The sequence below is a fragment of the Lampris incognitus genome, chromosome 9 (assembly GCF_029633865.1).
Source record: "Lampris incognitus isolate fLamInc1 chromosome 9, fLamInc1.hap2, whole genome shotgun sequence".
NCBI classification, from domain to species: domain Eukaryota; kingdom Metazoa; phylum Chordata; class Actinopteri; order Lampriformes; family Lampridae; genus Lampris; species Lampris incognitus.
Genome location: NC_079219.1, coordinates 30,190,027 through 30,334,205, shown reverse-complemented (window position 1 = coordinate 30,334,205; position 144,179 = coordinate 30,190,027). Strand labels below are relative to the sequence as shown.

The window sequence follows — 144,179 nt, the reverse complement described above, 5'->3', positions numbered from 1 at the left end:
ATCTTAGCGAATTCGGGGGGGGGGGCAGCTCGGGAACCGCCGCAGCCGGGACGCGAACCCGGGTCTCCTGCACCACGGGTGACTACGTTAACCAGTCGACTAAAGGGTCCAATCCGTGTGTATTTATTCATGTACGTTACACTAACCCCTCCTTCGGGAAACGCTTCCGATGGCCGCATTGTACTTCGTTATATTTTATTTTTTTTATTTAACCTTTAATTAACAGGAGGATCCCGTTGAGATTACAAACCTCTTTTTCAAGGGAGACCTGGCCAAGATAGGCAGCAGCAATTCATGATCTCACCGTCCCACTTCTGACATCAATGTAGCGAATTTGGGGGTGCAGCTCGGGAACCGCCGCAGCCGGCACGCGAACCTCCCGCACCACGGGCGGTAACGTTAACCAGTCGACTAAAGGGTATTTTACTTATTCGTGTACGTTACAATATCATCACATACTTTCTCCAGGGTCTGTTTTTTGGCATTCTCGTGTATACGTTCAGCAGCAATGTGGCTATTGGACTGTTTATGTTTAATAGTATTTTTTCTCAGCAAATTCAAAATTGCGCTCTTATCCTTTCCGCTGTGCATTGCAGTGTAGTGGCGCCACACCCCCCCCCCCAATTCGGGAACCCTTTGATTTGAACACTGATCAACGGATGAACAGAGCTTGCGCCCTAGTTTCCCATCCTTACAGTCAATCCAGGGGTATGCCTCCTTCTTTTCTGCCCACATCTCCTCTGTCGATACTGCGAACGGTGAGCTTCCCACCACCACCCCCGTGCTAACGTTAGCAATCGCGGAAGGGTTTGCTGGATTCTTGGTGGTGCTGGCTGTTTGAACATCAGGCTGCTGAATTGATGCTGTTTTTCCTTGAGCTTCGTTATCGACATCCTTACGGGGAAACAAAAAAAATCTGTTCTGGCGACTGGACATTTTAAACCACACTTTCTGTTTTAGGAGAGAGCGGCAGCGATATTAGTTCTCGAATGTTTATGCGGAATTATAGATTGCAGTGTCACAACTTGAGGACAATCATCCTGTAACGTCTTTTTTTGGGGGGGGATTTGACTTTTTTATGACAAGGAAGACATTACTGGAGAGGTTTTCTTGATGTGTGCAATTATTGTTATCGTTGATATTAAAATAGTTTTAATATTAAAATTAACAAAAAATGTAAAAGGTGTAAGAAAAATTAAATGAAAATAAAATCAGAGGAAGAGGTGGGGGAGTGGCGATGCCCTGCGTCCCCCTCCCACTACACCATAGGTGGGGACGGTGTCAGCTCGGTGGTACAGCGTCCTGATGGCTCCTAGTCTGTGCTCCAGTGGATGATGAGAGTCAAACATTAAGTATTGATCAATATGTGTTGGTTTGCGGTAAACATCAACAATCAAATGTCCCCCATTACCAGTTGCAATTTCACAGTCTAAGAAGGCTAACCTGTCATTTTTCACATCCTCCCTGGTGAAATTGATGTGGTGTGAAATGTGGTACATTCTGAGATTTCATTTTAACCCAGGTGTTCTCCACAAATCTGAACCAATGACTAGGCGATGTCCCTGGACAGGACATCAGAGCCCTCCTTTCCACTTCCTCCATATACGTACAAGTTGGCCACTATAGATGAGACTGGGGAACCCATAGCACACCCATACCTCTGCCTATACTACTGCCCCCTGTATGTGAAGTACATGGACTGAGGACACAGCTTCAGGAGCAGACACACTTGGTCAGTGTTATGGGTGGTCCTATTGCTAAGGATGGGGTCGTTTTGTAATTTCATACGGACTACCTCCACTGCTTCATCAACAGGGACGCACATGAAGAGAGACGTAACATCATAAGAGACCATAGTTTCATCCCTCTCCATAATGATGCCCCTCACCTTATCGACAAAATCCATAGTGTTTCAACCTTCTTTAATTTTCTTACCTGGATTATTCAGCATGCATCAAGACTGGGGGAAGGCATGTGCAGGGGCATTGGGAGAGGAGGAAAGGTAAGAGTGTGGAGGTGAGAGTCGGAACTTTGAATGTTGGCACTATGACTGGTAAAGGGAGAGAGTTGGCTAATATAATGGAGAGAAGACGGATATACTGTGTGTGCAAGAGACCGGTGGAAGGGGAGTAAAGCCAGGAGCATTGGAGGAGGATTCAAAGTGTGTGTGTGTGGGTGTGTGTGTGTGTGTGGGCCCTGTGATGGCCTGGCGGCCTGTCCAGGGTGTCTCCCAGCCTGCCGCCAAATGACTGCTGGGATAGGCTCCAGCATCCCCGCGACCCTGAGAGCAGGATAAGCAGTTCGGATAATGGATGGATGGATATTAAACATTTAGGCTACATGTCATGGGTGTGTGATCTGGGTCATCGGGGCTCGCCCATCCTCATCCCTTGATTGGTGTTTCAGTTGACCTGCGCCCGTGTGCCTGAGTGACCCTGATTGCCCGGCTTCGCTCATCTGTTCCTTTCTCCGAATTGGCTGTCCGGTTCCTGCCCCGCCCTGTCCTGCGCGCTTGTGCCCCATCTCCCTCCCCTTTCTCCGATTGACTGTCCGGTTCCTGCGCACCTGAGCCCAATCTCCCTGATTGCCCCCCCTTCCCTCCCCCCAGGTATATATGCCCCGTTGGTTTCTCGGGCTCTTTGTCGGTTCCTCTCAAACACTCACAGAGACCCCTCACTGAGACTCTTGGTCGCCGAGCGCCACGTCCTGTTGCGAGCTTTCCCCGCTGTCTGCACTGGGTTCTCCCCCTGCTCCCGCCGTGACACTACGGTGTATAGTGTTTGGGTAATATCCTAAACATTAGCTACTTTACATTATTGTGCACTGCAGGCACCAGTGCAGTACATGTGCAACATGATTGACAGGCAGGGTGGGCGCCTCCTCACCTAGAACATTCCTGATTGGCTGTTAAGATTCCGGCTGGTTACATGGCGTACGACAGTCACAGGGACCAGACTTTTTTTCTCCGATCATTTCGTCTACTGATATCTGCTGTAGGAGTGGAGCCGAATCGAATACGGTATTCGGTAGAGCACAAATAGTGGGTTTTCATGAATATTTATTTTGTACATATATTTTAAAAATTGTTTGTTTTCGGGGAGAAAAAAAAAACGTCAAATAAGAGGTGTTCCCGGCCGCGGATTGTCCTGTCTGAACTGTCCAACACTAGAATGACCAGGATTTCACTGCTACCTTCCATCCATCCATTATCCAGACCGCTTATCCTGCTCTCGGGGTCGCGGGGATGCTGGGGAATATCCCAGCAGTCACTGGGTGGTAGGCGGGGAGACACCCTGGACAGGCCGCCAGGCCATCACAGGGCATCGGGATTTCACTCCTACCTAAGCAGTCAAAATGACCGCCGGTTTTTAAGCTCTATATTCTGTCAAGATAAATACCGAATTGAGATATCAATGTATTGTATATGTTAGTATGTCTGTTAGGAAACGACTGACACCAAAATTAACATTTTAACAACAACAGTACTATTTTTAAACAATTTAAACTTCAGAGAGACATGGTTGAACTTGAATGGCAAAATTGAAAAAGTGAAAATATTACCTGAAAAACAAAATGGAAAACACCTATTGAACAAACGTAACAAGGCCTATAAAACGTGAAATGTAAAAAAAAGAAAGAACTGAAAATAAATATTGAAGCGGTCCCAAACGACGACCAGAACTTAAAAACGACCTTGGGCGGTCATTTTGACCGCCACGGTTTTAAACTCTAAATTCTGTTAAGATAAATACCCATTGGAGATATTAACTCATTACATATGTTGCTATGTCTGTTAAGAAACTAATGCCAAAATTAACATTCTAACAACTTTAAATACTATTTTTCAAACTATTTAAAATGGTCGCTGTCCAACGCCTGTAAATACTGTTATGTTATGTTATGTTATGTAACAATACCCGAGTGGAGTTTTATGGCTATACTCACAATAACGATACGGAGTTTAACAGGTCGTTATTGTCTTAATGGTGTGTGTGCATATGCGATCCAACCACAATGTGCTTCATATACAGTCCAACTTAGTAGAGCACCGAGTGCTCATTCAAATACACTGCAACGCCTCGGCGGTAGTCATGGTGCGTCTGAAACGGCGTCTGTAACCAGACATGTTGGCAATAATCAAAAATCAAGTTTAGGCTAATACTCTGCACTGGAGAACACTAGTGTGTTTCTAGGACAGAGCAACGAACTTCTCGAAGGAAATGACGCGACCAACACACGTCATAAATAGTGACATGACGATCACGCCCAAATTACGCGTGGTCGTTTTGACCACTCATGGTCGTTTTATGTAGATCTTATAACTTTTTTGTGCAATTGGTCTAAAACTTGTTTTAATGCAAATATATGCAATTTTAGGAGAATTCAGGGAGCGGCAGGTCTGTATCTTTTGTATCTTTTTTTTCACAAAGTTATAAAACTTTGAAAATCCGAAACGGTCAAAATTACTGCCTTGGTCGTCCTAGTTATTGTAACGTGCATGGATAAGTAGACACTTTGGCCCATGGCTGACAGGTCGAACCCTTTAGTCGACTGGTTAACGTAGTCGCTTGCGTTGTGGGACCCATGGGTTCGCGTCCCGGATGCGGCGTCCCGAGCTGCCCCCCGAATTCGCTACATTATTAACATGGGCGCCGAAAGGAATCGGGCGGCGCTTTGCGGGTCCTGTCCGAACCCGGCGTTAGTTCTTGGCCTACTCTACTTCAGAGAGAGCAGTTCTTATTTGCAATGATTTTTTTTTAATCCTGTCTGTTAAGCATCCTCCAATTAGGGTGGGTCGTGGCGGGGTTCACGATGTTCACATAGGTTTTTATACGTTTAGAGTTTATACGTTTTTTATAAATTTAGAGTTTAGTTTGGCCCTGTGATGGCCCGGCGGCCTGTCCAGGGTGTCTCCCCGCCTGCCGCCCAGTGACTGCTGGGATAGGCTCCAGCATCCCCGCGACCCTGAGAGCAGGATAAGCGGTTTGGATAATGGATGGATCGGGTTATAGTTTATTGATTTGTTTGTGGATTAGGGCATGAATTTCACTTTTAAAATGATTTTCTTTTCAATGACGTTTATAGTTATACACGTTTATTGCTAGGTTTATGAAAACCATTAAACCAATTACATTTAACTATTCATGTTTATTGAAGAACACTTATTTTAACAATGTAGAAGCGTAATAAAAACCAAAACAAGATTGTTACGCCTATTTCCACTTTTATTCGAACAAAAATTATTTTTCTGCCTCAACAAATACAAATACTGGGCCCTCTGCACATCCCTAATCTGTTGGGATGTAAAGACATTTTCATCAAGTATTACCACAATGATATATACAAAAAAAATCTGGGGGGAAAATGGTCTACTCTAGCTTTAATTTTTTTAACCTTTTTTAATCCAAGACCATTTTTTTCCTATCTGATTTAATTTTTGTATGGCTGCAGCATCATGATCTTAGTCTGATGGCTGGGTCCTCTTTAAAAAGGTGTTGTTTAGCATTATCAGCAGATACTTATACACATTTATCATAGGCAGGCATATGTATGGTTAACCTACACATGCCCAGCAGGGCTGTAGATGGTTAAGGTCAGTCATGCTAGGCTTGCCAGAGTCTAACAAGTGGTAAAACAATGAACTTCATAATGACACCCCCCCTTTTCTCCCCAATTATACCCGGCCAATTAACCGCTGCCCCACCCCCTCTGCCGGTCCGGGGAGGGCTGCAGACTACCACATCCCTCCTCTGATACATGTGGAGTCGCCAGCCGCTACTTTTCACCTGACAGAGAGGAGTTTCACCAGGGGGACGTAGCGGGTGGAGGATCACGCTATTCCCCCCGGTTCCCCCTCCTCCCCGACAGGTGCCTCAACCGACCAGAGGAAGCGCTAGTGCAGCGACCAGGACACATACCCACATCCGGCTTCCCATCCTCAGACACGGCCAATTGTGTCTGTAGGGACGCCCAACCAAGCCGGAGGTAACACGAGGATTTGAACTGACGATTCCCGTGTTGGTAGGCGACGAAATAGACCAGCACGCTGCCCGGACGCCCAATAATGAAATGTTACACACTGAGCTTCCATCTTGATTTTGAAACTATTTTGAAATTGTTTGTTAACTTAACCTTGCCTGCTAAGGTTAGCAAAGCTGAAGAGTATTCTTTTGGTATATTTAAGCATATCTTAGTCCACTGTTTCTCAACCGGGGGTCCGCGGACCCCTAGTGGTCCGTGGTGTAATTGCAAGGGGTCCGTGAAAATAAAATATCTTTAAAAAAAGATCCTATGACATTTATAGAAATAGGATTATTTTACTCAAATGTGACTGAGACCTTTATCTACCTAAAATATAAAGGGTAACAGGCCTTTTTTGTCTAATTACATCTGTTTCACAAGTGTAATTTATTGTATTTTAATAAGAGATCTCGCTCCCGTTTGCATTGTTAAAAGTTACTGCATAAGAATTCTGTTTTGTTAACTATATCTAAGTTACAACTGAAAGCTCTTATTTTTGCCCCAAAGAGTGAATAAATGCTATAATGCAATTTAAAATGCAGTTTCTACTGTTTCTATCAAATTGAACCCCCCCCCAAGATCAGGTGGGGGGGTCCTCAGGGTAGATCAAAAATACGCAGGGGGTCCAGGACCCCAAAAAGGTTGAGAACCACTGTCTTAGTCTATAGTATAGTCACACTAAAGCATCAGTAATGGTATAGAATACCATGTTATTTGTGCCAATAACTTTAATCATGATACGTTCTTAAGACGGATTTTAGTTAGAATATCACACACATAACTTACCTTGACTTAGTATGGAGCCTCTGAGCAAGTGAGCAGAAAGTCCCCACATGACTGAACACCACAGAGAGCGTGGTGGGGCTAATCTACGCCCTCCAATTGGTGGCAATTAATAAGCCAAACCGGTTAATCGGTCAATCTCTATTCTTAAATTCCCAGTGTATAAAATCATAACCTGTCATGCTGATATATTTGTTCTAAATTTGCAAACAATACCCCAAACACTTCACGTAATCATTTTCTTGGATAATGTGATTGCTCAGATTCTTGTCTGAGGCCCGTGTGCCAGAGTTTGTTTTGCTTTTGTTTTTTGTTTTTTTTGCCCCAGTGTACAGTGCACACTGTTTCAGCCCAGAAAATAAACTTCATGAAAACTGGGGCATGTGCCAGCAAGTACACCAGATGGTTCATTTAAAATCCAGGAATATTACATTATGTGTTTCTTGCTGAACATGTTTCATAAAACTGCATAGCTGCACGCACGCACTCGCACGCACAAACTGAAAATACCTCAACCTCATATGTTCATGTACTTTTGCCAGTATATCATAATGGTATGAAATTTTGTTCACATTAAATTTCACACTTGGCTAACTTCCATATGAAGAAAGGGGGGAAAAACCTTAGAAAACACGAGAACGAAAAAGAAAAAATCTGTTCTGTCTCGGACATTGTGGCGAGACCTTCCTGCTGAGGCTCTCGGGCGCCTCCTCTGGCCACAGGCACATTTAGCAAAGGAGAAGACCGTGTCGGAAGTTTCCACCATGTCGTCCTGTGCTCAAGTCACTCCTGTTAAAAGAGATCCTTGACCTCAATGAAATGACCACGGGTAATTAATGTAAAATGAAACCTCTTTCTGAGTAGATGTTAAATAAAGAAGTCATGACAGCTATGTTGTCCAATCAGGTGATCAGCACCACCTAACAAAAGTGGAGTTCTGTTTTTTTTTTGTTTTTTTTTACACAACATGGTATATGTTATTCACAAGTAAGATGTAAAGACAGATGCTCTTTCTCCTCATGGACCAGTGACAAACCATGGAACTATTTTGTTTGTTGAAGCACACCGATATATCACTGCTATACATTGAGTTCTTCCATCCATCCATCTTTCAAACCACTTATCCTGCTCTCAGGGTCGCAGGGATGCTGGAGCCTATCCCAGCAGTCATTGGGCGTCAGGCGGGGAGACACCCTGGACAGGCCGCCAGGCCACCACGGGGCACAATGAGCTCTTTAACAGACAAAATAAGTCCAAGATACAGCGTCGATCTGTGTGGAGGGAGAGCATCAGTAATTCAGGGACGACATTGTATTCTGCTGTGGATGGTTAAAACCTTTTTGGCCGGTTATGTTGTTGCTTGAAAGGGTTTTGTTACCTAACCTCATTTGTTGCCACTCTTTGTTCGCTAACAAGCTGCAGACTCACTGCGACAAGGATCTCTGCAGACGGGGCTACCTGACCAGGCTAAGTCCACGCATCCACATCACTACCAGGAAGTAAGTCATATTATCTTGTGTCAAAAAACCCAAACCGACCAAGAAGGTAATTTTGGCGGTTTTGGGTTTTCAAAGTGAATAACTTTATAAAAAAAAAGATTCAGACCTGCCGCTCCCTGAATTATCCTAAAATTGCATATATTTGCATTAAAACGAGTTTTAGACCAGTTGCACAAAAAACGTTATAAAATCTACCCAAAACGACCATGAGCGGTCAAAACGACCGCGCGTAATTTGCGCGTGATCGTGTGCGTCATGTCACTATTTATGACGTGTGTTGGTCCTACCATTTCCTTCGCGAAGTTCGTTGCTCTGTCCTAGAAACACACTAGTGTTGCCGGACTCGATGAAGCAGCAATCATTGGCAACGCTGTCTTCGGGAGGGGGGCGGAGTCGGCTTGTGTTCGTCACGTGAATGCGTCTCTGTGTGTGTCGGAAAAAACAGTGGTTCGGCCTGGAGTCGCCTTGTCACGGAAGTGGGGAGGCGTCTCCTTCGAGACTGCCGGCCGGAGAGATGCAGTTGGCGAACGCATGCAGTACGAGGGTGGGTGTTTGAATTAAAATAGGGGTCGATTGGCCACTAAATTGGGAGAAAAAAGGAAAAATCAGAAATAAATTTAGTTAGAAACACGCTAGTGTTCTCCAGTTCAGAGTAATAGTTTAAATTTGATTTCTGATTATTGCCAACATGTCTGGGTACAGACGCCGTTTCAAACGCACCATGGCTACCACCGGGGCGTTGCAGTATTTACAGGCGTTGGACAGAAGCCATTTTAAATTGTTTGAAAAATAGTATTAAAGTTGTTAAAATTTTAATTTTGTTGTCAGTCGTTTCTTAACAGACATACTAATATATACAATATATTAATATCTCAATTGGGTATTAATCTTGACAGAATATAGAGTTTAAAAACAGGGGCGGTCATTTTGACGGCCCATGGTCGTTCTAGTAGTTTTAAAGTTCCGGTTGTTGTTTGGGACTGTTTCAATAGTTATTTTCAGTCCCTTTTTTATATTTCACGTTTTATAGGCCTTGTTACATTTGTTAGAATAGCGATATGTGTTTTCTGTTTTATTTTTCAGGTAATATTTTCACTTTTTTAATTTAGCTGTTCAAGTTCAACCATGTCTCTCTGAAGTTTAAATTGTTTGAAAATAGTATTATAGTTGTTAATTTTCATTTTTGTGTCAGTCGTTTCCTAACAGACGTACTAACATATGCAATGCATTAATATCTCAATTAGGTATTTATCTTGACAGAAGATAGAGTTTAAAAACCGGCCGTCATTTTGACCGCTCATGGTCGTTGTAGTGTCTCTTCACCATGCACACATGGTGAATGTGGTTGTTCTGTATGCTGGTCACTGCCAAAATGATTTGGCTTCTCCCCTCCTGATTTTTGGATCTTTCGGATTGAACGATGTGATTTTCCAGCGAGACACCGTAATGATAAATATCATTGGTTATTCTGCCTGTCTGGCCGCTCTACAGGGCACTAACTAAACAATGGCCCTTCCCTCATACAATCTCCAACCAAGCCAGTTCGCAGCCTCGCTCCACTTCCACCAGCATCGCCCCGACCCTGCCAACCTCTGGGAAACTCCCAGCGTGCTCCCTGCTCCACCAGGAACCACAGGAAAGGGCCTGGGAGAGGAAATGAGTCCCGGAGAGCGTTGAAGTTTAATAAAAAATAAATGAATGGGGTGTCCCAGGGACAGGGTGAATGAAGAGAGCGAAAGGGAGGAGAGAGACAGACAGACAGAGTACAACAGAGAGAGAGAGAGAGTGAGAGAGAGAGAGGTGGAGCTGGTGCTATAAAGTGGAACAGAAGAAGAAGGGAATGAAAAACAAAGTATAAAAATATAATCTGTCACTGTATGTTTCTGCGTGGTGATGAATAAGGTAAACTAAAACCAGCTGCAATAAGGCTTTCTTTTGAACAAGAATGGCAATGTGGATCAAGTAGCGGATCATTTAAAATCATCTAACCCTCTCTTTACCCCTTCTCCCAATGATGAGTGGGCACCAAGCCCGCAAACCTCCTGCACACACACACACACACACACACACACACACACACACACACACACACACACACACACACACACACACACACACACACACTCAGACACTTTGTGTGTGTGTGTGTGTGTGTGTGTGTGTGTGTGTGTAGTACTGTGTACATGTGTGCGTACAAAGAGATAGCCACATAGATCCTTTTCTTCCTCCTCCTGACACAATAACTCTCATGCTCTGAATGGAGGGACAAACATTCCAGACATGCCACATGTCGGGGCTGCTGGCAAATCATTAAACTGTGGAAGACAAACTGCAGGAGACCCTCTTTTTTCCCTATGTCCTCTCTAATTACCCTTATACATTTAATTGATGTTAAACATGAAACAGGTATTAACTTAAACAGAACGAGGGAAGTGGAAATCTGCAGAGCATTTGAAAGTAAATGGATGAACTTTATCCTCCAACAAGGACATGTGATAACTCTATAAATTAGGGAGGGTATTAGCCTTCCTGCAGCCCGGGCTGCTCTCAGGATTGCAGTTTACCTCTGGGCCTCCGACCGCAAACCTTCCAGGAAAAGACATGAAAAGGGATTAAAAACGACAGTGCAGTTCTGAGTACTGTATAAAAACATAAGCTAGAATAATAAAGACCAGAAACGGGTTTACCAAGCAAATCTCACTCACAGCTACGGCTCTGAGTGAAGGAAGGAAAGAAAGAGAAGATGGTATGGAAATGGTGGTTGTTGGAAAGGAGAACAGGGTAGAATATCAGCCCTTAGCTTGCATGCCTTCGGGGGCCTCGGGGCCTTCTGCCCCTTTGAAAGTGTGGCCATCTAAGTGCCTGAAGTGTAAGGCCGGGCACTCTATTGAGAAGCAGGTGATGTGCAGAACAAAGGAGGGATTCAGAGCCTTAGTGACACGGTGGGAAAGAGATGAGTGGTTATTAGCCAAGCTGAGGGCCCTGACAGATCAGTTAAAGGAATCCTCCTTTGATTGTGACAGTGTAATTGTTTCACAGATACAATCATGTTGAGCGGTTACCTGAGGCAGGGGAAACTGGACTTTCATTAAAGTGCGGGATTGACTCCAGGCTGCTCTGTAATTGTGTCTGTTTTCTTGTTTTGTGATGGGACTCGGTCCCTTCTGCTCTGAAGTAATCCACAGGAGTGTGTGTGTGTGTGTGTGTGTGTGCGCGCGCACGTGTGTATGCATGTGGACTGCATGTGTGTGCGTGTGCACATGTATGTGTGTGTGCATGCATGCTTGCATGTGCATGTGTGCGTGCACACGTACGTGGGTGTATATATGTAAGTGGACTGCACGTGTGTGTGTGTAGGTGAAGGTAGGGACCGGAGACTGTTAAGTATCTGAAACAACACTGTTTAAACAGTCCTGGATTCCACCCGTACACAATGAGAACAGTAAACGTGTTAAAGAGGCTGTAAAACTGTTACAGATGCACTGCATTACATTTTGGCAGTCTATCCATAATTTATCAATAATTTGTAAATAATTAGAAATAAAAACAGTCATCATTGTAAAAAACGCCATCAAATGAAGTGGTGCTCATAACCAGGGCTCCCCCGGCTCATTATAGCACAATAGCAGCAAGAGGCCAGAATAAATCAGTGCATAAGAGCAGAAGTGTTGCAAAATAAACTGCGCAGGAAAGTGAGAAAACTTTTTACTTAATCCCGGTGCCCTCGGAAGCAAATATCCCATGTGTTTGTTTTCGAGTCAGCGGCTGAGATGACACAGTCTGTTGGGTGCTCTATTGGCCATGTGTTCTGGCTCCACTGAACATGGCTGTGTCTGCAAGGGCCGGGTGATCAGATGATAAACTGCTGGCTGCGGGGAGAAGACAGAGTGGTCAGGATGCCGTCCTCGCTGCAGCCTTGTTTTTACTGCTGCATCCTCCTGTCAGAATGCTGAAGAGCTCGATACCTGATCAAATCCAGGGCCGAGGGCCAGCGTCAGCACAAACGCCAACGCTCATATCTTCACTTACACCGTCGGCTACGTGCATCCTAATATATTGTACCGGCCATGAAATGTATGTGTTTGAGGTCCTTTGGCCAGTTCTTCAACGTGGGATGTTTGCCCAGTTCATTTTAGGACGAGTGGGAAGGTGGTGGTGTGGACTCACGTTTGCAGCGGCTTCACCCAGTACCAACTATGCAGTGTCTTCGTCCGCGTCTAAATTTGTGTCGTTGTGTGACGTTTTTATATTGAGCTTCGATTTTCTTTTCTTTTTTTTCATTTAATGGCTGGAAGAGCTGGCATTGGATCGGCTGGGAGAGCTTGGTCTGCTGCCTCCTGTGGGCCCAGGGACCACGGCCCTGTTCGGAGCTGCGCCCGAGTGGAAACACCGAGGCGGTCTGGCGGCGGCCTCGCCTAGCGTAGACTGTGCGGTGTTTCTGTCTGCGTCTGCGTTTGTGTCGTCGTGTGGAGTGCGGGGAGGTGTGTCGAAGGTGTCTGGCTGGGAGAGCTGGCGTTGGACGGGCTGATGGAGCCGCGTGATTTTTTTTCGTACCCGTTTTCGAGCGCGTTATTATTTTTCTCACCTGGATTCCGGAAAGACCCGCCCTACTCTATCTCTGATTGGCTAACCCTATCCCTAACCCCACCCTAACCTTGACCAACCTAACCAACGGAGGCAACGAGTACTAGCCAATCAGAGGCAGAGTTCCCGTAAAATGGGTACGAAAAAAAATCACGCGAGGGAGCCTGGTCTGCTGCGTCCGGTGGGCCTAGGGACCACGGCCCTGCCCGGAGCTGCGGCCGAAGAGGAGACACCCAGGGCGGTCTGAAAGGACGCGGAAGCGGGGCAGGCTAAGCTAACCGCTAGCCCATGCAGACCGGAAGTTCCTCCAGTCATCCTGGCTGGCGTTTGTTCTCCTGTACCGTGATTTTTTTTGGACTGTGTTACACTGAGTGGACTGTGTTGTTAACTATTTGTGTGTTTTGTTTTGTTTTGTTTTGTTTTGTTTGCTTTGTTCTCTCTGTTTTTGTATGTTTTTGGCGGTGTCGTTTTTGGACATTTTGGATATGTGTTTCTATCTTCTCTGTCGCACTGCTGTGGGCTGGGTGAAACGAAATGCCGTGTCTTTCGTGTACGCAAGTAAATGATAGATATGACAATACATTCTTCCTGATTCCTGATTCCCAAGTAACACAAATTGACAAGCGAGCTGCAGATTTTGCAACTTGAAAAGTAAAACACACAATTTGTTGATACTTTGATACGTTGGGGATGTTTGATTGGAGGAGATGTGTACCGTGATAACAGTGGATTCCAGCACGCTGCAAGCCCTGTTTTTGGCAAGGACAAATACACACACCGAGAGCTCGCCGCAAGAGCTCGCCGACGTTTCCCCACATTTTGTTTATCCCTCATGTCTAAACTCGGTGTGAAGTATTTTTCATTAAAGTAAAATAAATTATGATTATTATTGTTTGAATCAGTCATGCTTCCCCTCCTGTATGTAACCTAATCCAATTCCCCTTCCTCTTGGTTTTGTGTTCACTGGTCAATTTAAGTGATGTATTTTTGTTGTCAAATGACAAATGTACAGAAACTACAGGCCTCTGTGTGTGTGTGTGTGTGTGTGTGTGTGTGTGTGTGTGTGTGTGGGTGTGTGTGTGTGTGAGTGCCACTTCGCCCTACACTCAACCCTAATGCACAAAAAACCCAAAGCTAATTTGAAACTTGTTGATAGGCATGGTGCAGCACTGTAATAATGGAGAGGACAAGGGAGGAAGGAAGAAGAGAGACACACGCACACACACACACACACACACACACATAGAAAAAGAGACAGAGAAAGACAGAAAGTGAGAGAAAAGAGGTCCCTTGCCCACTTATGAGCTGCAAACAGTATGAGTTACAATAGTGAGGCAACAAGTGAGGCGAAGGAGGCCAGTGATCAGCTGACACCAGCACCGCGTCCCTCAGTGGTTTGGAGCGTGTCCACGAGTCCTTGTCTGAAACATTCCTCGGAGAAGCTGAACGAGGCACCCTCACCCCCCATGGCCACATCCCCCGCTCCCCATCCCAGAGCCCATGCTGCCTTGCACAGGGGGGGCCTCGGAGAGAGTGGGGTTAACGGGACCCCCAGGAGCAGAACAGTAATGGGGATCCTTATGGGCCCCATCTCGGTGGGAAGATCAGTTCCCCACTTAATGAGGCTCTGGCCCTTCCACACCATCCGTCTACCTCTCCTCGCCGTTTCTCACGTCTGCCAGATCACATTCTCTTCCTTCTCACTGTAAATCTGTGGGAGTAGCTGCATGATCGACGGTAATTACCTGTGCTCCTCCTCAATGAAGTCCATTCATCAAGTGATCAGACCAGGCCATTACTCTGTGTGTGTGTGTGTGTGTGAGTGAGTAAGTGTGTGTGTGTGTGTATGTATGTGTGTGTGGAGGGAGAGAGAATGAGAGAGAGAGAGAGAGAGAGAGAGAGAGAGAGAGAGAGAGAGAGAGAGAGAGAGAGAGAGAGAGAGAGAAAGAGAACGTCTATCTGTGTGTGTGTGTGTGTGTGTGTGTGTGTGTGTGGGGAGAGAGAGAGAGAGTGAGAGAGTGAGAGAGAGAAAGAGAACGTCTATCTGTGTGTGTGTGTGTGTGTGTGTGTGTGTGTGTGTGTGTGTGTGTGTGTGTGTGCGTGTGTGTGTGTGTGGGGAGAGAGAGAGAGAGTGAGAGAGTGAGAGAGAGAAAGAGAACGTCTATCTGTGTGTGTGTGTGTGTGTGTGTGTGTGTGTGTGTGTGTGTGTGTGTGTGTGTGCGTGTGTGCGTGTGTGTGTGTGTGTGTGTGAAAAGGGAAATTGGGTTATGATAACAGGAGATGAGCAAATTGAATTCTCACACTATACATCCACATAGAGGAACACCCCGCTGCCCTCCACCCACACAGCCCACTCCAGAGAGCCCCTCCCCCCCTCCTCCTCCTCCTCCCGCTCCAAAGTCCCCTACTCTCTGTTTATAAGTGCCTGAGCCCCAGAATTTAAAATAATAAGATCAGGTTTCCAGCCAGGTAAGTGCATCCAGACTTGTTATCTGTGATATCACGAGCATTTTAGCCCTCTTCCTCCTGCTCGCTCGCTCGCTCTCTCTCTCTCTCTCTCCTCTCTCTCTCTCTCTCTCTCTCTCTCTCTCTCTCTCTCTCTCTCTCTCTCTCTCTCTCTCCTCTCTCTCTCTCTCTCTCTCTCTCTCTCTCACTCTCTCTCTCTCTCGCTCTCTTTGGCTGTCTCTCTCTGTCTCTCCTCTCTCTCTCTCTCTCTCTCTCTGGCTCTCTCTCATCCATCTCCCTCATCCATCTCTATCTCTTCATTCCCCCTTCTCCCGCTCTCTCTTTTTCCCTCGCTTTCTTTCTTCATCTCCCTCTTCTAGGGTATCTATCCTCTCTGCTCTAAAACTGTACAGTGAAACACAATACTTTGCATTATATACTTTGTGAAAAGCGGTTTCTGCAGCATCTTGTCATCGTTTGGGTGACCGGCTGCTGTTTGAAGTCCTCTCGGGTTCGGGGGCCCTGCGTATAACAGTGACGGCTCGACTGCACAACAGCGTATTATTTACACCAGATGGGGTTAATTGCTGAATAAAAGAATGGTTCTTTTCAGTTGACCATTGTAAAAGCTTTACCCACCCCCTTTCCACCCCCTCCGCTACAAGCATACGTGCTCGGCTGTGTGCGTGTTCTTATACACACAGAAAGCGGTGCAGCCCCAGAAATACGAGCACACAACCAAGCGAGGACTTATACACACGTGAGTACACACACACACACACACACACACACACACACACACACACACACACACACACACACACACAACAAGCATAGTACAAGCACCGCAACCAAGCAAGGACGTATACACATGTGAATACACACACACACACACACACACACACAGGATGGTATACATGTTCATTAACACATGCACCACACACACACACACTCACACACGCATAGTACAAGCACGGCGGACACATGAATACATGCACACACGCACAGGACGGTATATATGTTCATTAGCAAGTGCACACACACACACGCACACACACACACACACACACACACACACACACACACACACACACACACACACACACACACACTCAGAATGACATACATGCAATATACATACATACAGATATAAATACACACAAACACACATACACTCTCTCTTTCTCTCTCTCTCTCTCTCTCTCTCTCTCTCTGTCTCTCTCTCTCACACACACACACACACACAAGATGGTATGCATATTTATGGGACACACACACACACACACACACACATAGACACACACACACAAAACACACACACACATTGAGAATGACATACATGCAGATATACATACAGAATATAAATACACACAAACACACACCAGGATGTGTATGCGAGAGGGCTGGGAGCTCAGTGACAAGTATCAAGCTGTTCCCCGAGAGCAAGTCTCGATCACACTGGAAACATTTGAACCCATTCCAGTAAGGGGATCCACTCAATCCTAACTCCGCTCATGGAAAAGCAGGAGTACATATGTGGGGGGGAAAGGAATAATCCACTGGCTTTCCACATCAGAGTAAGTACTGTAGGAGGTGGCTTCACTCCACAAAAATGCAAGGCTCTGATCACGTACAGTTACTTATCTAAATGAAATTCATATTGCGTTTTGAAGCAGATGAGATATGATAGCGTGCAGTGACTGAAAAAAAAATCATAAAGATGATAGTGAAGAGAGAGCGAGAGCAAGCGAGAAAGCGAGAGAGAGAGAGAGAGAGAGAGAGAGAGAGAGAGAGAGAGAGAGAGAGAAGAGAGAGAGAGAGAGAGAGAGAGAGAGAGAGAGAGAGAGGAGGGGGGGGGGAGGGAGAGAGAGGAGAGAGAGAGAGAGAGAGAGAGAGAGAGAGAGAGAGAGAGAGAGAGAGAGAGAGAGAGAGAGAGAGAGTTAATGGAAGAAAAGAGAGTGAGGCGAGAGAGAGAGAGAGAAGAGAGTGAGAGAGGAGAGAGAGAGAGAGAAGAGAGAGAGAGAAGAGAGAGAGTAGGAGAGGTTAAATAGCTCCCACACTTCAGGGCAGGATGGCAGTGTTGACAGGGCTTGACAAGTCCCAGAACAGTAGCCTCTCCTGATCCCCATTAGCAGCAGCTTGACAATATTTCTCCTTTGAAGAACAGAAAGTCAACACTCCATTTGTGGAGATAAGGTGCAGGTGAAGGAGTGAACATGGGGCCAGAGAAATGATATGGGCTGTTGCCGGGTTAAAAAAAAAAAAGAAAAAGGTTAAATCATTTGAATTGCTGCACCGCTTCATTGAAACAATATGTATGTTATTGGAGTTCTCCTATCTTTCTTTTTTTCTCCAAAATTCCCAATGCTGAGGGAATAGAAACCTACCTACCTACCTCTTGCTTTCGACTGCAAACGCACCACAGTGAAATCTGGTGTGCCTCACTCAGCTCCACCCTCCCTCCGCTGTCTGTATATGTCTGTATTTACATTACAAAGGCAGATATACTCGGTCTCTCTCACATTAATATTAGTTTGTACATGCACAAATGCACAAATGCAGCAGAAAACAAAGCTTAGGAGCGAAAAAGTCTGTCAGCGTTTTCAACTGGTCCCAGTAACCGGTGTCTATCTCTAGAAAAGGCCACACTTTGTGGGTGAGAAGACTACTATCCGACCCCCCAGTTCTTCAAACAGGACTGCATTGATTAACTCGGGGGGTTTTCCTCTGCCGTCCAATTATTAATTATATGGCCTTCATTAACAGCGGGCTGATGAATGGCCTCTGCTGGAAAGGCGAGTTAAGAGGAGGTGTTAACACAGCACCTGCCTGCACTCATGTGGCCACTTATTAACCAACAATGACCTTCCACATCATAAACCCACTGGCTGGCTATTTGCTGTCTAATAAACGGAGACCCTCTCCTCCACCGCCTCCAACCACTCCTCTTTACTTTAGCCCCTCAGACCTTTATTGTTCTGACGAAAATAAAGATGCCCGTAAAGTTCAGACACCTGGAATCAACTAAAATACTGATCCATGGGACCAGAGAAGGAGTTAAGTAGTGTAGGTGGTTAATGGGTTGATGAAGAGGCTCTCCACAACCTTTATGAAGAGGGTGGGGGGGTGGGGGGGTGGGTGGCACAAGTGTCAGCTTTTGTCTCTTGACATTGGAGTGAATGGAAGCAGCAGAGCCCCTCTACCAGACTAATCTGTCATAATAACGGCTCAGTAGGACAGCATCATCTACTCCTCACACAGGAAGAACAGGTATCATGACATGACGTAAGTGTGTGATGGGTTCTAGCCCCATGAGAGCGAGATGGTTGGAAAAGGTGTTTTTAGTTTTGTTTTTTGTTTTTAGTTAAGATAAATTATTTGAAATGAAATCAACAGTATAAAAATACAACCATGAGCGAGACTAGTCAGAGAGCAGAGATGGTTGATGATAGGGAGTGCAGCGGCGGAGGCAGGGTACTGTGTCGGGGGTCACAGTTGGTTTGTTTAGGCTATGTGCCCACTGGTTAGAGTGGTCTATACTGGTCCTGTGGATGGAGGTCTCTCAACGACAGAGCTGTCTCACATGGACATAATGGTCTCCGGCCTGCCACCGCTCGACTGCCCTCTATACACTAAGGGCAGAAATAGAAGAGAGAGAGCTGGTAATGGGCCCTAATGTGAGGACGTATTTATTTCATTCACTGGTCCCAAGTAATTGGCCGTCTTTCAGTGTGGCCATGGTTAAAACGGGGAGTGATGGATGGCAGTTTTGACAAAGGTTAGCTGGCTTCCCGCTTTCACTGCTATTCTTCTCTCTGAGAGATGGATCCTGTCACTGGCTTCACTGGCGATCAACTGGGAGCCCTGCATCTGCCCAAAACCTCAAGGCCAATTCTCATAAAATCACTAACTTCAGCATAAAAACAACATGAATTAAGAAAAACAAAAGCCCTATTAGCAATGAACAGAATCCCACATATTTGCCCTGGACTGGAACATTAGTCTCCCAGTTCGGCCCATAATGTCACATTGAAATCCTCGGTGCAATAGCTGCCAGCACTATGGGAGTATGGGATAAATGGGCATGTCAAACCTTTTAGCAGCTAATCTTAATGAATATAACGATGAGAGATGAATTTAAAGGGGGAAACCGCAAACTGTACCAATTATGAAACCCATTGCTATGCCTGTGGACTCTTTTTTTCTGTCTTTCTGTCTATTAGTATAAATGTATTGTATAATAACTTCAAGAAATCCCCTAGTCAACAAAAAAACAAAACAAAAAAAAATCATAAAAAGAAAAAAAAATCTGCAGATGGTACGGTTCAAGAGTAATGTTGAACTGTGTTATCATGGTGGGTCCGATCCAAACGTTAGCGGGTGAAGAGACTCGATTTAACTGGAGAACCCGACCAAAAATGGGCCGCGGCTTGAAGACTGACGAGTCTCCAGGTTTGAGGCTGAACTGGTGAAGGGATGTCGAGAAGCACTTTGACCAGAATTCCACAGGATTCCTCTATGTGTGTGTGTGTGTGTGTGTGTGTGTGTGTGTGTGTGTGTGTGTGTGTGTGTGTGTGTGTGTGTGTGTGTGTGTGTGTAGTGTGTGTGTTGTGTGTGTGTGTGTGTGTGTGTGTGTTTTCAGTGTGTATGTGAGAGTAAGACAAAGGGAACATGTACAGCTAAAAAAAGGAAAGAGGTTTGTGAACCTGTGCGTGTGCGTGTGTGCGCATGCGTGTGTGTTTTCTTTGTGAGAAGCAGGTATATCCCTCGTGCACCCCCCCCCCCCTCCCATTCTAGGGGTTTTGGCACGGCGCTGACCTGGCAGGTGGATGTAACTATCACCATGGAAGGGGTGGGGCTGGCACTTAAATTATGACCGGGGTGAAGAGTTCTTTCATAGCTCCAGGCCACAGAGCCCTTCCAGTGAAAGTAATGCCATTTAATTTCACTTCCATAAATCTAATCAAACAAGTTCCTCACTCTTATTATTCCATCGGATTCAGCCGCGCTCCCTCATGCCACGCACAGCCCCCGTGCCAGGACAGCTGAAAAATCAGCTATCAGGACCAAAAACAATTAGCAGACTTTTAAAAAAACCAGAGATGGATAAAGTATGTTTTCCTTTTTTCTTTTTCTTTTTTTTTTCTTCCCCTTTTTGCTCTGAGCAGCGATGGAGAATTATATTCTCCGTTATACTTTTGTTGATCCCTTGATAAGAGGTTATACAGGTTACTCCGAAGCGCTAAAGCATGTGGAGAAATTGGCATTGAGCGATCCAAATATGGTACTGGATGAGTGGGGACCAAGCTCACGAGCGCTTTTCACTCGGTTGAACACGTAAAGTTTTTTTTTTTCCTTGTGAAAATTCAATCTCATGCATATTTATGTCTTTATCTTGTGTCTTTTTTTCCCCCTCCCACTGCAAAAGCCAGACGCGGTGCAAGACCCACCCTGCTTCAGCGGACCAGGCCATGGGGGATATTAGTCAAGACAGGCAATAGTGTTGATTACTCATTGGCCATTAGATTGCTTTCACTGCAGTGGATAAGCCACTCCTGCATCATGAGATCGCTTGGCGGAGCGCAAGATTAGAGAGCATGCTTCGCTAAACACCCCCCTCCCCCCCCTCCGCGCACGCGCTCGCCCCCCCCCAACCCCACCCAACTTCAATTCCCCCCCCCACCCCCACTTCTTCCCACTTCTCCCTGCCCCGAAAAAGTTCATCTGGCTCCCCTCAGGTCAGCGAAGGCGGTACAACCAGCAAAACAGGTTGACTAGCCTGTGCAGTCCTTATTACCTCATTTCCCGTGACCCCAAACTTTTACCCCCATTTTCTTTCTCTGCTGCAGGAACATGTTTTATGATGCTTATACATAGTTAATGGTCCCTGTGACTTAATTGTTTTTAGGGGCAATTTGAGTGACAAATTCAACTGAACCCGATTGTTTTGTTGGCTCCTTGGATCGCATTTGGCACTGTACGAGAAAAAAAGGGCGGGAGAGTGGGCTCTGTTTATGATTCTAGTCCGTTTTATACAATGCCAACCATAGTATAAGCACGCACAACATGCACGCACACACACACATACACACATGTACACACAAAACCTCCTGAGTACTCTCAACTTATGCATATGCATATCCACACATATCCATACATAAACATCCATAAATATGATACCCCCCCCCACAAAAAAAGAGCTGGACGTTAAACTATATGTTAAAATATATGTTTAACTATAGTATGTTAAACAGCCTCAACTACTAATAGTTCACTGTGAACGTTTCCATAGTATGACTCGTTTCAACCTTGACTTTTATCCGTCAGCTTCTCATATTGGCGTCCTAAGCACCAACGGGATTTAGGAAAAATAACAAAGATTTCCTTTCCTAATGCAGAACAAGAGAAGCAAATCACATGTAGCATTAATTCAGGTCCCAAACTTGAGGTTCGCACAGAGTCACTTGGCAAAGTAAACAGCGGTGCAGAGCATGAACAACGATTTATAGTTCAGAGGGTTGAGAAGTGGCGAGGAGGGCCGGTGGAGGCCTAGCAGCGGAGCTTAAAGCTCATTAGCCTCTCTGGCCGGCACCTCGCTGAGTTGAAAAGGCTTGGCTGCCCTCTCGTAGACACATTCACTGGCTGCTAATCAGGTCAACAGAGGAATTAACCCAATCTTTTAAATTTGGTCACTGATGCTTGCAGGTTGTAAAAATACTTGCTTTTGAGTGTCAATGTGGCTTAATGTGATATAGTTCTTGTCTGTCATTTAGAACAAAGAGGAACATTTGGAGAGAGTTAAGAGACAAGGCTGGACATCGGGGAGTTTACTGGGACGAGGATACTTGAAACCTGATGTTATGAAGACTCGAGCTGACAGACTACGCTTGTGTCTGGCATGAGCGAGGTGAAGACTCAAGACTTCCCTTGGAAACGGAGGAGATATCTAATTCCAACGCCATCTAATTAATGTATAGGAAAAAATTGCTACGATCCTTCATCATAATTAACCAACAGTTTAAGGAAGAAGATAGATGTGATATGTAAATTTGATAGCCTTATGTTGAGGCTTCCATGAAACCATTTAGTAGCTTGTCATACATTTCATTCTATCCACACACACACAGAGACACACACATACGGATCAGCACATGTGTACATAAGGCAGGACAGGTTTATTAGCATGTGTAGAGTGTCGGCCAGCCCTCGGACACACACACACGATCAAACAGCACGTTGTCCTTGCTGAGAGGGACAATCAATCTCTCTCATGCAGCGCGGTGCTAAAGCCCCGCCATAAAACCTCTGCAGACACACACTGGCATGTGTGTGTATGCCCCCGAGGAATTTTTACAGAGGTTTGCCTTCTTAGAGTACATGCCTGCCCCCGCCTCTCTCGTCCCATCTCCTTAACACGCATTGTTTTTCTGCAACACACACACACACCACAAGTTCACCTGTCAGAGCCACAGGAAGCCACAGGAAGTCATGTCAAGTGTTGTGTTTTTTTTTTTTTGATGACACATTATGTCGTCAGAAAATATTGTGGTTTGCAATAAGAGGTCACTGCACTCCTACAGTTTCCACATAAAAAGGGTTATTGATCTGTCTTCAGAAAGAATGTAAATCTGAATGCCCCCCCCCCCCCGGGTCCCAGCCCCCGACCAACCCATGGACATATTTCAACCCCTCGGTCACACAGCCGTGGGGTGCTATGGAAAGTGAACATGATGGAAGTGTGTACATGAGTATGTTTGTGTGTCTATTTGTGTACATCATGGAGAGAAATCAGTCTGGTGCCCAGTGGCTGGCAATGGTGCTGTGTGTGTTGCATATGTGTGTGTGTGTGTGTGTGTGTGTGTGTGTGTGTTGTGTGTGTGTGTGTGTGTGTGTGTGTGTGTGTGTGTGTGCTCGTGGTTGGGGGGGTAGTAATGGCAAAGACCCAGGGGTGAGCACTGCTGAACTGTGGGAATGTGGAATATGCTCCCTGACATCTCTGTGTGGATTACGACTCACGAGCCGTCGCTCCCAATCGACACAGCTCTACATCACCGTTTTGCCCAGGCCCATCAGGGGAGCAGGAAGCTAGGCAATGGGCCTGGCCTGGGCCAGGTCCTAAGCACCATTAGGGTAGGGAAGGGGTCAAGGTTGAAGAGGGTGAGGAAGAGGCCCTTTGGAGAAAGAGACCATGAGTGCTTACTGTATCTGGGAGAGTGAGCGATGGAGCTGCAAAGGCAAGGTTGGAAGTGAACTTCTTCCATCAGATTTATTAACCCTTTATGAATCAAAATATGAGAAATTGTAAAGCTCAGTAGGGGAGCACTTTTGTTCAGTGATGTGAAGTGGTGTTTGTTCTTCTAAGCAAACCTGTACAGACTGACACGTTAATGTAAAATGGGAACTTAACAAAGACAGCTAAAATGTTTAAAACCGTAGCTTATGGTTTTACGCCTCTGATTCTTATTTCTTCGTCTTGTGTTTGGATGCGCTGTTTTGTATCTCGTTTAACACATGATCTGAGGGGCAACACAAGAACACTATGAGACTGAATGGGTTAACTATTAATCATCTTCTTATTCCACTCAGGTTTAATGCAATCAATAATAAACAGTTTGTACTGAAACTCTAACTCACTGCATCTACACCCCTAGCTCACAGACAAGACATGAAGACATGGAGGTGGACGGGTGGATCGAGGTAGGACAACCCAGCCACGAACATGATTTGGAGGGAAACAGACCACGAGGGGGATTTAGAAGTCGCCAAAGAAGACAAAGAAAGTAAGAGGTATATTCGGGTGGATAGAAATAAAGAGCATATGCTGCGGTCTCTGTAAAAACACACACTATCAACGTGCTAATTCTGAAATTCCAGCAAGAAACCACCAGTGGCTCCTTTGCTGTGATTGACAGCATTTGCTACCAATGGCCATTAGTATGTGGTCGCCCTCTGACCTCCAGCCACATTTATTTAAACAGTTTTGAACAATGCAGTTTAACCTACGTTGGGGGGGGGGGACCCTCTGGAACTTACCAACCCCGGGTGAGATGATGCCGTTCATATCTACGGGATCATTGACCAGCTTGGCCAAGTCCATCCTGAGGTCCTGACCCCCGCTGCTCCATCAGCACAGACACCAGGCAATGACAATGAACTGTTGTTTCGACGCTGCGGTTCGACGTTAAAATAGCAGAACGTCGCCTTGCTTCCCTCCAAACGACAGACAGAAAGCCTCTCAGCCTCCAGGCTGACGTATGTGTGAATGAACTGGCCCAGAATACCGAATACAGGCGAGGAGCAGTGGGCTGACAGTGTGAGCCGTACACGAGTCCATGTTTTGATGGACCAATCCGATCCCGGGGTTGAAAGCATGTTTGCTATCTACTGTACACGGTCTCTGGCAGCGCTGAGACATTTATGCTTAACAAGACGCATGGAGAGGTTGCGGGGTTTTTAAAGACATGAAGGATACCCCAAGTGACCGTGACTGATCGACTCAGTCAAACGGTGAGAAAGTTTTAAAAGCTTTAAAATAAACCTGATTCATGCTTTGACACTCGGGGTGCGTTTTACAAGGTATGAAGTTTGTAATATGTGATTCAACAAGTTGTATGCACTTCTAACAATAATACCCTCTATTAGGAGTTACGTTGGGAGTGACCTTGCCCCTCGCCCTGCTTCCCCGCTGTAAACACAACGCCGCGGCGGGAAACGGCCACAGTGTGGCCAGTGTGTGTTCACGCTGAAGTGGGCTGCGGGTGTAAAAATGAAGAACACCTGAGGGATATTAAGTTTGCAACAGGCTGAACTGTGACCCCTCCCGTACTGAGCAGCTGGTGTGAAACAAGGGTTAATAACATCCACACCTCCCCCCCATCTTCACCCTGCAAAAAAAAAAAAAAAAAAAACGGAAAAAAAAAAAAAAAATTTGAAGGTGGCAACGGCTGCAGCCCACATGAGATGAAGCAAGTAGAACAAGGGGAGAGAAACACACACATGGGGGGGATTTGGCTTGGCTAAAGCAAACAATGCCTGAATGATAGCAGCTTTCAAGTACAACATGATTGGAGGTGAATTTTTAGAATAACAAACAAGCGTTTCAATTCTGGCAGAGATCATCCAAGCCAAAATGCTGGCTTGGAAACTCTTGTGACAGGTGATGCCGATTTGCTCTTGTCTGGCCAATGAGTCTTTGTTTAACCTTTTTTTTTTTTGGCCCAAGACTTTCCTAACATCCTCACAACCCTTCTTACATCTGTGTTATCACAGACGCATCGTCCAGCAATCAGGAATCAGGACCATTTATTTGTCGTTTCAATTTCATGTACTACGCAAGTGTGTGAAATGAAATGACAAATAAATGTTCCTGATTCCTGATTCTGTTTCCCCCAGTCCATGGCAATGCAACACAAAGACAAAAACACATATCCAAACTACCAAGAACTACAAAAACACACACACACACACACACACACACACACACACACACACACACACACACACACACACACACACACACACACACACACACATATATATATATAGCATTTTTTTCCGAAACCGTCAATGGTGTTGTGAGTGCTCGACTAATGAGGAGTGGGAATTATATATATATATTATATTACTATATATATATATATATATAATATATAATATATATATATAAAAAATCCAGTGAGTCAAGTAAATTCTTTATGAGACAATACAAACCTGTCATGCCATAAGCAATTATCAGCTGAACAGCTGATGATGATTGCTTATGGCATGACACAAGCTTGTCTGTCTCATAAAGAACTTACTTGACCCACTTGATTATTTTGCTCCATATTTGTTGAGCACTTTGAGCACTTTCCTTACTGTTAAGTGTTTCTTTCATCAAAGTTTTATATATATATAAATTTCATCTGCCCAAGAGAGTGAACGCTAGGATGACTGTCGGAACTGCCGGTCGTCTGCATGGGCTAGCAGTTAGAAGTTAGCTTAGCTTAGCCTGCCCCCACTTCCACATCCGGTCAGACCGCCCTCGGTGTTTCCTCTTCAGGCACAGCTCCAGGCAGGGGCCGTGGTCCTTGGGCCCTCCGGATGCAGCAGACCAGGCTCCCCCAGCCGATCCAAAGCTAGCTCTCCCAGCCAGACATCTTCGACACACCTGCCCACACTCCACACGACGACATCAAAAAAGTAGTCAACGCTAGACGAGGCTGCTGCCAGACCGCCCTCATGTTATTGGAACTGCTGGTCTGCATGGGCTAGCAGTTAGCTTAGCCTTCCCCGCTTCCACATCCTGTCAAACTGCTCTCGGTGTTACCTCTTTAGGTGCAGCTCCAGGCAGGGCAATGGTCCCTGGGCCCACAGGACCCAGCAGACCAAGCTCTCCCAGCCAATGCAGCACCAGCTCTCCCAGCCATCAAACAAAGACACAAACTTAGACACAGACGTGGACAAAGACACTGGATGGATAGTACCAGGTAAGGCCGCCGCAAATGTAAGTTCATGCCACCACCTTCCCACACTGGTACTGGGTGAGGCCACTGCAAATGTGAATTTGTGCCACCATCTTCTCACACCAGAAGCAGTGATGTACATCATGTATATCTTGATTTGTACATCTTGTTGCAAATGATGTACAAATTAGACAATGTAACAAATCTTTAAAAAAAATCATCTTGCATCTGTGATATAAAAGATATTGTGAGCCTAATTTGGCTTGGCAGATAATATTGGCTGTTGAATAATATGGCAAGCTGCATTTACCAGGTCTGGGTATCCAAATAAGATTTGTCTACGTCTACAACAACCCCCTCTCTTTCTTTGGCATCCCCTATGGGAACATCAGTTATTATTTGATTTCAAGCATTAGGCACGTATGCTGGCATTGACAAACACGGCAGGGAGACAACGTTTGGCCGCGGTTATAAGAAGCTGGACCAGACAGAGCTGCTCGCTTATGTGGGGTTGTTGCTTTTACTGGAGAGTACAGATCCAACAATGTGGCAACTTCTGCTTATAGGATGAGACTGTTTTTTTTCTTTCTGTACTTCAAACCTTTCAGGTCTTCTTAAGTAGTATTTGATTAGTTATTAACCCCCTCTCAGACAAAAAAAAAAGACAGGTTTACTAGGATGGATGGAGGTGTACTGGTGAAGCACTCACCGGGGCCTGAGGTCACTGTACAGTAGATGAATGGCTGATTGCTTTTAGAGGTCATCCTCCCTTCAGGCAACATTTACCAAATAAATCAGGGAAATTAAGAAAATGTGGAAATATCTGGAGTGCAATATAGCATGTGATGTGTTTTTAACCATTCAGTGAGAGTTGAGTTTCTCCTACACTGCTCTGGACAATGGACAGAACTCGTCTTTGCTTGACATTTTCTCTCCATGAAACTGCCACAGATGGCTCGTGCGTTCCCAAGAAAAATAAAAATATTATCAAGATAAGCACACTCCAAAAGAACACTGCTGTGAGTGGAAAGGAGGAAAAGGAGGCTCTTTAACTGCATAACACAAATACAACAGGACCGAGGACCTGGATAAAGCCACTGACTCTGGCATATGTAAAGAGAAGATGAGGGTCCCATGGCCACCTGCCATTTCTTCACAACATATTGATGGACTTGGCTGTAGCGTGGGATGAAATAAATCACAGATCAAACACTGGAAAACCCTCAGATTCTTCCTTGAGGAGCCAGAGAGCGTCAGTAAACCTAAATACTGAAAGATGTCCTTGCCTTTGCCAGCATGGTGAACAAATCAAAGGAAGAAGTAAACTGAGGCTTCAAACACCCATACCTGCACATCTGCCACAGACTATCTGGGTGCAAGGGGGGGAAAAGGGGTCAGACAAAAATACAGCATTCATCTCATGTAGAGTACATTTTCAAGAGACAAGCAAATATCTACATACTTGGATGAATGTGCAAAACACAGATGCAGAATGTTGGAGACACATGGACTCCTCACTGATAAAGAGATATGCTTTGGAAAGATAACCCTGCTTCTGTCCAGTTACAGTTGTTATTGTTCATGTTCTCTTTGAGTCAAATCTAATGTCATTTTTACTTCGGTCAATATGGTAAAAATTTGGCCCATATCATCACAGACGTCACTATGTTTCAACATATAAAATACAAGAAATGTATTCCAAACAGATTAAAAAGCTGTCCTGTTTTTTACTTTTGTCATTTGTAATCTATGTTGATTGAGGTGAAGCCAAAGACAGTTTTCCACATCATGGACGATAAAGTTCTAAACTAAGCTAAGCTAAGCTAACCATCATCTAGCCTACTACTAGTCTGTTATTGACAGGTCACCTGGCAACTTCACCATAGGACATATGAAAGGTGACTTGTAATTATTATCTAACAAAAATCAGCTGTATATTGTTCAGGTAAATTTTCTCCCAGGACCACAAAAGTAAGAGCACAATTCTTTAATTTGAAATTTGGCTAATAAATATAATTTTTTTAGATGACTGGAAAATAACTGTTTTTTTGTTAATGTTAGAACCTGCTGGTTAGGATGCTTGAAGTGTTCGGATATTAAGTGTTAGTAGATCTATTGTAGATAGTCCCTATTACCTATTTACCTATTGCCTATTACCCAGGGCCCAGGGACCACGGCCTGGAGCTGTGCCCGAAGAGGTAACACCGAGGGCGTTCTGACAGCATGCAGAAGCGGGGCAGGCTAAGCTAACTGCTAGCCCATGCAGACTGGCAGTTCCGATAACACCGAGGGCGGTCTGACGGCGGCCTCGCCTAGCCTTGACTGTGTTTTTAGTGTTGTCGTGTGGAGTGCCGGGGAGGTGTGTCGAAGGTGTCTGTCTGGGAGAGCTGGCGTTGAATCGGCTGAGGGAACCTGGTCTGCTAGGTCCTGTAGGCCCAAGAACCACAGCCCTGACCGGAGCTGCGCCCAAAGAGGAAACATCGAGGGCGGTCTGACAGGACGCGGAAGCGGGGCAGGCTAAGCGAACTTCTAGCCCATGCAGACCGGCAGTTCCGACAGTCATCCTGGCTGGCATTTATTCTCCTGGACCGTGATTTTTTTTTTTTGCTTTAGTTTAGATATAGGTGTTAGCTTAGATATATGGGTTAGTTTGCTATATGTGTTCTTGTAGTTCTTGTTGTTTTTGAATATGTATTTCTGTCTGTGTTGAACTGCTGTTGGCTGGGGGAAATGATGTTTCCTTTCATTTCATGTGTGCAACTGCATGAAATGAGATGACAAAGTGTTTCTGATTTCTGATTTACTTAATTTGGCTATTATAGCGGATCAGATACAGTCAAAAGTGCAATCTATTAAACCATCCTAAAATCATGTTGAAACTAAATCAAGGCATTGATCTTACATAGCAAGATGATAATCATCATCATCACCATCATCATCATCATCATCATCACCCTGCTAAAATCCACATTCGTGCATTAAAGATTAACATTTATGTGTTAATTTCGATATATACAGAACCTAATATTTGGATGTTTCACATCTGATCAGATGTTGACTGGATCAGCCCGTGTCTGGCTGTGGGACTGTATGGCCTGCGAGTGTGTAACTGTGATTTAGGGCTATATAAATAAACCTGACTTGAGTACAGACATGGCTGTGCAGAGCAGTAAAACATCAGCTCCAGTGCAGACTGATAATGTGGTGGAAACAGTGATTCCACTGCCTGCAGTCACAGGGACCATGAGGAGAGGAAAAACCCAGGGGCCATTATTTATGTCATGGACAACATGTTCCTTCATTGAGATATCCACACTTTCCTCCGACAGTTTGAGGGCTGTAATTTAAGATGTGCCTTTCTGTGCCAAAGAAATACAGTAGCAGGATAATTGTTTAAATATGTTGTGTTGTTTTTATACCTCACAAGCTCTCTGACCTTGGTGGGTTTTTCTGTATGTTGTTCTATACAATAGAATGTGTTTACTTTTTTATATCTTTTTAATTGCACTTTATTGTTATTTTCTTTTCTCAATGCCATTTATATCTTATGTAACGCAGTTTGAATTGTGATGTTGCAGCAATGTGGTATGCAAACATATTTGCCTTGGCTTGCCTTACTGTATATTTGTGCTATACATATGCTAATGTGTGTGTGTGTGTGTGTGTGTGTGTGTGTGTGTGTGTGTGTGTGTGTGTGCGTGTGTGTAAACTGAAGAAGGGTTAATAAATTCCTCCTCCATACTCCAGGGAACATGTCGGAGTGTAAGAAGTGTTAACGAGAGCTTTTCACGCCGCTGCAGAACATTTTACAGGTGATGTAAACACATCGGTGGGAATAAACTGGACCCAGCATAACAATTCAACCCTTTGTTGGGGCTTTGTTGTGCATCAGTTTTGTTTTAATTGTCACAGAAATGGTATATTTACAGTGTTTGTTTCATGGACAAAGATGTGCCAAAAGCTATGGCTTTCATGACAGTAAAGCATCACTGGACCAGTAGAATAAAGCCGTGTGTGCTACCTCAGACCTGTTTGTCTCCTTGCTCATTGCCAGATGCGGTGCTGATGTGTTCTTCCATATGGAACCACTCCACTAAGCAAACAGAGAGGAGGCTGGATCACCACAGTGGGAAAGGAACCATCCCTCCGTGTAAAAATAATGAAAAGTAGGCTAACCATACGTCAACTAGCCAATATATACTGTAGTCTCTTTCTTATGCTTTCTCGCTCCTTCCATTCCCGACCACCTTTCATCCAAATATATCACTTTCTTTCATCGCATGGTCCTGATGACCAGTGCGTCCATATCACCATACATTTTAAAACAAGAGTAGTCATCTACGTATTGTCCTGCTGCAGGAGTGGCCTAACACGTGCATACTGCATGCCAATATGCATGGACAGACACACACACACACACACACACACACACACACACACACACACACACACACACACACACACACACACACACACACACACACACACACACACACACACACCTGCCATATCAAAGTTTCAGATAGACATGTTTCTCCCAGAAATAAATGGTGATACAATGAGGCAAAATGAAATCCCCTTTGTATCTGTTCTTTAATCATAAGAATGGTCCCTCTTGTTCCCTGCTCTTGCTCACTCTTTTTTCATCTTTCTCACTCACTCACTCACTCTTAACACCGTCTCTCCGTCTCTCTGTCTCTCTCTCGCTCTCTCTCTCTCTTGCTCTCTCTCTCACTTGCTCTGTGTGTCTGTGTGTGTGTCTCTCTCTTGATCTGTCTCTCTCTCACTCACCCTCTCTGTCTGTCTGTCTGTCTGTCTCTCTCTCGCTCTCTCTGACCAGAAAAAAATGGCTCTGTCTGACCCGATGTCCCCTGGGGTGTAAATGAGACAGTCTCACATCAGGACCCCCCCACCCCACCCTCCCACTGCAGTCCCAGCCAATGGTCCCTCTATCCCCTTATATTACAAAAGATGATTTATAGCCCCTAAATACAGCCATGAGGTGCTTTAATAAGACAGGGAGCTTATAAAGAAGGACATGTGATTAAGAGCAGATCCCTGGTCCTCTTGGGTCAATAAGGACCGTATAGTATGGATGAGGGACCCAGCAGAGACCCTGTGCCCCAGATGCACAGGAGTCTCCAAGGTAAGGACTTGCAATTTTGGGAGGCTGTTGAATACAATCCAGCCAGTGTTCTGCGTTCCTGGACTCTACAATGATTCCCCCCACTGAGGGAGAAGATATGACAAAATAGAGAAGGAATTCTCTTCTTTTTTTTTCTGTCTCTCTTGTACAATTTCAATCAGTCGTATACATCCCCATCTGTAAGAAGTAGAGATGTAGGGTAGCATGCAGGGCCATGGATTTCAGCTGGACTGTTGGGAAAGAAGTGGAATTCTCTGTCCTGTCCGGGACATCCAGGGCTGTTCAGAAATCCAGCCTCTGTTGTTGCCGCTCAACAATTACAAACTGCCCCTGTGATGTAATCCAGGCTGCACTTCCCTAATTGTGGCATTTTAGTTAAAGGGTGGGATCTTCAGAGAGGCAGGAAGGCAACACACACACACGCACACATGCACACACACACACACTCTCTCTCTCTCTCTCTCTCTCTTTCTCTCTCTCTCCCTCTCTCTCTCTCTCTGTCTGTCTATCTCTCCCTCTCTGATCCCTCCCCCTGGCCTGTCCCGCTTGGGAGCAGGGTCTGGGTCTGGCTTGTGTCATCTGTGAGTTTGGTGGTCATGGAGCTGGACCGAGGCATTGGACAGCACCGGGCCCTGGCGCTTTATGTGAACAGACAAGCGGACAGGATGCGGTTTGAGTTTCAGACGGAGAGGGAATAATACCTTGTCCTGGCCAGCCTGCCCACGTAAGGGACTTGTTGAGCTAACAAGGGCTAGGCAACATGACGTTTGGCTGTCAGAGGTGTCCAGTAGACCACTGTGAAGAGGACATGTAGGACTATACATGGTTTAAAGGACACAGAATGGACCATTACAAAACCCATCTGAACTGCGCTAGGATCACTAATTACTTGGTCCATCTCATTCAAACTTCCTATTCAAATTAGCAAACTGCTCTTTGGGCAACATCGTGCTTTCAGATGTTTTAAACATGTGAGGTGAGCTTCACTGAAATCTACCCAACACTGAAAATTTGTTGAAAATCTACTGAAATAAAATCCCTCAACTTCAAGATGCAAATTAGCAGCATTCAAGTTCATGTCTCTATAACGTTGTTGTTATTTTTTCTAAATGTTTGCAGTGAGCATGTCTGTCCTGCTGCGTGCAGCTCCCAGACTGTCTGCTGCTCAGCTGTTGAGCTGGGGAAGCCATTAGCATTAGACAGACTTTAACAGAGACGTTCGTGCAGCTCCCAGGGTCGTTGTGGTCCAGGCTGTGCCGAGGAGACGGCTGAGGCGTGTGTCAAGCAGGCATGGTCACATCATCACCAGCGCTCCCTCACTTACAGTCTCTCTCTCTCTCTCTCTCTCTCTTTCTCGCTCTCTCTCCCTCTCTCCCTCTCTCTCTCTGTGCGGTCCGAAGTGTTGACCATCTGGGAGAGTAGGAAAACGAGGACAGGGTCCCAATCCAACTAACTCTGTCAGCGGGGCAATGTTTTTTTTCCTCTGTCTGTCTTTGAAAGACAGGGAGGGAGAGGGAGCGATGGTAAGAATGACCCAGACAGAGAGGGAGAGAGAGAGAGAGGGAGAGAGAGAGAGGGATAAAGAGAGAGCTAGAGAGAGAGACAGAGAGAGAGAGACAGAGAGACAGAGAGAGAGAGAGAGAGAGAGAGAGAGAGAGAGAGAGAGAGGGGGGGGGGATAAAGAGAGATAAAGAGAGATGGAGAAAAAAGAAAGAGAGCGAGAGAGACAGAGTGTCCTTGCTATGACTAAGAGTGTCTGCTAACTGCAAACCTCCCCAGGTCCTGCATTGCCTCATCCTATATGAGCTCAAAATGGGCTGGGACCCATGTGTCAAGGGTCGTACAATGGGGACTAGGCTTGGCCTGAAAGCCTGGGAAACATGTAGATATTTAGCTTCATACATGTAGTTGCCAAAAGCTAACACTACGTGCATGCTTGCCTATACACAAACAAAGACACAGACACCCACCCAAACACACACATATAAAATATATTAAAAAAGTAGGTGGGTGTTATGGTGAGACTAAACAGGGAGGACCTGCTATAGGTACAGCATCGGAGCTCTGCTGTGGGGAAAATCCCCACACTCTTCCCATCCCCCAACCCTTTTTTTTCCAACACACACACACACACACCTCACAAATCATTGCAGCTTCTCACCAAAGTCCACATTCCTCAAGATTCAACTTCATGAGAAACATATGGCTGACATGAATCACATTATTCCTGATTCCATAATAAACATTTTTGGTAATAGACATGAATTTATTGTGTAGTATTGTCAATATAATGTAATGGCAAAGGTTCTGTATACTCATGGGGAGAGGGAGGGGGGGCAATCATGTGTAGTCAATGCAATCATATCAAGATTGTGAGATACATTCGTGGATAATGATGAAATTGAGTGAGAAGCGACTCACCAAAAAAAGGACTATGATCCAAACAAGTCAAAGTAGAACTTTGTGTGGGAATCTGAGAGGTGCTGGGTGGTGTGGAGGTGCAGCCTAAGAAAGAGGTTTTTATTATTGGAAGGTGGGGAGTGCCTCTGAGGTCCTGTAAGATGACAACTCCCCTCATATGGGTTCAGACGGGAGAAACAGACTGAAAATATATATGATTTGCACTAGGAGGCTTAAACCATGCTGTAAGTTTGAGGTACAGTTCCCTGCCCTGCTTTTTACCGGTGATTAGCCTTGTGGAGGGACCAGAGGAGCAGGCTGACGTGGGTTAACGTGTGGATGTGGAGAACAAGATGAACAATGGCATTTCAGAAGAAACACGGGATCAATGAGGGTGCAGCATTTGCCCTGGCCACAGCGGCTTTGTCGTTGTCGATGCTACAGTATGGCTAGTGTTTGGATGAGGAGCCAAGCTAAATTCCAGTGGCCATAGAAAGGACAGGTTTGGAGGGTGTTACATGGTGCAAAACCACAGGATCAGGTGCTGGCTTCCATATTGACCCTTCGTGAAAGTCTAGGAGGGACTTAGGGTTGGTAGGATTTGCAAAGGAGGACTTCATAGCTCAGATTATGCTTCTGATGTGGGAAGATGGCGGCGGGAATTTACGTTTGCAGCAGCCTCATCCAGTACCATCCATGCAGTGTCTTTGTCTTTGTCCACATCTGTGTTTAAGTTTTGTCTTCGTTTGATGGCTGGGAAAGCTGGTGCTGGATTGGCTGGGAGAGCTTGGTCTGCTGTATCCTGTGGGCCCAGGGACCATGGCCCTGCCTGGAGCTGCGCCCAAAGAGGTAACACCAAGGGCAGTCTAACAGGATGTGGAAGTGGGGCAGGCTAAGCTAACTGCTAGCCCATGCAGACCGGCAGTTCCCATAACACCGAGGGCGGTCTGGTGGCGGCCTCGCCCGGCATTGACTGTGGTGTTTTTGATGTCGTCGTGTGGTGTGCAGGGAGGTGTGTTGAGGGTGTCTGGCTGGGAGAACAATTGCAATCCAATGGCAAATGAATCGGCTGAGGTAGCCTGGTCTGCTGCGTCCAGTGGGTCCAAGGATCACAGCCCCTTCCTGGAGCTGCGCCTAAAGAGGAAACACCAAGGACGGTCTTACAGGACGCGGAAACGGGCCAGGCTAAGCTAACTGCTAAGCTAACTGCTGCAGACCAGCAGTTCCGACAGTCATCCTGGCTGGCGTTCGTTCCCTTGGACAGTGATTTTTTTTTCTTTAGTTTGGATATGTGTTAGTTTGGATATGTGTATTCTTGTAGTTTTTTGATACTTTTTTTGTCTTTGTGTTGCACTACTGTGGGCTGGGGGAAACTTTTTTTTTTATGTACGCAAGTACATGAAATGAAATGACAAATAATGTGTTCCTGATTCCTGATTTGCAAAGGTTTAGCTCACAGTGGTAGTTAGACATTTGGGTGAGACAGGATGCTTGCCTCGACCTGTGAGTTAGGGAGGATAAAATAATAATTTTATATAGTCTGTGGAGTACATGGTTCCCACTTTACGGTAATAATACCTATATATAGTGCTGCCACACCTACATTACTCCACAGTTCAATTCCCCAGGCAAGGCTTACCTGCTGTAAAGCTAATTACGCATGCTTTGTCGCATCACACATGAATCACGCAAAATAAATGGACGGGATGGAGGGCGGGGGGGATGACACAGACAGAAAGAAAAGAGGTAGAGTCAGTTGTTCAGGCCTGTGGGGACATGGATCTGGGTCTGAAGGGTCATTACAGGAGAAGAGAGTGGCGTGTAAGCGGCGGCATGTTATTTGGTTGTCAAGCATGTCGTACCCTCAAATTCACACCATCCCACAATCAGCTGGAAACCCCAAATGAAAGGGGTGAGATGGCTGCAACCCAAATGGGAGAGAGAGAAGAGTGGAGATAGAGCGAGAAAGAGAAAAGAAAAGACAGAGAGGGAAAAAAACGGCCTCGGCAGATAATTACAGGGAAGGGTCTTGTCATGCCATGCGATTACTCAATTCCTGTGATATCCACGAGAAACTATAACCGACTCTATAATCTGAGGATCTGCCAAAACACTGGCATGGAAGACGGGAGCATGCAGACGGCTGAGGCGTGGGGCGAGGGGTCAACAATGTCAGCTGCTACACACTACTACGGTCTATGGACCAGGGCCAAGACGCACCGTTTCCCTGCTGGAAAACACACCACACAGCCTGCAGATTTGACAAATTTTATAGATCATGAGACTTAATTTACGGGGGGGGGGGGGGGGTCAAGGAGTAAGGTGTGTAAGAAAAGGAGATTTTTATCTAGCTTCCTCAAGCCCCATGGGAAGCAAGGCCATTGTTCACATCTAGGTAGTACGTCTCATCAAAGGAGAGAAAGCCAAAATCTCGCAACACATGAGTCACACGGCCGGGCCTGAGTATCAAAACCTTATTAAGAGTCCTGGAAGATCTAAATTACAACTTTGGTTATTCATTATCAGGAGAAGAGGCCATTTATTATTGAAGTACGTCATGCTGCTGTCAGCGGAGCCCGTCAGTGATTCAGAATGTGGCAGCGGAGGAAACGAGACGAACAAATTACACACAGGGCAGGAAGCGTGTGGCACATAAGTAGGAACAACAACACCAGCTCTATCTCACACACAAGACTGGGCTCTGTGAGTACGCCTTCCCCTGCATATTGCTGTGTGTGCGTGTGTGTGTGCATGTGGGTGTGTGACAAAGACAGAAAGACAGGGGAAGAGAGAGGGAAAGAGAGAACAAACTACATTAAACAGCACCGAGTGCAGGGGGGCCAGTGACAGCGTCTCACATATACATTAGATTCACCACGACACAACTTCTGTTGATCAATTAGCACTTCACCCGAGTGGCTGCATCCGCTCCACATAGCTGAAGATTTATGCCTGGGAGAGAGAGACAGAGACAGAGACGGAGACAGAGACAGAGAGAGAGAGAGACAGAGAGAGGGAGAGAGCTCTCTGATTTCAGTCTTGTGATTTTTTTCTATTCCTCCCCTCAGACCGAATTCCACTTCCTCAAGCCCACTGCCCTCCATTTCAGCGGTGATCTATAAAAACATACAAACATGACACTGAGCCTATGATAAACACCAGGTCTGCATTTGGGAGGAGAGGAAATCAACTCCAGTTCAGGATGTGACCGCTACCTCTGCCCAGATCAATCATACTCTACCAGACCTGCATGTGGGGGGCAACCATATCAGTATGGAGCAGTTAGTGGTGTGTGTGTGTGTGTGTCTACACACACACACACACACACACACACACACACACACACACACACACACACACACACACACACACACACGCACGCACGCACATGCACATGCACATGCACACAAACAAAAGTTCTGTTATAAACTTCCATGTGCAGTAATGCACACATGACACAGCTTGGGAGAAAGAACAAAACAAAACAAAACAACAATAGCTGATGAGTCTCCCAGGTAGGCTGGTATGGAGAAGGAGCCTGGCGACGGGGTTCCCGGGCCACGGTGCTCCGTTTACACTTTCAACTACCCCCCTTCCTTATCTCCCAGATTAGCTCGATAAGAAAATTATGAAGCCCGGCCGACATCTAAAGCTTCCTGTGGGGTCAGCGGTGTGATGAGAGACAGCCCGGGGGAGGCAGTTGCCTCCGAGACACTTGTCCACCCCCATTTGCAGAATACACACACACACACGCACACACACACACACACACACACAGCCAAGGGCCCCACTCATTCCTCGCCCGTCAGCCCTTCTCTCCTTTATCAGAGAGAAGGAAAAGGAAGAAAGCAGTAGGTGGAGGGAGGAGGAGGAAGGGATAGGTAAAAGTGGCCGGGGTACATGGATAGCCGTGCTTCTGTGACTTCCTTCCTGAACATTCCAGGTTTTGTGACCCTACCTCAAGGACAAAGGCCTGAAACACGTTTCCCCCCTCGCTTCTCGAAAGTCAGAGGAAAGAGGGAGCGAGGGGAAACAAATACATGTATGGATGACATTTGCATTGGATGCGTGAAATGGTGAAATACGATATTCTTGAACATATATGTTCCGTTATTGTTAAATGAATATTGTGAGAATTCAAGCACAGATGAAAGTTTTTATTTTGGAAATGTTATTCGTATTCGCACATAAAGACAAGCGAGTATATTCTTCAGGTGTGAAACCGCTGTTTCTACCAGGGTAAGACAGCCAGACAGAAAACTGACATGGGAGGAAAATCAAAAGGTTTGGAGTACTCGGGTCGTCCGGGTAGCGTAGTGGTCTATTCTGTTGTCTACCCACACGGGGGTCACCGGTTCGAATCCCCGTGTTACCTCCGGCTTGGTCGGGCGTCCCTGACGACACAATTGGCCGTGTGTGCGGGTGGGAAGCCGGATGTGGGTATATGTCCTGGTTGCTGCACTAGCGCCTCCTCTGGTGGATCGGAGCACCTGTTTGGGGGTAGAGGGAACTGGGGGGAGTAGCGTGACCTTCCCACGTGCTACGTCCCCCTGGTGAAACTCCTCACTGTCAGGTGAAAAGACGCGGCTGGCGACTCCACATGTATGGGAGGAGGCATGTGGTAGTCTGCAGCCCTCCCCGGATTGGCAGAGGGGGTGGAGCGGCGACCAGGACGGCTCGGAAGAGTGGGGTAATTGGCCAGATACAATTTGGGAGAAAAAAGAGGGGGGTGGGGAGGGGTTAGGGTTAGGGATTGAAAAAGCGTCGCCATATTGAGGACACTGGGGAAGTCAAGCCACAGATCACTAGATAGAGCAGGATGATAACAATCATTTCAGAATGACGCTTTCTAAAAATCGCCTTCGTCATGAAGCATCAACTGACAACTGAGAGTACAGGTTTGGTCCTCACCCTCCACCGTGCACTAAATGTTGAGTGGAGCACAACAGTTCAGCCATGATTTTGTCTCGGGTGGAGGGACAGACGCCCTCTTCGATCCCTGCATTCTTGCTTGATGCCAGATCCTGAGAGTTTTTAACAGCCTCGAAGAAACCAGTACTACAAATGCATTGCTACCACTACAGGAAGTCCCCTCCCCTCCCCCCAGCTCAACGCAGACCCACATCAGCATCCATTTACCCTGTGACTCATCCTGCAGCCTTGTCATCTGTGGCTGGTGACACGCGCTGTGCCAAGGCCGCCATTAAAGCCCTGATGTGCAGTATTGCAGCTGTATGAACTGCTCCGGCCTCTGACATCCTGCTGTTCAAAAATCCCCGAGTACCCTCTCCAGCTGTCTGCCGGGACATGGAGCAAGTCAGCCCAGACCCGGCGTCCCCGTGCCCTCTAAACCGTCTCCACCTTCACCCCTAAAACCTGGGTCTGGCCAGCTCCACCCACCCATACCATGTTAATATAATCCAACAACACTTCCTATAGCAGCCTGTTAATGTCAGAGTGGATTTCCTCTGCGTGCTCAGTGACCCAGAAAGGAGCACCACCCTGCCACTTCGCCAGCAACCTTCCTCGGTTTAGTGTTTCCCCAACAAAAGGCGAATACGCTTCAAAACCAATAAATGTATCCCTGTTATTTATTAAACTGTTATTAAAGTATTCCGTCCCTTCTCAGCCAAATGCCAACACACACCCACACACACACACACACACACACACACACACACACACACACACACACACACACAAATAGTCACGCACACACACATCTCCCATACTAGAATTATTTCGTCAGCCACAGAAATATTAGTAATTCTAATGAGGGCCGGAAGATTAAAGAGTGGTGTTGTCTTGAGTGTTACAGTACACGGCTAGCTTTGCTTATGAGGACCAGAGGGCAAGCAGAGGAACACAGAGGGAGGAAATTGAGAACACGGCTTGATTAAAGGCCTCTGCAACATCTAACCTTTGACTGCACCAAGACTTACTAGTGCCCTGACTGCATATGCTGCCTGGCCTGGGCCGCTTATGTGTATTAGGGTACACTGGGGACCAGGACCTACGATGTGACCTGGAAAGAAAAGGGGAGGAGGGGGTATTCCAGGGGCTCCATCTCACATCACATGCCCAGACATTTGGGGACATGCAGCACCAAACTCTGCAGCAGCGCTCGACGCTTGGCTTGTTTCACTTTGCAGAATAACTGTGGCATGTAAGTAGCCCTGCTGACTCAAGATCAGTTTTCAGCATAATGACATTTACATGGATCTTGAGTTCAGCCACGACCATGTCATCTCGCGGCTGCAAAAATTCCACAAAAGCCCTTACACAGCTGTACCCATTACAGCATCGAAATCTGATGCAGTGGTTTGGAGGTTTACAATCAAAAACATGGTCTTGAAGCGTGTGCTCACCGAATTTCCACATAAAAATATGCTGAAAGTGGCGAATTTCACACTGTAGTCCAATGTGGGGTCAAGTGCGTAAGTGCGAAGGGCCTTCATGGTAGAACTGTTGACTTCCCACTTACTGCCTGTATAAAAATAGAAGTACAACTTGTAATAACTTTTATTTTTTACATCTACATTATCGCTTTACTACACACTGCACTCGTTAAATTAGTTTTAAAAAGATAACCTTGGATGAGGCCATGTAAGTTACTTCAATTTGCACTCCTACTTTCACACAGGCATTAAGTGGGGAGCAAACAGCTCAACCATGGAAGCCCTTCATGCATGCACACTTGCACACATATCCCACAATGGACTACAGCGAGGAATTTGTGTCTTTTCATGTGTTTTTACATGGAAATTGGGCATGTGCACTTTTCAGATCAGTACGGACACAGTGTTTGATTGTGAACTTCAACACCATTGCACCAGAATGCATAACGCTGCCTAACGGCTTTTGTGGAATTTTTGCGGCTGTGAAATGTCACGACAGGAATCAAAATCCATCTAAATGTCATTATGCTGAAAACTGATCTTGAGTCGGCAAGGCTAGTGTGTAAGGAGCTGAATGGACTTGTTCTTTTTTTGTTTTTGTTTTTTTCCCCCATTTTTCTGTCCCCAATTGTATCCAGCCAATTACCCCACTCTTCGGAGCCGTCGCTGCTCCACCCCCTCTGCCGGTCCGGGGAGGGCTGCAGACTACCACATGTCTCCTCTAATACATGTGGAGTTGCCAGCCTCTTCTTTTCACCTGACAGTGGGGAGTTTCACCAGGGGGATGCAGCACATCGGAGGATCACGGTATTCCCCCCCAAACAGGCGCTCCAACCGATCAGAGGAGGTGTTAGTGCATCGACCAGGACACATACCAACATCCGGCTTCCCATCCACAGACACGGCCAATTGTGTCTGTAGGGACACCCGATCAAGCTGGAGGTAACACGGGGATTCGAACCGGCAATCCCCGTGTTGGTAGACAACGGAACAGACTGTCACGCTACCCGGACGCCCCGGCTTGACTTGTTTTGTATGGAAAGGCTATGCATGCATGCTAGCAATTTTTTTTTCTTTAGCATTGAACTTTATTGAAAATACTAAAGCTCCTGTGCTATGCATGATATGAAAAAAGGACAAATTGTGAAAAATATGAAGGAAAATGTGTAGGAGAGCATGGAAACAAAAGACTGAAAGTCAGCCAGTATTTCTTAAATAGGTGGACATATTATAGTCACCACCAGGCTTAATCATCTAAAATACCTTTTTGATTTTCGGCTGAGCAAGGTGTAGCAAGCATGTCACACACAAACATACAAACACAAATGATTTTATTGCGGCGCATCTCCACCTCTTCCTCTCATTCAACGTGAGACATTGTTTCCTTGTGTCCCCTCTCTGCCCCTTCCCCATGACCTCCTCTTCCCTCACAGTTGCTTGTCAATCCTCTCTGCACTCCGTCATCAATCTCTTGGTGAAAATTCTTCACTTCGCCTCTGCAGCAGTTGTTTCCTTGCTGCCAGCCAGCATGCTACTAAGACCCCGCAACAGCTCCCCTTTTCCTGCTGGTTGGTCAGAGAAGCTAATAAAACTGTCCTGGTCAGTCATGAGACACCCGGAGGGGAGGGGGGGGCACAGGGTCATGGCTCAAAACAGCTTAGTTGGACGAGGCTGGCTCGGTTGAGAGCAGGGTCCGACTCAGACCTCCAAACCCTGAGGATGATAGATGGCACTTAAAGAAGACAGTAGAACGCAACCGTTGCATAAAGTCATCAGTTAAAGTTAATTACAAAATATATGGAGGCCTGATTGAATGGGTCTCGGGGGAGTGATCAAGGAGAAAAGCCGCAGGCTAGCCGTAGACAATTGTCCGAGAGCAGTGGTGACTCACACGCACGCACGCGCGCACACACACACACACACACACACACACACACACACACACACACACACACACACACACACACACACACACACACACACACACACACACACACACACACACACACACACACGCGCGCGCGTTCCCTGGATGGAGACCTGGTCTGTGTAAGGGGCTTCAGTGAGAAGGGATGATTCATTTTAGGCTGCCATAAAACCTAATCCCATCAGCAAATGTTACTGACTGGATGACTGCGGTTTGGATGATCGATCTGCAGACATCTCTGTAGTGTGTCTTTTTGTTTTTGTTTTGATTTTTTTCTCAGTACATTCAAAGTTGATAAAAAAAAATTCTAGTGTTGCATCGTGCACTCTGGTACCATATGATGCTAAAGCAGTCCACCGTCCACAGCTTGTTGGTCGATCCAAAGCGTCTGATAAACAGGTCTATCGTACAATCTGTATCGAAGAAAGAGTTTCGGATACAAGTAAGAATATATGATGGAAAGACTGGTAACAACGGTAACAATGGTAACAATGGCACAGGACTTGGTGTGAATTCCTTTGTGTAACGTGCTGGTTTTCATGTGTGAGCGTTGTTTTTGTGTGTGTGTGTGTGTGTGGTGGGGGGGGTTAGAGGGGGGATCTGTTATACTTCAGACGGAGAGCGTTGTTACTGTTTCTGAGTGTTGGGGTTCAGACGTGTGTACAATCAGTCTGTGTTTCTTTATGTTTTTCTCCAAGTCTGTTTTTTTGCTCCCTCGTGGCTCGCCAGCGACTTCGCAGACACAATCGCACCATCATAAAAGACACAAATATAGAAATACACGTGCATAGTTCTGAAACGCGCGCACACACATACATAGAAATACACGTGCACAGTTCTGAAACACGCGGGCGCGCATACGCACGCACGCACGCACAGACACACAGGAACGCGCGCGCGCATACACGCGCGCACACACTCAAAGAACGCTCTTCGTGCTGCCCGCCAAACAAAACCATTTAACCGGTCCCTTACTCGAACCAACAGGCGTCACGTGATGCTCTTATTGGCGGTACCTTCTCCACAAGTCCTGATGTTTTATTTCATGGCACAAGGGGACAACGAGTATATAATCTCTCTGTACGGTGTTATAATGGAGAAATCAGGTTGGAGGAGAATGCCAGAGAGAGAGAGAATGGAATAGAAAACAGGGTGGGGGGTGTGTAAATCTTTCAAGGGGTTGCTGGGAAAGAAACTCTTGTGCGGAGGAACAAGAAGCACATGTAGCGAGCAAGCTACCAGGAAATTGGTATAGTCTTGTATGATTTTATAGGGATCTCGGGCATGCCCTTCACATTAATTAGGATGTGGAGTGCGGAGGGACTTTTTACAGGAAACTAAGTATGGAACCCCTGCTGTCTGCCTCGGGGCTCCACTCCCGAGTCAAAAAACCTAGAGCACTCTGTAACCAAAGTAAAGGAGGATAATGCAGGTCATATGCACAAAAATACATCCACACACACACACACACACACACACACATGCAGGCAAGCATATACAGACAAATACATTTTTTCCTTTGCTGTACGAGAAAAACGTGTGTGTGTGTGCACGCGCGCAGACGCACTCACACACACACACACACACACAGAAAATCAAGCATTCTTTGTGTTGCTGGGAGTGTTGAACCTTCGGTGGACAGACAGTTCATGTCTTCTTGTTGTGTGATGCGTACCCACTGCTAAATCTCATTTGTAGATTACCACACACATAGTTTGTTTTGTTTTGCAGCATGAATAAGATGTTGTTAGGGAAATATTTTGCTAATGACTGTCTGTGCCCCTCTGTGGGCAAATAAAGTCGAGGCCAGTGGGTGAAAATATGTTCAGTGTGGTTTATTCCTATTCTTAGTCAGTCGTAGCATGTGTTTTGGTGTGTGTGTGTGTGTGTGTGTGTGTGTGTGTGTGTGTGTGTGTGTGTGTGTGTGTGTGTGTGTGTGTGCATTTAAGTGTGTCTCTGTGTGTTTGTGCATCTCTAAGTGTGTGTGTGTGTTGACTGTTGCAATTGTTGGCCCTTTCTTTGCCCACCCAAAAATATTCCATGGCAACTTCATCCTCCATCCTCTCATATAGTTTGTTTACTCACAGCATAAAGTAGACACAAGAGGAATTAAACATGTGACTCAGGTGTGTGCGTGCGCGTATGCATGTGTGCGCGAGCGTGCGCGCTTGCTGAAATCCTTTGCTAAGCTGCGTGCCAGTGTCCCTTGCTGCGTGTGTTTGCCCATACAGAGCTGCAGGCTCCTCATCTGACAACAAAGAGCAGATAAATCCCTGTTGCTCCCCATAAATACTAGAGTGTTGCTTTTTTTCCTGACCCTTTGCACTCTCACACAGAAATCCTGAAGGTAGATGTGCAAACACTGAGGAGGAGGAGGAGGAGAGGACCATGGCCAGTGTAACACAGTGTCACGACAAGCTGTGTCTAAACGTCTCAGTGTATGTTTACACAATCTAATGCACAAGTTCAAAGGTGAAGGGGAAAAGGGCTTTTAATGTTTCCGGGTTTATTTATCCAGCCGAGTGTCTGGCTAAGAACTCCCCCACCCCCACCCCCCATCCTGCCTTCACTTCAGGGCCGTCCTGGAAGTGTTCCCACCTAACATGACATCACGGGGCCCAAGTGATCTGATTGGTGAGGAGCACAATGTGGTCTGTGTGAGAGGTAGAAGGGGGCCATAATTCCTATCCACATGTTTTCTAAAGGCAACTTAAGTACACACAGTAGTAATATAAGAGTAATAAATCACCGAACAGCTCCAACCACAACGGCCCCGCTCTCATATCGGAGAGGGACCTCTGTTATCGATTTCAAATAGCTCATGTAATTGTCTTTATGCGGGAAGTTAATGACGGTATTATGATGGTAATGATGAGTAGCTTCATTTTGAAAGGGGGAAATGAAAACCGAATTACGAACTGCATCTGTATCGCATATGTATAATGCAAAGCAAAAAAAACAAAGCAAAACTTAATCTCCGTCACTCTCATCCTGAACAGATGTCTAAATAGCATTCATGATGCATGTGTATGCATATGGCACGTTCACACAGCGCGCGCACGCACGCAAGCACAGCAATGGATATGATATGAGGCGGCTTTAGGCATGGAGATATAGAATACCAAACCCTAACTTTTGTCTCTGTAAGCACACAGTCAATCATAAACAGTTGAGCCACTTCATACTGCCAACTAGCTGTAAGTGGATATTGTTGGTCCTCTAGCCAGAGGGTTAATAAAATCGACATGTCTGTAAATCTATGTATTTACTGACGCAAATTAAAAAGATGCAATCCCTCGGTTTGTTCCCTCACTTCGCATATTTTGCCTCAGCTGGAGGCTCAGCAAATGTTGGACAAGACGCGATGTGAAAAAAGATGTGATGTTTTAAAGGGACAAATTTCCAAATCCTCTAGTAGGATGTAGAAGCCAGACTAAACAGAAAAAAAGAAAAGTTTACTGTGAGCAGATGCACTCTGGTCTAGTCTGAGTCCAGGAATTCTGGCCAAATAGTCATGGCTCACTGTATATCATGGATATCCTGGGCCTCTCGTCCTCTCAGGGGAGGAATCAAACACGTTTCAGTGGAAGGAAGATGTTTGCGAGGACAGTGATTGTTGTTATCCTTCTTGTTGTTATTTACAGGCTAATGTGCTCACATTTACCTGGGGGATTGAAACAGAAAAAAAAGGATTCGGTCAAAACCAAATGTTCGACCATCACGCGCCGGCTTGTCTCAGAGGACACAAGTGGATGGATCTATTGTCTCGTGCAAAACGCAAAGACCTCTCCCACGGAGCAATACGGAACGAGTCCGGACCACACGGCCGCCCTCTCATCCCTGATTCTCCTTTTTTTCAGTCACATTCGCCCTCGCTCCATCACCTCCTTCCCCTCTTCCTGGCCTTTATCGGCCCGCATTGACCAGACGTGTCGGTCGGTGGCGGCGGACTCCCCACCGGCATGTCGGAGGAGCGCCAAGCCTTCGATGGAGTCGGATGAGGAGTAGCGGCTGCCGATCAGCCTGGCTGGAATTCTGGAATGCCCTCCGTCTTCTCCATGCTCCCCGTCCCTCCTCCTCTACCCACTCCCCCTCCCCCCTCCGCCTCCTCCCCGCCTAATGGCTCATACCAAACTCACCGGGAGATCTGTGACCACACCGTCCTCAGACCATGGGAATACGTGCCACCGCCTTCCCCAGAGGCATGCAGCATCATGAGTGTAAATGCTTCGCATCTGTGTGCTTCTTTCCCATCGGTGCGTGCAAGAGCTGAAACGATGCTGTGTGAACTAAACAGTAAGGGGGGGCCTGTTTGGTGTTCCCCAGGGTTTAGTTTTCCACACCTTGAGGCTAATGTAGTTCCTCAAGGAGCTCACAAACAACAGGAGACAAGAGAGCCATCACCATCACACGCTGCTTTCTTCTCTCTGCTGCTAACGTGTTCTCACAGAGCTTCTCTCATTTACTCACTTTCTCCTAGAGCTTCTCTCATTTACTCACTTTCTCATAGAGCTTCTCTCATTTCCTTACTTTCTCACAGAGTTTCTCTCATTTACTCACTTTCTCATAGAGCTTCTCTCATTTACTCACTTTCTCATAGAGCTTCTCTCATTTACACACTTTCTCACAGAGCTTCTCTCATTTACTCACTTTCTCATAGAGCTTCTCTCATTTACTCACTTTCTCACAGAGCTTCTCTCATTTACACACTTTCTCATAGAGCTTCTCTCATTTACTCAATTTCTCACAGAGCTTCTCTCATTTACACACTTTCTCACAGAGCTTCTCTCATTTACTCACTTTCTCATAGAGCTTCTCTCATTTACACACTTTCTCACAGAGCTTCTCTCATTTACTCACTTTCTCATAGAGCTTCTCTCATTTATTCACTTTCTCATATAGCTTCTCTCATTTACTCACTTTCTCACAGAGCTTCTCTCATTCACACACTTTCTCATAGAGCTTCTCTCATTTACTCACTTTCTCACAGAGCTTCTCTCATTTACTCACTTTCTCATAGAGCTTCTCTCATTTACTCACTTTCTCGTAGAGCTTCTCTCATTTACTCACTTTCTCACAGAGCTTCTCTCATTCACACACTTTCTCATAGAGCTTCTCTCATTTACTCACTTTCTCACAGAGCTTCTCTCATTTACTCACTTTCTCACAGAGCTTCTCTCATTTACTCACTTTCTCACAGAGCTTCTCTCATTTACTTTATCACTTGTGGGCTTCTCATATGGGTGACGGCTGATTGGTTAGGTATTCTTTACCCTCTTGGTTAACTATAGTGCATTTAAAATATGTGGCTGTTGAAATCGCAACACGTTAAGAAACCTTATCCATACCGCTTGTTCAGAGGCTTCAGCCCTTTATAATGAAAAGACGTTTCACTGCTGTTCTGGTATTTTTACGATTTTATTTTCATGACAGCTTGAAAATTCCCTCTTTCTCTTTTTCTCCAATTCAAATATTTCCATCGGTTTTGCGTGGTCTTTCTTTGCGCCTGTGTTCCTGGGATCAGCTGGAAATGCTCTGTGTTCCCCGTAAGAGTTTTATTGCTGTGTAACAGAACAACTCCACCGGCCCTGGAGAAGATGGAGGGACGAGGCTGAGGAAGCAGGGGAAGAAGAGAGCTAGCGAGAGAAAATGAGAGCGAGAGAGAGAGAGGGGAGATGAAAGACATTTATTTGGCAACAGGTAGGGATATAACACCCAAACATCATTTGAATTTTCCTTTTTTTATTTTTTTTTTATTTTATGTCATCTAAAAAACTTACAAGGGAATCTTAAACTCAAAAACAAAATGTTGGATTTACTTGAGAATGCTGGCTCCACTGGTTCCACACAACTGTGTTCGCTAACTAGAAACTTGATTTATTGATATGTGCTCAATATATTTTAAGCAAATATAACGTTTCAAAACAAAACATTTTTTTTGGAGTGTACATTTGCTCTATAAAGCACATACAGTGTTGAATGGACCTCATCTGCTCCACTGTGTGATGGGTTTCATCTCACATAGTTAATGATTTACTCTGTAGTGGCTCTGCAGCATCTGTTTAATGTCTATCTGAGGGTGGATGTGTCTTTTTGAGGCCAATGAGTGGAGTAGGGATGGGGGGCGGGGGCGGGGGCGTGGGGGATTGCTCCAAATTAATCTGATTCTAGAGCAATATCCCTGCAATCCTAGAAGTTTGAAGAGTAGCTCCAGATCTTAATTTGGACTTGCATTTCAGACCTCTCCGCAGTAGACAAAGAGGTAATTTGCAAAAAGCATCTGGATCCTGTGGCGAGGCAGGCAAAACAGGCGAGACAGGCACATTCCCACCCTGCCCCTCTTCTAAAGCTCCTCACAAACCCCTCTTCCCCCTCCAACCACCTCCCCAGTCTGTTTATCATAGAATCTCCCAACACACGATCAAACATGAAAGGATGAGTGCTCGCAAGAGCCTTTTTAGATTTTGTGGAAATGTGACATCTCTGGAAACATTTAGCCTGTCATAGCTGCTGCTGTTCTTCAAAGGACTTGGAGAGGAATAGATTAGCATTGCTTCTGTAACAAACCTACTTCCTGTCTTCCCTCCCCTCCTCCGAAACAGACTGGCTCCCTATATCTACTGTAACCATACAGAGAGATTACAGACTGTATACTAATAGGGCAGCAAATCATTTTAAGATGACACGTGTGTGTGTGTGTGTGTGTGTGTATGTGTGTGTGTGTGTGTGTGTGTGTATGTGTCTGTGTGTCTGTGTGTGTGTGTGCGTGCGTGCGTGCATGCGTGTGTGCGTGTGTCTGTGTGTGTGTTTGCGTGCACACACATCATCATTGGCCATGGTTAGAAGCTGACAAAGCATTTGCTCTTAATTATTTTATTTTTTTGTATCACAAAATGTCATCTTCTATATTCCATTAAAATCTAAAGTGGAATTTTAAAAAAAGAAGAAAAAAAAGAAAGTGTATCATTTTTCTGATTATCATGACCACCATCTAAATATAAGCAGACTGTGCTTTCCAAATGAATTTCTTTTCATTGGTTCACAAGGACATGTGAAAACTAGAAATACGGTCACATAAAGTTTTCAGCATTGTTATCTGAGCTCCTGTAATTCCTGTATAGATTATGCGAACAAATTAACTGTGTTTCTAAAAAAAAAAAAACAAATGACTCAGTCAACACAGCTATGGCACAGACTACACTAAAACTCAGCTCTGTTTAATCTTTAACTAAATCTATTCCGTCCTACTTGGAAAAACAAGCGACAGACCGGCGTGTGTGCAGTACTGACTCTGTGTCAGTGTCCCACTCAGAGAAGAGCAGCACTTCCGTGTGCCGTTGCCCTGTGAGAAGCTCCAGTCAGAAGAGCCATAAGCAGAGCCCAAACTAGGGGAGGTTAGTTGAGTAAGAGCCAGGTCACACCAGGTACACACAAAGAATTTGCACCTTTGCTAACACCATGGCCAACGATACGAGAGAGAGAGAGGGAGAGAGAGAGAAGGAGGACAAAGAAGAGAGGGAAGAGAGACACTCAGACAGAGAGAAAGGAATGCTGTTTACTCATTGCACTCATCCATAAGAAGGCTCCATCTCAACAGTCAGCCGGACATTCCCTTGTGTTCAGCACCACACACCCCCCAACATCCTCCCAAACCCCCCCCCCCCGAGCTGCCACCACTTCACCAACACAAAAAGATGCAGCACGGCACTTTCCTTTTCACCCCCGCGTGCGCCCCCCCCACACCCCCACTCCGCTTCCCACCTTTGTATCAGTTGAAAGGCATATGGTTACTGCCATCTGATTCCCTCAGCTGAAAGTGCCTTTCACTTTACCGCAGTTCACAAAGAGGTCAGACTATAGCAAACAGAAATATTGTGTGAGAGCTCACTTTTTTGTGCTTAAGCTAAGAGATGTGAGAGACACAAGAATAGCGGAACAGAGAGAGCGAGAGAGGGAGACCCCGATAAAGTTACATCTGGTCAAACAAACCTCACTCCATTCCTCATGCCAAAGGAGGAGAATTTATGCCGCAGTGAATAAAGAGCGGTATTTGGGGGAATTGACAGAAACTAACCTAAGACATGGTCAGCTATAAATCATTCATTCAGCTTCACTTCCATGCACCTAGTTTTGAAGCTAGCTTGGATTTCCTAGTGTACAGCAAAGTGCTGCCATGACAGTGCTCTTATTTGACTAGAGCTGCACTTATGGTATTTTTCAATGAAATCTAATTTTGGGACAAATTTTGGTATTAAGAACACATGGTCATCCTGTCTAAACTCACAGCCACAATGGGGAAATCAATCAGTCCAGAGCGAGGTGTCAGAACCCTCCCTGTGGCCTGTGTGAGGAACATGAAGAGACAATGTTCCTGTCACAAAGCCCAGGGTCTTCTGAGATACCCAGCCCCTCCAGCTCTCTTTGGCTTTCTTTGGTAAAAGATCAATAATGAGTGCCTCTGATAACCATGTTTGTTAAAAGATTTTTACCTGACAACTCTCAGGAATTGTGTCCCCAAAGGGAAACTATTTCAGGTATCAGAAAGACCCTAACCCCTATTTCAGAATGTCCTCTTGTGCCAATTAAATCAGTGATCAAATAAGTTGCACTCCCTTTTTAATCTCTCCCATTGTGTAGCTATTGTTAACCTTAATAATTATATCCATGAGTTGCAAGGAGGGAATTTTCAGCACACAGCCCTGTAATTAAGCTGCCTATTCATACATCAATTTATGACCAATATTTTTCTAGGCATAAAAGCTACTGAACTTAACATTTGATTTCCAACTGGAACTCTGGGGAACCACAGCAAAAACAGCCTGTGGAAAGAAACCGCAAGGCTTAAGAGACTTCAGCACATCAAACACTTCACTGGGAGTTAAAACAGATTAATTTTGAAAAGTTAACTCATATTTATTCTGCCCTTTACGATGGTTGCTTTCAGTAGGATAACATTTGGTGAGAAAGTGTCAGACTGGGTTTGATTCTGGGCCTGCTGCCTCCATGCAGACAGGGGACTCTTCGAGGAGGTCTTCCCCCAGCTAACTCCCTCCCCCCGGGGAAGTGGCTGACGACCAGTCTGGAAGCGTGCCTGTTCCACAAGACCATCAAACATTTATTTGTCTCATAGGCTGCTGCCAACAGCCTCAGTTACAGTGTGGGCATCACCTGGAGCTCAGGGCCAAGCGAGGCAGGGCAAGTCTGACAGCAAATTATGATCGCTATATAAAAGACAAAACAGTCACATTTTGAATTTAAAATGGTTTGTTTGTGTTTATGTAAGTGTACGTCTGTGTGTGTGTGTGTGTGTGTGTGTGTGTGTGTGTGTGTGTGTGTGTGTGTGTGTGTGTGTGTGTGTGTGTGTGTGTGTGTGTGTTGGGAATATTAGGGAATGGGGGGGTTGCATCCCTGAATGGAGGGCTGACTTGCACCATAAATCTGTCGCTCATAGGGAAGACATAATAAAAAGGGCCCAGTCATAAAACATCTGTAATGCTTCCATCCACCACCAGAGTCTAATGAGGTAATTACCAGGAGGGGGCTGGGGCAGCATCAAGTCTTTTACTCTCTTTAGTAAACCATGCAACGTGTGAGTTTTTATGCTTGTGTGTGTGTGTGTGTGTGTGTGTGTGTGTGTGTGTGTGTGTGTGTGTGTGTGTGTGTGTGTGTGTGTGTGTATGTGCGTGTGTGCATGGGCACTTGTGCATTTTCATGTGCATATGCGAATGCATGTTCGTTCACAAGTATTTGTGCATTAGGACTATACAAAAACACAAGAGAACATGTATAAGAATGAACTGAGAAATCAACAGCTTCCACTCTTACACGACAACTGGTCCCAGATCCCAAAAGAGAATCCTGTCGTGACCCCAAGCAAACAGCCAAAAAAAAAAACAAGCCAAAATTTCTCCCATGGATTGACAAGCTCTCTCCCTGTACGGTGACGGACAGGCACATCGTATCTGAGGCTGCATTATTGATGCCTGATCTTTTGTGAGGTCAGGCCCGGGCCCTGTGTCCTCCACACCTCGTAATCAAGTATAATTGAGGTTAACTGTACTGGCATGGCTGAAATGCTAGACAGGTAAGCCGCAGCCTCTCATGATTAATGTAGTGTGTTAGCGTTCTAGGCTCTGACCTTTTGAGATAGGCCAGGCACCATTTTTAAGTGAAAGCTCTGCCTCTGCTGAGCTGTGGAGTTGTCCATCAAGTTCTCCTGCCCCCTAACCCCCCACCACCACCATCATCCCTCTCCAAAGTCAGATCCTTGTCTTGCTGCCTCATTGCCCTCGACCCATGTTTGTTTTCTTACATGTCTCATTTTACAATAACAGAACCAGAACTTCAGTTTCCCACCTGGTTCCTTCCTTTAATCAGGGGATGTGTTCGTTGGTTGGTGTATAAAGTTGGACCACAGCTATCCTACATGCCATAGATTAACTTTAGCTTAGTTCATTTAGCTGTTGTCTCTGAGCATTTTACTTCCTCTGCAGCCTGGAAGGATTTGCATTGTTACTACTACTACTATCAGGAATCAGGAACAATTTATTGTCATTTCTTTCATGTACTTGCATACACAAAAGAAATGAAATTTCGTTTCACCCAGCCAACAGCAGTGCGACACAAAAGATAAAAACACACGTCCAGAACTTCCAAAAACGACACCACCAAAAACATACAAAACCAGATAGAACAAAGCAAAACAACAACAACACACAAACAGTTAACAACACGGTCCACTCAGTGCAACCCAGTCCGAAAATAATCACTGTCCAGAGAGCGAACGCCAGTCAGGATGACTGTCGGAACTGTTGGTCTGCATGGGCTAGCAGTTAGCTTAGCCTGCCCCGCTGCCCCGCCTTCGGTGCTTCCTCTTCGGGTGCAGTTCCAGGCAGGGCTGTGGTCCCTGGGCCCCGCGGATACAGCAAACCAGGCTTCCTCAGCCGATTAAACGCCAGCTCTCCCAGCCAGACACCTTCGACACACCTCTCCGCACTCCACACGACGACACAAAAACACAGTCAACGCTAGACCGCCCTCGGTGTTATCGGAACTGCCAGTCTGCATGGGCTAGCAGTTAGCTTAGCCTGCCCTGCTTCCGCGTCCCGTTTCGTGCGCAGCTCCAGGCAAGGCCGTGGTCCTTTGGACCAACGGATGCAGCAGACCAAGCTCTCCCAACCGATCCAACGCTAGTTCTCCCAGCCATTAATTGAAAAAAAAAATCTAAGATCAAAATAAAAACTTCACAAATTACGCTTACTTAGACGTAGACATGGACAAAGACACTGTATAGTCGGTATTGGGTGAAACCGCTGCAAACGTGAGTTCTCGCTGCTTGTGTTTACAAGATGTGATTACTACTGTAAACCACAAAAGACTCACTGGCAGGTCTACTGGGGCCCCTTTAGCCGGGTGGTCAGCGATGTCGCCTCGTGGTGCAGTGCACATCAGATCGAATCCCGCAGCGGGCATTGATTGAGCTATGTTACTTTGGTGGCAGCGGTGGGATCCGGAAGTGTTGGGAGGCGTGTAGATCTTCGGAGCGAAGAATGACACGGCGCGAGGGCGCGCTTCAGGGGGAAGGTAACTACTGTAAACTACAAAAGACTCACTGGCCGGTCTGCGCCCCTTTAGCCGAGCGATCAGCGATGTCGCTTTGTGGTGCAATGCACATAGGGTCGAATCCCGCAGCGGGCATTGATTGAGCTACGGTACACTACTACTGCCTCCGGCTGCTCCCGTTAGAGGTCGCCACATATTTGCATTGGAAGAATTTGCGTTGTTGATGATTTTATGTTGCGATTATATGAGCAGAACATTCTCGAGATAAACTGCTCTCTTGGTGTCAAGGGTGGGGGTCCTTTGTCGGGAATTACACCTAAGTATAATATATCATTCATACCATGGTCAGTAGCTAGAGCAGTGAACGTTCAAGGTTATCTTAGCGGCTAACTTTCGCTTCATAACCTTTAAATTCTAAATCCAACATGTAAAAAAATGGTGGAACGCTTTTATTTTAATTCTTTGATAAATGGCCATGGTATAAACCGGATAATCCATGTGCGTTCAATGGTTTTAATACACGATCTGGAGACGCTTGTGACAGGTGATCCTTGAACACACACCATGTCATGGATTATCCCTTTATTTTTATTTTTTCCGCTTTTTTCTCCCCAGTTGTACATGGCCAATTACCCTACTCTTCCGGGTCGTCTCGGTCGCTGCTCCATCCCCTCTGCCGATCCGGAGAGGGATGCAGACTACCACATGCCTCCTCCAGTACGTATGTGGAGTCGCCAGCAGCTTCTTTTCACCTGACCGTGAGGAGTTTCACCAGGGGGGCGTAGCGCGTGGAAAAATCACGCTATTTTCCCCCTCCCCCTTTAACAGGCGCCCTGACCCACCAGAGGAGGCGCTAGCGCAGCGACCAGAACACATACCCACATCCGGCTTCCCACCCACAGACACGGCCAATTGTGTCTGTAGGGATGCCCGACCAAGCCAGAGGTAACACAGGGATTCGAACCGGTGATCCCCATGTTGGTAGGCAACGGAATAGACCGCTACGCTACCCGGATGCCGGATTATCCCTTTAGGACATGAAAAGTATATGACGTAAAAATATGTTTGTTCAAATGTCCTAAAGATTAGAAAGTCTCCCATTTACAACCTCTTAACTCAAACCTTCCACCCTCCATTTCTGGGTCTTCTAAGTCTGAGTCTTTGAGGCCTGTTAGCTCTAGTTTGGTTGGGTGTGCAGGCCAATGAATGCCTTTGTCTAGTCCCCACTGGTCAACGACCCTCCCTCTCCTTCTCACCAGGCCTCCACGGATGTGAATGGGAGCGGAGGTCGTGTCCTTGTTTTTTGCCCAAACATAAGCATTGTCAGCCTTAACTAGACAAATATACTTTAGAAAATATACTTAAGACTCAAGCTCATTTAGACTGTCACTCACGCACACACGCACACACACACACACACACAGTCAAGCAGACACTGTGACAAATGACCTAACAATAAACATAAACGTTAGCTGCACAAAAAGAGACAATTGCCCCTTCCTCGGAGTGTATGTGGATTCGCTAGAGGGTCCCATGGTGCAGTTGTCGAATACATGTTTGCTAGGACGCCGATCACCATCTATAATATAGACCGGTGAATGGCTGAGAAGGGGTGAAAGGGCACCCTGAAGACATTCCTTTGCAAAACAAACAAGGAAAAGAGTTTAGTCGAACAAGTACTCAATGCAGAACCAGCGAGTCAGTAGAATGTTTATATGTTCCTTATTTAAGGATGCATTTTGTGCAACATGTCTGGGTTCTTACCAATTAAACAAAACTGTTTCGCTAACCTCAAGGCCAATGAGAGCAAGCTCTCTATGATACTGTGACGTAAGGTAGCATTCACAATGTGGGACTAGGGGGCAGCATGGCTCAGGAGTTGGCGCGGGTCATCTAGTAATTGGAAGGTCACTGGTTCGATACCCGGCTCCTCCAGAGAGCATGTCAACATGTCCTTGAGCAAGACATTGAACCCCTAACTGCTCCCAGTGAGCAGGTTGGTGCCTTGCATGGCAGCCTCCACCATCAGTGTATGAATGTGTGTGTGAATGAGTGAATGTGAGGCATACACTGTAAAGCACTTTGAGTGGTCGGTAGAAAGGTGCAATATAAAAATGCAGTCTCTTACCATTTACTGCCGAACTGGGAGTGCAAATAGTGCAATTAGCAGGTTATCTGTAGATATGTCTGCCATCTCCTCTGTTAACATATGACATGTGGGGGGAGTGAGGTGGGGGCGGGGGCAGGGGTGGAGGGTGCTTAAAGTATTGTGGTGTGAAGTTGGATGAGTTGATGTCAGACCACAGAAGTAGTTTTTTTTCTGCAGGCATAGCAAACACAGTCGACAAGCAGATGCCCCTGTCAAAAGGAGAATCTTGATCTATTGTACTGTTCTTGTTTACTGTATATATACATACAGTGCTGCTTGAAAGTATGTGAACCCCTTGAGCAGTTTAGATGTTTCTGTTGTTTTACTATGATTTTCTTATTTTATCATCACCAGTTTTTATGTATGAAATGTCAGATATATGTTTATCAATTGCATGTACTTGTTTAGTGGGACTTGTTTAGTAGCCCAAAAACTACATGAAACATGGAATTAGTGTATGTGCAAAAGTAAGTGAACCCCCAGCTGCATTGGTTAAGTCAAGCAGGTAACAGACTCGGGTGAAACACATTTGGGTGCTTAATTAATCATTCAAGCAGACCAATGAAATGAGACATCCTTGGGAAAGGGTTTGGCCTGCACTAATTAAAAGAGAGAGGAAACCAACCAAACCACTGTGGTCCCATACAAATCAACAATGCCGAGAGCAAAGGAGATATCCGAGGACATGAAGAAGAGGGTAGTGACAGCCCATCAGTCTGGGGAGGGCTATAAGACCATCTCCAAAAGATTTCAGCTCCATCCATCCACTGTAAGACAAATAATTTACAAATGGAGGGCCTTCAACATGACAGCAACTCTGCCTAGAAGTGGACGACCATCAAATCTATCACCCAGAAGCACCAGAAAAATAATAAATCGGGTAAAGGCCAACCCACACATCACCTCTAGAGGGTTGCAGACCTCTCTGGTAGTATCTGGGACAAATGTGCATGCGTCTACAATCAGACGAAAATTGAATAGCCATGACATTCATGGGAGGGTTGCTAGAAGGAAGCCTCTGCTCTCAAAAAAGAACAAAGCTGCCCGTTTCAACTTTGCCAGAGAGCACTTGAACAAACCAGAGGCCTTCTGGAAGTCCATTCTCTGGACAGACGAGTCCAAAATAGAATTATTTGGTCACAATCAAAATCAACATGTTTGGAGAAAAGCCAACACTGCATATGAAGAAAAGAACCTCCTCCCAACAGTGAAGCATGGTGGTGGAAATGTGAATGTCTGGGGCTGCTTTTCTGCTTCTGGACCTGGACGACTCCATATTATCCAAGGAACCAGGAATTCTCCGGCATATCAACAAATTCTTGACCAGAATCTCTTGCCATCAGTCAGGGAGTTGAAGCTGGGATGAAAATGGATTATGCAACAAGACAATGACCCAAAGCATTCCAGCAAAACTACAAAGGAATGGCTTCAGAGAAAGAGGATTCGTACTCTGGATTGGCCCAGTCAAAGTCCGGACCTTAATCCAATTGAAATGTTGTGGCGAGACCTGAAGAAGTTGGTACATACCAGATGTCCCTCCAACCTCTCTCAACTGACTGAGTTCTGCAAGGAGGAGTGGGCAAAAATCCCCATAAGCAGATGCGAGAGACTGGTTAGTGGTTACAGAAGACGTTTGGTTGAAGTAATGGCTGCAAAAGGAGGAGCCACAAGCTACTAATACAAGGGTTCAAATACTTTTGCACATGTTAAGTTTTCAGTTTTTGTGAAATAAACCACCTTTGTTGAATTAAATAATGAAAATATATCTCTTTTTGTGTGTGTCCGTTATTTGGAAGGTGTGCTTTACAAATTGGGATTTGGATGTATGTGTAATAAGCTTATTTTAATGTTTTTTACAAAAACAGTGACCATGTCTGGAGGGTTCACAAACTTTCAAGCAGCACTGACATATACATATATACTAAGTTAGATGTGTGTGTGTGTGCGTGTGTGTGTGTGTATATATGTATACGTATATATATAAAGATAGATGTAGGAAAAAAACTTTAATTCACAGCAGTACAAGCCTGTTTCGTGCATCACGCTCTCATCAACTGCCAAGTTGGCTATCCACCTTATTCCTAGCCCCCATGATACCTTGTGTGAATTATGGGCGCGACTTCCAGTGTGTCCTGTCACTGAACATCAAATGCTTGGGTGACGGACAGTACCTGATTCATCCCAATGGAAAGGGTGGATACTACCTCCAGGTGAATAACATTTTGTTTCTCAAGAAAACAGATTAGGGCTGTATAATTAGAGGTATTGGAAATTATATTGTAAACGAATACTGATCAGAATTTTGTAGCAACGTGCTTTCATATTCTTTCTTTCAGAAACAACTGACCATGATGTGTCTGGGCCTACAGACCTGCGAGCTGGTCATCTGGACACCAAGTGAGAACATAGAAGTGGACAGTCCATTTGACAAAAACTATGCAGACACACATGTGCAACAGCTGCAGGAGTTCTACCTTTTACACATGCTACCTAGGTCGGCTGATGATTTTGCTAACAAGAATATAAATCTCTGCCCAAAGTACCTGGAGCTCTTCCATGAGTAGAAGTGGGGTGAGCAGGAGAGTCAATATACTGGGCTTACACAATACAATCAGTTTGAATGTACTTATTTTATTAAGTACTGTTTTAAGATATATTAAACAGATATAGATCATATATTAAGGAACAGATCTACACAAACACATTGTAATTATGTCTCACCAGTTCATTTTTCATAGAACAAAGTTTATTTTTCATGGGAGAGATACAGTTAAGATAGGCCAGTTGATACAGGCAGTTGGCTGAGCTGACAAAACAATGATTAAGAAACAGATACAGCGAAAAGCTGGAATAAAATAACCTTACACATTCTGACATTGTGCTGTGCAGTTCATTAATAGGAATAAAGTGATGTACCTTTTTGAATACATTTAACAACCAGCACATGTGGTTAGCAGTGGTAGAAGCATTCAGATTCTTTACTTTAATAAAAGTACTAATACAACACAGTGAAAGTACTCCACTGCAAGTAAAAGTCCTGCATTCAAAACCATATGCAAAAAAAAGTATGTTTAATCAGTAAAATCTACTTAAAATCTGAAAAGTAAAAGTACACATTGTGCAGTTAAATGTTCCCTGTCAGTGTTTTTACTATTATATCTGATGTTTTTGGATTAATATTACTGCATTAATGTGTATGTTGCATTTTACCGCTGTAGATATTTAAAGTGGAACTCAGTTGAACTACTTTATATACTGTTTGTTACTTTAATCTACAGCAATGCATCATGTTCTGTAAGTTCATCATATGTTTGTAGCAGGCTGTCCTGTGAGAATCATGTACCTCTAAAAAAAAAAAAAAATCAGAAAAACAGCCTGATTTCAACTTTGTGATTGATATGGATTTTCAAGCTAATCCAAGAGGGTTTTACATAGTTTATTCAGATTAAGAAGTAGGAGAATTATCTCAACCCATAAAGGAGCACAGGAACACTTAATCCTTCAGTTTATCACACACACTCAAATTCAACACATCTGCTTTTCACTGGACAGGAATGGTATGAACAATTATCTGAAAAGTAACTAGTAACTAAAGCTGTCAGATGAATGACGTGAAGTAAAAACTACAATAGTTGCCTCTGAGATGCAGTGGAGCAGAAGTACAAAGTTGCATAACATAGAAATACTCAAGTAAATTACAAGTACCTCAAATGTGTACTTCAGTACAGTACTTGAATTACATTACACCACTGGTGGTTAGGCATGTTGACTGTGTTAAGTCACTGTGTCTATTTCCTAGAAATAAGCGCTCCTCTCAGATTTACAAGAGCTGCACAGATATTTAGCATCTTGTCAATTTTAGGGACCAAATTAATAGGCACAGTTTGTGAGAGAATCTTGTACACCTTAAGGAACCAATGTGCCGTGTGCGACGAAACATCTGCAACAGACAGCGAGCAGCGAGGGGATGGTGTTGTTGTCAAGCCCCATGTGATGGCTGCTCCTTTGGAGTAGCTGTGGTCCTCCATTGCTCGGTCTGCCCACTGTGTTTGGGCATCATGAAAGGTCTTTGAAATAGGACCTGGCTCCTCAGAAACCTCCATCTCACCAGACTCATCTGCAGGTAATACATAAAGTGCATATTTTGGTCACAACATTTTTTTTAATTTTTTTGTATTTAACCTTTATTATACAGGTAATCCCGTCGAGACAGCAGGGTCTCATTTTCAAGAGAGACCTGTCCTGGAACAAACATAAACAATACAATACAACACTGAGTTACAGACAGACAGGTTGATCAGTACAAAACCCAAAAAAAACATGAGATGTATTGCTTCAGTGGTTATAACTTCAAGCAGATGGAAAAGTACACAAAGATTGACAGAAATTAAATGTATACAAATTTAAAGTACAATGTTCACATAATATGAATTAATGATTAGTTCATGATATTATTTGTGAAGGCTCTGGAAAGGCAAAAATAATAATAATAAATTAGGACTACTTTAAATAAACAATTTTAAACACTGTGCCTTACTTGTAGCTGTTGTCAGACTATTCTGCAAATAAGCACTCTAAACCAAGTGGAGTTGTATGGGGGACTAGGGTTGGCTAATCAGAATCTAACTTAGACACAGACATCAGGATACATAGCCTAGGTTTAATATTCTCAAAATAAATATTCTGTATCTGTTGGTTAAAACAGGGAATGAAATAAGCACCTGCCAAATAAAGGGTAATGTTAAATGTCCATGGTAATTAAAAATGTCAGGTCACCTGCCAGTCACCATAGCAGACAGGTTTTTCTTATACTAATAATATGTTTAAAAAACAATGCTTAAGTTAAGAATCGTCAGGGATAGTCAGATTCTGAAAACTGAAAAAAACGTAGTGTAAACAAAGCTAGCAAACTAGTCGACATCACATTAACTTACCTGTTGTTGTGACACGATGAGTCCTGATGAGTCGGCGTCTCTTCTCAGGTGGCCTCTCGTAACCCAAAGAAGGTGTTGGGTAAGGGTTATCCAGCGTTGGCTTTCTTATCAACAAAGTGAAACGAGCAAACATAAAGAGTTTGAGGGTGCTTTTTTAAGTCTAAGCTCTTTAGCCGATTTCTTTTTGCCTCGTCGACTCGTTGGAGGCGATGGAAAGTGTACCATCGCTGATAGGAACAGTCTGATTTAGTTTTAGGCTTATGGTCGAAGCACTCCCGTTTAGGCCACTCATTAAGTTTTGTCTGGTTGTACATACAACCATGAACAGCACATGTTGACCCCGAGCTCGGTAACGACATTTTATATGTAGGTCAGCAACTTTTACCGTCTCTTTTTTAAACACGAACAGCAATAGCTAATACTTCTTCAGCCAAATCTGCCGCCGGTCTGTGATACTGCTTCCGCTGAACACCGGAAGTATTACCCATCGTCCAGGAAACTCGTGGATGTAGAAAAGAAAGGAAAAAACCTATCGAATAAATGCTATTGTAACGTGCATGGATAAGTAGACACGTTAGCCCTTGGCTAACGGGTCGGACCCTTTAGTCGAGTGGTTTGCGATGTCTCCCGCGGTGCGGGAAATACGGGTTCGCGTCCCGGCTGCGGCAGTTCCTGCGGTTGCCTCCCGAATTCGTTACACTATGGTGCCTCGCGCCACGCTCCTAGTTGCGGTGCACAGCAACCAACGGGAGAATAAGAAACATTTGAAAGTAACATCAGGAACATTACAACCAAGGAGAGAGAGAGAGAGGGAGTGGGTCTCGTTTTGAAAAAGTAAAGGCTTAAAGGGCCGGTGCACTGTTGAAGTAGTATACTTTTAAAATATAACAAAATTAAATACCTTCCAATGGGGTACTTTACGTACATCATCTAGAAGAGCAAACAGGCAAAACATAAAATACACTAGCCAATAACAGTCATCACATGTATATCATCTAATGGGGGGGGGTGGAATAATAAAGACAATGGCTTATTTGTAATTACAAAGCGGTTTTTTGTGTCTACAGCTGGTGGCCAATTCATTTCTACTGTTCAAGGTAGACATATTAGGCTTGCAAATAATAAAATATTTCTCTGCTAAGCATTGGTTGCATATAAAAATGTATATATATATATAAATATATTTGTATTATTATATTTATATTAGATTTATATTTGTTAAAAGAAACACTCAACGATAGGAAAAGTGCTCAACAAATAAGGAGCAAAATAATCCAGTGATTCAAGTAAATTCTTTATGAGACAGTACAAACCTGTTTCATGTCACAAGAAGTCATCATCTGTCAATAGTTACACGGGAAAGAATATATCAATAACCACCTCGCCATGCACATCACGTGCACAACGTCCAATGGGGAAGGGAGAGGTGCCTACATTCAAAAATTTAAAAACACGTGATCGCTAACTGTACAGTGGGGGGGGGGTATTTGTCTATTGGCATGATTCATTTATAATTACAAAATAGGTGCTTATATCGATGTCTGCAACTGCTGGCCAATTCATGCCTGTTATTCAATGTGGACGTTTCTGGTTTGCAAATGATAAAATATTTTTCAGTCAGACATAAATTGCACATTTTACTACTGGTTGAATATGCTTTGTTTTTTGAGAGGATTTTCCAGGTGGTTGAATAATTAATGTTTCTGTCCGCCAATAACCAAATATAACGGCTTAAAGATGTTACATTCTTTAAACGGTTGTTTCTAAAGCGGCACGTGTGTGCATTAAACCTCTTTTTGAATGTTCCCTCTGTTAGACTTGTGTGTGTATATATATATATATATATATATATATATATATATATATATATATATATATATATATATATATATATATACATTATCCGAACTGCTTATCCTGCTGTCAGGGTCGCGGGGATGCTGGAGCCTATCCCAGCAGTCAGTGGGCGGCAGGCGGGGAGACACCCTGGACAGTCCGCCAGGCCATCACACACAGGGCTGACCCACAAGGCAACCAACTCTTAATCTAGTGAGCTTTGCTAAAATGAACAAATTAGACAACGAGAAATATGTTCCGCTTTGGGGTTTAATGTGATTAAAAGAGTTTCAAAATCATCCAGGTTTCATAATGTCCCCATAGATTTACTTCCACTTGAGTCTGATTGTAAAATGCGAGGGAACAACATGGGACCTCGGGCATTAAGGCACAAGCAAGTGTATTTAATATTTGGATCCGCCCCTGCCTTTGTGTTTAAGCCAGTAGTTGAATGAGAGGCGGCAGTAGGGGTCACTCCAGGCATCTGCTGCTCCTCTACACCACTCATGTGTCCGTCTGTGTATGCTGTTGCCCTTCTGTCCCCCCAACACACACACACGCACACGCACGCACACACACACACACACGCACATACATGCGCGCACACTGATGTATGCACAAATACAGAAAGATGTTCTACTCTTTTGCTCGTGTGTGTGTGCGGTCTATTCCGTTGCCTACCAACACGGGAATCGCCGGTTGGAATCCCCGTGTTACCTCCGGCTTGGTCGGCATCCCTACAGACATAATTGGCTGTGTCTGCGGGTGGGAAGCCGGATGTGGGTATGTGTCCTGGCCGCTGCACCCCTCTGGTCGATCGGGGCGCGGGGGGGAGGGGGAACTGGGGGGAATAGAGTGATCCTCCCACGCGCTACGTCCGCCTGGTGAAACTTCTCACTATCAGGTGAAAAGAAGCAGCTGGCGACTCCACATGTATCGGAGGAGGCATGCGGTAGTCGGCAGCCCTCCCCGGTCGGCAGAGGGGGTGGAGCAGCGACCGGGACGGCTCGGAAGAGTTGGGTATTTGGCCAAGTACAGTTGGGAAGGGAAAAAAAGGGGGGGTTTAAAAAAAAAAGGAAGTGAGGAAGGTACAAATGCTTAAGTGGAAATGACTAATCTGTTAAAAGAAAAAGAAAAAACAGGCGTTGAAAATCCTTGATGATGAAAGACCAGTTTGATGTTCTAAGCAGCTCTGGGGGACCACGTCCGTCAGGCCTCAGCAGTGACGGAGCTCATCCTTTCTCTCTCCCGCTTCTCCTAAACTTCAGCAGCTCAAAATGCCAAAGTGTCGGATCCAATTCCTTACAATACATTTTTATAACACATTTTTAACACCCATTTCACCATTCTTTCTTACTCAGAGGTCCGTGCTGTCTAGAAGATGAGTTTGATTTATCTCCTCCCTGTCGTTAATGAGGACATCGCCGATAACAGTGAGGCTAAGTATGTGGAACATTTCTATCGACATACGAGCCAAGAAGTTTTCTAAACTTTGGAGAGAGTCCCAAGCTTGTTCACACTGAGCAACACCTTGTGCAGATCTTCAGCTCTGTAGTCTCACCATGCGTCACAGGTCTATGAGAGGAGCACTTCGTGCACAGATGTGGGGTGTCAAGAATATTTGTGTTATACATTCTCCACATTTCTGATGAAGAGGTCCTGTCCATCTGCCAGTTTTGGTTCAGTTAAGCTAATATATTTGGAAGAAGTTTCAAATAAACACAACTCTCTTCTGCTCTCCTTCCAAATAGCCAATGCAGTGGAGAGACAATTGCGTGGTTGTGATGAAGAACTTTATAGGAACACACAACTTCAGGGTGAAAGATTGTGGTGAGTAAACAAAGCACTCCGCTCCCTTTCATCGCTGATTCGGCGCTGACTATATTCAGTCTTACAGTCAGTCCCGATGCTTGCTAAGATCAAGGAACCTGTCAAATAAAAATAAATCAAAAGTTTTACTCCGCACTTTACCTCGAGGAATTTGGTTACCGCGCTCCCCACATATATTTAAATCAAACATCTGTGAAATCAAACAGTTTTAAGAACTAGCAGTTGTGCGGGTAGCGTAGCGGTCTATTCCGTTGCCTACTAACACGGGGATCGGCGGTTCGAATCCCCGTCACCTCCGGCTTGACCGGGCGTCCCTACAGACACAATTAGCCGTGTCTGCGGGTGCGAAGCCGGATATGGGTATATGTCCTGGTCGCTGCACTAGCGCCTCCTCTGGTCGGTCGAGGCGCCCGTTCGGGGGCGGGATAGGGGGAATAGCGTGATCCTCTCGTCCCCCTGGCGAAACTCCTCACTGTCAGGTGAAAAGAAGCGGCTGGCGACTCCACATGTATCGGAGGAGGCATGTGGTAGTCTGCAGCCCTCCCTGGTTTGGCAGAGGGGGTGGAGCAGCGACCGGGTCGTCTCGGAAGAATGGGATAATTGGCCAAGTACAATTGGGGAGAAAAAAAGGGTTAAAAAATAAATAAAAATAATTACTCACAAGCCGGCCCTCGTCTTCCTCACCGGAGTTTCCTGAGGATGGAGCACAATATCCCACCGCTACACCGTTCCCGGTAGTGGCACACAGCATCCGGGTGATGCTGTCCATGCTGCTCCGCAGACACAGCCTGGAGGGCCATTTGGTTATATTCAGGGGGATGGTTGCTGTGTCAGTCATTTACAGGGACGGCTAAAAAGAAAGCACTTAGCATCCACCATTCCCCCCAGCAAACATGTGGGCAGTGACATGATACTGTAAAAGAGTCTGCACAACATATAGCATTTCAAAGCAGTATCCTAATTGTTTCCAGGCCAAGGTCGATAGCCTATATGGAAGCAATCCGTGCTTTCAAACTTTTTTATCCGCATATTGGGAAACATTTAGGTGTTAAGTAAACTTGACCCAGGCCCGCTAATTCATTGGGAAATAGCTGTGGTTCATACACTGAGCACCCTTTCGGTGACAGTCGGTGTGTTTCCCTCTACTTGGATGGTCACCATATGTTTGCTTAGCTTGTAGAACATTTCAGAGCCAGACAGCCACTGAACAATGACATTCATTGTCTGTGATGAGAGAATGAGTTATTTACAAAGGCCTTTATAGACTGATCATTATCATGTCCCGAGGCAGTAGTTTGTGAGACACATGGTACATAGTGCCGCTATATGAACTGTACAACTCTTATGGAAAGTCCTATTTAATCATCACTTCCTCTTACTTCAAATTCAACTCAACTTTAGTGTCGTCCCTATGGACACATTACACATGGCTACCTCGTATTCCTTAAAAAGTGACTGTCGGGGCGTTCGGGTAGCGTAGCGGTCTATTCCCTTGCCTACTAACGCGGGGATCTTTGGTTCGAATCCCCGTGTTACATCCGGCTTGGTCGAGCATCCATACAGACATAATTGGCCGTGTTTGCGGGTGGGAAGCCGGATGTGGGTATGTGTCCTGGTTGCTGCACTAGCGCCTCCTCTGGTCGGTCGGGGCGCCTGTTCCGGGGGGGAATAGCGTGATCCTCCCACGTGCTACGTCCCCCTGGTGAAACTCCTCACTGTCAGGTGAAAAGAAGCGGCTGGCGACTCCACATGTATTGGAGGAGGCATGTGGTAGTCTGCAGCCCTCCCCGGATCGGCAGAGGGGGGTGGAGCAGTGACCGGGACGTCTCGGAAGAGTGGGGTAGTTGGCCAAGTACAATTGGGGAGAAGAAGGGAGACAAATCCGGAAAAAAAGTGCCAGTCAACTACCCCGAGTCTGGCTCTGACCGATGAAGAGTACATATCACAGTCAGCCTCATACTAGCTGTGTGTTGGGATCCAGACACATTTAATGGTTAATAAAGAGATAAACCGTGGAGCTTAAGTCGCTGAAATATCAAAAAGAATAAACCATATAAATCCACTTTTTTCCTCAGTACCAGTTGACTGTTGTGTCATATAGAAACACGATTAGTGACAAACGATGAAGTCCTCAGAAAAGGCAGCTGTCTACTCCTTGACCAACCATTAACGAGCCTTCCTCTGTCTGCAAACCCCTCATGACGTCATGACTCCAGTCACACGAGTTAACAAAAAACGAGATTTTCTTCTTTTATACGTTATACACAATTTAACCAGCGGAAGTACAAGACCGACATATTCCTTTTGGGTTGATTTGATTTTATTAGTACAGTATTGGTGTGGAATAATATCCAATAATATATGTATATAAATGATCTTATATATCATTGTAAAAGCTCTTTACACTCTAAGTGAATGCACCTCAAAACTCAGACCCTATATGCAATAATGAGGTAGACATAAACAACGATATTTCCACCCTCTGTAAAAAATATTGAATACACCTTAAATTACTCTCATCGACGTAAGAAATATATGATTATCATGGAACTCTGTACATCAAATAATAAAATAATTATAGAATAGAAATTATAACGATTTGAGTGCATTTGCATATTTACAAAAGAAAGGCGTTTTTCTCATTCCTCCATTCGTTGCACTTCGTAAAGTTTTTTGACTATACAAATATATACAGCTCAAAATATGAACAGCAGTGCATTCGAAGCTAATGTGCATTTAAATATCGTCTCGTTTGCGAGTCTTTTTTTTTTGTCAGTCGATTTATCAAAGAACAACTCACTTGCTGACCGCTCGCCATTGGCGCAGTCGGCCTATAGAAGTGCATTTCGTATCAAGATGCAGATTTTGAGCAAAGGTTCGTCTCAGTCAAGGTCCCCGCCCCGCCCCCTTCCCGCCCCGCCCTCCTCCCCATCTCGTGTGCTTTAAACAACAGGGTCCCGATCAGTCCACTTCTCAATTGGAGGCACAATATGGCTTGTGTCCGTTATGTGGAAACTTCATTCAGTCTGTTTTAAGGCCCACGACGCTTCCCCCCCCACCCATCCCCACCCCCACCCCCACCCCCAGCGCCTTGTCTCGGGTATATAGGGCAATCTCTTGAAGGCATACCACCACGTTATCTGTCTTCCTTCAGGACCACTGTGTGTTTGGTAGATTACATTCACCTTTTGGAAACAGGCACTGCGGGGCCTATTGATAACGCCTCAAGAGAGCGTAATAGTTCAAGCTGGACACTGTGGCAATTACAGCCGGGATACACATACCCAAACGAGCCCCCCCCCTCCTCCACCTCACCCCCCCTCCACCCACCCCCGCCTCGCAAGATCACATGGGAGAGCTGCAACAATGCGCCTAAACAGGCAGCCCAAGCCCCAGTGTCCGCTGGCTTCAGCACCAACAGGTGCATCATTGAACTCTTGTGGAGCAACTCCACCCCCCCCCCCCAAATAAAGGCTCCTCCATCTCGTCTTCATGATCTGTCAAGGTGGGCGAAGATGCGCCCATGCACGCACGCACGCAGGCACGCACACATGCACGCACTCGTGCACTCTCCTTGCCGCATATAGAGACGACTTTCACCGGGCACGGGAAAAAAACAAAAGCCTATTTGTGGGTTGAGAAGGGTTTTTTCTGCATGTCTGGAAAAGGAGGCGTAATACTCTAAGAGATGGAGTGTAAATAACTGTGATTGTGTTGTTTCAACTGACTGAATAAATAGGGTGTTTTTTTTCCTCTGTGTAAGCCCCTGTTGAATGAGGTCTAGTCGTACCACATTACTGAGCATGTTCTACCTGTGAGGAGAAGCTTGTCAAACTGTAATATCTTCCACTTGGTCCATCTAGTTTGTCTTTGATAGAAAGTTGTTCGTCTTTCACGACTTCCACGTGTTTCGTAAGGAGAACGGGGCGCTCGCTACCTGCACCCGCACTGCTCCACCACCATGTCCTCGTACTGCTTGTACACGACGTTATTGCCGGAGTCGATGTACAGGATGCTGATGGGACTGAGTTTGGTGGGGACACAGCAGCTGGGCGGGGTGCTGTTCGGGTCCATAGAGTTCATTAGAGTTTGGATAATGGCGTGATTTGTGGGCTCTAGGTGCGACCTTAGCGGAAAGTCACACACGCCCTCGCAGTGGTACGCCTCGTAATCCAGGGGCGCGATGATCCAGTCGTCCCAGCCCAGCTCTTTGAAATTCACATGAAGTGCCTTTTTGCTGCACCGGGATTTGGACTTTTTGCCGTGTCTCTTTCCGTGCCGATTGTTCAGAGCAGTCCTCCGTCGGCGTCGGGCTTTCAACCGGAGGCCTCTCTCCGCCTCCGCCTCCTCCTCCTCTTCATCCTCCTCCTCCTTCTTCCCCGACTTGATCTTCTCCTTCATTTCGTTGAAAAGGTTCTCCCTTTTCCTGGACCGCGTGTACACCACCAGGATGGCTTTCTCTTGCTGGGCCCGTCCGCTCCGGTCGAAGCCCAGCTGCCTCAACTCCACCTCGGTCTGGGATTTGCCGAGCGTGACCCGGAGCTGGAGACAAAGCTGCTGCCTCCCTTGCGCAGAGTGCTGCTGGGCTTGAAGCATTTCCCACACGTCTAGCACCTCCCATCCGGGTTTCCTGGAGTCCAGAGGATCCAGGGACCTGGAGTCCAGGAGAGTCTCGGAGCGACAGGGGAATAGCTTCATGTCATACAGGCCCGTCGGAGACGTCTGCAAACCCGCGGCCGCTTTCCGAAATATCCTGAGTTCCGCTCCGACCAGCTCCTCTCTGTCTGAAAGGGCCGAGACGTCAAACAGATACTTCTGTCTTCGCAAAGAAGAGTGCAAAAGATCGTCTGCAAGATAAAAAGAAATAATTGCAGTCAGATTCAGTTAGTGTGTACAGTGTTCAGAGGGGTGAGGGGGGGGGGGACTCACATTCTCGCAGAGAGGCCAGACCCGCCTGGCCTTCTCTCTTGTTTTGCAATGCCCAACTCAGTAACGACTGACACGTCCTCATGCTGAACATAATAATTATAACAACAACAACAACAACTATAATAATAATGAAAACGGGATTCTTGACGTCGTTGTAAAATAAACTCTTCGTTGTGTTAGAATGAGATCCGACTCAGCCCAATTCTTAAATTACAACGATTTTTACGGGCTATTTTTCCCCCTATTAGATCATCTTCTGATAATTCAGATGCTTTTATCTAACACTATATAACGTGTGGGTTTGGGGTTAAACACGAAATGTGTTGCGTTGAGACGAAGTAGTTCGTTTTACATCCTGGAGAATTGTTGTTTTTTTTTTTTTTTAACCTGGCGTTTGTAACAATTTAAAGGTTTTAAATGTAACAATTTAAAGGTTTTAAAAGTGTGAAGCAGGAAACCAACCATTCGAGAAGTTCTGAGAGATTCTCTTATAGCACCCCCTCGTATCGAGGCTACGTTATAAAACAAGCGTTCCTCTTTTTTAGGGCAACGCTGATAATCAAGCGTTTTAGCTGTTAGTAGGTCAACATTTCTCTGAAGCAAAACCAAAAGATGCTACAATGTTACGATATTCCGGGAGTGTTTCTGTTGGTGTTGCAGCTCACCGCTGACTTCTACCTGCTCGCGGCGGTGGCAACATGTCGTTTCGTTCTAACGAATGGCGTCCGAACAGAAACGAGCAGCGCGGGGACACTGGCGTGCACTGTCCGCGTCATAGCAGTCCCCCGTGACCGTGAAACCACCGCGCGCTGCTGGAAAGCGCGAGCTTCTTCTCCTCCTCCGGCACGTACAGAGAAAATGATGAAGCAGGAAAACAAACAAGAGGCCTATAGTGATGTGACGGACCTGCTGCCAAACACACACACAAACACACTGTACACACTGTACACTGTACACTTTACACACAACACACTGTACACACAACACAGTACACACACAACACAACACAATGTACACACAACACACAATACAATGTACACAAAACACACTCTGCACACAACATACCGTACACTCAGACACACAACACACTGTACACTCATACACACAACACACTGTACACACAACACTCTGCACTCACACACAGCACACTGTACACACAACACACTCTACACTCATACACACAACACAATATACACTCGTATACACAACACCCAACACACTGTACATTCAACACACTGTTTATTCAACACACTGTCCACACAAACACACTGTCCACTCATACTTTCAGCACCAGAATACACCATCAATACACACGCAATGAAGTATGAATGCATCATCCCCTGCAGACCTGCAGCAGGCCTGCACACGCAGGAGAGACGTGCACCTTGCTGCAGTTACTGCGCAACTATCCACTACAACGGATGTGTGTTACTTTTTTTCAAACTATGTTACGAACTTTTGCGTTTGACGAAAAATTGCAAGCCTCGCCAGCTTGTATTTTACAGGGCCCTCACCCTATTTGTGTGTGTAATGACAGGTCAGACCTCAGACCAAGGCTTCGTTTACTAATTCGCCTTGTTTCCCTGCTCTGAACAGGGATAACACATTTTCCCTACTCCGTCACATCGCCGACACAGTTGTGCTGTCATGTGTGTAGTGTGATATCATAACTTTACGGTGATATAACCTTTATGTGCCATGTGTGTAGTGTGATATCGTAACTTTACGGTGATATAACCTGTATGTGTCATGTGTGTAGTGTGATATCATAACTTTACGGTGATATAATCTGTATGTGTCATGTGTGTAGTGTGATATCATAACTTAACGATGATATAACCTGTACATGGCTGCAGCAGGTTGTCCCCTATGAATAGCACGGTGTGGCATATTAAAACACACATAAACCCTGTGATTGTTTCAGTCCGTATGGTCTGCATTAAGATTTTTAAAGAGCTAAAAAAGTCGAATACAAGGTCACCAAATAATTAACAGCTCTAAATCCCCATCTCTCTCATTAAAGCACTTCCCCTCTCGTGTTTCATCCCATCCTGCCAAAGAAAACATCGCCGGTCAAAAAACAGCACCGAGACAAGCTGGGTGTTGACAGCACGAGATGCGGAAACTTTGTTTTGTTTTGTTTTGTTTGTTTTTCATTAAAATGCATAACTATCCTTGCACCAGTGCATTTGCTCTGTATGTATTTGTAAACCAACTTGGTGACACGACATGCACATTGGTTCTGACCCGGCCTCTGTTGGCTGCATTTGAACCAGCAAAAAAATAAATTATTATTAATAATAATTACTATTATTATTATTGCAATAATAATGAATAATAATGAATAATAATTAATAACCATAATAATAATAAAAAGAAGAAACGTGGTTTTAATTATCCTCTGTGCCTCTGTTTAAGTGGCAATGGCGAGAGAGGGAGAGAGAGGGAGAGAGAGAGGGGGGGGGGGGAGGGAGGAACACCATCTGCGCTTTAATGAGTTACCTCAAGTGCCAAAAGTGATTTTCAGACCTACTTGTTCTTTTCTGGTTTGCTCTGACGCCCTGTTTTCTCCATGCATCTTATTGTCTACATGTATATTATCGTCTACATGTATATTATTGTCTACGTGTGTGTTGTTTTCTACGTGTGTGTTGTTTTCTACGTGTGTGTTGTTTTACGTCGGCCTACAAACGAAGCACCAACATGGAGGGGTGGCCGCTGCGCTCATAAGAAACCTCTCCCTGACCAACGCGTTAAGAATAAGGACGCAGCGCCGCACGTCCTTGGCGCTGAAGTTGCCCCCTCTGTTATTTCTCTCTCTCTCCCCCGTGCACTTCTCTTTCTGAAGCCCAGCACAATCAGCGCCCGGGCTCTTTGTCCGGCTTAATGCGGCACAGGATCCCAGCAGCAGAAACCACCGCTGAGCAGCCCAGAGGACGGGAAGAGAAAAAAAAAAATAATTTTCCGCAATTAAAGCGGCGGTCGCACGGGGAGGTGCGCCGTAAAATACTAAACCGCTTCACAGCAAAAAAAGGAAGTGCTCTTTCACTTTTGTTTTGTTTTCTTTCTTCTTCTTCTCCGTGTTTTGGTGACGTGCCATTGGCTGAGCTGGGTCATTACGGGAGAAGAGACAGTGTTTGATATGTTATGACATGAACACTCAATTAGATCACCGAGTTCAAATACTCCAATCAGCGGTTTCGATGCGAAGCAAAAAAAAAAAAGAAAGAAAGAAAAACCCCTCCGCGAGTCCAGCGAGGGGTCCGAGCCAACGACACATCAAATCACGATCACGCGGAGGAGAAAGTGAAGCCGTTCTCATCCGGCCCGTCTCTCAGCATCGGACTGTCGGGGTCGCAGATAGCGGAGGAATGCAAACAAAGATACGCTTTTATTTCTCCTCCGAAGATTAACTCGAGTTTAGTATGTACGTCCTATACCCCCCCCCCAATACCCCCCTATACCCCCACCCCCCTACCCACCCATCCGTGTGCCCCGGTCTGTTTGTGTTTACCAGACTGTGTTTGTCTACTCGGTCCAGGAAGATCTGCTGGTTACATGCAGTTAACTGACCCAAACACCTGCCTCTCACACCAACCCAGTCAACCCAGTCCCAGCCCGGTTCCAGCCCGGTTCCAGCCCAGTTCCAGCCCAGTTACATGCTGGCCACCACTTTCATGTGATTAACAGCCTCTTCAGCAACTTTTGGCTCTCGGACCTGTGTGCATGTAGAGATAAATGCAAATATATATTTAAAAAAAAACCTGAGTGTCGATTTGTTTTATTATTATCTTTGGAGAAGAGGCTGGAAAATTAGTTTTTTTTCCTTTTTTTGGTGCAGCCCACAACGAAGCTGATTTACAGCCTTCGTTTTTTTTTTTGAACGCCTCAATTAGTGTTTTACTGTCGTGTTTCCCGGAGGTCAGTTCCAGCCTGATATGACTCAGAGCTCTGCACAACTTGGTGCTTCAGCGGCTTCCTCACGCAGGTCACCGCCATGCAGCAGCCCTGCAGACCGCATGCAGGCCGCAGCCTGGCACCGTCTGCTGCATCCAGGTCTATGCATCTATATTATAGTACGGTTTGGTTTGCTTACTATGATCCAATCTCATTTTCAACCCGCACAGAAATCCTCATATGGATTCATATGGGCCTGTATACCTAATGGTGTCTGAATTAACCAGTCACCAATCCACTTTAGGTCATTTTGAAACTTTCACTTTATTTCTGTTAATTGAACCAGATTAATCGAGCCAGATTTGCTAATTCCTGAAGTTTTACACTATACTGAATTGTGTTAAGGACGACGCTGATAGGATACTTAATTACATTAACAAATAAACAAACAAATGAATTAAAAGCGGTGTCATGGTGGTAAAAGGTGGGAGTGGGAGTGGATGTGGAGTCGGCAGCCCCTGAAACCAACCTGTTCCTCTGTCCACAAAACTGGTTATGGTGTTGGCGGATTTAGAGGAGCGGAAAAAGCTCGCGTTAAGTCCGAGCTTCTCCGCAGCGGAATACGTCCTGTATATGGAAAGCATGTAGTCGTGCGGCACAATAGCGTCCTTTAGGTCTTCTCGGTGATGGCTTGCAGCCGGAGAAGAGGCGAGGATCTCTTTTAGAAATTTGCTTGACCGTTGTCCGTCAGCGTGAGGGCTCCTGGTCCCCTTGCTTCTCCTTGGCACAGTGGGAGACGTGATGACCGCTGACTGGAAACAGGGCATATTCCAAAGAAAAGAGGCGACAAGTAAGTAGAGCAGCGCTGCGTCTCGAAACGCGTCCATGGTGGTGTAGAGTCCCGGAGCAGCGGAGGAACTCGGCTCTGCTGCGGCCACAGACGGCTCGGCTCGGCTCGGCTCGGCTTGGCAGGTCTTTGCTTTGCTTTGTTCAGGGCTTGCTATCTACTTTTGCGTCCGGCAGCAATGTGCGTTGGCGCTCTCCCACTTCACACAAGAGCGGTGACAGTCGGATCAACAGAGACACGCCCACTTTCTGCTCCTCTACATCTCTCCAACCACCCGGGCAGGAGAAGACATTTCTGAAGAGCAGTTGTTACTCGGCACGCACGCACACGCGCGCGCGCACACACACGCACACACACACACACACACACACACACACACACACACACACACACACACACACACACACCTGTGGCTAACGCTACGGGGATGCCAAGTCTGAAAGTGAAATAACACGTCCAGCATGGTGAGCTGGGTCGACACACATATTTGAAGATCTGGAAACAAGAGTAAACACGGTGATAACGGGCATCTCCGACAGCCTGAGAGATTTTCAGGTCACATCAGATTTTACCCATGTTAAGCAGATGCAAAATATACTCGGCGCGTGCTCAAATCGAAGAATATTAACTGATTAAACGATATCAATATGAAACATCGACTCTTCTACGTTTTAATACGCCTTAAAGACCCCCCCGCCAACTCAGATCAACTGTTTTCTGTCGCAAAAAAAAAACATTATTGAAATAGGCAACTCTGTGAAGAATCACATTTGTTTTAATGTGATTTGTAACAACTTGAATGACTATGCCAGGACAGAGAAATTGACTTTTAAGTGTGTGCGAATAAGAATAAGAATTGCCAAATAACTCAAAAGTTGGCAGGCTCCTCTGTTCCAAAATATGTGGTGGCATGAATAAAACTCAATCAGTACGACAGACGCCTTTTGATGGACGACACTGGCCTCTAGCGGTAGTATATGTGAACTACACCAGCCCTGCGCCGCAATCATAATTATGCCTGTCAGTTCAGCGCAACCTTAAGTAACATATTGGTAACAGCTCGCTTGTATTAGCTATATGTACAAAGTATATTATACACCGAGAAGCATATTTGTTTTAAGACAGGTCTCGTTTTCATATAAGACGTGTAGCTAATCCAGACTCACTAAAAGCTGATCTGGGTAGGATTCAGGTTAAACCAGAAACTTAAGATGGGGGAGGTAAATTGTCTTAGATCTTCTCTCAGATTTACGTCTAGATGATGACACTAAGGCCACTTCCTTGTTTATGAAAGCCACCTGTTCTACAGTAATACAAAACCCATGTTACTCCAGCAGAGGGCCTCAGTGACACGCTGATTTAACTGTAACTCGGTGAAGAACACACGCTGCTTCATGGGCCCCATGATGAGATTTCGCTCCACATTCTCCAGCTCCCGATGCTCCCACAACTCAAGCGTCACGCACTTATCCGTAGAAAACACCGACATAACCTGGCCGCTAACAGTTTGTTTCAACGTAATTGTGTTTTCCCTACACTGTCGAGTTAAAGGTGTGTTAACAACACACCTTAACGCCTCTCTGCACGGCCGAACGGTCTGTTTGTTTGTTTGTTGTTTGTTTGAAAGATCTGTCAATACAACGCTGCGCAATGATTAATGGGACGCTGCAAAACTTAACGTCATAAAATTTGAAATTATGGTAAAACCAGTCACCCTACCCACGAGCCCCTCTTATTTCAGCACCATGGACAGCTGTCACTCAGTGACGGTCGGTCGGTCGGTTGTTTTGTTACGGTGAACATGCGTGCTCATATACGTGTTTACGCTATTTGGACGTTATGTGCATGTTGGTTGCGAAAGAAAACTAGATCATCCCCCAGCCCCCCATTTGACTAAAATGTGGGAAGAGTCGTGCTCTACAAATCCATCGCCATGCCTGTGTTGTAGCTTATATTCCGTCAACACGCACAGGCGAGCGAGAAAAGCAGAAATCACAGGTTGGAAATGTCGGCGTTACGTAAGGCGCCTGGGAGGAGAGCCGTGCTCTCTGGGTCGGTCGTGTACCGTCATTGGTCTGCTTTGGGCGTTGGTGTCCAATCGTGTGTGTGTGTGAGAGAGAGAGAGAGAGAGAGAGAGAGAGAGAGAGAGAGAGAGAGAGAGAGAGAGAGAGAGAGAGAGAGAGAGAGAGAGAGAGAGAGAGAGAGAGAGAGAGAGAGAGAGAGAGAGAGAGAGAGAGAGAGAGAGAGAGAGAGAGAGAGAGAGAGAGAGAGAGAGAGAGAGAGAGAGAGAGAGAGAGAGAGAGAGAGAGAGAGAGAGAGGGCGAGCGAGCGAGCGAGCGAGCGAGCACACAGCCTTCATCAGCATCAAAACAACACGAGGGCTGTCTCAACAACAGTCCGGGCGGCAGCAGCAGCAGCAGGCAGGAACGACCCTTTGTGCTTCACTCCGCAAGGCGCATCACGACTGGGGAGGGAAGAAACCGTCATCGAAAATCCAGGTAAGATTTTCTTCATATGTTCAACCATGTTAGTGTGATAGGACAACGTGACGCGTATGAAGTGAAAATGGCAACTTGATATCTGCGTGGTCATGTGAATTGATTTCCGATGCCCGTAGTCAGGACGTGTCTGGTATAACTAGATATGTACTGGTTTCTGTCAGTGTTTCTATACGTGTGGACATTACTTAAGTTAAGCAGCAGCAGCCCACAGTTGTTGTTGTGAGAATATTTCTACACCCACTTCTACTGAGATGTACAAAACAACATGCAAACGACACGGGGGGGGGTGGATGAAACAAAACGAAAAGCCATTCGCATGAAAACGAGAAATACGAACGGCGTATGTAAGTGTTGCGGTGGACGGGTATTTGTTCAGCTTGCATTGGCGTATTCAAGAGGAAAAGCAAATGCAACCCTGTCAAGTACCCCCCCGAATTAGATTACTCTGCAATCAGGAACAATTAATGAGACACATGCAATCGTGTTGACATCGCCCAAACCTCTTATTAGATTATTTAAAGAGTGGTATTGCTTATAAATAACTCCACAGTATGATAAAGGTGGTGATGATGATGATGACGATGACGATGATGTTGGTGATATTCTAAAGACGAGAGTCTGAAATCCAGGGAAAATAAATACAATAATGATTGGGATCTAATAGATGTTATTACTTCACAATATAGATTGTGTAAAACCAAGAAAAGCATGTTTTCAGGGAATAATTATGCAGTGGGCAACATATCCACACAGATATGAAGATGGTACAAACGGGCATCCCTGCACACCTGATTACCACGTCCCCAACGAAACTGTAATACCTGTAGCTTTCACATTGACTGCACGTGTCAGTCGTCGTCAAGACAGAGGTGATATAGCTTTTCAGTGTGTTTACCCCTGGAGAATCAAGTTAACAGAGAACACAGCCCGGATGCATTATGGGATAAGTATACCATCTTAGCCAGCTTCAATTTATTCCATATGATGGGGGGGGGGACACATGGAAACTACACTTGACTGGATTATGAGATTTAATCTGTTGCATCTAATCCCAGATGTTTTAAAAGTAATTATTTAAGAAATGCTTCTCAGCCGGAGGTTTATGTCAGTGGTTTATCAGTCAAGCACATATTCCTTCTGCAGAGTGAATAATGCCTTTAAACGTGTACCTTCTACACAGCGATGACCCAGCTCTACTTCTCTCAGTGCAACTGCTTCCTAAAATAACCAAAACCTCTGGACAACCCGCGAGGTTTATCCAAATTATTCTTCTAGATTTACATGTACAATGAAGTGGGAAGTTGAAGGGACTGTGAATTAGCTAAAGGCAGTTTGTCTTTTCATCATGCTCCCGTGATCTGGACATGCTGTTATTTGCACCTTGGGCATCCAATCAGCTCCATCTGGGGTCGAGCAGTAGATCCGGGTGGATGGCCAGATTGATTGCATAATCCTGTTGTATGGTATCTAGTCCAGGGCAGGAACAAAGTACATCACAATCACAATGTCCGAATCAGCTTGTTGGAGTTTCCAATAAGAAATTCTCTGTATAATTAAAATAGCTCAGTGCATTGGAAAGGCTGGTGTTGGCCTGACAGGATGTGCTGGGTGACATGACCGGGCACTGACATAAACGACCTGAGACTTTTCACCCATTTGTATTAAAACAAGGATGATGATTTTTTTCTTTGCCAGGCTCCCTGCTTTCTTTAGCCCCTACATTTCATCCAGAAGGCTGTAAACCCGTTTACTGGCCTCGACTCGTACCAACAGTAAGTTATATTATCACTGGCGCTGACAACAGAACTCCTCGTCCTCTTTTAGAAGTTGTTTCCTCATCTCTTGAAGTATTTATGTCCTGCCTGCAACCCAACTCATTTCAAATGCTGTCATGTTGTAGGTAGTTATTCTGGTCCCCTTAAATGATCATTATGGAGTCCCAGCAAATAATAATAATAATAACAATAATAATAATCCAACACCCTTTGTGAGGGCACTGAATTTGCATTCTTTACCATTAGTTTTCTATACTGAGAGTGAACACAAAAATTCAGAGCAAATTACCATCACTCTCTTTTAAAGCTAAATGCTTTAAATGTAAAATTTTATGTTGAATTCACATTACTGGGAAAACATCTGACATTTCATTTCATTTTGGTATTTCAATGGTAACGTTCCCTCATCACCTTACTATGCTCCCAGCTATTTGCAGAGTGAAGGACAGCAGCTGATAAGCAATGGATGGCTTGGATGTGTGCAAATGCATTGGCTCCATTAAGTGCGAGCTGTTCACGGAGGCTTTTGCCGCTGTTGCTAAGTCTGTTGCTAGGACATGGGCCCGGATCCTCTGCACCGCCTGCATCTAATCTGCTTGTGTTGTGAGGCGGTGTGCCAGTGTGCCAGGCAGCTCGGGCCCTGTGGCAGCTGCCTCCTGTGATGTCTTACTGCCATTCATACTGTAAAGCAGCTGTTGAATGAACAGCATATCTGTGAGATATGACGTACACATCTGTATGTTGACAAACACACAACATGAGCGTGAATCTAACGATTCAACGCGAGTTGATTCTTATTCTGTATGTTTGCAGCCTGTCTAGCGAGACTGTCCACAAACTCACATGCAGTGTGCAGACATATTGTAGGTGTATTTAACTGTCGTGATCCAAACAATTCTATGTAAAATGGTACTACTTGTAGAGCACTGCAGCTGGTATTTAATATGGTGGGGTGGGCTCACTTGGGGGAACAAAACACGTACCATTGGGGGGGCAGTCAAATTTTAAAAAAAAAACAAACAGACCATTTGCCATCAGGAGAGATGGCAGTTTCAGATTCATGGATGAGCAAAAAACACATAGTCCTTGGGGTCAATTACGTCATTCCTCATATAAAAAGAAAAACTCCAGACACGTAGGCACTTACATAACTGACCCCTTAATCGAGGACGCCAAGAGGCATGACGTTCAACAGGCGAGAGGATGTGATATTATTGTGTAAAGTTCAGTCAAGCATAATAGGGTTTTTTGAATTATTTAACCACATAGCATCAATAAACCATCCAGTTCCTCTGTACATGATGTACAGGAAATGCAAGGATTAAATGAAAAGGTGACATTCATACCATGGTTCTACTTCTGACTTGTTAATAATTTGGGATCTAGCGGATATGATTTTGATGGTATATAATTTTATCCTATTGATGATGTCCCTGTATAACTTATGCATGGCATTCAGATTGTTTCTCATTTTGCCGAGAAACTGGTTGTTTGGTGAAGGGTACCAGCCTTAACCTGTATTGCTTAGCAGGACCTATTGAAGTTGAGCATTTCGGTCACTACATCTTTCTTTGAGATGTCGTATTCTGTGGGGGAAAGTCAACATGTTGCTATTATTCACCTCACTTCATATGCCAACTGAAAATAATCCCCGACGCTTTTGAACTCTTCAATGAAAAGTAGATTCATCTCCAATAGATCAGATGTATCATCAAATACATGACATGCTGCGAGAGTAGCGAATTCAGGGGGCAACCAGGAACCACTGCAGTTGGGAACCGCCGCACTAACCAGTCAGCTAAAGGGTCCGACCCTTTAGCCAACCGGCTAGCGAGTCTAGTCATTCGTGGTCGTTCCACTACCCCCCTCCTTTGGGAAGCGCGCCCCCAAGCTTCAGCATATCAGCTCCCTCACGCCTCTGGGCACACGCGCTTCCGATGGCCTCACAGTCTCACCATCCCACTTCTGACACCAATATAGCGAGTATAGGGGGCAGCCGGGAACCGCCGCAGCCGGGACGCAAACCCAGGTCTCCCACACCACGGGTGACTACGTTAACCAATTGACTAAAGGGTCCAACACTTAGTCGTTCATTGTCATTACGCTAGCTTCAGCACACAATAATAATTCTGATACATGCAATAATACAATGCACACTTTGGATACCGATTTCCAGGGAAATGTGCTCAGTCAGCACAGGCCTTGTTTTGAAAGGTTATGTGGTCATCTCAGTGTGGTCACGACTGGCCGGGACGGGGGCGCGGGGTATTATTGGCACAACATGCTTTAGACACTCAGTTTGTATTTGTGAAGACTTGAGAGCCATGTCAGAAAGACGTCACACATTTGCTGCAGAGAAAATAATGTGCCTAATGTTTCTCCACTCCATCCTTAGGGGAAAATAGCTGCGTGAAGCACAATGGGACCATTCCAGGAATATGAGGTGCGTAGCATAATCACCTTTGGTCAATGGTACTTTTCTGCATGCCGGTTATTTACTCTATATAGATCTTTATCACTAAAGACAGATATTTATATTAGCGACTATTATAATGACTGTTTGATTTCCAAGATCTGGCAACATGCACAGACTAGGCCCCAAAGTCTTTAGAAAAAATACCCGCTTCCAAACTTGTGATACAGACTTTGATGCATGTTGTTCAAAAGGAGAAGAAGTCACCAGAAAAGGGGAGCCCCCGCAGTCGTATTCCACGTCTGATCCTTCACCCATTCCGAGCCAAAGATAAAGCATCGCCGCTTTCTGATTCACCTTTTTCAGAGGAGGAGGGGAGGGACTGTGACATCAACTCAGACCACTCCAAAAGAACCATCAGCACCAATGGATTTTGCTCTGGTAAGACTTTCAGCTCCCAACCACAGATAGCTATGAATCAATAACAGTTTTGTGACATAACAAGGTCTAGGCTACTCCAGTTGGCCCTACGCACTCGGTGACTTTAATCACCTTGACAAAAGCCCATTTGGGTTAGCACCAGGATTGACCTGCGAGGTCTGGTGGTTTGAATCTTTACACCGATGCCCCAAGTAACTTCTTTGCTTGGTGAATGGAGACATTACTTCAAGTTCAACTTTACTGTCATATGTATTTAGAATACAATGAAATTCTGGTGCTCTGGCTTTCTCTGCCTTAACACAAGGGACACAAGAACATCAGGGCACACCATCCCAAAAAAACATACACTATCTACACAGTGAACTCATACATTATATGCACAATATGCAGTAGAAGATAACACAACAATGTAAGGTGAATATGGGTGCCGTCAGCTGTTCAGCAACCTGACTGCCTGTGGAAACAAACTATTACTGAGATGGGTGGTGTGTGATTTGATGCCCCGGTAACGTTTTTTAAGAAGGAAGAAGCAATAATAGAACATGAGCAGGATGGCTGGTGTCCTTAATGATGTTTTGGGCTTTCCTTTTGCAGTGATTGGTGTAAATATTATGAAGTTGTGGTAGTTCCATGCCAATAATTTTTGCTGCTGTCTTTACAGTCCTTTGCAGCAGTCTGCAGTCCTGAGCAGTCAGGTTGACAAACCACACTGTGATACAGCCTGTCAAGACACTCTCGATGGTACTGCCATAAAAGTTCATAAGAATTTTGGTATGAATACCAAAACTCTTTTGAGATGCCTCAGAAAAATAGTCGCTGCTGTACCTTCTTCAGGATGCAATTGATGTTGAGAAGCCATGTGAGGGTGTCTGTGATGTGTAAACCAAGACATCTAAACCTGTCCACAATTTCAGCAGATGACACATTGATGGAAATAGGGATGTGATTTCCTGTGATCTTTCTAAAGTCAACAATGATTTGTCTTATTGACATTTAGAGAGAGGTTGTTATCATGGCACCATATAGTTAAAGCTTCCACTTCCCTCCTATAGGCCCCATCATCACTATCACTTATTAGTCCAATCACTGTGGCGTCATCTGCAAATTTAATGATGCTGTTGTTTTCATATTTGGCAACACAGTCGTGTGTAAACAGACTGTACAATAGGGGACTGAGACAGCAGCCCTGAGGTATGCCGGTCCTAAGAACTAATGTGGAGGACTATGTTTTACCTAGTCTCACAGTCTGAGGCCTGCCTGTCAGGAAATCAAATACCCAATTACAGATAAGAGTTGCCCAGACCAAGGCCTCTGGTTTCAATGCCAGTTTATATGTACAACTGTATTAAAAGCACTTCTCCAGATATCCTATTTTGGGGCTCTGATCAGACTTTGATTCCCCCCTCGGTATCCCATTATGTTACTCATGTGACTGCATGTGGCCACAGGGCCCTAAATGCCCATCTAGTTCGCTTATGCCTCAGGCCGGCCCTGACCCCAGTTTAACTCTGATATCCAGTGCTAATTTTAATTCCATCTACATCCACATCTGTATGGGTGTGGATATGAGGAGTGGAGAAGACTCCACATTGTCCTATAGGTGGGTGACCTTCAAATGTGAAAAAAAAATTAATAACTTTGTTTATTGGGTTTTCAACATGACCAGTATTTACAAAATAATCAAACTGGAAATTTATGTATTTGTAATACAAAACAACACATTCAAACAACAAAAACAGAATATGGGACAAGACCATAACAATGCCAAAAAAGAAAAAAAAAACATTATCAGACAGTACATTTCAACTTGGGTGTCCTATACACATATACCAGGCCTCTTGCATCACCGGAATGCATCATGTCCTCAACCTCATCCAACGAGGATAAGAATACAGGCTACATATACAAATAGTTATACTACATCACACTGGAACTACAGGAAGGTATAATCACTTAACATAAGAAAAGAAGGGAGTCCATATTACACAAAATGTGTTTATGGATCCTTTAAGTGTATGTCTAATTTTTTCAGCTTTATGCAATTTAAAACAACTTTAATCCAGACAGCATGGGAAGGGGGTGCCAGAGATTTCCATCTAAGCAAGATCAATTGCCTCGCCAACAGGGTGACAAAGGCAATTATGTCCTTATTCATTTTGGTCAGCTGTAGTGTGGGTGAGGAAACCCCAAATAGCACGATGAGTGGGTCTGGTTCAATCTGTGTGCCACTTATTTCAGAGAGTGTGTTAAATATATCTTCCCAAAAACCAACAAGAGATGGGCAACCCCAAAACATATGAACATTATTTGCAGGAGATTGGTTACACCTTACACAGTTACAGCTAACATCTTTGTAAATTATGGACACCCTGTATACCCTTTTGAGTGCCTCTACCCATAATTCATCATTGTAATATGTGTGTATCAACAAACTGACTCCTTTTATTACCCTCACTCCGGAAATCTCTAATAATTTTTTCATTGCCTACGTAAGTACATATTATGTCATATCCTGTCGGATTAACTGTACCATGATTGCCTACAGGAATAATACATCCCCCTTCTTAAAATAAAGTTCCTATGTAACATAACAAAATTTTGGCATTAGGTCAATCAATTTCAGCTACCCTCAGTAAGTACATAACATTTTGACAGAAGTGCACATTATTCTAGACACTGACAATATGTTATGGCAACAATGTAAACATAACAATGCCATTTCTTTTATCATGTGATAAACAGAATTATTCAAATGTATATCCTTCAAACAAGTAAGATGAACAGGTAAGCATCTTAACAAACGTTTAATCTTACATTCAGTATGCTTAGTACAATTCAAAATGTTATATTCACCATCGTGATTCAAGGCGATTTATATATATATATATATATATATATATATATATATATATATATATTTTACAAATGTCCATGGGGCAGCAATCCACCTACACCCTTTACATTTACAGGTCAAAGCTCTTCCTTGGGTTAATTGTGTATCCAACCTGGTAGTGTATGTGTGTGAAGGTGTAGTATTCAATATTGATGTCTCTGGTTCTGTATCCTTGTATCCTTGTGTGTTTCTGGCTGTACTTCACAGCTCATGTGTGTAGTGTTGCTGTCTTTTGTCTGTAGCAGGTGATGGCAATTGCAGCGATAAGTTTGACCCTCATCAGTAAGGATGTTATAGGATCTCTCTGTGCTTTGCAAGCTCTGTCACAGTGGCAGGTTTCCAACATCCGTTTGGCTGTTGGACGTTGACTGTAGCACCATACGGTAATGTTGACAGTAGTCTTGCACTGAGGTCATAATATTGCTTATGTCTGCACTGGCACTGCACTCTCCTGGCATGCACAGCCTTTCGACAAACAACTTGTGGCTGTAGTTGTTTACCTGTAGTAGGAAGTACTGATCTCTTTTGTCAACTCATTAGCAGCTGGGCTGGTGATTTCAGACTGTCGACTGGAGTGTTGCGGTATTCCAGCAAGCTGAGGAATGTATCCTTCCTTTCTGCTCTGGCTTTGTCCAGTATCATCTTGGCTGTCTGGACTGTTCTTTCTGCAAGACTGTTACTCTGTGCATAGTGGGGGCTAGACGTGATGTGGTTAAACTCCCAGATTTCTGCAAAGCTTTTGAATTCCCTGGAGTTGTAGCAAGGACCAATATCACTGATAACTCTCTCAGGTATGCCTTGTCTAGCGAATATGGCTTTCATTTTGTGAATGACTGCAGATGAGGTAGTGTGACGCAATCTTTCAATCTCAAAGTGCCAACTATAGTAATCTACAACTACTATGTACTCTTCTCCCTCTGACGTGAACAAATCCATGCCAACAACCTGCCATGGCCTCTCAGGAATAGGATGCGAGATCATTTTGCGTTTGAGCTGCGGTGCTCTGTGCACATGGAACATCTCTCCACCATGGCTTCTATCTGTGCATTCATGTCAGGCCAAAATAGAATGTCTCTGGCAATTTGTTTACTCTTCTCCATTCCCACGTGTCCTCTGTATATGTGTCTTAGGATTTCTTCTCGTAGTATGTGTGGAACGATGATTTTCTCACTTCTGAACAGCACATCATTTATTTCTGTCATCTCGTCTCTATGATTCCAGTATTCAGCAGCACTGGGTGTCCACCTAGTGTTGCTGAATACTGAATACATTGCTTTAACACAGAGCTGTATGTCTTGAGTTGTAGCTGCCTGGATTTCTATAAGCTTGCTGTCGCTCACAGGTAGGTTGCTCATGAGTGTGTGCACTTGGGTAATCATGCCTTCACTCAGATTGGTCTCATCATTGACAATTGATTTTCTAGACAATGTGTCTGCGACTGGAATATCTTTACGCGGGCAGTGTATGATAGTAATGTCATACCTTTGTAGTTGAAGCATCATGAGTTGAAGTCGTACAGGTGCTGCTGCAAGGGGTTTTCTCAGTATTGACTGAGAGGCTTGAGGTCGGACTACATGGCGACCATATACATATTGGTGGAAACGCTTACACCCAAAGAGGACTGCGTTAAGCTCCTGTTCAATTTGAGCGTAGTTTTCATCAGACTTACTTAATGACTTTGAAGCATATGCAACTGGCCTACCTTCCTATAGGAGCACTGCTCTGAGGCCACTCTTGGATGCATCAGCATTCTCAATTCCTTTTCTGTATCAAAGTACGCAAGTACTGGACCTGCACAATGAGATAATAAAATTATAATAATACATTTTTTTGTGGGCGCCTTTCACAGCACTCAAGAACACCTTACAGAACACAGTAAAAAACAATCAGCACTGTATAGACAACAAAAAATCAAAACAAAGCAGGGTAGGGTAAAAAGTTAATACAAGAGATCAGTATAAAATCATCATCAGCACAAAACTCAATGAAGCGTGTATCAGACTGGATATGCCAGTTTGAAAAGGTACGTTTTGAGATGGGATTTGAAGGTTGAAAGAGAGTCAGTATTGCAAATTTCTTGTGGGAGAGAGTTCCATAGGCCGGGGGCAGAATGACTGAAGGCTCTAGTCCCCATGGTAGTCAAGCTAGCCGATGGTGTAGTGAGTTGGAGAGCAGAAGAGGATCTGGGAGTGCAGGAGGGTGTGTGGATATGAATGAGTTCAGAAAGATATGAAGGAGCTAGGTTATTAAAGGCCTTAAAGGTGAGGGGCAGGATCTTGAAGTCAATATGGTATTTAACAGGGAGCCAATGGAGTTGCTGAAGAACAGGAGTGATATGATATATGGAAGGAGTTCTGGTAATGATACGGGCAGCTGAATTCTGGACCAACTTAAGTTTATGAAGACACTCGAGGGGAAGACCAAAGAGGGTAGAATTACAGTAATCAATACGGGATGTAACTAGAGTGTGAATGAGTATGGTGGTGCTGTTAGGTGTAAGTGACGGCCGAAGATGATTAATATTGCATAGGTGGAAGTATGCAGACTGAGTAACATTGTTGATGTGAGCTTCAAAAGATAATTTGCTGTCCACGATGACACCCAGACTCTTAACCTGAGGTGATGGAGGAACTACAGAATTGTCAATAGAATGCTGTATTGTGTGTTGCTTCCCATAGAAACTCACTGCCTTCCTTCAGTAGTTGGCATAGTGATGCGTCCACCTTTGACAATCTGGGTGCAAATCTGGTCAGGTGGTTGTCATCCCCAGTATTGTTTCAAGTTCTGCTTTGTTCTGCGGTTGCTCCATTTCTCTGATAGCTTTCACCTTGTCTGGTTCTGGTTTGATGCCCTCTCAACTCAGCCAGTGTCCGAAGTATTTGACCTCCGGAACACAGATGACACATTTGTCTGGGTTTAATGTTACCCCGCTTTCCTTTGTTCTCTGCAGCATCGCATGTAGGTTTGCATTGTCTTCTTCCTTTGTACGGCCATTTGTGCAGCCATACACCAGAATGTCATCAACTATGGCTTTAAAGTCCTTGTTAAACCTGTCTTTTGGTATTGTATTTACATTGGCACCTGTGTCCAGTTTAAACTATGGCTACAAGTAAAGTCAGGTCAGCCTTTGCTGCTACCATTATGACAGCAGACGGTACTATCTAGATCTGTTTCTACTGCCTTGTAGATTTGCCTCTTTAGGCAAAGGCTAGGGAAAGGTAGCGCCGCATTCAAATCCAAGAAGGCGCTGGCAGCAGGGCGCTCAATGGTGTTTGTGGGAGAAGAGCCCAATAGGATCATGAGCCCTATCGGACCAATGGCACAAACATCAGATGGCATGCAGAGGAACCCCTCTGTTGGTCAATGGATGGCATCACTTGACAAGTAAGCTGTCACCGCGGGGCAACCTCTTTATCTACTGAGCCCGTTGCACTACGGTGTACCGCTTAGGAATGGATTCTGAGGTCCAGAGAGACTGTTCAGCAGGGACACGACACTGAATGTCTTAACTAATGTGCAAAGTGTGATGTGAGGAGAGCTCAGTGGCAACTCAAACATTTGTCTGTTACAAATGTGGATGATATTGTTGCTCTAATGTGGGCCTGATGGCCCACAGGCATGCTTGCCGAGCTTAAACGGCATCATAATCATCATCGTTTCGATGGACTGCCGAAGAAGATGGCTGCAACGCCACTAAGGCCCTCGAAGGTCTCATTGAGCCTCCTCTGGAATTCATCCTGAGCTGAAATGACACCAAAAGGAAGACTGGCCAAAACCACAGTGTTAAAGGTCGTCAACAATGAAGACTCTTCAGCTAGTTTAATTGCCCAATTGCCCTGACCGTGCATCAAGCACACTGAAATAATGTGCTCCAGCCAGTTTTGGTATTATATCATCCACTGTAGGCACTGGGTAATGTGGTCTTTGTATTGCCTTATTCAGGTCTTTGGGATCAAGGCATATTCTTAGTTTGCCAGTGCTTGGTTTTTCGACAACCACCGGTGCATTTACCCATTCTGTAGGTTCCATTGCTTTCTTTGTGATTCCATCTCTTTCCATCTTATCCAGCTCCTCTTTCAAATGGCTGCAAAGTTTGTGTGGAATCCGTCATGGAGGGTACACCACTGGTACTGCATCTGGTTTCAAGTGGATGGTGTATTCATCTGGAAACTGTCCAATGCCCTTAAAAACATCAGAGTGCTCCTCCATAATGCTAGTAAGTTCATTTTGTACTGCATCGACAGATAGCACCAGTTTGACTAAGCCCATGTCTAGGCATGCCTGAAGGCCTATGACAGGTGGCCCCGTGTACTGACAACATAGAACTTTGTCTTTGAATTTGCATTCTAAGTCACACCTCCCTTTTACATGCAGTGCTTGACCACCCTATGCACTGAGTTTTATTTCTGCTGGTCTTAGTTTTACATGTTTAAAGTTCTTGTTAAACCTGTCTTTCAGTATTGTATTGACATCGGCACCTGTGTCCAGTTTTAACGTTAGTTCATACCTTTGTGGTCCCACCTCAAGTTCAGCAAATGCTTGTGCCTTGTTACCAATGTATTTCTTGGCAACTTGTCTGTGAATGTTCTCATTCATCCAGGTCATGGTTATCCAAAGGAGTTGAATCAAGTGCAACTGGACTTGGTATATATCCATGAAGACGTTTCGCCTCTCATCCAAGAGGCTTCCTCAGTTCGTGCCTTTCTGACTAGACCAAGCTAGTCTGACTGGCTGGTGATGAGACTCAGAATGTATCCTCTTTGGAGTCGTAGTCAGAGCTACAGATGTCCATGGCTCTTTGTGTTTACCAATGCCCGTCGCCAACAGAGCCATAGATATGAGTGGCTCTTTTGAGTGCCGATGTTTGGCGCGCCCGTCGTTATCGGAGCTATTGATATGCGTGGCTCTCCTGTGCTCCGATGTCCAGCCGCGCCCGTCGCCATCGGAGCTATTGATTTGCATTTGTTTAGCAGCGACGGTCGTTGGGGGTGTTAGTTTCGACTTCATTATTCAGTGGTCATGAGAGTCGTTGGAGCCATTAGTGACCGACTGTTGTTCTTGGAGGCTAAGCTTCTTGAGTGTCCTGGGTAGAGATGAAAGGACGGCATTGTAAGTGGGAGATAGGTGGTGTCGCAGACCTCCTCCTCTGTTGAGGGAGGGTTTTTCCAGTTTTGCATTGATGGCTTCCTTCACCCCTCTTTCAAACCATCTATCTTCTCTGTCTAAAATGTGTACGTTGCTGTCCTCGACGGAGTGTGTCTTCTCCTTTAGGTGTAGATAGACTGCTGAGTCTTGTCCTGAGGAGTTTGGCCTTCTGTGTTGGGCCATCCGTTTGTGTAGTGGTTGTTTGGTTTCTCCTATGTATAGGTCAGTGCAATCCTCATTGCATTGTACAGCATACACCAGATTGCTTTTTTGAGTGTGTGGTACACGGTATTTGGGATGAACCAGTCTTTGTCGGAGTGTGTTGCTGGGTTTGAAGTATACCGGGATGCAGTGTTTGTTGAAAATTCTCCTGAGTTTCTCGGAGACCCCAGAAAGATACGTGATGACTGTGCTCTTCCTTCTGTTCCTTTTCTCCTCATCGCTCACCTGGTTGGTCTTTTTGGAACGTGTTGCAGTTTTCACAAAAGTCCAACTTGGGTAGCCGCAGGTTTTTAAAGCTCCCCTTAGTTGTTTGTGTTCTTCTCGTTGGGTCTGTGTGCTGCTGGGCACATTGTCAGCTCTGTGTTGCAGAGTTCTGATGACGCTCATCAGATGAGTCTCATCACCAGCCAGACAGACTAGTTTGGTCTAGTCAGAAAGGCACGAACTGAGGAAGCCTCTTCACGGATATATACCATTGATTCAACTCCTTTGAATATTCTTGGCAACTGTATCTATGTAAAATTCTTCCTCAGTCACATGTTCATTTTGTGATATGCCATGTACTCTACGTGTCTCTTTGTTGTTGTGGTCCTGTCCTGCAAGCTTCAGCAAAGTGATGAATTTTCTTGCATTTATTGCACTGTTTCCTTTTTGCTGGGCAGACCTCATTGTCATTGTGCTCTCGTGCGCAACACGTCTTATTACTGTGTTTTTTGTGCTCATCATTTCCCTTGACATATCACCCCTGTCTGTGGCTTACTGTTTCGTTTCTGTTTGGGCTTCTTATTTATGGCATGTACAGCTGAGTCGTCACTGGCGCGGCTGCCACCCATCGTTCTGATCTGTTCCTGTGCTAACTCATGCGATCTAGCGATTTCGGTGGCTTGGCATCCTCCTCATCATATTCTTCATCCATCCATTATCTTAACCGCTTATCCTGCTCTCAGGGTCGCGAGGATGCTGGAGCCTATTCCAGCAGTCATTGGGCGGCAGGCGGGGAGACACCCTGGACAGGCGGCCAAACCATCACAGGGCGCGCGCGCGCGCACGCGCACACACACACACACACACACACACACACACACACACACACACACACACACACACACACATTTAGTTCAGCCAATTCACCTGACCTACGTTTTTGGACTGTGGGGGGAACTCAAAGCCCCCAGAGGAAGCCCACGCAGGCACGGGGAGAACATGCAAACTCCACACAGAGGACGACCCGGGATGACCCACCAAGGTTAGACCACCCCGGGGCTCGAACCCAGCAACTTCTTGCTGTGAGGCGACCGCGCTAACCACTGCGCCACCGTCCCGCCTTCAAATGCCTTCCCTTAAGTCAAATCTGGTCCATGGCTAAGTAACTTTTGACGCAATTTGGTGAGCTGGTTGCAAAAATAATTCTATCTCGGACCACTTCATCACTATTAGCATAGTTGCGTTCTTTAACAAATAACTTTAGCTCAGTTACAAAACGCTCAAAAGACTCACCCACCTGTTGCATCTTCTCGTGGCACTTGTACCTAACGAAGATCGGGTTTGCTATGGGAATCACATATTCCTCGTATTTGTCATAATATGTTTGCAGTGACTAAGCTTCGTCAGCTGTGAGGGTCCATGTATTGAAAACATTTCTCCAACCCATAGTAGGAGGCGATAACGGCATTTTATTTCTTCGTTTTGCAAACTCAGTGGACCTGAGAACATTAGCTCGACATGCTGTCGGAACTTCCTCCACTCGCCGGGTAGGTTCGCCGAATCCCAGTCCATCCTGGGGCTCGGAACACCGTAAGAATCCATCTTCTTTTCCTTCGTAGTGGGTTTGATCAGCTATTTCTGACACCATGTAATATTTGTGTATCAACAAAACGCTCAAACGTGTTCAACAATCTGATACCTTTTACTACCTTCGCTCAAGAAATCTGAATCTTTTTTTCCATCGCATGCGCAAGTATTACGTCATATCCTGCCGTATCAACTGTAACATGATTGGTTACAGGAATACAACGATCATTTCCTCACCCAGTTCCTCCTCCCATGAAGATTTAATATCGTTTATAAGGTGGCTTGTAAAGAACAAATTTGTCTAAAGCCTTTTGTCAGGGTACTTTTCAGAGTCGGAAAGGGTTTAAGAAAAGTGTCAAAACTGTGTGTCACCAGGAAGAGCGGGGAACGAGGATCTATGCTGCGGATATAACTCCTGATCTGTAAGAACCTAAAAAAAATTATTTCGGGAAGACCGAATTTGGCCGAGAGTTGCTCAAATGTAGGAAATGTATTATTAACATAAAGATCTCTAAACATTTTAATACCAAAACTAGACCACACTGAGAAGACACTGTCCACCATAGATGGGGAAAGGCCGGATTTGAGGCCACCGGGGCAGAAAATGAGGTCGTCTGAAACCCAAAATGGCGTCTCAATTGGTTCCAGATCCTCAGTGTTGTGTAAAGAAGTGGTAATGGCTTGTAATGAAGGAGTGAGTGAGGGAAGACAGTGATGCCGGTGCGGACTAGGCGACCTCCATCTCTAGCCAAATTGGGGGTGTGGGTATTTCTTTGCTCCGCAACCAGTACTGAACGATCCGAGATTAGCACCCCAGTAGTCGAACCTGAAATGGTAGCGCTAGACCTCCATCTGGCTGGGGCCTCTTGTCAAATTTGAACTTTAAAAACTCACACTGTTTGAAACTGTGGCAAGGGGGATATTCCTGGGTTATAAGGTACGAAAAGTCAATGAATTGACTGTCCCGATGACTGACTGAAAACCATATCTTGCTGTCACCACTTTTTGTAGAATATCAAGAATAAGATAAAATGAGTCACATTTGAATTTTAAACAAAACATTTTCACATAGCAAACACATTTAAACAGTTAACTTTGCTCGGAGTAAGAACTAATTAGGCTACATTTCTAAGTTGGATGAAAACATTGGATGAAACTTGCCAAAATAAGAAATAGCACCCTAATATTGACTCAATCAAAATTGACCTCCTTGCAAATATCCCCAGATCACTGCAAAAAGTGTGTGTGTGTGTGTGTGTGTGTGTGTGTGCGCGCGCGCGTGCGTGCATAAACCACAACTAGCCAGTTCAACCCCAACACACAAAATGTGATAAGCGATAAGGTGACAGTCAGATGAGTTATCTCAGGAGATAGTGGCCTGAATGAACCCTGAGCTTTGATTGACAGCGTATGCTCCCTGCTGCCTGCTTGTTCTTGGCTGTTACTGTCACTGTGTGCCTGTCTACATTAGATGACACTGGCTGCCCCACTAGTCAGTGTGTGTCCCCCTCCAAAACCCCATCAGGCTCAGAGCAGAGTCCACACAGCTCGCCTTTGCCCCCTGATCGCAAGACCAAGATGAAGCGGGTGAGGCTGATGGCAGAATGGAATGTGGAACGGACCACGCCAAGGCACAAGAGAGAGCAGAGATCTGCAATGAAACCCAGAGGTAAAGAAAATATGGTGGAGCTGTTTTCAGTTAATCTTATGACAGCTGCAGACATACGTTAACCTGTATGCCCCTCGGTATTGTTAATGGATGCAATAAGTCTTTCAAAGAAGACATTATTCTATGGGTTTCCTTATGTGTAAAAATCTAGATTTTTGTACTTTTTATGTTAGTGAGAGTACAGCAAGTAAGAAAAACATCTTTATACCTGCAACAAAAACATTTCTCAGCTGGTTTGTATGGCAAGAGAACAAATTTGTGGTGTAAACAAGCAGTCTATGCAGTGTGCAAAAGCTTGCTGGGCAAACAAGCTAGCTGGCATCTTTATTATCTAGCCCCCATTATGAGATCATCTCCAATTGTCCCATGACTGGTTGCATTTCCTTGTGGGGAAACAGCCAACATATTTACCAGTCTTTGGGTAAATGCGCATATGAAGCTGTAGTAAGTATACTGTATGCATACAGCAAGTAGGCAGTAATATTTTTGGTTCAGTTCCTGGTTGTTTAGTCTCAGCCCCAGGTATACTGATACCCTTATACACAGTATCACATACATGGCTCATATTTACTTCTGTATGCCAATCATTTCTTAAAGACTGAAGCACAATAACAGTTTTTCAGTGGTCAGTAGCTAATACATCCCCAGGCACATTGACCTCACCAGACACTGGCCGGGTTGCAGTTCTTCTGGGTAAAGAAAAACGTTGTATGACTTGAGAGAGTTGTTGCCTGTGCTGTACTAGAAACTCAAACATATCAGAAATGCTGCACTGCATTTATTTATTTCCAAATGGAATTGCTTTCTCCTCTTTTAATCTGTCCAAATAAAAACAAAAAAATCCACTGTTTGACAAAAGTGCTTGGTCATGATTTAGAAAAGTAAGCTGATTGGCTAATAAAAAGGTTCAAGGCTTAACCAATCAGGCTGATTAGCAGTGGTTTACTTTTCTGATTGAATGTGCACCGACCATCAGTTGACCCACCAGGTGTTGGAATATCAGTTTGTTTTTCACTTTTGTGTTACACTCACCGCACAATTATGGTTTTTTTCAATGGCAAGAGATTGTACTCAGGTACAGCTTTTCAACAGACCTTCATTATTGTGATAGTAATTAGCATTTAGCAGTGTGTTTCTCATTAAAAGCCATCTGTAATTTTTACAGTTTCAGCTTGTTATTCTTTATCTGGTGTTTATATTGCAATATTTAGGTGAATAACTACTCACTTTATGATGTTAGTTGGCATTTCTTCTGCAAATATTTACACATACACAACATCACACAGTACATGGATGTTATGGAATTGTCCTCATCTTGGCACTGATAAAATGTGGAGTAGAAGGCTTTTGAATAAGAGAGCTGGTTGATGAAGCTCTGTGCTCTGGTTTGTTATTCTTTAGGGAGTCTTTCTGAAGTCTTGTTTCTGGAAACTTTAACATGCTATTCCACACTTCATCTTCCATTTGATCCTAACAAGGCAGGATGGGGTTGCTGGAAGGTGCTTATTAGCTTAGTCATTATTGCAAACTGCTGTGGAGAGAAGAAGCTAGGATGGACAGATATGACAGGAAACAAGAAAATTGCACATAAATGCTCCGAATGTTTCCACAAAAACGGTTGTATGTATGTATGTGTATATGTGTGTGTGTGGGGGGGGGCTTAATTTCGCCTTCCCAGTGACTCAATGCTGCATCTCTTTGCAGGTAGTGAGGCAGACTTCAGCTCCTCCAGCAGCACGGGCAGCCTGAAAAACAAGGAGAGCATTGCTTTTAATTCTGCAGGAAAAAAGACAACTTCACGCAGGTATGATGTAGCCACTGTTCTCTTTTCATTCTTCATAAACGTCGAGCGACGTATTTAGACGTAAACCAGTACAGAAAATGGAGTCTCAGTCCAATGATTTTTATTCAATCAGAATCAATTTGTTGTGGAATATTAATGTTAGGTGTGGGATTTTTTTTCTTCATAAGTATCATTTAAGCATTCAATAGCCAATTCTCAGGAGGTTGAGGTGGGGCATGGCCTCTTTATATAGGACACTCTATATAGTGTTGATAGCTAGCTAGCATGCTAATTTAACATGATGTTGCTAGGCAACTATTTGAAAACAGACCAACTGACATAATGATGATGGCAGTTCACTGATGGTCGAATCAAATCAGCATATTAGATGACATAACTCACTTCCAGAAGCATGGTATTGACAACCAGGAGGAGGGTTTCTCAAGGGGCTTTAGTCCTCTTTTCACAACAGCACTTCTGACATTTTAGGTAACTTTGCATTGGAGAGCATAATTTTCACTGGAGTGGGTCTTTGAGTAAACCTGTTGAAAGTTGTTGTTGATGAAATGAATGAGTAAAAATAATGGTTTGTCTCTCATCAAGCTTTAGTGCTCACATTAGACCACTCCCAGTATTCAAGCCAGCAGGAAGTCCTGCAGCCAACCGTGATGCAGAGCTCTACGCTCCCTACAGAACCCCCATCAGAACCCCCCCCTCAAGCTACAGTAGCAGCAGCAACTCCAGCCCTACCACCAGGTACACCAACATACCTATCATATGATGTCACATGATGCATGATGACTTTATGCAACACTTCATAAAAAGGGCTGCAACTTGAAAGTTTTAAGGACAAAAGATGACTTTACTCAGTCATTAATACCCCTCAGCCATGTCTGACCTTCCCATATGTCTCTGCAGTTATATATTACAAATCCAATATTGTCTACCCCACCCTCCCCTTTCAAGGCCGAGTACATTTAGAGATTGAGAGATTAGGGGGTTTGGAACAGGCAATGTGCAGCACAAACTAAATGAGTGAGGGGGCGTTTTTGATCAGGCTCAGACGGCTTCTTATCATTTCCTCTCTTGCAGTTGACCGGGATTATGTCGGTCATGATTGGGCAGAGCTCAGGATTATTGTGCAGTTAATGAAACGAATGTCTGCTTTTGTTAATCGGGAAAATGGTGACTAAGTGCAGCTGAGTTGTAATTTGTGTGTACGTGTACCTTAGTTTAGAGAAGAGGTCAGGGTCATACATATTTCAATATAAGGGAGTCAATAAACCAAGTGCCTAGCCTGCATCTCAAAACTATTTGCAGACTTAGACTGCTTTTATCTGTCAGTTCCTCATATGCAGGTCTCATACATACAAGGGAATGAAATTACGTTCACAAGGACCTCAGTGCCACATAAAAAAAACAAATAACACACAATAGATATTAAAAACAAAAAGTGCATTAAAAACAAGAATTACTTCACAGACCTAAACATCACAAGCACACCTGACACGGACAGTGAGTAAGATGGTCAAAAAGTCATTTTATGGAAGGTCTAAGTGTTCAGGCTGTTGAGGAACCCCACAGCCTGAGGAATGAAACTGTTGCATAGTCTGGTGGAGGCAGCACGGCTGCTGTGGTACCTCCTGCCAGAGGGTAGGAGGGTGAAGTGGATGTGGGCAGTGGCGCCGGCACCCGTCATCCTGTACGCACAGTGTGTACGTTTTTTTTTATGATTTTGTTTTTTGTTTTTTTTTTGTTTTTTTCACTCATGCCGTTTGACTGAAATACATTTGAAGGCCGATGATTTGGTGTCAACGTCACTGGCTAATAGCACACGGTGCATACAGGATTACGGCTGCCGGCGCCACTGGATGTGGGAAGGGTGGGTGGGGTCCTTCACGATGCTAAGAGTCTTCTGGGTGCACCGTGCGTCAAAGATGGCCTGGATGGATGGGAGAGCAGTTCCTATGATCTTTCCAGCTGACTTCACTATCCTTCACTATGTTGCCTATGGCAGCTAAGACCTAGGTTGAAGGAAAACTAGAATTGTTTCAGCATTTGAAATTTACCAATGTTAAGCCCACTGTGGCATTTGAAGTCCACCCTCTTTATCCTGTTTTTTTAAATGTCTATATAAATGCATTATCATCTTCCCTCTCATCACTGAAGAGACATTTTCATCCCTCTATCAGCTTCGCTCTGCCTGGCAAGGTGTCATGTGACATCTCTCACACACTACCTTCTGCTAGGCTGTTCTATTTCTGGCAGGGATGCAGAGTGGTACAGTAAAAGGCCTTGAGTTCCCAGGTTGCAAGGGTATTGAGCAAAGCAGTGAAGCCTGCATATGAGAGAGGGACCTTTCGTTTTGCATATTTGGTTAAAATTGACCTTTGTTCTACAGACAAACTAATCCTTTTTCCATCTGCTGTTTGAGCATGATAAGGTGTTGATCACAGATCTTTCCCAAACATGAAAAATGCCATTTGGATGGTAATAGCATTATGTGAGACAGTTTGCCCCCCCCCCCCTACTTAAATGACTATTCCCTAGCTAACTCTTGGGTAACCCAGTATTATAGGGTTTTTTATTTTGTTTTTTTTTAGGGGCGGGTTGTTTTTATTATCTCTACTGTTTTACATTGGTAATCCTGTGTCAGACAGTAATTCCAGGCTCCACAGAGCATCTGTCCAGACAGCACTCTGTCAGACTAAACTAAGTAATTACCTTCTGCCGGGAAGCGTTTTACTTTTCCCATCAAATTTTACCGTTTTTGGTCTTACTAGCTTTTGCTTAAAAGTGGGTATTTGGTAGCTTGTGCTTTGACTGCTGTTTTTTCCCTAACAGTTTAAAGTTGTTTTCATCAGAAAAGCTGAGGAAGGCTATAGCAGACATGATGGAGAGTTTGGTGATGCTTACAATACTGTACATGGGGATGCAGGAAAAATATTGCGATTGGATCTAAAGAGGTGAGGCTTGCATGCCACCAGATAAGCATACTGAATGTTTGTGTATCATTTCTCCTCAACATAAGAAGGGTGAGCCAGAGGCACTACCATTCCTGCAGAGACAATCATGGCATCCGACCCCCGAATCCAGAGCAGTACCTCACCCCACTGCAACAAAAGGAGCTGTCAATCAGACACCTGAAGACCAAACTGATGGAGTCTGAAAACAGAGTACACAACAGGTTGGTTGATATTCTGCCACACTGGGGCTCCTGTTATTGTATAGATTATTTTCATGACTTCATTGTAGGATGCCGGACAGCAATGACTGCAGCAAAAATGATGGCACATACTGACATAAATCAAAATGTTGTGCAATTGTGTGTTGACCAGCTAGGAAATTACTATTGTATAGCATGAAATAAAATCATATAATCAGTGGTTTTGGCAGGCAGATGGCCAGTATGCACTGTCTATGACAACAGGCTAACCAGTTCTGTTAAATGCTGTTCAGGGTCTTTTGTTGTTGTTGTTTTGTGCCACCTATTTGTTTTTTGAGTAGCTCTGCAAGTGCTCACACCCTCATATTTTTTTTTTAGAGAGGCAGAGATAGAGGAGCTCAAGTCCCAGCTTGACAGGATGAGGGAAGACTGGATCGAGGAGGAGTGCCACCGCGTGGAGGCCCAGCTGTCCCTGAAGGAGGCACGTAAGGAGATCAAGCAGCTGCGGCAGGTAGTGGAGACCATGAAGAGCAGCCTGATGGAGAAGGACAAGGGGATCCAGAAGTATTTCATCGACATCAACATCCAGAACAGGAAGCTGGAGTCCCTGCTGCAGAGCATGGAGCTTGCCCAGAGCGGATCCAACCTCCACGACGATGCCACCCTGGACTTCATCTGTGACTCCGCTATCGATGGAGTGAAGAGCAAGATGGAGGGTGAAGAAGAGGAGGGACCAGAGCTGGGGAATCAGGTGGAAGGGAAAATGATAGACAGCGGCTTGCTGGCGAATGACGAGATAGGTAACGGGGCGGATATTTACAAGCAGGTCTTTACGTCTACTGCAGTGGACTTCAGTCAGGACTCCAGCAGCAAGCTGATGAGGGGGACAGGGCCAGAGGTGTCCTCGCTGTTGGAGGAGGGTGTAGAGACAGGTAACTCTAGTGAAGCTCCACCGGATCCGCCTCATATCCTTTCCACCTTTATCTGCCAATGTCCAAGCACACCGCTGCTGACAGAGCAGCCCAACTGGGAAGACAAGGGAGTCCAGACCGACGTGGTGCTGATGTCTCCAGACCTCCAGGTTCTGCTGCTCCAGCTGCTTAAATTCAGCAGGGCACCAGTCGCAGATGTAGCCTCCAGCAGTCTCCTGGGAATACAACACCTCCCCATCCCCGTCCCCACCACCACCAATACAACCGAATCCACGCTTCCCCCGCCCAGCCCTGCTCTGCCAGAGAGCCCCAACAACTCCATGGATTCAGGGATTTGCTGCTCAGAGCCTGCGGAGAGCCGACGGTTCATGGAGGAGCTGGACTTTGGTGTTGGCAAGGAGGAGGAAGGAGAGCGGCCTTGTACGCCGCCTGGATTGGGGATTGTCAGCAAGCGCTACTGGAGCAACAGCTTCCTCGTGGATCTGGTGGCCGTGGCGGCTCCTGTGTTGCCCACTGTGGCCTGGCTGTACTCACGGCACGGCGTGGATGGGAGTTCTCCAGTGTACAACATTGCGGCTCTGATCAGGGGCTGCTGCATCATGGGATTGCCCACTCTCCGCCATGTCACTCACAGGTCAGATATGTAATGTCCTCCACCCCCACATGCATATAACTTAAAGCACTTCAGCATCTGTTAAGAGTATTGCGAAGATTTAGTTTTGTTTTTTGTTTTTTTTACACGAGAATATATTTTGTTTTGGTTCCGTCACTGTTACTTTGCCACTGTACAGTTACCATGAATTTAAATCAAATGGTGACACGAAAGGGATTATTCATTGAAGGGATTATTTATTTTTATCATATATATGTGAGGTAGATTGTTACTTGTCCTGTACTGTCGTTAGCTACCCTTGTGTCCATTTTTTTTTTTTGCTCTTGTTCTTGTTTTCAGATTGCATGGACATGAGATTTCAGGGGATGGAATGGTGAAATGTTAAGAGTTTATGATGGTTTGTGATTTCTCAACTGTTTGGTACAAACTTTAAACCTTCAGCCAAAGCTTTAATGTGTGTTCACTGTTTTGTGAAGATGTATTTTTCTCCTCAAGAGTTTAGCTTTTTATGGTATATCCTGTATATTGTTCAGAGAAGTATGTTGATGCTTTAAAGCAAGTGACACTTGTTATGTGCCTGAGCTATGTGCAATATTGTTGTTTACATCGAATGTCCTTGTAACTATTATTAAAGCATGATAATTGTAACGATTCTTGACTGACATATTTCATTTAAAAATTGCATGAGATTTGTTTTGGATAGGGAGGAGAGTCTTAAATAATATGGAAGTGGCCTAAAAACTCCCAGATCTGTCCATTAACTTCAAAGGCTTGCAGAGACGAGTCAAACTGTTGGGTAGCTCGGAGCACATTTCTATACTCTTTATGTAGTTGGTGGTACAAACCGCTGCTGGGAAGCTCAGATGTTCATTTGCACAAGAGGCTCACATGAATTAATAAAGGGATTCTGAACTTGAGCGCGACCAACCAGTGTTTTCTCATGACAGTGCATCTTACGTAAATGCTTTCTCGGGCAGTATTGTCAAACGTCCCTTGGGCTATCGAGCCGACAGACTAAGTGCTTAACATCCATTTGCTAAAACCTCTCAGAAACTGGAAATGGTATTCAAGGCCCTAACAACAAAAAACTAAATGTCTGTCAATGCAACCTACTGATGTAGTCTTCACATGTAACATCCATGTTGTGTTCATGCATCCTGGCTTTCGGCACCAAAATCATACTAGCTAAGACTAGCAATCTGTGGTACGCCATGAACACTTTCTCACCACCGTTTGACAGGCTGTCTCTCAGTTACGTAACTGTGACCGTCCAGTTCATTTAAAGTGCTGGAAGACTAACGATGCATCCCATGTGCTGCCATCTCTGCTGCAGTCTGTTGCCAGCCAGTGGAAGGCAGAACCAGAGGAGTGGGCTGCAACAGACTCAAACATATTGTCCAGTTTAGTGTTAAATCCATATTGTCATTCACAAAGCCTTCACCGGACAATCCCAACTTGTAACAGAAAAGGGAATTTTGATCTCTCTATGGGACAAGAGATTATCCTCAAGAGATCACTGGTACGGCTCTTTCTAAAAATAACTGAACTGCAGTTTTCCCTCTAAAGTGGGTCAGTCTCTGAGGTTTTGTTCTGTGTCGCTGATGGCAGTCAGATAGAAATGATTACAACCTACCAAAGAAGTGACTGGCCTGGTGAATGATGCGTTATTAAATGGTGGTAGTTGTATGCTACAACCTTAGAGGATCCAAGTTGCATTTGATCAAAACATTTTCTTTTAAATGACATCGTACAACTCGGTTCACAAGATCTTTTCATCTCGAGAGGGATGAATCAAAAACATTTTATTTAAAAACATCCACGACTAATCAGTCAGGTATAATCTCCCACACTGTTTGGATTTTGTTTGTAGTCCACGGTAACATTTCCATCATGGTTGTCAGGGGTGCTCAACCATACCATGTCTGAGATCGCACTTATTGGAACAGATTTTAAAAAATAAATCGATCAAACAATGTTGGAAAAGTGCAAAAATAAATTACCTTTTTTAACATGCAAGCTGTACCCAGTGAAAAAAGTTGGAAAAGGGGCATTCAAAGGATGGGCTCACATCAGAGGACAATCTTTTTTAATAGCTTGAACTATCTAGAAACTGCTCATGGACACATCTGTCCTTTTACCCTCCAGGTTATCTTTGAAAATCCATCACCATTCTGAAAGTGTAAATGAGTCATTCAATAGAAAGCTTGAAAAGCTTTGCCACCCGTAATGTTAAATATTAAGCTTAAACATGTACTAAAGCAAGTAGACAACTTGAAAACTGCCCTAAAAGACCAAGACATCACTCAGGGGGGGGGGGGGGGGACTCTTCAGTGTATTCCACATGCCAATTCATACAGCTTTGTCTCTTAATCTCAGTGTTTCCATGATAGAGGCTTGTTAATTAGCAAACAAACCACTGCATTCACTGTTGTCATACATAACAAGCTACAGCAATTAATGCCGTTTGCCAACAACAGGAGCAACACACAAATTCTATCTAAAGCTCCAGATCTGAAGTTGTATGGTTATAGTCGTCCAGTTTCATCAAGTAAGCTTTGCTACTCAAAACTATTTGTGTAGTGATTACATCAATGAACAAGAACCCCAAATCACCCAACAAAACAAAATGTTATTAATCAAATAGGATAGGTTTTGTGATGGTGTGTGTTATGGTAGGATTTTTTTTTCACTTTAAAATTGGACAAAGGAAGAGGCTGGAAAATCAGTAGCAATGAGATTACCATAGGAACTCACAGCTAATAGTACTGGTAAGGCTAAATTCCAGTCTCTTATCCCTTGAGATGTCCATCCATGGATCCATGCCACTGCAGAATTCCAGTGAGGGAAGGACTTTATAAAGGTAGGTACATTGAACATAAAACAATATCAATAAGAAAAAAATGAACGCTGACAAACAAAGACAAGTGAAATATTTAACACATTCATGCAAAGGGATAGTGCTGATATACAGTGAAGCCTGTGATTTATATTTTGCATTTTGGTTATAAAGTAGACAAAGGAAAGTACACTCTCAATAAGAGAGCCAAAGTGTACTACTGTAGATACCAGTTTATTGACAGTTGCACCTGGACAAACCAATTTTTTTTTTTAGTTCTCTAGCAAATGAAATCAGAATCTAACCAAGTCTAATGCTATTTGTCCCATTTTTAACCAATGATGAACTGCAATTATACAAAATACTAATCCCCCTGAAAACCAAAATAGCCTTGCAATGTGAAGAGCAAGTACACCAGGTACATTATCTGCCCTCCAGGCAGCTTGCTGACAGGAGAATGTGGCATTTGCCATTGCTGGAACTGAACAACTACAACCAAAATGGGTGCTGGGAGAAGGTGAACTGTTTCATTTTTAAGTGACGAGTGTATTGACATAATCCTGGGTTGGCTTGATGAAAACAGGGTTGAGTAATGGTTGAGTCTATGTCAGCGCCCCCTCCCCAACACCAACACCATCACAACTTCAGCTCAAAACTGAGCATTTCTAAAATGTTACGAGAGCTTGACCGCAATCTTCTGCTCCTTCTTCATCATTCTCTGAGCATCTTTCTCAATCTTCTTTCTCTGCTGCTCCATGGAACGTTTCTCTCTCTCTGCTAGCTTCTGTTGTCTGTTTAACAAAGACATAAAACAAAACAACACAGGATTGAATGTTATTACAATGCATATGGACAGCTTTGCTTTGGGCAAAGAAGCTTAATGTAAGCAAACACTGCCACCTGCTGGTCAAACCCTGCTGCCCTCTAAACAAAAATAGATGACAAGGTCTGGATAACGCTTAATAAAATATCATTTGTCCATTTTTGTGGTTTCAAAAGTTCCAGCCATACAGATATCTATAAAATGACCCAGACCCAAATATTACTTCAACAGAACACTGTAAAGAGGACAAGTCAGTTATGAACTACAGTTTCAATTACAAACTGATGGTCTGTAGATGTACAGATAGTTTTTTTGTGAATTACTGACCTGAGCACCTCCTCTGCCTCCCAGGCAGCATCAGATTCATCTTCCCAGGCATTGGAGTCCTCCTGCCAATTGTCCATTTCACCAAGCTCAGCCTGTGGGAAACAGGATAATTACCCATTCTCTTTACATCCTTCAACATCAATATTTCAACTATTTGCTTGTCTTGCTTTGATTTGGATTCTTATACCACTTTCACATTGAAAAATAATCCTGGGTTTTTGCTGTGTTTGTCATTGGTGTGAAAGAGTCCATGGCTAAAAATCCTAGGAAACTGGTCTTTTGTACGGCACAGCATTTTCCTGGTATTATGTCGGTGTAAAAGGATACCACAGAATCCCAGCATTCACACATTTGATATGTTGTGTTTGACGCTTCACTTTAAGCATGCAACCAATGAAAATGCATGTCCATATTCCAGATTGGCATAAATGTAAAGCTGATGATTGTGCATTCTAATGGCAAAATATTTGTGATGCAGTGTAGAGCAGCTGATGTAATAACAAATGAAAAAGCAACTGACTTAATAAAAATGCAGAGATTCATCAGATGTATGTGAAAGCTGAAATCGACTTGGCGGCATCAAAATGATTCAATCATAGGATTTGAAATCAGAAAAATGACAAGATTTTAGTGAAAAAGAGGCATTAGAGTAGAAGTAACATGTTTCAAAAAACAAAGACTTAGGCATATTCTTCTTCCATTTCACAAAATTCTAGAAAAGGACATGTCTTGTTAAATTCTAGTCCACATTCATTATTTATGGTGTTTAGAAAGGTGAAGAATGGAGGAATAAGAGAAAAATGGCAATAACTCAAGGGCTGGAAGCTAGGTAAACACCTAGGCACACAGAAACTATGTGGCTGCAGAGCCAAGAGTCTTTATGCATCAGTAATCATCATCAATACATGTGCATACATGATCAGAGACAGGTTTTCCACATATCAGGGCTAAAATCAGCAATTATTTTGTCATTGAGAAGTGTGGATGACCTTCTGCTGGAAAGGGTATATCACAACACAACTCACACACCAATTTCTCCCATAAATGAATAAAGCGTTACCTGCTGCTCCGCGGGACAACAATAAAAAGTGAATGTATGTAATTGTAACGTAACGCACTTAGCATGGCTTACAACTTGCATTATAAATTTGCCTCTTCCAAATAATTTGTAAAGAGGAATTATGTTTTCCAGAAAACTGAGAATTTACTTCGCAGGGGAAAAAAAAAAAAAACTAGACTAACCCTTGCACTCAATTTCAAACAGTTAATGTATAATTACAGACCCAGGTTTTAGAGTTTATACTTTGTCCCGATCTGAATCTATTGACTTGGTTTGATGGTTTTAATCTGTTTATGATGACATATGTCACACTCTAGAGCTCAAGATAATTAACACATAAATGTCACTTTAAGTGAAATGACTACATGAAATTTGCATTTATTTGTATATGCATTCAAACTGAGGAACATTTTTCTCTTACATTTTACACTATTTGTTTGAAATGTTTCAAACTCTTGAAATTATCATGCATTTTCCAGAAGAGCATATCAACCCTGAAGGTTTGAGTAACAACTGGTTCAGCCTAAAGAGAGTTGGGCTGTGACTTACCGAGGGTGGGATAAAGGACATCATGTCCTGAGTGGCTGCCAGTCTGCTGGAGAAACCTGCAGAGCCATCAGTCACAAGGTAGTTCAAAGGCTCCCTCTTCTTCAGGACAATCTGTCAAATGGAAAACAATGAGAACTATGGAACAAATGGTCCAGGTATGGACATTCATGTCAATCTACTGTTGTTCCCTCTAACCAAGAGATTACTGTTTGGCCTACTGGCATAATCTTATGCCTTAATCTATATTTGCAGATGCAGAAAATTTGTATTGACAAAAGATAAAAAATAAATGTTGAAAAGATGTCAAATCAAACACAGCTATTATGTCTGGTTTGACTTGCAAAACAAATTGCCTAGAAAAACATCTACTGGTTAATATATTTTTTAACATTCAACATATTGATAATTTAAACTGACATGTAACCCTGAAGTGCTGATGGGTTTTCAATAGGGTGGAAGGAGGAGGAGGCCATGACGAAAGCTTTGGAAATGGTGTCAGAGTCAGAGATGGAGAGCGAAATTAGAAATGAGAATGAAGACACAAGAGGGTTTGAAAATAAGAAAAGAGGGAAGAATACATCGAATTGCTCAAGCGACGCTAGTCACACTGGGAATACATGAGATGTATCTTGTTGGGATGATAGCCATGACGAGAAGAAGGGATTTTCAAGGACCCACAGGAGGTCAGAGAGTCTGTAGGGGAAAACTTGGATATTAACAATCAATCAGGATAACTAGAAGTGGGATGGTTATCATTGACTGTATCTCAATGTGTCAAAGAGATAAAGCCCTTAGGATCAAAGTATTTAGAAGGTATCTCTGTGTGATTTGCTTCCCACTTGGATTAAAAGCAAAGAAGAAGGGAGTGATAAGTGGTGTGCCACTATCAGTAGAGGCTGAGTCATTTCAAGATGTTGCAGATGTGTGTGAGGCAAGAAGAATGACTAGATTCTAAGAAGGGAGGAATGAGGATAGTAATTCTGGTGTTTGACTTTTGAGGGGGAATTGCGGAAACAGTGTACCTTGATTGTGTGAGTTACAAGGTGAGGCCATATAAGAGAGCTACTAACATGTTTTTGCTGTCAAGAATATGGACATGTTGCAGCATTATGCATGGAGTCAGGAGATGTGGGAAGAACAACTGCAATGTAGAAGATGGTAAAGTTGAGAAAGCGCAAGCAAAGTGCCTGCACTGCAAGGGAAATCATGATTCAGGGTCAGCACAGTGTCCAAAAAGAATTAAAGACGAGAATTTGAACAAGACGAGAGCAGAAAAAGGATTGTCGTATGGTGAAGCTCCTAAAAGAATGGCGAGAAACAACGAGAATGATGTGAGACAAGAGCCTAAGGATGACACTCAGTCAGGAAGCATGCTTAATTTTGCTTTTGTAAGGACCATATGAAGTTTTTGGCATTTTTGACAATGGTAAGCAACTGTACTACTGGAATAGAAAGAAAATCTGAGAGAATTGACATAATTGTAGATGCAGCAAGGACATTTCTGGGTGTTGTAGGAGTTTCGAGAGAAGGTGTGCAGCAGCTGCTGAGAGGCTTTTAGTCCCTCTCAAAAACCTGAGTAATAACTAGTTTGAGAAGACATGAGGGTTTTTTTTGTATTAGCAAATAGGCATTCTGGTCCACTCACCATTCCAGTTGGTGGTGGTAATGCACCAAACTGTTTTTTGCCAACCACCAATAAACCCAAACAAGAAGAAGCAGAAGAAGAAGGAATTTCAATAGATGTACCTTCTGGGTTTTCCTTATGGTAGGGGTCATGTCTTTGAAGTAGTCGGGCTCTTCTTCTAACTCATTGGCAGGAGGGGAAACATTTCCATTGCCACCCTCAATCTTGATACTTGTTGGGGCTTCTTCATCCCAAGAGCTCCATTCTTCAATCTCCGGCTGGGCAGACTAGAGAACAAGATAAGATAAAATATGAGGGAACTCGAATCAGTTAAGTGATGTTCAGGAATGAACAATGCAAACATATCAGTGACATATCACACATCTAAAATGTACAGGTAGACCGATACACAAATTTAAATTCTTAAAAAGGTCCCATTAAGCAGCAATTAGAGCATCATAAAATTCTGTGATTTAACACATATTTGAATGGGAAAAAAAGCTAGTAGGATTTTGTTAGGGGAAGGAGCTCGAATTGACTAATAGCCAATAACAGCCATGCATTTGTAGAAGAATGTGGACATTTATGTTATTGGCTAGTTTCAGTTTGGTGGTAGATGATTACTCATCTTCTCTCAATCTCTCTCCCAATTCATTGGACATTTTTTAGAGTACGCCCGCTAGTGCAGTACAGTATTTGTCAAGAAGAGAAAAACATTATTCCTATAATAAACACAAATGAAAATGCACTTTTCATTTCATAGGGCATTTAATCTACCCCATTCCATCAATTCTCATCTAAATGAATGTTTTGACCAAGAGATGCTTTTTACCACAAAACACAAATGTATTTTTCACTCTGCATGTTTTACTGACACATTTTTGCCATACACTAGGAAATTTCAAAATTACTCTTAATTACTGCACATACTTTGTATTTAATATCATTTCTCCTCTGCTCCCATACATGATATTAGCTCATACAACCCAGTATATCAACGCCTAAATAAGCAGTGATCTAAATTATTGTGATGGTTTAAAATGATAGCATATTTTAAAATTCTAGTTTGTTTTGGCCTTCAGTTTGTCTTGCCATGGAAAACTGCTAACCTGTTTGGGGACAGATGTTGAAAAATCCACTGTGGTTGGCAGAGTTATTAGATCACCACTGAGCTTTCGCCCCCTTCCAGTTCTGTGCAGTGTAAAGAAAACATTAAATAACAGTAAATGCAAAAGGTAATACTCCATAGAATGTTTCCATTGAACGTTATAAAAGTGGATATTCAGTTGGACTCACCTGCATATCAACCTTTTAAAGAAGGAGAGCAAGTTGGCTAAACATGTGCAGATCTTAAACAGGCGAAACTGAGTGATGGCCATAATTGAGCTGGTGAAAAAGAGCACATTAAGCATGAGGGACCACCTTGACGATAAAGAAACGCCTCTTTCTACGTCTTAACGTTTAAAACGTCACATCTTCAGTAGAGGGATAACTTACAAAATAGCACTGAAGCAGGCTTTGCTGAATGTCGGCCCAGCATATCATGCAGAGTAACCTTGCATAATGCTGTTATATCGGTATATTTGCTCATAGAGACAACGAATTCCCGAAGTCTGAGCCAACTTTGTGTTCAACATAGCAGATGGGTTATTATTGTTATTTTATTTTTTTGCAAATCTATGTCCAAGCTAAAGAAGACACTCACCATTCACGATGTCAGTGTGCTATTTGGAGAACAGTCGTTTTTGTTGTTTGCTAGGTGTCAGTTGCATTATGCGATGCTGAACCAGTTCATTTATTTGGCTAATCGTGCCTTGCTAGCTAAACTCGCAGAAAAACAGGATATTTTCGCTTCCCTTTGTTTTCTTCATGAGTCGAAACATTTGCAGTCGCTACGTCGCTGTCATGTTACAAGCATGAGAGTAACAGCTGCCTACGCCAATGCAAGTACATGATAAATCCCCGAGAGCTATCGTCGCCTCCTGCTTACTGTGCCGTGACTGCCATCTTTGATTGGGAGGACCGCAAACAGGGAAGTGGACGAGAGGCCAAAGCATCGCGCACGGCGGACACGAGAACGGGAAATAGTACGGTATGCCGAGAGGGACAAAGAGCAGGGAACAGAAAACCTGCACGAGAAACCGTTCTTCTTCTATTACGTCTCGTTTCTTCTTCTTCTATTTGCTCGTCTTCTTATTGGTTCTTCTTCTACTTCTTTTCTCCATCTTCTTCTGCTGCTTCTTTTTTAGTTTTACTGGCGGTTGCCAACAACGGTTTAGTGTATTACCGCCACCAACTGGAAATGGTGAGTGGACCAAAATGTCTGTTTACAAAAAACAAAAAAAAATACTCACGTCTTTTTCTCGTTTTCTGGGACGGACTAAAAGCCTCTGTCAGCAGCTGCTGCACACCGTCTCCAGAAAATTCTACAACACCTAGAAATGTTCTTGCTGCAACTACAATTATGTCCATTCTCTAAGATTTTCTTTCTAATCCAGTAGTATAGTTGATTAACATTGCCAAAAATGCCAAATATTTAATCTGGTCCTTACAAAAGCAAAATTAAGCATGCTTCCTGGCTGACTTGTCCTCTTTAGGTTATTGTCTCACATCATTCTCGTTGTTTCTCTCCATTCTGTAAGCAGCTTCAGCATACGACAACCCCTTTACTGCTCTCATTTTATTTACTTTCTCTTCTTTTTGGACACTGTGTTGGCGCCGAATCATGATTTCCCTTGCAGTGCAGGCACTTTACTTGCGCTTTCTTAACTTTACAGTCTTCTTCATTGCAGTTGTCCTTCCCACGTCTCCTGACTCCATTAAATAATGCTGCAACATGTCCATATTCTTTACAGCAAAAACATCTGTGAGGAGCTCTCTTATATGGCCTCACCCAGTAACTCACGTAAACAAGTTACACTCTTACCGGCAATTCCCTTTCAAAAGTCAAACACAGAATTGCTGTCCTCAGTCTCCCCTTCTCTGAATCTATTCATTCTTGCCTCGCACACATCTGCAACCCCGAAATGACTCTGCCTCTGCTGACAGTGGCACGCCACTTATCACTCCCTTCTTCTTTGCTTCTAATCCGAGTGGGAAGCAAGTCACACAGAGATACTACCTTCTTAATACCTTGATCTTAAGGGCTCTATCTCTCTGACGCTTTGAGATACAATCAGTAATAACCATCCCTGTAGCGACTTCATGAGTCGCTGAGAGGCTGAGGTCGGGCCTGTTACTTGTCTGACGCGCTTAACAAAAAATTCACTGAGATCCGAAAAAATACGTGTAACTTCACTAATGAAAACGATGATCAACTCATGATGACGTGCACAAGCTCATAATCAAAGCAATCACAGTGATCAAATAAAATAGCGATCAACACAAAATACGGCGACCCAGCTCACCTCTCTCCCTATCTTACTGACGACAAAAGGCAGTGGCGGCTCCTGACAAATTTCTGGGGGGGGGGCAATTGTTGCGATGATGACTAAGGTGACCCGTTCAACGGAGAAATTAATAGGTAGCTAGACAATTGTCATAATGTTTTTTCTGGTCAACTCACATAGCAATACCACCTGTAACCACTAGATAGCAACACACAACACAAAGATTTCCCCTTTCGCTAGATAAACTGCATACTATATGCTAGGCCTATTTGTGGAAAAATACATCCAGGAGTCATCATAAATTTAAAAAAATCTTGGCTCTACAATGAATATGATCAATCCACTACAGCCATCAACAGATAAATTGTCATCAGTCAGTTTACCTTCAAATACCTTTGAATAGGGCTGAACGATTAATCGAATTCTAATCGAAATTGCGATTTGAACTAACGCGATTAGCTAATCACAAAAAAATCATGTGGGCCTGTCGACCATATGAATCAATCTGTGTCGTCCTTCTTGTGTGACAGTCACACTCACCAGTCAGTGCTCATCAAGTAGGAGACACACTCACTGTGGTGGTGCCAACACAGAATATTAACCAGTGTGGGTTGGTTGGTTTTGAATGTGCCCATTCAAATGTGATTGGTGCTGAATGAGGTGGAGGTCAGCTATTGGTTGTTCCTGAAGAGTATATAAGGCAGAATCGCCACCAGGGCGTTCTCTTAGTACTCCGCTCTACTCGGAATAGCTAGGTTGTTACAGCGTAATAATAAATATACTACGTTACTGTCATAAGTCTGCCGAGTGCACTTTCCAGTTATCTACTTAAACAGTTTAGAATAGTATTTGTGTTTCATACACGACAGTTTGGCGACGAGGATGGGATGTTTAAGTTGGAAGTCACAGAGTTAGCATGTCAAGCAGCTCCAGCGAGGCAGAAGTAAACGACGAACAACCAGAGAGAGACGTTCGGTGAGTGAAAGGACCGTCGAACAGAAGATGGCATTCGGTAAGCCAGAAGATTTCCACTTCGAGGAAAGTGAGGAACGTTTTGATAGTTATCGCCAGCGGTTAGAGCAGTACTTCGCAGCAAATGGATTGGACACTCGAGATGAGAAAACCAAAGCGGTATTTCTTACGGTGGTAGGAAAAAGGGCACATAGCTTGCTGATGGATTTGTGTGCACCAGATAAGCCATCGGGTAAAACATATGAAGTACCGGTGGGAATGCTAGACAAGCACTACATCCCAAAAACCAACTTTATTGCCGAGAGATGCAAGTTTCACGGAAGAAACCAAAAGGAAAACGAAACAATAAGTGAGTACATTGCAAGTTTGAGAATGTTAGCAGCCACATGCAAATTTGGAACATTTTTAGATGAAGCACTGCGTGATAGGTTTGTCTGTGGAGTTAAGAGCAGTGAGCTAATAGATCGGTTACTCAATGCGGCTCACACAAATGACTTAACGTTACAGCTCGCAGTTGAAATGGCGCTTTCTTTTGAGGTAACAAAAGGCAACAGTGCGCAACATTTTGCACAGAAAGGCTATAAAGCTAATGTGGTAGAAAAGAAGGCTAACCTAAAGCATAGAGGGGCTACGGTAAAGTCTACAGCTAATGGAAAGCCCTGCTATCGCTGCAATGGAAAAGGCCACAGACAGGAAGAATGCAGGTTCAAGGACGCTGAGTGTCACCAGTGCAAGAAAAAGGGACACATCGCAAAAGCATGCCGTTCACCTAAAGAAGGAAGCTATGGCAAGGCATCGAAAGGGACCAGACATTTGGAATGTTGCCACGCTCTCAAGCACGTGGACCAGAGCAACGCTCACAGTCTTCGGGAAGATGGAGATCCTATCCAGCCTCAGCTCTGCAGTGCCAGAGACGACTGCTGTGTGCCGACAAGGTGCATGGTGGATGCTGTACAGAACATTGACACTGGTCAGACATTGGACAGTGGAGGGGCCGAACTTTTTGCAATAGACACGGGTAAAGGTGACATTGTGAAACCCTACTATGTGTATGTCAGTGTAAATGGTACAAGGGTGAAAATGGAGGTAGACACTGGCGCAGCCGTGTCAGTGATATCTGAAACTCTACTTAAACGCAGGTTTAAAGATGTGAAACTTAGTCCTGCAAATTGTGTGCTGAAAACCTACAGTGAGGAATCATTGCCGTTGATAGGAAAATTCGCAGCAAAGGTGAAATGCAAGGAACGCTCAGAAAAGCTAGAACTACTAGTCGTGAAAGGAAGAGGTCCTGCATTAATGGGCAGAGACTGGATAAGTCAATTAAAGCTAGACTGGTCAAGAGTCAACAGAGTGGCTCCTGATACAGTGGATGATGTGTGTGCCAGACATGCATCAGTGTTCAAACCTGAGTTAGGCAAGTTAAAAGGTATTGAAGCCAGACTACATGTAGTTCCAGATGCAGTGCCCAAGTTCTGTAAGCCTAGAAACGTGCCTTATGCATTAAGAGAAGCCGTAGAGAGAGAACTGGCAAAATTGGAAGCTGAAGGTGTCATCTCACCCATTAATTACAGTGAGTGGGCAGCTCCAATAGTTTGTGTGCCTAAAAAGGATGACAGTGTGAGAATATGTGGAGACTACAAGGTCACCATCAATCCGTGGTTGAATGTGGAACAGTATCCACTACCAAAACCCAAGATTTATTTGCTAAACTAGCAGGATGTCAGCAGTTTACCAAATTAGACTTGTCGTAGGCTTATCAGCAAGTTCTGTTAGAGGACAATTCAAGACATTACCTAACTATCAACACACACAGAGGGTTGTATCACTACAATAGGTTACCCTACGGTGTTGCTAGCGCCCCTGTTATTTTTCAAAAGATTATGGATCAGGTTCTTCAGGGCATGGAAGGGGTCATCTGTTATTTAGATGACATCTTAATTACTGGAAAAGATACAGAAAGGTACCTGACTAACTTGGAAGAGGTGCTTAGTAGACTTGAAACTTACAATCTCAGGGTTAAAAGAGAGAAGTGTGCATTCATGCAGAACAGCGTTTCATACTTAGGGCATGTCATTGATGCCAGGGGCATACATCCAATGAAGGAAAAGACAGATGCTATTCAGAGGGCTCCAGTTCCGAAAAATGTAACTGAACTCAGGTCATTCTTAGCTCTGTTAAACTACTATGGGAAGTGTATCCCTAATCTATCTACTCTGATTCATCCAATGACAGCATTGCTGCATAAAGATGCAACCTGGGAATGGTCAGAGAAATGTCAAAGTGCATTTGATAGTGCAAAGAAGTCTCTTCAGTCAGATAAATTGTTAGTACATTTTGATGCAGAGTTACATATCATACTAGCATGTGATGCTTCTCCTTATGGAGTTGGTGCTGTAATCAACCACAAAATGAAAGATGGAAGTGAGAGACCTATCGCATTTGCATCCAGAATGTTAACTAAAACAGAACAGAATTACTCTCAACTGGAAAAAGAGGCACTGGGTCTTGTTTTTGGAGTTATTAAATTCCATGAGTATCTTTATGGAAGGAAATTCTTGTTATTGACAGACCACAAGCCACTGTTGAAAATTCTGGGGCCTAAAACAGGTGTGCCAACACTGGCCGCCGCTAGATTACAAAGGTGGGCTCTAATTTTGGCAGCATATACATACGAAATCCAGTACAAGAAGTCAGAGCAGCATAGCAATGCAGATGCTTTATCAAGATTACCTGTGAAGCCTGATGTAGATGTGGTGTCAAACCCAATTTACAGAGTGTCTTACATGGAAGACTTACCTCTTACTGCTAGAGAAATAGCCAAAGAAACAGACAGAGATCCTGTGTTAAGAGTGGTTAAACAGTTGGTGTTAACTGGGTGACCTAAACATGTACAGGATGAGTCACTGAAGCCTTATTTTCAGAGAAAATTAGAGCTTAGCATTGAGGATGATTGTTTATTATGGGGTTACCGTGTGGTAGTGCCTGATAAACTAAGAGACAGGCTATTGTCGGAATTACATGAGCACCACTGGGGAATAGTTAAAATGAAGTCCCTCGCCAGAAGTTTATTCTGGTGGCCTACATTAGATGACAGTATTGAACGTGAAGTGAATCAGTGTACTATTTGTCAGCAGCAGCATAGTATGCCTGCTACCGCACCGATACATACATGGAAATGGTCTTCGAGTCCATGGGAAAGAGTACATCTTGATTTTGCTGAGGACCACAAGCAGATGTTTTTAGTAGTGATGGATGCCTATGCTAGATGGCCAGAGATAGTTCCCATGACCACTACTACTTCATCTAAGACAATTGAAGCAATGAGAAATTTATTTGCAGCTTATGGGTTGCCTAAAGAGGTTGTAACTGATAACGGACCTCAGTTCGTATCGCAAGAGTTTGAGTCATTTTTGACTAAAAATGGAGTAAAACACATCAAGTCACCTGCATACCATCCTGCAAGTAATGGTTTAGCTGAAAGATTGGTCCAAAATCTTAAGAAATACCTTGCAAAGAATAGAGCCATTGGTGGTATGACGCTTGAGCACTGTGTAGCAAATTTTCTGATTGGGTACAGAAACACACCCCATACTAAGACAGGAAAGACCCCAGCTGAGCTATTTCTGAGAAGACAGGTGCGAACCAGGTTGTGTCTTATCAAACCAAAGTTCTCTCAGAGAATGCAGACCGAGTCTGAACCAAATCTTCCCCGTGTTAGGTCTTTTAAGGTTGGTCAACACATGTTGGTAAAAAATTACAGGGGAGGGGAGAAATGGTTGAATGGAGTTATAAGTGAAGTGTTGGGTCCTGTCACATACAGTGTTGAAGTAAATGGAAATTGTGTGAAAAGACATGTGAACCAGATGTTGGGTGTCAAGGGAAATCCAAATCAGACTCAAATGGACTCTTGTGATAGAGCTTCTTGGGAGATTGATGATTTCAATGCAGACACTGATGTGTCAGAACATCATGAACCACAGGTTGTGGAAGAACGACCTGTAGAACCACCACCGCCAGTTGTGGAAAGGAACACTCGTCCTGTGAGAGACAGACGTCCTCCTGATAGACTGAACTTGTGACTGACATGCAGATTGGTTACTGAAAAAAAAGAGAAAAGAAATCTGTAATGTAATGTATGGTTACTGTTGAAGAAATACTGTACATGGTTATGAGCTTAAGAGCAAAAAGGATATGTTAGAATCCTAGAAAAAAAAATTAAGTTTGAATTTACAGGGGAGGAGCTGTGGTGTTCCCAACACAGAATATTAACCAGTGTGGGTTGGTTGGTTTTGAATGTGCCCATTCAAATGTGATTGGTGCTGAATGAGGTGGAGTTCAGCTATTGGTTGTTCTGAAGAGTATATAAGGCAGACCCGCCACCAGGGCGTTCTCTTGGTACTCCGCTCTATTCGGGATAACTAGGTTGTTACAGCGTAATAATAAATACACTACGTTACTGTCATAAGTCTGCCGTGTGCACTTTCCAGTTATCGACTTAAACAGTTTAGAACAGTATTTGTGTTTCATACACGACACTCACCTATCAGAAGTGGCCCTACTTCAGATCCGACTATGGCCAGACTCGATGAAGCAGCGATAATTGGCAACGCTGTCTTCGGGAGGGGGGCGGAGTCGGCTTGTGTTCGTCACATGAATGCGTCTCTGGGTGTGTCGGAAAAAACAGTGGTTCGACCTGGATTCGCCTTGTCACGGAAGTGGCGAGGCGTCTCCTTCGAGACTGCCGGCCGGAGAGATGCAGTTGGCGAACGCATGCAGTACGAGGGTGGGTGTTTGAATTAAAATAGGGATCGATTGGCCACTAAATGGGGGGGGGGGGATCAGAAATAAATTTTTAAAAAAACAAGTGGCCCTACTTACAGCGATCGAGTACGCCCACCACAAAACAAAACAAAAAAAACACATGTGTGAGCGTTTAGGAAACTCGTGGTGTAGGAATTACAGATATAGCGAAAATAGATTAGAAATGGCTGCCAGTGCCGCGGAAGGAGAACCACCTGAAGAGTTAGCGCCAAAGAAGGGTGGCACTTCGATTATTTGAGAGTATTTTGGATTTTCCAAAAACCATGTGCAGCAAACGACGGTGCTCTGCAAAACCTGCCGTCGAACAGTGGCTACCACCCGAGGTAACACAACATACTTGTACCAGCACTTGAAAAGCCATCATAAACACCTATACGATGAGTGTTCGAAAAAGAAGACTAAGGAAAGCGGTGCTGCTGCCCCCCAACAGATAAAAGTAGGCAAACTACAATTTCGGAGTCTTTTGTAGCTGCTACCCCGTACGACAAGAGTTCGCGGAGACACCGCAAGATAACAAGCGCCATCACTCATTACCTCGCCAAAGCCATGGTGGCAATAAATACGGTGTCCAAAGAGGGCTTTCGAAATCTCATAAAAACAATGGACAAAAGATACGTGCTTCTATACCATTTTTTGTTTTAATAAATATATTTTGAATCCATATATTTTCACTCTCCTCCTTGGAATATTATAAAGAGCAATTAATATTTCAGTGTTCTCAATTGGTGAGGCTCCATCACGTTTTACATTTATTATACAGTGAATAATGAACTGAAGTTTGATTTTCAAAAATTATATCGCAATCAAATCGCAATCACAATATCCGTCAGAAAAGTCGCATTTAGATATTTTTCCCAAATCGTTCAGCCCTACCTTTGAACATGGATTGATATATATTGTGTGCTTGACTGGCATCTCAGAGTGGATGGCGACACACCACCTGAAGTTCAATCTGGACAAGACAGAGCTGATGTTCCTCCCGGGGAAAGGCTGCCCGCACCGAGACTTGGCCGTCATCGCTGACAACACCGTGGTGACGCCAACTCGGACTGCAAGGAATCTGGGCGTGATCCTGGACCAACTGTCGTTTGCTGCAAACGTTGCATCGGTTGCTCGCTCCTGCAGATTTCTCCTCTATAACATCAGGAGGATTCGCCCATTCCTCACCGACGAGATGGCAAAGGTGCTCATCCAGGCTCTGGTCATCTCCCGGCTGGACTACGGCAACTCCCTCCTTGCTGGCGCCCAGTGAAAGGAACAGCTCCTTCCTATCTCCAGGCCATGGTCAAGCCCTACACCCCCGCCCCACCACCTCGCTCTGCTGCCTCGGGACGCCTGGTTGCCCCATCGCTCAGAGGCCCCTGCTGCCGATCGACCCGGTCACGGCTCTTTTCTGTCCTGGCCCCACGGTGGTGGAATGAACTCCCCTCTGATGTCAGGACAGCGGAGTCGCCGCCCATCTTTCGGCGCAGATTGAAAACTCTCCTCTTCAAGAACTACTACCCTGTTACTTGCTCTTAGCACTTATTGTATTCACTCATTTTAAAAAAAATCTCTTTCTTGCGCTTTTACTTTTGCACTGGTTTTGCTCTTAGATGCTTGTTTAGGGAGAAGATGCACTTATGATCTCTGATGACTAGTAGTTCTCCTGATTTTCTACATTAAATGCACTTATTGTAAGTCGCTTTGGATAAAAGCGTCAGCTAAATGACTAATGTAATGTAATATCTGCTTTACCATTAATAAAGAAGGGGAGTACATATAAGTCAAAAACATTAGAAGTCCTTATTTACAGTTCTTGAAAGTATTTTTTCCATTACAAATGGCTTACAAAAGCACTGGCACAATAACTAAGTTATCAGATAGAAATATTTAGTATCTGATGCTAATAAATTGCATGGAGTGAACATTCATATAACTGTCACCTGTGAAAAGTGACAATGGTATGGTATGATTGTAAACATGATAACAAACGACATAAACTGCAAGTACACAATAGTTTATAAAAATGCAAGTAATAAAGGAGTAGCTAGTATATTCACATTTCTCAACATTGCACAAACAATATTCTGTATTTACAGAAACAAACAATAAATACAAAGTCTGTCTCTTTGAACAGATTGCCTGAACATTTTAAAGATTTTGTGCAGCTTAATTATCTTTAAGTGCAAATGAAAGTGTACACATTCAACAATGAACTATAAATAGTAATAGAACGGCAATAGCAATAGTATAGAATACAAAATAGAATAATGAAGTGGAATATAAAATAGAAAAGTGAAGTGGATCTTCATGTCTTACAATTTCTGTTATTTATCAAGGATACCACCAGAGGGCTATTTACTGTAACAAAAGCAGAATAAAGAAATCCCAAAAGAGAGAAAAAGTGAGGCTTGACCTAATGTTGTCAGTGCATCTTGGCTTTACACATTTCACAAAGACCAAACCAGAATGAAGAGGTGCTACTAGGTCAAACCAGGTATAAGCAATTCTGATAGTTACACATTCACAGCATTTTTCAAAAGACCTCATGGTTGAAATGGAAAAGACATCCACCACAGCCGAATTCACACCAGCAGCTTTTGATGAAGACTAGTGAAGCACACTGTACCAAATTCGGGGGGCAATCCTGGAACCGCCACAGCCGGGGCGCGAACCCATGGCTCCCACACCGCAAGCGACAACGTTAACCAGTCGACTAAAGGGTTCGACCCCTTAGTCAAGGACCAACGTGTTTACTTATCCATGCACGTTACATACAATTTGTAAAAAGGGAAACACAGCAATTTGTATAAATTTGTAAAAATGAACACCCACCCTCTGGCCACTTGTATAGATTTGTAAAAATGAACACCCATCTTCTGTCCACTTGTACAGATTTGTAAAAATGAACACCTATCTTCTGGCTACTTGTATAGACCGGGTAAAAAAAACTGGCAATGCCGCTCAGATCGGAGAAGAAAACTCTCACTGCTGGGAGTGACTTGCTGCATAATCAAATTCAGTTGGTGTGCATCAGGCACGTAGCCAGGTAGGTGGTGTTATGTATGCACACATCGACAGTGCTGCATTTGATTTGGTGCTGTTCTATTGTGCTGGGATCGATTGGTGATGCCTGCGGGCTCTGGGTTGTTTGATCGGGTCTGCCTCTGATGCTGTGTCAGTCTAAATAAAGAATGCCACGGAGAGGTTGTGTCGAGCGACAGCGCTGTGTCCTGACGTGATTTCTAAATACAATATTGGCGACGAGGATGGCTGATATCTCCCTCCCACCACCTGCCCCCTTCCTGGCATTACCTGGCGAGCCTCCGGTACCATGGACTCGCTGGCTACATAGTTTTGAAAATTACATCATCGCCTCAGGGCTCGACGACGTGAGCCAGGCTAGGAAGACGGCTCTGTTGCTACACTGCTTGGGAGCAGAGGGTCATCGTGTGCTCGGGTCTCTGGGGAACGTCACAAGCTTTGCCGAAGCTGTGGGACTTATGAGCACCCATTTCGCTGCTCCACAGAGTGCCCTCCTTCGGCGACTTATATTCCGTCAGCGACACCAACTGCCTGGTGAGTCTGTGCGGCAGTACGTAGCTAATTTGCGAGGGCTAGCTAGCTCATGCAAGTTTGGCGCGCTTCAGGACGAGATGGTTCGCGACCAGCTAATCGAACACACCAACAACGCAAAGGTGCGTGAGACTCTCCTGCTGGAAAAAGACGATCTGCTGCTGTCCAGAGCAATTACCATCGCACTACAGGTTGAGGGAGCAGCTGAGTGTGCTGCTATGCTAAATACACAGCAAGTGGCCACCTCCAGTCAAGCTGCCAACGACTCCTCCCTCTACTCACGGCTGCCCCTCGGGACGCAACCCAACCAGAGCGAGGCGGGCGCCGACTCCACTGGGGACGTCTTGCAACTGCAACGACGGCGTTCTCGGCCCCGCCCTCAACAGTCCTGTGGTAACTGTGGGTCTCGGTCTCATGTTTCAAGGGCTCAGAACTGCCCTGCCCGTGGCCAGACATGCCGTAGCTGCGGTAAGCACAATCACTTTGCCAACGTCTGTCGATCTTCCCCGGCTGGGTCAGAGGGCCACACCCCCCAGTCTTCAACCGCCGTCATTCACAAGGTGAGCTCTGGGCCAGTGTCATTCAAATCATGCACAGTCAACATTAATGATGTGTGCATCCCCCTGCTGTTGGACACCGGTGCAAGTGTGTCTCTCCTGAATGTTGATACCTACAGTCAATTTTTCGGTTCACTGCCACTGTCCGCACCCTCAGCTGTCCTCTGTGGGTATGGTGACTCCAAAATCGATCTGGTTGGCTCTCTCCAACTGACTGTCCGCTATGGAACCAAGCTGGTGCCCAATGCAGTTTTTCATGTGGCACGCCGTGGGGCCAACCTGATGGGCCTGGACCTGTTCTCCGCTCTGGGGTTCTCCCTCTTAGACACAAGGGGGGCAGCAATCCTGACTGTCGCCACACCTTGGCAGCAGAAGTGGCCATCGCTGTTTATGGGGCTGGGCTGCCTCTCCGCCTTCACCCATCAACCTCTCCTCAACCCTGCTGTGAAATCTGTCATCCAACCACTGCGCCGCATCCCGTTGGCTCTCCGTGATGGGGTCTCCGCCGAGCTGCAACAACTGCTGGAAGCTGGCATCATTGAACCGGTGGACGCGTCACCTTGGGTCTCAAACCTCGTGGTGGCTAAGAAGAAGTCGGGGGGCCTGCGTGTCTGCGTCGATCTACGTGCAGTAAATAAGGCAGTGGTCCCTGATAAGTATCCACTGCCCACCTCAGAAGAACTCACTGCTCAGTTCTATGGCTCTGAGGTGTTCTCCAAGCTCGACCTCAGACAGGGGTACTTACAGGTGCCCCTCCACCCCAGCAGCCGAAACCTCACAGCTTTTGTGACACATGCAGGAGTGTTTCGCTACACCAGGATGCCTTTCGGTCTCAGCTCCGCCCCTAGCTGCTTCCAGAAAATCATGGTCTCCGTGCTGGCTGGCATACTGGGCGTGGCCATTTATCTGGACGATATAGTGGTACACGGGCCCACCAGTGAAATCCACGACAAGCGCCTTAACATGGTCTTCGCAGCCCTGTCCAAGCACAAGCTAACTCTCAATGCTGAGAAATGTGTCCTCTCTGTGCCAGCCATCGACTTCGTGGGGTTCCGGCTGTCAGCGAGCGGTGTAACTCCACTACAATCCAACGTGGACGCCATTCAGGCCATCCCTGAGCCCAGCTCGGCCGCCCAGGTCGCCTCCTTCCTGGGTATGACAAGTTACTACCTGAGGTTTCTTCCCCAGTACTCTGCGACCACAGCCCCCCTGCGCCAGCTGCTGCGTAAGAACGAGCCATGGGTGTGGTCAAAGGCATGCAGTGACGCTGTGCGTGATCTCAAGACTCAACTGACTTCACCACCAGTGTTGGCTCACTTCGACATCTCCAGCTCCACCTTTGTGACCTGTGACGCATCAGCCACAGCGATAGGGGCCGTGCTGTCTCAAACCCAGAACGGTGTGGAGAAGCCCATTGCCTTCGCCTCCCGTGCCCTCAACCTGACCGAGCAGCGGTACTCCGTGGGTGAGCGTGAGGCGTTAGCCTGTATCTGGGCTTGTGAAAGGTGGCACCTCTACCTCTATGGCCGCTCCTTCACCCTCAGGACAGATCACCAGGCCCTGACAGCGCTGCTGTCCACATCTGGGACAGGCCACAAACCCCTGAGGCTGCACCGCTGGTCTGACCGCCTCCGCCAGTACAACTTCAGCCTGCAGTTCACCCCAGGCAGAGACAATGTTGTCGCCGACCTGCTCTCTCGCTCTGTCTCCACCCCAGCTCCACAGACGGACACTGACTGTGTGGAAAAGGACATTGTCCAAATGCTACACACACCCCTCCAGGCCACTGTCTCTCTGCAGGAGCTGAGGGCAGCCTCCGAACAGGACCCTGTCCTCTCCCAGCTCCACACCTACATCCAGAACGGCTGGCCTCACAAGGTCCCAGAGGAGCTGGCTGCGTTCGCCCGAGTCAGACAGGAGCTCTCCTGCTGGAACGACACCTGCGTGGCACGTGGGTTTTGCACAGTGGTCCCAGCCGCTCTCCGTACACGTGTTTTGAATACGGCACATGAAGGCCACCTGGGCATTGTGAAACTGAAACAGCGCTGCCGAGACCTGGTGTGGTGGCCGGGGATAGACAGAGATATTGAGGCTCTGGTGAAGGACTGTTCTGCCTGCCTTGTGAGTGGCAAGACTGGCCACCAGGCTCCCCCACCCCTGCAACCTCTCGCCTGGCCCTCTCAGCCCTGGGAACACCTGCAGTTGGACATTTGTGGTGAGATCCATGGAGTTCCCCACCACCAACGCTTCATGGTGGTCGCCTACGATCTACACTCAAAATGGCCTGAACTCACCACTTCCGGCACTGTGACCTCACAGATCATCATCGACTTCCTGGACTCCTTTTTCTCTCGCTGGGGCCTCCCAAAGGCCATCACCACTGACAACGGCCCTCAGCTGGTCTCTGCTGAGTTCACTGCTTATCTCGAAAGCAAGGGCATCCGTCATATACGCACTGCGTACTACCACCCCCAGGCCAATGGCGGCGTTGAACGTTTTCACCAGTCACTGAAGAACGGCCTCAGAGCACACATGGCCCAAGGGTGCTCTTTCACGCAGGCCATCCGTCACACTCTGCTGCACTATCGGGCCACACAGCACTCGACCACAGGCGTCTCCCCAGCCTCTCTCATGCTAGGCCGGGAACTGTGCATGCCCCTTGACAGGCTCCGCCCCTCCACACCTCAGGCACCTCCCTCTGGGGTCAGAGCCTCAGTCACTCGTCAGCAGACGCGGATGAAGCAACGGTTTGACCAGTCAAAACGAACCAGGGTGCCAGACATCAATGTGTCACACTGGGTCAGGGTCCGCAGGCCCCACAGGGACAATAAAATGGCTTCATACTGGTCCTCTCCTCTCCAAGTCACCCGTCAGCTGGGCCCAGCCACTTACCTCCTCAGCGATGGCACTCGGTGGCACTCCAGTCGTCTACGGAAGGTGTCAGCTCCGCCACACACAGCTGGTGACACAACCATAGCCATTCCCTCAGCATGGCGAGACGCCCCGGGGCTTCATGCAGCTCCTACACGGGCCCCAGACATTTCTGGGCCTCAGCTTCCCCTGCCATCTCCCTCCCCACCTCGGCCTGCCCAGCCTCAGGCCGCCCCGCGACCTGTTCGCACACGTTTACGCCCTGGCCACCTAGAGGACTTTGTGTCAACCTTTCATGTTTGAAATCCTGCCGGGGGGGGGGGGGAATGTTATGTATGCACACATCGACAGTGCTGCATTTGATTTGGTGCTGTTCTATTGTGCTGGGATCGATTGGTGATGCCTGCGGGCTCTGGGTTGTTTGACCGGGTCTGCCTTTGATGCTGTGTCAGTCTAAATAAAGAATGCCACGGAGAGGTTGTGTCGAGCGACAGCGCTGTGTCCTGACGTGATTTCTAAATACAATAGGTGGTTTTCGTGTCTGAACCCCCCCCCCACGAAACCCCACGGCCCGTCTGAAATGGCACCAATAATTATTTAGTTATCGTTTTGATTATTTGTCACCGCCCCTCTAGCCTACTCATACACTGCATCTATCGTGACTGACAGGCGTTAAACCTGTCAGTTAATTTGTTTCCAAACATGATGTATCTTATTGGTCTGTTTCGTAAAACAAATAAAATCACAGGCTTTTGATTGGCTCAGGGGTCTGACGAGTCAGCTAAGCAACCTACCCCTGGTTATGCTAGCTAAATGGTCGATCTATAGTTTGCTTTTCAAAAGCAATGGAGCCGCCGAAAGCTGCCTGTAAATCAGGCAAGAGCAGTAAAGTTAATATTCGTAAAATCAGTGATTTTTTTGTTTCAACGTGTCCCGACTCAAAAAAGAAAAACAAGAACATTACAGATGATCTGGTCACTAACGTTACCGATTTCCCGGAGCAAGTGTTAGCAGACCCGCCGTCCTCTACCTCGGAAACGTTTTCACACGACTTTGTGGATTATATTGGTGGGAAAATATCAGACGAACAGAGAAGAGAAATATACTCACTGGACTGGACGGCCAATATCGGACAAACATTCCCTACAAAACTAGGAGGTAAACTACGTTTCCAACGTCATTGGATTGACCAGTTTAGCTGGCTAGTATACTCAACAAGGTGCGACGGTTGTTTCTGTAAGCACTGTGTTGCGTTTGCAGTCGAGCATGTGGGCAAGGGAGGGCACAGAAAAGCTGGCAAGCTAATTAATGTCCACTTCTCAGACTGGAAACATGCTTTAGAGACGTTCAAAAACCACGCACGAAAGGCATATCACAAGGGTGCATGTTTGAAACCGGACAATTTCCAAATGGTTCTCAACAATAAAATGGATGCAATTTCACTGAGGCTAGATTCTGAGAGAAAAAAGCGAGTCCAAGAAAACAGAGAAAAACTCAAAAGCATCATTGCAACGTTGATTTTTTGCGGTCGCCAAGAACTCGCCCTGAGAGGTGATATTGATTCAGGACCAGTGACATTGAATGAGCCAACTCACAATGACGGAAATTTCAGGGCTTTATTCAGGTTTGGGGCTACATCTGGCGACACAGTACTGTTACAACACTTGAGTAAATGTGCAGCAAACGCTAGCTACTGCAGTCCTGATGTACAAAATGAAATAATCAGCATAATTGGAGATGTGATAACAAACAAACTGGTGCAGAAAGTAAACTCCGCGCAGTGTTTCGCTGTGTTGGCAGATGAAATGAAAGATGTTTCAGGGCGGGAGCAGCTTTCTGTCTGTGTCAGATACGTGAACCAGCATGACAGCCAATATAGCATCAGAGAGGAGTTTTTGTCCTTTGTTGATATCGAGAAGTTAACCGGGGAGGCAATCGCCAATTCAATCGAAAGTCAGTTGACAAATGCAGGCGTTGATTTACAGTTTTTACGTGGCCAGGGATACGACGGCGCATCTGCCATGAGTGTCCGTTTAAATGGTGCCCAAGCTAAAATCAAAGAGAAGCACAAGCAAGCAGTTTATGTGCACTGTGCCAGCCACAGTTTGAATTTGGTCCTAAACAAGTGCTGCACTGTACAAATGGTGCGAAATTGCTTTGGAATTGTCTCGGAAATCTGCACTTTTTTCCATGATTGGGCTTTGCGGTCTGCCAGTCTGCAACACGAGACGGAGCGTCTTTTACCCGACTGCAAGAAAACGCGACTGACGAAGTTGTGTGAAACGAGATGGGTCGAACGCCACGACGCAATATTTACATTCAACGAGCTTTTAGACCCTGTGCGATCCAGCCTGCAGAAAATCAGTGAAACCTTCACAGGAGACACATCCGTCAAAGCCACTCAGCTCTTTAATTCAACTGACAATGGAGAATTCATGCTGTCCATGAATGTGAGTGAGAAGATGCTTGCAAAAACCTACCACCTGTCCACCTTCCTTCAGAAGGAAAATTGTGACTTGGTGAGTTGCGTTTCAGCTGCTGATGCTGTTATTAAGCAGGTAGATGAGATGAGGGCTAACTCTGAGATGGAGTTCAGGCAGATTTTCCAAAAGACCTCTTCCCAAGCAGCCAAGTATGGGGTTGAATTTCGACCACGAAGCTGCGCGGACTGCAATGAGGATCCATTGAAGGCCTGTGAAAATCACTACCGGCAAAAGCTTTTCATAGTCATGCTTGACTTTTATTCATCACAGATGAAGGAACGCTTCAGCAAACACAGAAATGTGATCTCCAACCTCTGCTCCTTACTGCCATCTAAGGTCAGCATGCTGAATGACAGCTCAGCTCAAGCGCTCTCCAACCTGTATCCTGATGAAGTGTCACCGCATCTGGAAGTTGTAAAGTCAGAAATTGACACCTGGCGGGATACATGGGAAGATGCAACTTATGTTCCACAAAATGCCATTGAGGCATTAAATGCCTGTAGCAGCGAGTTGTTTCCAAGCATCTTCAAGCTTCTCCGCGTTTTGACCACGCTTCCTGTCACCAGTGCCCATGTCGAGAGAAGTTTTTCCCGTCTGGGAAGGATCAAGGACAAAATGCGCAGTACAATAACGGAAAGACGGCTTAATGGACTGACATTGCTCTCGGAGCACAGAGACATTGTGGTGACGCCGGAAGAGGTACTGGACATCTTTTGCAGACAAAAAAGACGATTGGACCTGCTTTTATAAGGTAAGACCCACTTTTATTTATTAATGCATTGATGATTATCTATGGGCCATTAATACGTTGACATTTACCGTACGGTTGGGTATTAGGCTATAGTATACAGTGTGGGAATTTTATTTACCGGTAGCTTTCGGCAGTGTTGCCCGACCCCCCCCAAAACATGTTTCTGGCTACGGGCCTGGTGTGCATAGCAATGCACATACATTACACCCGGCCAAATGCAGGCCGCGTCGGCCATAAAGCCGCGACGCAGCTCTGCTTTTTAATCGAGATAGGAGGACGGCTCCTTCCCAAACTGCTCCATAGAGTTTCACCATTACTTCAAAATCAAAATAGTATTTAATAAATCAACGGGTGTGATAAATACCTTTCACCAAATATGTATGGTGATGTGATCGTATGTCGTCGCCTTCGACCTTCTTTTGCGTCTTCGTGACCCGGTAGCGAATTTACGAATCCTTTTTTTTTTATTATTGAACATTGTTCATATTCATGTACAGATTCTTGAAGAAAGTTCATTATAAAACAAACATGGCAAATATACATTCCATCCAAAAATACATAGATATATCCAAAGTGCCAAAGGGAACAGTATGTAAACATTTCTATACAGTATATCAGGAAGTACATAGAGCTGAATATCACATGACAAATATACGGTAATGTATTATGAAAATAACGGTACAAACAATAATAAATTAAATACATGACATACATTAATTGAAAATAATAAAACATAGTCCATCATACAAGGGGGAATTAATAAGGATATCAGTCTTCTAATTCAGCGGGAAAATGTTTTAACACCTAATAAATCTTTAGAGCTTTTGTATCGGTCATTAGTTTTAAAGATTTCAAGTATGATCTAAATTCATTTAAAAAAACAACAAATTTGGGGGATGACTTAAAGTATCTATTTTTATGAATAAAGAATTTGGCTAAGCAGAGGATTACTGTTAGGGTTTGTGGAAGACCCCAAGCGCACGACACCAGACAGAGATGGGGTTAGCCGAAAACTGGCGTACTTTATTCCTTACGCGTACAAATAGTCAAACATAGGAAGGCAACGAGCGACAAGGAAAAAACGGAAAGTCCAAGGGGAAAAACTCGCGGGTAATCTAAACGGGAACACGACAGGATACTTCCACGGGGAAACTTTGCAAGGGAAAAACATGAACCAAGGGCTGGGATGAGTTCGTAGAGAAAAGGACCGTGGGAGGAGAGTAGCCGCTACTGCGGGGAGGTTACAACACGAACTGACAACGGGCACGTGGGAGGCCACCAAACTTAAGCCCAGCCCTGATGCCTAAGCCCGGCCCTGACGAGCCGATTGGCTGCCGGCGCGGGGTGGGCGGGCCACGGCGCGGGGTGAGCGAGCCATAACAGTACCCCCCCCCCCCCTCCATGGGAGCCACCAGGCGACTTGCCCGGCTTGTCGGGATGGGAATGATGGAACTCAGTGAGCAGCCCAGGGTCCAGGATGAGCTGGCGGGAGACCCAGCTACGTTCCTCCGGACCGTAGTCCTCCCAGTCCACCAAATACTGGAACCCCCGTCCTCGGCGCTGGACGTCCAGCAGCCGGCGGACCTTCCACTGGGGGTGCCCATCCACGATCTCAGGGGGAGGCGGAGCCGGGGCCGGAGGCATCAGAGGACTGTGGGAGACAGGCTTAACCCGAGACACATGAAACACGGGATGGGTCTTCAAGGAAGCCGGAAGCTTAAGACTCACCGCCGCGGGGCTGAGAACCTTCCTGATCTCCTCGGGTGTTGTCGGGACAGGGAGTCTGCCTTCGTGTTGCGGGACCCGGGGCGATAAGTCAGCGTGAAGTCAAACCAACTGAGGAAGCTGGACCACCATGCCTGCCGACCATTGAGGCGCTTGGTTGCCCGGATGAACGTCAAGTTCTTATGATCCATCCAGATGGTGAACAGCTGTTCCGCCCCCTCCAGCCAATGGCGCCACTCCTCCAGAGCAGCCACCACTGCCAGCAGTTCCCGGTTCCCGACATCGTAAATCTCCTCGGCGGGGAGGAACCGGCGAGAGAAGAGGGCGCATGGGTGGACCTTCTGGTCAGACGCTGACCGCTGGGAGAGGACAGCCCCCAACCCGGTGTCCAAAGCGTCCACCTCTACGATGAACTGCCTCTTGGGGTCGGGGTGGAGCAGGACCGGGGCACTGGTGAACCTCTCCTTGAGGGACTGGAACGCAGAGCGGGCAGCCGGGGACCAGATGAACGGCTGGGAGGGGGAGGTCAGCCTGGTGAGAGGTTCTGCCACGCAGCTGTAGTTCTGGATGAACCTCCGACAGAAGCTCGCAAACCCGAGGAAGCTCTGTAATTCCTTCTGTGATGTGGGATCGGGCCAGTCCACCACAGCCTGGATCTTGTGGGGGTCGGCCCGGGTCTGTCCCCTCTCAACGACGAAGCCCAGGTAGTCAATGGAAGGGGAATGGAACCGGCACTTCTCTGCCTTGACGAAGAGCCGGTTCCGGAGGAGACGTTCGAGTACCCGGCGGACATGCTGGACAGGTTCCTCGAGGGTCCTGGAGAAGATGAAGATGTCATCGAGGTACACCACCACAAACTCGTCGAGCATGTCGCGGAGAATGTCATTCATGAGAGCCTGGAATACCGCCGGGGCGTTGGTGAGGCCGAACGGCATGACCAGGTACTCATAATGACCCCGGGGCGTCTTAAAAGCTGTCTTCCACTCGTCCCCCTTCTGGATCCGGACCAGATGATAGGCACACCGGAGGTTCAGCTTAGTGAAGACTGTAGCCTGGGTGAGGGGCTCAAGGGTGGAACTCGTGAGAGGAAGGGGGTACTTGTTCTTGATGGTTATCTCATTGAGTTGGCGATAGTCAATGCAGGGTCGGAGGCCCCCGTCCTTCTTCTTCACGAAAAAGAATCCAGCTGCCACCTGGGAGGACGAGGGCCGAATGAGCCCCGCTGCCAAGGACTCGGAGATGTACTCGTCCATCGCAGCTTTCTCGGGGATGGTCAGACTGTACAGACGACTGCTGTGAAGGGGTGCCCCAGAGTGGAGGTCGATAGCACAGTCATAAGGCCGATGAGGAGGAAGAGATTGGGCCCGGGTCTTGCTGAAAACCTCACCTAACTCGTGGTACTCAGGGGGAACAGAGGAGAGGTCGGGAGGCGGGGTACTAGGGGCACATCGGGGGGATGGGGCGGGAGCAGCCTGGAGACATTGGGCATGACAGGAGGAGCCCCACTCCATGATGGTACCGGAGGCCCAGGCGATGTGTGGCTCATGCTGCACGAACCAGGGGCACCCTAGGATCACAGGGACTAATGGGGACTGGATGATGTAGAACCGAAGTCTCTCCACATGGTTACCTGCTATGGTGAGAGAGACAGGGTGGGTGCATTGGGTGACGCTGGCCAGGCAGCGCTCGTCCAGCGCGAAGGCCTCCATGGGCTTCTCCAGCATCTCTAGCGGGATGTTAGCCTGGGCAGCAAACTCCGAGTCCAGGAAACACTCATCAGCCCCCGAGTCGAGGAGTGCACCCACCATGAGCCGCTGGTCAGCCCAGGCCAGGGTAACGCTAACGAGATGGTTCTGTGGGGCAGGACGGCGGGAACAGGAAAATCGGCTCACTAGGATCTCCCGGGGCCCCAGTGAGCCTAGTCTTTTGGCTGAGTGGGGCAGCCGCTGATCAGATGTCTCTTCTGGCCACAGTAGAGGCATTGACCCGCCTTGAACCGGGCCTCCCGTTCGGCCGGACTAAGGCGAATGCGCCCCAGCTGCATAGGTTCCTCCCCCGTCGTGGTCTGGGGCGCGGGAGGAGAAACGGCCACAGGGAAAGTGGGGCGAACAGGAGTAGGGATCCTGTTAGGAGTGCTGGACGACTGGGGAAAGGACGGGGATCCACGCAGGGCTCGCTCGCGCCTCCTCTCCCGGAGGCGTCCGTCGATGCGGATGGCGAGCTTGATCAGGTCCTCGAGGGAGGTGGGCTCCTCCCGGGTGGCTAGCTGGTCCTTGACAGCCTCGCTGAGACCTCTCCGGAAGGTGACCCGAAGTGACCGGTCGTTCCAGCCACTCTCAGCTGCGGCCAGCCTGAACTCCACCGAGTAGTCTGTGACACTGCCACTGCCCTGCTGGATACTGCTCAGCCGAGCACCAGGGTCCTGGCCACCGACTGGATGGTGGAAAACCTTCCGTAGTTCCGCCTCAAAGGCCTCGTAGGTGAGGCAGAAACTGGCCTTCATGGACCAGGAAGCAGTGGCCCACTGAGCTGCTCGGCCTGTGAGCAGGTTGGTCACGTAAGCGACCCGGGCAGCATCAGACGTGAACATGCTGGGTTGGTGCAAGAAGACCAGCTCACACTGCATGATGAACATGGCACAGGTCTCAAAGTCGCCATCAAACGGTCGTGGGCTGGAGAGGCAGGGCTCCCGGGGAACTGGGTTGAGCCCCACAGGGTTAACCAGGGCAGCGGGCCCAGGGGGCGGGTTACCCATGACTCCAGGGGCAGGCTGGCCCGGCGGCGGGATGGTGAGAGCCGCCGTGATGGTTTGCAACTGCCGCAGGATCTCTGCTTGTTGGCTCGCCAACGCCGCCTGCTGGCTCGTTAGGTTACCCACACAGGCCTGGAGGGGCGGGACCCGAGTCTGAAGATCTCTCACCGCGGCGGAGGCCGCCTCTAGCTGCTGGGTGTGGGAGTTAGTCAGTTGGATCTGTTCGATGAGAGCTGCTCGAAGCGGGCTGGTCGGTACGCTCTCTGTGTCAGCTGGGGTCGTCACGGTCAGTTCGTACTGTTAGGGTTTGTGGAAGACCCCAAGCGCACGACACCAGACAGAGATGGGGTTAGCCGAAAACTGGCGTACTTTATTCCTTACGCGTACAAATAGTCAAACATAGGAAGGCAACGAGCGACAAGGAAAAAACGGAAAGTCCAAGGAGAAAAACTCGCGGGTAATCCAAACGGGAACACGGCAGGATACTTCCACGGGGAAACTTTGCAAGGGAAAAACATGAACCAAGGGCTGGGATGAGTTCGTAGAGAAAAGGACCGTGGGAGGAGAGTAGCCGCTACTGCGGGGAGGTTACAACACGAACTGACAACGGGCACGTGGGAGGCCACCAAATTTAAGCCCAGCCCTGATGCCTAAGCCCGGCCCTGACGAGCCGATTGGCTGCCGGCGCGGGGTGGGCGGGCCACGGCGCGGGGTGAGCGAGCCATAACAATTACATTACAACAGAGTTCATCATTTTTGTTTTGCAAAATCATACCAAATGTTATATTGTCTCTAGAAATCGAAGTTGGAAAGGACAAAATCCTTTGCTTTATCCATTTGTGAACATCAAGCCAGAACACAAGTACCACACCACATGAGAAAAATACATGGTCCGTAGTTTCTATGTCATTTTCACAAAATGAACATATATTATCGTCAAAACCAAACCGTGATCTAAGTAGTTCTTTGGAGGGATATATGTTATTCATAATTTTGAAGTGTGTTTCCTTCGCTTTGGGGGGGGGGGGGATAGGAAATGTTAGATACATTGTTCTCGATTTCATAATTGAATTTTTATCAATTTTGTGTAAAATGTCATTTTTGTTTTGTCTTTCAGGGAATAAGTTTTCAGTGGGCCAGTTTCTAATGAAATGATTATCACATTTTTTGTCCAAGATTAAAAACCCTTGAATTGACAGTGGGGCCAATCGTGGCTGTATAGGGTTGGTGAGTCATTATATTTGTTATCAGAGATACAGATTCTTTGGGGAGTGCTTTATGTAATTTAGTAAAGTCTGATTTGGAAGGCTTGAAAGTATGTTTTGTCTGGAATTGTTCATAATTTAATAAATTAACACTAGGATCCATTAGATCAACTATTGACCATATACACTCACCGGCCACTTTATTAGGCACACCTGTCCAACTGCTCGTTAACGCAAATTTCTAATCAGCCAATCACATGGCAGCAACTCAATGCCTTTAGGCATGTAGACATGGTCAAGACGATCTGCTGCAGTTCAAACCGAGCATCAGAATGGGGAAGAAAGGTGATTTAAGTGACTTTGAACATGGCATGGTTGTTGGTGCCAGACGGGCTGGTCTGAGTATTTCAGAAACTGCTGATCTACTGGGATTTTCACACACAACCATCTCTAGGGTTTTCAGAGAATGGTCCGAAAAAGAGAAAATATCCAGTGAGCGGCAGTTCTGTGGGCGAAAATGCCTTGTTGATGCCAGAGGTCAGAGGAGAATGGCCAGACTGGTTCGAGCTGATAGAAAGGCAACAGTAACTCAAATAACCACTCATTACAACCGAGGTATGCAGAAGAGCATCTCTGACGCACAACACGTCGAACCTTGAGGCAGATGGGCTACAGCAGCAGAAGACCACACCGGGTGCCACTCCTGTCAGCTAAGAACAGGAAACTGAGGCTACAATTCGCACAGGCTCACCAAAATTGGACAATAGAAGATTGGAAAAAAACGTTGCCTGGTCTGATGAGTCTCGATTTCTGCTGCAACATTCGGATGGTAGGGTCAGAATTTGGCGTCAACAACATGAAAGCATGGATCCATCCTGCCTTGTATGAAAGGTTCAGGCTAGTGGTGGTGGTGTAATGGTGTGGGGGATATTTTCTTGGCACACTTTAGGCCCCTTAGTACCAATTGAGCATTGTGTCAATGCCACAGCCTACCTGAGTATTGTTGCTGACCATGTCCATCCCTTTATGACCACAGTGTTCCCATCTTTTGATGGCTACTTCCAGCAGGATAACGCGCCATGTCATAAAGCTCGAATCATCTCAGACTGGTTTCTTGAACATGACAATGAGTTCACTGTACTCAAATGGCCTCCACAGTCACCAGATCTCAATCCAATAGAGCACCTTTGGGATGTGGTGGACCGGGAGATTCGCATCATGGATGTGCAGCCGACAAATCTGCAGCAACTGCGTGATGCTATCATGTCAATATGGACCAAACTCTCTGAGGAATGTTTTCAGTACCTTGTTGAATCTATGCCACGAAGGATTAAGGCAGTTCTGAAGGCAAAAGGGGGTCCAACCCGATACTAGCAAGGTGTACCTAATAAAGTGGCCAGTGAGTGTATTTTCCTCATACCAATCTTTAAAGAATAAAGGCTCCGATATAATATATATCTATTATTCCAAAGTACAGTGGTGTGGGGTGAAAAGTTATGTACATATAACATTCTCCAGTACAACAGTATCTGTTTATGGAACTCTGATAATGAAACAGGAAGTTTATCAATATTATAGTCAGATCTGAGTAGAAATTTAAATCCTCCAGTTTTATTGAATAAGTGATTTGGAATACAGTACCAGAAGGAGTTACTATGTTTGATCCAAGATTTTAGCCAATTTATTTTTTAAGTTCCATTAAGGCAATCAAAAACAATAACTTTTAGTCCTCCATCCTTTACTTCTTTAACCATATGGCTTTTCTTTATATAGTGTGGTCTGTTTCGCCAAATGAAATTTAAATTAATCTGATTGATTGATTTGATTAATTTTTTTGGAATGGCGTGAGAATAGGCTGGGTAAATACACCTTGATAAGCATTCCATCTTAGTTAAATAAATTCTGCCAAGAATCGATAGGTCTCCTTGGAGCCAGATGTTTAGCTTTGATTTACATTCCTTTAACTTATTTTCTACATTCAAAGTCTGACGTCGTTTTTGGTCTTTTGAAAGGAAAATTCTCAGGTATTTGATTTCTGATTTAATAGGAATATTACAGATTTCTTTTAGTGGGGTGTCATGTACGGCCAATAGTTCACATTTTTTTAAATTTAGTGTTAATCCTGAAGCTTTAGAGAATTTTTCAGCTTTTCAATAGTTGTTGGAATTTGGTGTCTATCTTTTAAGAAAATTGTCATGTCATCTGCTAGTTGGCTGATGATAATATCTGTACCTAATACATTTAGTTGTTTAATGTCATCACAATTTTTGAGGTAAATTGCTAACATTTCTGTAACTCTTATCAAATATGGAGAAACCGGACAACCCTGAGGAATCCCTACATTAACCTTAAAACTGGGGGTAGTGCCAGCAGGTAGTATGACACAGCTGGTAATATTCTGATACAGTCCACTGACAAAATTCCTAAAATTAACTCCAAATCCAAAATGTTCAAGTACCAAGATGATAAATGGATGCAACACAGAGTCAAACGCTTTATAAAAATCTAAAAACAGGAGAAACCCATCATCTTCAATTTGGTTACTGTATTCAATAATGTCCATTACCAGCCTTATATTGTTGTGGATTGATCTTCCTTTTAGAAAACCTGATTGTGTTTCTGCAATAAGATTCGAAATCCCTGTTTGAAGACGAGTAGTGAAAATGTAGGTTAGGAGTTTGTAGTCTGAGTTTCTAAGAGTGATGGGCCTTCTATTATCTATAATTCTGGGATCTTTTCCAGGTTTTGGAACTGAAATGATAATCCCTTGTTTCATTGTAGGTGGAAGTGTGCAAGTTTCAAATATTTCCATGAAAACTTGATGTAGTAGTTCTCTAATATCTTCCCAGAAATGTCTGTAGAAGTCACCTGTGAGGCCGTCTGACCCAGGGGCTTTATTTAAAGACAGGCGACTAATAACTGGATCAAGTTCTGCAATTGTTATTTGATGATCGCAAATTTGTTTGAAACCATCTTCAATTTTGGGAATATAACTTGCTATATCCTTTAAGAATGCATGACAATCCTCATTAGAAAATTTAGAGCTGTAAAGCTGGCTATAGAATTTAAGGATTTCTGAGATTAATTTTTCATCTGTGGTTTTTATATCATCAATTATCAAGGATTTAATGTTATTTTTTTCCTGCCTTCTTTTTTCAAGGTTACAATAAATATGCTGAGTTTTTTTCACCCTCTATCCATTTAGCTTTAGACCTAATAAAGGTTCCTTTTGCTTTCTGAGTGTAGATTTCATCCAAATTGGGTTGAAGGTTTAATATTTTCTGTTTATCGTCTTCGGTGGGATTAGGTTTATTGCAGTAAACATTAAGCTATTTAATTATATCTAGTTCTTTTCTTTCAAGATCTTTTTTAATTTTTTTACTGAATGAGATGGTGAGTTGGCAACTTAGCATATTTTATATTTTAGGAACTCCCATTTCTTGACAGGCGTTGTTAGTTCTTCAGTTTATGATCTCTTGAATCAATAGTTTAATTCTTCTACAGTAATCAGAATTTTTATTTAGATTGGAGTTAAATTTTCAATATTTGTGAGAATAAGTACTCCTGTTTTTAGGTTTAACATGTAGAGAAATAATGCTGTGATCAGTAAGTGGAGCAGCTGAGATATCAGAGTTGATACCATAGCACACAGCAAGTGGCTTGCAATTAACCAATAGTCAATTCTAGATTTTAAATTTGAATTTGGGCTGAACCATGAGTATCTAAATATTCCTGGATTTAAATATCGCCATGCATCAATCAGATTTTGTTCGTTGCAAAAGTTAGAAAATATGGAATTAGGGTGTCTTGCAGAATGTCTAAGAGGATATTTATCAAAGAAATCATCCTGGACTAAATTCAGATCCCCTCCAACTATAATATTATCAGTTGAGTATGATAATTTTAAGTTGTCTAATTGTAAGCTTATTTGATCAAATAGTCTTCTGTTTTCTGTGCTACTGTTGTAGCCATAAACATTAATCAGGATGAATTTCAATTCATCTATGTTTAGGGTAAGAATCAACCAGTGGCCATGTTCATCTGCCTTGTGGGATATAACCTGACCTCTGAAGTTTTTTAGGAGGATGGCAACCCCTGCTGATCTTGAAGTGCCATGGCTGAAGAAAGCATCATCTTCCCATTGTTTAGACCAAAATAAAGTATCCTCAATCTTGGAGTGAGTTTCTTGTAGAAAAACAACATTTGCATTTTTCCCTTTACAGAATAAGTAGAAGCTTTTCCTTTTTGTCATGTCTCTTAGACCCCTTGCATTAACAGAAATGAGAGATATACCATTTTTTAGACTAAACATAGAACACAAAAAACACAGAGATAATTAACTGAACTGTTAAAGAACAAGAAAAATGGTTTATCTGCTAGTAGTTACTGAACTTTGTGTAACAAAACCCTAAGCATTTTTTCTATTTATAACTCACTTGTTTTAGGAATCAACATTCCAGGTTATTTAGGTCTACGGTGTGACTCTCTGTCCGTTAATGAACGCATATGGGCCACGGAAAAAAATCTTCAGACCTGCCCTCCTTGCTTGCTCAACTTTTGGCCAAACAGCTTGCCGTGCCTCCCTGTCTTCTTTGGTGAGATCTTCTGTGAAGCGGACGTTGAGAGTCTTGCAGACTGGGTGAAGTTTGGTGGTTCGCCAGAGTTCATCCCTGTACAGCTGTCCATTGAACTGCATGATGATCTGACAAGGGCGGCTGTTGTTGTTCGGCCCCAGACGGTGCACAGAGTCCAGGATGAAATCCATCTTCTCCTTCCAGTGTGGAACAATCTTCCCGATGATTTCAGCGACGAGCTGTCGTGTATTCTCCTCCTTTTCTTCTTTCAGGCCGTTAAGTCTTAAGTTCCATCTTCTCTTGTAGCGCTCCAGTTCTGCAGCTCTCTTTTCCACCTCTGTAGCTCTCTTGTCCAGCTCTGCGTTCTTCACACGGAGTTGTTTTATTTCTTCATCCAACTCTTTTGTTTTTAACCTTGCACTCTTTGATTTCGGCCGAGTTAAACTCGACCACTTTTGCGATGTTAGCAATGGTCAGTGTGTTTTGTTTCAACTCCGTCTTGAAATCCTCCATCATGTTGCGGAGAGTACCGATGGCAGCTAAGATAGCAGCCTTCGAGGTATCCTCGGCATAGACTCCAGCAGTTGTGGCCTCGTCTCCTTTTTGTTTTTTCTGAGGACCTGGCGGCTTAGCAGGAGATGTAAGGGTGTTTTTTGTGCCTTTGGCGTTTGTCTCCATGTTCTCTGGACTGCAGTAGTCGTGCATTTGGAGAGCCTTTAGCTTCGTGTTAGCTTTAGTCATTTTTAGTTTAGAGTGTGTTTAGAAAGTGACCGAAATGACCTACTCAGTTCTAAGAGCGACTCCGATAGATTCCAATGCAAACAGAGAAAGTTTCCTGTGAGTTTTTTGTCCAAGTTTGTCGGTTTCAGGGTTTGTTACGTGAGCTGTTCATTCCGCGTCCGCTCCCTCCGCCATCTTGCCGCTATCCGAATTTACGAATCCTACTATGGCCACGCCAAGACCCCGAAAAGACACGTCCGCCTCTATTTCTGATTGGTCCATCACAACACGTCACCCCTATCTTTGATTTGACTACCGCGCTTTTGAAATGTGTGTGATGGACTATCGCTTCTCTTGGAGGAGCTACGTGAAAGAGGACATCTCTCAAGAGACTTGTACAAATTACACTGATGTTAGTTCGTAATGTTGTGATAATAAAGGAGTTAAAAATGTACCTCGACGTCTGTTTTTTTCTGTCATTCTATTAAGTCAGTAGGCTAGCTTGTAGGCTTACTGGCTTGATATTAGCTGCTAATGTAGCTAGTAGCACTATAGCATTAGTTAAGACAACCAGCCTATACTTTATATTTTTCCCAGCCTAACCGTCATTTCTTGCCCCAGATACAGATTAGATTAAATGTCATTCTCTTAGCATATGTCTGTGATTGGTGGGTGAACAAGTGGCATTCTATGCAGAATGTCGATATGGATACATTGGATAGAACCAATGTGTTTTCTTCCCAGAAACAAGGAAAACTTGTAAATGAAATGATGGTAATTGGTTCTTTTAGTGATGTCGTCAGTGATGCACGATAACTTGTCTTTAGGTCACTGTTACTACTGTCAAATTGTCAGTCTGAGGTAAATTCGTGAAAGTGGATATACTCAGCAGTGAACGACCCTACATAGCCCAAGGTAAGTGCCCTTTATTAAAGCAAAATGGAAATGATCTACAGATGTAGTAGTGAAATAGTTTGTCGCTGAAATTGACAATGATAGTTGAGTTTACATGATTGAAAGGATCGATTAAGTAATAAATTACCTTGAGTAGTAGGCCTACATCTTTGTTGATGGAGACGTCCTCCTCATTTGGAGATGGAGACGTGCTCCTCATTTCGTTGTTCTTAACAAACAGTTGATATACAATTATCTGTATTGTCTGATTTGGTGTAGGCTACGGTGTTAAAGTAGGCCTACATATGTATTTTTAAACGAATTAGTAGTTCATGGTGGTGTCATGCGCTAAAACCTATAAAACTGCCTAGTAGCGGTAGTGCACTCGGAGATGAGGCGAAAGTAGAGTTATGCTTAAGCGGTCAGTGAGATAATAAGAGAGAAAAACTCCTACTATTGTGTGTGTTGAAGTAGAAAGTTGATATGTCTTATGAGGGAGGGCAGGTGAATGTGCACTCACTCTCCTATGTTGAGGGTGGCTCTAGAAATCACAGACATAGCCTAGTCGGTTATAGGCTAGGTTGCTGTCAGTCTGAGATAGGCTACATTGTCGTGAGGTAGTGGTATGAGCAATTGATGGAAGAGAGGACTGTGCCACTCAACAGTCAGTAGGTTATGTATGTTAGTATGTAAGTATAGATATGCAGTGGTGCTAGTTGATGATTTTTCATGAATACTAACGATCGATTAATTTATGGTTATGATTAAATACATGACCTCGATTAGTGCGTAACCTAGCGATATATATTTTTTGTGGTAAAGACCTGCTCATGATGGACCAATTGTCTGGCTTGATATAGGAAACGGTGTCGAAGTAGATTTTGTTTCTTCCTAACTTAAGTAGTAAATATAGCCTAATAGTTGATGGTGGTGCTCCTACATTGAAACAGTTGTAGGCTTTACGCGCACAGGGTACAAAGCGTGCAATCATATCCAGAATGCGCACGAACACATTGCAGAAAGTGCTCCAACAAGTTCGAGTGTAGGCATATGTGCCCAGGGAGTGAAGCGGGAATGCTTGGAGGGTAGACAACTCACCAATTTTACCGTTTAATTTTGCTATATCTGCACAACCATCTACCCCAGGTTGAAGTGCACATTGGAGGTGAGGTAGCATAAGAGGCAAAATCTGAGAAGCAGGAGAACACACACACACACACACACACACACACAAATATGCTTTTACACGTATATCGGTTGTAATAAGTGGTTTTTTGAAAATACATAGTCACAAATATGACAGTATGACTAACTCAAAACCTGCCCCACAGTATTTTTTATTAGAAAGACCAACATCTATTGTCAGTATGACAGGTAAATGGTGCCATATTTGCCAGACACCTGGCAGCGCGGAGCAATTGGCAGAGCTTGAGGTTAGGAATAAGTGAATGGTTGAGAGTAATTAATTACAATACTTTTTTTAATAACATTGAAGAACAACACTGAGTGACTTTGTCCTTGTCCTTACAATGACATTATGAATAACAGAAAGTTTTGCCATCGAGCTACACGCACCTTATTTGTATGATGGAGTCGAGCGGGGATGCAAACGGGTACCAAGCAGAGGTCAAAGTGAGGATGGAGACCAGAGAGGAGGTGGACAAATGGCTGGTGGATTTCCAGACTTCCTCCACCCTAACGTGGAGGAAAGCAAGAACCTATCCTGAGTCAGGGAGGTATAACGCTTACAGAGTAAGTGCAGCGTGGAAGGGTAGCATACAGGGATATTGTGAGGTTCTATGTTATATGTTTGATTGCAGTACAGGGGGAATTACATGAGTCATGAACAACAGAACCACAAGCAGACCTATTGATTACTGCATGTATGCATTATACAGGCTGACTTCCGATGCCAGCACAAGACTTATGGAGCTGGGAAAAACTCCAGGAATACCAACTGTCCTGCCACCCTGTTCCTTGTGCTAAAAAGGAGCATTGATGACAGGAGGTCAAGGTACATTTTAAAATGAAGCTAACAATTTTAGATTTTGTTAGATTGTACTGTATTAATTCTGTCTACCATAGATCTACAGATGTGCATATGCAGGAGGGATACCTCCTTCATGTCAAGCTGCGGCATGAGCACAATCATCGCCTCTCCTGTGCTGATGCCCTCAGCAAGAGGGATGTGTCAGCCATCACCGCAGAGCGGCTGACAGAGTTGTTTAGGCAGGGTCATTCCCCTTCATCTGCCCTGGACACTCTGAAGTATGACCTGCAAGAAGAAGAGGGGGACAACTACTTCCTTGTAGCAGCAGACCGGTCTGTCGTTCCAGACCTCCAGTTCTGCTACAGGTTAGTCTATTAGTTGGTCTCTCATCCACATCTCATCTCTAGTCGTGTTTAATTTATCTCTCAACACATCAACTATAACTGCTTTTTTTAGATCAGCCATGATCATTCCAGTTCCAAAATAAAACAACATTGACAGCCGTAATGATACATGTTTATGTGATGTGCAATATATGGTGCCTATGTTGGTGCATCAATGTCAACTGTGTGGTACGGGTGAACACATCAAGACAAATTCCTATAAAGGTATGTGCATACATGTGTGCTGATCATCTTTGTGTCGCAACAGGCTGTACTACAAAATCTTCCAGCAACAATATGGAGCCCCCTCTGGAGAACAAATGGTTGCTGACCTCAGGGCACGTATAGATGCCATTAACAACGAGCATGGCAGTGTCTGTGCGGAGGTGAAGGCCATGGATGGGCAGTTTGTGATCTGCACACCGCTGATGCAGCGGGTCCACACACGAGTCCAGCAGAGTGGTGAGCTTGTGTTCATTGACTCCTCTGGGAACTGCGACAGGCAGAACCACCGCCTTTTCTTAGTGATGACTCTGCTGCAGGGGGGGTTCCGCTCGGTGTGGTTATCACCACATCCGAGAGTGCATCAACCCTTGCTGCTGGGTTTGGGTTGCTGAAAGGCCTTTTGCCACCAGGCACTTTCTTCTTTGGTCGTGAGGGTGACGGTCCCCAGGCAATCATGACCGATGACTTTGCTGCCCTTCGCCAGGCTCTGCATGTCGTTTGCCCTGGTGCAAGCCTATTGCTCTGTACATTCCATCTTCTGCAGGCAATGTGGCGGTGGCTATGGAGTAGTCACAACAAAATCACAAAGGAGGACAGACCACAGCTGCTCAATGGCTTCAGGCAGCTTGTCTATGCATCCACAGATCCCGAGCTTCACACAGCCTATGCCCAGCTGTCAGGTAGTCCTTTAACCAGCAAATACCCGAACTTTGCAAAACATCTGGCAGAGGTGTTTGGGAGACGTAACGAGTGGGCACTGTGCTTGCGGTCACACCTGCTAACACGTGGCCACAATACCAACAACTATGTTGAGAGCGCCATGAGGATCGTCAAGGACAACGTGTTGCACAGGCTGAAGGCATATAACCTGACCCAGCTGGTGGACTTCATGGTGACACGGTTAGAGGCCTACTACATCAGGCGCCTCACTGATTTCGCCAACAACCGCATGGGAAGTCTACAGTCAAGGCCTCCCAAGTGCGGTGATGTGGACTGCCAGCGGATCATACGGGTAATGTTATGTGTATGTACTATGTCTGCGGCCCAGTGAGCAATGCACTTTAACTCATGCAAAGAGAATGCACAAATTAAGCACAGGACTGTAGTAAAGGCCCATGCTCACCTATTTACTATTGGTTATTATTTTAGGGATTTTAACCATCAATATTTATAGTATTTATACCAGTATGTGTGCTGTACTCTACTATATGGTACTATTAATTGTCCCTTGTCTTTCCTAAAAATAGGAGGATGACAGCAACTTCGTGGTGCCCAGTGCATAAAGGAACGACTGGTACCATGTAAACACCTTAGCAAGTTGCTGTACTTGTCCAGTTGGTGTGACCGGTGCTCCATGCAAGCACCAAAGTGCAGTTGTGCAGACATTTAACATCACAGAGGCAGTCCCTGTAACCAGCACACCTCTTCTGAGGCGGCTTTTCCAGGGACTCGCCTCTGGTAAGTGACAAGCTGTATATGCCTCATTCTCACACTAATTCCACTTAATTCTCACAAAAAATGTCCCGGGTTAGATTGACACTAGTAGTAGCCAGGTCAACTTTATTGGGACCAGTGCATTCTTACATGGTTATCCCAGTAAATTCGCTGTGTACAATAATGATGTAATCATTGCGGATTGTTTGTTATTAGATGTAGTATATACCGACACATGCAACAACAAATGTGTGCTTTCCATTCAGGGGGTAGCACTCCCGAGGACTGGTTTGAGACACTGGCGTATGACAAGGCTGTGGTGGGTGAGTACAAACATTAAATTCTAGCTGTAGTTGCATTTGTAAGGCTACACTGCAAAAAGTCAAAATCTAGGTTAGATAAATCACCTTAAATCAAGAGAATACTTGCTTGATTTTAGATTTCGGAGAAATTTAGGCCCGATTGCAGCCTTTTTTGCCTCTTGTTTTAAGGATAAAATTTCTTAAAATTAGTCAAATTTGCCTTAAAATCAGCAAAATTATCTGTCAATGGAACAAGCACATTTTCCTTTAAAATAAGATATTTTCACTTGGCTAGATTTGCCAATGGAATGAGTAGAATTTAACTTATAACAAGTTCAAAAAAGCTTAAAACAAGTGCTTATATTTAAAACAAGTGCATATATTTCTCATTGTAAGCAAAATTTTCCTGAAAGTCTTAAAATAAACATATATTCCCTTGATCTAAGAGGATTTATCTTTACCTAGACTTTTCAAGACTTTGACTTTTTGCAGTGTATGGCTGTGAAATTCATTGCAGCTCAAATACTCAACTTCCATTTCTTTTTCTCAAATAAGAAGAAGATGGGTACTGTAGGTGCGATGATGGAGATTCAGCTGGACCAGCTCCAAAGACCATCTCAGGTAATAACAGTGTTGCAGTAAGATAATAATGTGTGTTACACTGGAGAAAATGCTAGATATGTGCAACATGTAAGTCTGCTTGAAAGATTTAGAATTATTTACGTATTTATATACAGACAACCCCCAGTCCTATCAAGCTGAGGAAGCAGGAGCTAGTAAGTTCACCCTACAAAATCTCATATTAAACCACTTGTTTCCCTTTACACTGACACAGGCAGCATTTAATTTGTTTGCTATTCAATTTGTCTAGGCACATCAGGGGAAGTTGAGGGGATAGTGTTCCTGGAGAAGCAGCTTGAAGACATTGTTGGGGTCCTGAAGCGCAAGCTGCGTGAGGATACAATCTTCACTGCTCCAGTGAAATCGTTTGTGGAAACATTTGGGAAGCTCCACACTGACAGCGCTTTACAGTCAGCATTGTTTTCCTTCGGGAAAAACAATCAAGTGCAATCTAGCGTTCGCGCAAGACCGAGGGGCTTCCTTCAAACGAGTGCCACCATAAGTGCCCAACCGACAGCGGTGTCCCGGAGAAAGGCAGCTTTGGGTGGTAGGAGAACCCTTGGAGCTGGCAGACCCCCAAAGAGCTCCAGAAAGGAACATGTGTACTCCAGACAAGGCAGACCAAAGGGTGAACCACACAACCTTTCGTACTGTGTCCAGGAGAACACTTCCTTAGGGAAAACCCACTGAGCGCCCCTCCCCACACCACTCGCCCCCTCCCCGTCTGTATTGGCCTACTGCATGTGGAGGACCATCTT

At 44.9% G+C, this 144,179-nt stretch overlaps 3 protein-coding genes across 3 annotated transcripts; 1 reads left to right on the top strand and 2 right to left on the bottom strand.

Annotated features, from left to right (window-relative positions):
* Window positions 1-68,466: 68,466 nt before the first annotated feature.
* On the bottom strand, window positions 68,467-74,671 carry gdf6a (growth differentiation factor 6a). The gene is made up of 2 exons (XM_056286714.1): window positions 74,314-74,671; window positions 68,467-69,805 (listed from the first exon to the last, which is right to left on the bottom strand). Exons 1-2 carry the CDS (start codon window positions 74,669-74,671, stop codon window positions 68,892-68,894), a joined length of 1,272 nt encoding a protein of 423 aa, XP_056142689.1. The 3' UTR covers window positions 68,467-68,891.
* Window positions 74,672-81,326: 6,655 nt separating this feature from the next.
* On the top strand, window positions 81,327-100,009 carry sybu (syntabulin (syntaxin-interacting)). Its single transcript, XM_056286848.1, has 7 exons — window positions 81,327-81,350; window positions 81,575-81,761; window positions 93,284-93,481; window positions 95,186-95,285; window positions 95,868-96,020; window positions 98,296-98,451; window positions 98,809-100,009. Exons 1-7 carry the CDS (start codon window positions 81,327-81,329, stop codon window positions 100,007-100,009), a joined length of 2,019 nt encoding a protein of 672 aa, XP_056142823.1.
* Window positions 100,010-101,749: 1,740 nt separating this feature from the next.
* On the bottom strand, window positions 101,750-109,200 carry ebag9 (estrogen receptor binding site associated antigen 9). Its single transcript, XM_056286314.1, has 7 exons — window positions 108,900-109,200; window positions 108,491-108,580; window positions 108,304-108,385; window positions 107,317-107,481; window positions 105,571-105,681; window positions 103,962-104,053; window positions 101,750-103,602 (listed from the first exon to the last, which is right to left on the bottom strand). The coding sequence occupies exons 2-7, from the start codon at window positions 108,571-108,573 to the stop codon at window positions 103,485-103,487; spliced, it is 651 nt and encodes a 216-aa protein (XP_056142289.1). The 5' UTR covers window positions 108,574-108,580; window positions 108,900-109,200; the 3' UTR covers window positions 101,750-103,484.
* Between the last annotated feature and the right edge of the window lie 34,979 nt (window positions 109,201-144,179).

Coding starts and splice junctions, on each gene's coding strand:
- gdf6a (XM_056286714.1), bottom strand. CDS start 74,671: ATGGACGCGTTTCGAGACGCAGCGCTGCTCTACTTACTTGTCGCCTCT. Junction 69,806..74,313: donor TTTTGTGGACAGAGGAACAG/GTTGGTTTCAGG, acceptor TTTATCTTGCAG/ACGATCTTTTGCACTCTTCT.
- ebag9 (XM_056286314.1), bottom strand. CDS start 108,573: ATGGCCATCACTCAGTTTCGCCTGTTTAAGATCTGCACATGTTTAGCC. Junction 107,482..108,303: donor CAACATCTGTCCCCAAACAG/GTTAGCAGTTTT, acceptor CTTGTTCTCTAG/TCTGCCCAGCCGGAGATTGA. Junction 105,682..107,316: donor CCATAAGGAAAACCCAGAAG/GTACATCTATTG, acceptor TCCATTTGACAG/ATTGTCCTGAAGAAGAGGGA.
- sybu (XM_056286848.1), top strand. CDS start 81,327: ATGGGACCATTCCAGGAATATGAG. Junction 81,351..81,574: donor GACCATTCCAGGAATATGAG/GTGCGTAGCATA, acceptor GTTGTTCAAAAG/GAGAAGAAGTCACCAGAAAA. Junction 93,482..95,185: donor ATCTGCAATGAAACCCAGAG/GTAAAGAAAATA, acceptor ATCTCTTTGCAG/GTAGTGAGGCAGACTTCAGC.